At 38.6% G+C, this 144179-nt stretch overlaps 1 long non-coding RNA gene across 1 annotated transcript; it reads right to left on the bottom strand.

The window, feature by feature from the left end:
* Positions 1-82738: 82738 nt before the first annotated feature.
* Positions 82739-117071, bottom strand: LOC137167155 (uncharacterized). Its single transcript, XR_010924028.1, has 4 exons — positions 116956-117071; positions 116479-116539; positions 114773-115601; positions 82739-83325 (listed from the first exon to the last, which is right to left on the bottom strand). It is a non-coding gene; the product is annotated as an uncharacterized lncRNA (long non-coding RNA).
* Between the last annotated feature and the right edge of the window lie 27108 nt (positions 117072-144179).

Below are 144179 nucleotides of genomic sequence, written 5' to 3'. Positions count from 1 at the left end.
TGTTATGTTTTCTAAATTCAATGAGAAACCACATACCTGTACTGTTAGTATGTGTATGCAGTTTCTTAAATTTACAGCAGGAAACCAAGCATGAATAGCAAAGGCTGAAACTCTGTAATGTAGCAGAGGAAGGAAGCCTCAGTGATAATATTGCTTTTGTTATCCAGATAGAATTTCTTGTTCAGTGTTAGATGAGAATGACTGTGTCTTTACCAGTCTAGCATGACATATATTTATTTTAGATAAAGGAAAAAATAACTAAAAGGACAAAAGAAAATGAAGTCAGCATGAGACACCACAGTGGATTTTATGCTCTTCAAGAGGCTGTACCTGAAATTAAAACAAAATGGCAGTGCCTTTAGCATACTCTAGATTCCTAGACACCAAAGGAAGTGGAAACTCAGAAATCAAAGGGATAATGTAGTTACATGCCTCTCTTGCCTTATTTTTCATTTGAAGCCCCTCTATACTTACTTGACCTCGCTTAGAATGAAAATTAAAATGTTAAAATATCAGTCACACCAGAACTAGGAAAAATTTATTCCGAGGAAGCCACAGATTTCCAGGTTCAATTCTTATATATTCTCTCCCACCTGAACAAAATACAGAAAATATTGAGTCATACATTGAGGCCATTACTCAGTCAAACTCAGACTGAATTCAATGTGAGTTTTCCCAAAGGTTAATATATAATCCAGTCACAGACTAGGTTCCATCACCTTTACTCATGTTTATTCCTTGTAGATTCCATTCCATTGATTTCAGTGGGACTACTCATACATTAAGGTGCTTCTCAATGTAAAGGTAGCAGAACATGACCCAGTATGATTAAGTACTATACTCCCTTGCTTCTTTGATAGTAAACATCTGATTATTTTGCACTGAACACACTTATGTTGCAAGGCAGTTCAAGTAAAGTGACCATACATCCTGGTTTTACTGAGACAGTACCATCTTTCATATAATATCTTAGTGTACCAAGGAACTTCTTTTGGGACATTGAAATGAAAGATGGGGACATTTAAATCAAAACAAGAATGAGATTTTTGATAACTACAAAATGTATACTCAAGAAGATTTGCTATACCAAATTGGATTTGCTCTGTGTTTAGCAGGCACACAGTCCAGTGGAACAAGAATTCAGAGTGATAAACAGTGTTTGGAGAATGAAAAAAAAAATGAACTCCCAGAGTTATTTTTTTATCAAAGCTAATGTTAACTTCACTTGTTTAGTGTTTCATAATAAACTCATTGAGAAACCTAAATTACTGTGGGCAAAACCCTCCACTCTGAGAAAACATGCTCCAAGTCAAAAACTGACAGTTAGCAATACATATTTATTTAGAAACTGTGCTTTCACTGCATTATTTTTAGGGTAAAGAAATACACATAAAATGGACAAACGTATTGTGATTTTGAAAATATAGTCACATTAAGTATAAGAGAAAATAAAAGCAACATACTATGGCACAAATGTTCACTAGGAATCCATCCACTTATGTTACCTAGAAAGAACTAAAGAGGCAGAACCAGGCATTTAAAAACTTCAGGTTTGCAGCTCCAACCCCTGGAACATTTCTGGATAGCCTGGATATCAATAATCACATCTATTTCAGTGTGCTTGAACGTGTGATTCAGATGGTAGGTTCAAACAATCTATTCCGACAGGCACGGTCTTCCTCAACACACACATTTGTACATACACACACCTGAGCCGAATAAATATTAGCCTCACTAAGAATGAACCATTACAAGCAGAAGCTACAGAAGAGCCAAAAGAAACAAGTGCCAGGGTGAGCTGTTGGCAAATATGTTTCAAAGCACAAAAGGTAACTGCATGGCCTGAGGTTACACTACAAAAGTGTGTATATAAATTGGATCAAGGAAAAAAGAAGGCATCAGCAGCTCAGCAGTTTTAGCAGTCTCTGAATATGAGCTCTTGTTCACAGAACGGTTGAGTTTTATCAGTCATAGCTGTTTTGCTGGGCATGTGTATTTTTAAGACTGTCATTTTCTAAGGACTGGTTATTATTGGTTTGATTCATTTTTATCCACAGAATGAAAATGCATATTGGCCAGGAATGTTTCTATACTCTGATAGCTATTTTTTGTTGCAGTTTCAAATTCATAGAACAAGAGTAATATGATTGGTAATGAAGTAAAACAACAAAATGGGATAATAAGCCAAAATGAGAGCCAGTCAGAACAATTCCCAAATAACTGCACTCACTACATTCAGGTTGCTGCAACATCATTGTTTTCCAGGTTCTGGTTTTCCTAATTCCTAATGAAGAAAGAAATCATTTTGCAGTTTGTTCTTTATTAGTCAGACATCATTGAATGAGGAAAAATAATCAGCATTGATAAAAGAAATGACATCTACCATAGATGACGCTGACTGATGGAATTTAACAGGATGTAGAGATAGGAAATGTTCTAAAATTATTGTAACTTCATCTTTCTAAATATGGACAACAGGAAAAATGTGGGAAAAAATACTACAAAAGAGATGACATTTTATATGTGAAATGAGACATTTTTTTACTTTAGAATATATGCAGGTGAACTGCAGGAATTAGGTATATATGTGGCTATGAGCTACGCACATTTTCTCTAATTTACTCATTTGAATGCAGCATAGGTTGATAGCGACAGTTGATTTTATTGTGAATCTCACAATATTTGGTCTCCTTAAAGCTTCTGCTCCTGGTTTCAACTGATTACCTGACAACATCAACTTTCATTTAAAACAAAAAGGAAACAAATTTTCTAGTCCTTATGGTTGCGTGAAAAACTTTAAAATGTGACCAGAACATACTCTAAAGTCTCAAAAATCAGAAGGGAAATAAAATGAATGCCAATTTTAAAAAAAATGACTTTAAGCCACTCTCATTATATTTTTGTAAGGGACTGACTCATGGTTTTTGAAAGCCTGGAGTTGGCAATCCCCAACCAATTATCATCCAACAGCTGTCCTGTGGCCTGTGTGAAATGAGTTGATGGTCTCAGTCTGGTTCCTAGTGAACAGGAGCCCACAACACAAAAAGCCCCAACACAATTGACACTGAACAGCAACTTTGTTGGCAGTCACAAGAAAAAGGTCAAGGGCTGAATAGTCCAAGTTAGAGCTGAGGAACAATGATATGACAATATAAGGAACTCTAGATTTTTTGGTAAAGAGTTGTACTGGGATAAATAATATCAGGCTTCAATTCTTGGCTTTGCCCATAGGCTTCTTGTGTGACCTGGAGCAAGTCTCTTAATCTTTGTGTGCCTGAGTTGCCCATTGTCAAAATGGAGATAATAATACTTCCTTTCACTCAATATTTGTCTATTTACATTATAGAATCTTGGGAGTGGAGATATTCTCAGTGTTTGTATGGCAGCTAGCACAACAGACAGCGGGATGGATGGAGGGGCTGTGGGATCAAACCTAATCCCTGCTTGCTGAGGGTCCTTCTTCTCCCAGCACCAGAAAGCAAGATAGACCCAAAGCTCTCCAGCAGGAAGTGTAAAGAGTGTGGGCTAGTGTGGGGGAAGCAGGGGCTTCTGGGATGGAGGCTTCCTGGGCTAAGGCTTCTGGATGGGGTTGAGTGTAGAATCTCATGACCTAGGGGGTCAGGTTGCAATGTGGGTGGGGACACCTAAGAGGGGAAGATGAGGGTCAGGCTGGTGGGTGGGCAGTGCACAAAATGCAAAAAATGTCTGGGGATGCCCATGACAACAGGGCCAAAATGACAGATGAAGATTGTAGGCATTATTGTAAAACTGAATAATAATAATAACAAACTTGCTTTGTGTATTTCAGTCTCAAGGGTTTTCCACAGCATTAAATTCATTTTTAAATGATAAAATTGCAGATGATGAACTCATGTGACCTTCTTTGAGGAGTTAGATTGAAAGCTTCTAAGTAGAATGCAGATTCTAGGACCTTTAACAGCAATGCACTTTTTCAGTACTATATAAATAAAACAACAACAATAAAAATCCCTGAACTTGTGCTACCACTGAACTATATTTTTAAATAACCATCTTGTGAAATGTTCCATCATGGAAAATAAATGTATTTTAGAGAGTGCCACTTAAAATTTCTTTTTAATATAATTCTTTGAGAATTTTGTTTTTTAATTCTGAACAGTTCTCTCTCTTTTCTGTTGACTCTTTAGCTTACTAAATATTTTAATGAGATAGCAAGGGAAAAGGCCATTTGGGCAATGCAGGACATTATACTTGATAAGATATTGAGTGGAAATGTGAAGCTGGGGAGTAAATCAACTTTGTATTTCTACCAGTGAATATTAATACTTTTTGCATTTGGCCAGTTTTCCGAGCTACTCATGATTTGCAAAAATTCATGGCTTTGCTTGTTTCCTATCCAAATTAATCAGCTTACACATACCATGCCAACAGACAATTAAGAAGTTCTGTGCCAATGGTTCAGTACAAGCAGCTGTAAATCATCATATGCTTTAGATGTCTGATTTATTATCATCAGTTTATCCTACACTCTTCACCTCCATTGATAAAGAAAATGGTAAGAACTTTGATTTGTTGTCAAAATCCCAATTCTGACATCAGCAATAAATATCTAAGCCGAGAAGACTAGATTAATTTGTTTGCAATGAATTGTTTTTAGAAAGATTGTACATAGGGGGACCAGGTTTGGGCACTCTGAAATGCACATCAGTAAATAACAGAGTTCACATTTCAAGTAAACTTTTTTGACCAAAGCTAGGATTCTAGCTGTAACCTGGAAACCAAAAGAAAAGTCATTTGCACAGTGTCCTACCTAAACTAAAGAAAAACTAATAATCTCTTCCCCAAGCTGTAAAACTACATATAGAGAATTACAAGATACTGAAGAAGCATATCTTTAAGATATATAGCTCTGCCAAGTTATGTAAGGAGTAAGTCTGTTCTATCTAGAGACATCTGAACACACATGAATACTACAGAGAAAGGTCCTGAGTATGACCAAGAGGATCCACCTGATGATGTTGGTCTTTTCCACCCCAAAACACCTTTAGATACACTCTTTAAAAGAATAATTTAGTTAGTGCATTGCCAACATCTTTTTCCTATCTGTTTTTCTGAAGGCATATTATATGTCAGCTTGTCAGCCTGTAGGTCACAGCTCTAGAAGAGCGGTTCTCAATCTTTTCCATACATACTGTGACCCTGAGTTACAAAAGGAAAAATTGCAGGATCTTCTCCATGCCATTTAGATATAAGGAAAGGGGAGGATCCTATATTATGTGTCGGATACATAATCTATTGCTATTCGGACCTATGTTATTCAATAAGGCTCCCTGATTTCTGCACTGAAATTAAAATTCTGTAGTATTGTTAAATGATCACAAAATCATTGGGCAATATATTTTAATGAAATTAACAACGCACTGGAAAATCAAGATATGATAATTTGAAAACTTACCCTCATACAGCAAGTTTGTCAAACACACAAGCTAGTATTTCCACAACTTTGTTGTAATAGTCCAATACTACCCAGTAAGTATGGTCTGCAAAACCACTGTCACTTTATATTCTAGTTATATGGGCCAAAAAGCTCCTTCTGGCCCCATCACGACAAAACTTGTGCTCATTTTAAACAGTTAAAAGAAAAATCACAGCTGTAATTGTTAAAATGTTTATTCCATTATAGTCCCAATCTAAATCCATTGATGTTAGTGGGAGTTTTTCCATTGAGTTCAATATACTTTGAATCGGGCCTTAATACATCATTCATATCAACATCCATTTTATTACACATTTAACCAAGTTATGTCCCAATGACACAGGCAGCACAAACTGAAATACCAAAACTATTTCAAAACATCATGTGTTTTAAACACAGCAGCTTCTACAATGCAGATAAAGGCTTGAGCCTTTTCACAGGGAGACTACAAAATTACAAACTGCAGAGGGTAGCCTGCAAAGAGTTTGATATGAGCAAAGTCAAGAGAAAACATGAAAAAGCTACTATATCATAGGAAAAAAATATACAATTACTGAGTGGAACCACATGTAACAATGAAAAACACAACCCACAGGAAAAAAGCAAAAAATCTTAAAAACTAGGAAAGCATTTAAGAATCGTATAGAAACATACAAAAGAGCCAGTGCAAGCAAGAGATGAAGAAAATATTTATAGGGATAGTTATCACATATGGCAAAATGAAGAATCTTTAAAACAAACAGAAAAACCAAACCTCTTGGAAAATTTTTGAAGTATAAGGTGAAAAAGATGAAATTCAATTAAAAAATGAAACAAAACAACACTCATTTGCAGCAGGAAGCTGAAGCTAAAGACAGAATGTATTGAGCTCGAATCTACCACTCTTACTCATGTTGAGTATTTCACATCACAATTGTCATTGTTACTTTTTGTGATAGTCTTTGCGATGGCCAAGCATGAAGATTGATCTATACTGTACCATCCCCAACAAACATATGCTGCTTTTCCATCCCAGAACATAACTGATGCAAGGATAACTGAATGGTATAGAAAGATTGTGTGGCTTCTATCTATGTTCTGTGGATCAAGAGAGATTTTCATTTTTCCAGTGAAACTAATATTTCACCTTTTCACTAAATTCACATTTAAATTTGAAAAAAAAAAAGCATCAGAAAGTGATAAATGATAATGTGTCTCATGTCAATGAATTAAAAAGTTAGGCATGCCAGACATGAGACTCAGTTGTTTGACATATTGTATAACCAATATTTCCATTGTGTGAAATGGAATAATCCACAATATTCTGAGTCATGGAGAAGCAAATAACAGATATTTTTTGTTAGAGGTGAATAGATGATAAAGGGGTGTAGGCTGTCAGTATTACCACACCCTTTAAGGTATGGTACAGTATTATGGAACTCTCTCAACATATCCTATGGTAGAGATTTGGAAATAAAGACAGACAGAGAATGTTGTCAAAAACAGGAAGCTTTGTTAAAAATTAAGATTTTAATTCAGTCCCGCCCCCCTCCGTTTTTATTATTTTTAAATTTATTATTTATTATTATTATTACAGAGCAATGTTAATAAACAGCAAAACTTTCAAAGGTTTTATTTTTAAATCTTACTGTTGATCCTCAAAGAAAAAGGCAGAAAATAATGTCAACAAGCAGGATTTTGATAAGAACACTTTGTTTATAAGGAATGCTTCCCGACGCTCTCCTTCATACAATTCTTTAATTAGATCCAGGTTAGTAAACATACCTAATCTGCAACTCCCCATTCCTGAGGCTGATAATGGCTGTGTTGTATTGTGATTAAAATATCTAAACAAACAAACAAAATAAAAGACCTCAGGCTGAAAAGCCTTTGGCGATGACTTTAGAAACATGGAGGTTTTCCTGGCTTTTTAATTTTACTTAGTTTTCTTCAATTTATAAAATGTGCAGATTGGCAAATTCCCTCAGCACATGAGCAATAGAAACAATACATCCATTAATAACAGCTTTTACATACTGACACAAAGCCAATTTGCAGGATTCATCCAACAAAAACTGACACCTGGAAGAACAATTAATTCAAACTTGGCTCGCTTATCTCCTCAGGCAACATCTTCTGAGACAATACATGGGTCTGAAATGAGCCCTGAATGATAACAGGGTCAGGCTTCCTTGGACCAACTGAAGGAGTGAATTCTCAAGAAAATTCACTGAGAAAAGCTGTTCAGTCATCTGATTCCCATTTATAATTGGGGACTCGTATGAGACCTATGATACCACAGAAGTTGACGTAAGAGGTAGCCAGGGCTCAAATTACATAGAACTACTGCAGATATGGGGAAAAGATCTTAGATTGTCTCTTTACCTTGTTTTCACAGATACTCTAGGTAACATACAACTTCAAATTATTTGACAACAGCACTCTAAATATGTCTGACTTTTATCTGTATATTTTTCCATCCAAAAAACAGCTTTACTACGAAATATAGGGACATTCAGCTTTTTTTTTCTTCTTTTTAATACAGATGCTAGAGGATATAGGTTGGAAAGAGTAAGAAGCTGCTGCCAGTGTAGACCAGCCCTAAGATAGGAAATTGTATCTTACATATCATCTGAAACCAAACCAAGATTTTGAAAACACTTCATATAAATCAGGCTTCTTACTCTCTTCAACCATATTTAAAGGTGGGTTGAGTTTCAGCATTATGAGATTATAATAATAGACTTATATGCACATTGCTTGAGTGTATACAAAGAACAGATTTTCTGGACTTTTCATAGACAACTACAAAGAAGTTGCTGATGCAAAAAGAAGTTGTTACTCATTATACACAATTACTTTAAACCTGACATTTTATATGTTGCTCAACAAATTGGAGCCCGTAATGTAAACAGTGTAAGAAGTCAGGACAATGGAATGCATCTGACAGAAAAATCATAGAATCATAGAGATGTAGGTCTGAAAGGGACCTCGAGAAGTCACCACATCTGACCTCCTGCACAGAGGCAGGACCAAATAAACATAAATTACATTTAACAAAGTGTATAATTTCTATATGGAGAATATGAGTGGCAAGAATTGGACCATGCTGATAAATAATTACAAAAATAAGCACTTTATGTTATACCCCTTGTTCAAAGTATGAGAGCTACTTCATAGAGAATAAGATATTTAACTGTGCATTGACACTTCTGAATTATAGATTGACTATCACTGGCTATTAAAGCCAGATCTTACAAAGATACAGAGCAATTACAGTCTGCTGGGTTATTTATGACCCATAATGTTTTCTTATTTTACTTTATGTTCTTTTAAAGAACCAGGTCTGTTAATTCTTACAAAGAGAGTCACCTGAATATTTGCTGAAGGTTTTGTTTTTTTTCCCCCCAGGTATTTTTTAAATGTGAAAACCCCTGGACAATTATCTCAGAAATATTTTTGTCATCCCTTGCACCTGGTTACGGAGCAGAGCAGATGTTTAAGTCTTTATACATCATGCTGCATCCTTTGCTAAATCATCTAAAAGAGACACTGATGGCTCCTTCTTTAGATACACAAATCAAGGACTTGGCCATTGCTGCCTAGAGATGGATTGGCTTTTTATTGCCTGAGTATAATTGCAAATATTTGTTTCTTGTCTAGACTGCAGATGCAACAATACTCAAGGTCAGAAATGATTTCTAAATATTTGGAACTGTTTATTTAGATTTGCCCTTATCGCAATCTCTGGGTGCATTTAAGGAAATATTAATGTTTCTGAACAAAGAGAATTTTTCAGTCTCGTAAACTTGACTGTCAGACTTTTTCCGTAGGTTTCCAAATCTATTGACATTCTCAAAAAGCGGAGATAATATTTTCAAAAGTTAATGACATTTACCAATGTATTGCCTGCAAAGCTTCATCAATTGAGTAGATGTATTGCCAGGCATATATACCCTTGGGATGTTACACTATGTGTGTGTTTTGATAAGCAGAACATTAATATTATATGAAATATTGATCTTGTTATACTTATACTACCAGGTGCATTATCATTCATATATAAATTAAGACTAGTTTCTACTTAACTTTTAAAAATCTACCTTAGTGCCTGTATCAGTTATTGAACGTACAGCACCAGTATTCATGGAGGTCCAGGAAAGAGCACCATTTAAAGTATAGTATCTTAGTTTTAGAAAGCATTTAAAGTGACATATGACTCTGGTATATGGATGTAAATGAAAACGTGTTCCAGAAACATGCCAAATGCACTCAGAATGAAGCAGCAAAATGTATTAGATTGAGGGTGGAGCATCCTGGCTAGTAGGAAACAAAAAAACAATCAAGACACACAAAACATCTCTTTTTCTTGGGGGTGTTGTTAAAAAGATAAATTCTTTAATATACGTGAGGTGCTTGGATATTATGGGAATGGATACTACACAAGAAAGTAAGTAGAATCCATATGCTCAAAAGACTTCTTCAAAGACCATTTGCCACTCTCTCAGAATTTGTTTTCCTTTCTATTAGAATTTTTCAGGCAGTGATTTGATAGAAATTTCTTCATCTGAGGGTTTATCTTCTGTTAGCTTTAGGATTAATGCACATGATTATATTCTAATCTGAGCAGCAATCACCTTGGGATGGAACCATATCCAATATTCCAAAAGGGTGTTATTAAAACAAAGGCAATTACAAAAGGGGTGTTTGTTAATATATTTGAGATGCAAAGTGTAATTAGCCTTATTCCACAGAGAATGAGGAGATAAAGTACTATAACAAAGGGGGGAGTCGTGCTTACAGGAGTCCTGTTATTCTTGTAAAAGGTAAGACACTTGCATAAAAAAATGTCATTGGAAGGCCATTTGATATAGTACGTCTGGGTTTTAGGCTCAGATTGGAAGTGAATGATAGTTTGGAACTACATTGTTTGTGACACATTGGATGACATCTTTAATTTTTTATGCTGACTGCTTTTTTGTCATGTCACATCATATCACATCATCTTGAACGTGACATGTGACAGACAAGATAAAAAGATATATGGCAGGCACAGAATACCTTAACATGATAACACAAATGTATAGTCTAAATGTACCATAAATGACAGGCAGAAGTAAATTGAATAGACATAAAATACACTAATTGTGTGTCAAATGAAGGATTTCACTGACTCCTTCAATTACAATCAAATGGTTTGGAAAACCTATGTAGTATCATAATAGGTTTCTATCTCACAGTGGTTTTATATTTTTCTCTAATAGAAGTTATTTTGGTTTGGATAGTAAACAGAATTGTTTTGGTTTGAAATTTGTGGTTTCTATTGGGCCAGAACACTTTCTTGTGGTGTTTCCACTTTCTTCAAGCGAAAACCAGGAAATGCATATATATATATATATATCCTAGTTTTGTGTTTGTTTTGTTTTTTATGACCTAAGTAGTTAACCAAAATTTTCAGATCTCAAAAGATTTGGATTCAATTTGGTGTATATCCATTTGGCAAACGGTCCGTACATCAGAACTGATTTGCCTATATCCATTTATCTGATACACTGTGAGATGATATATGTGTGCAACATTTATGAAACTTTTGTATCATATGAAACAAGATGCTGTGCCTCCTGAGGATAAACTGCTCTACATTTCTCTTGATTAAAAACACGAACATCCATCTAGATAGGTAATTATGTGACTTTGTCTGAGGCATTCTTAATCACTTAGCTTATTTATCGGTGTCTTCATTTCAGTGTTAGTGGCTGGATTTTCAGCAGACGTAACCTGTTATAACTCCATTGAAGTCACAGAGCTGCACTAGCTTACACCAGATGAAGTAGTTTTGTAAGATAGAAATACATACTAATTGTCTATGTTCTGTAGATTACACCAATAAGTACATCAAGATGATCTGTGAACCAGGTCAGCTTATTTACAGAATGCTAACTGAAAAATCTATGTATTATTGGTTTTATTATATGTTAAATTAATGACAATGATAGTGCTGTGGCCTACTGTTTTGTTCTATTCTGTATGCTAGGTTCCTATTCTGTCCTCATCCCCTAAGTATCTGAGCACCTCTCAGAAGTTCATTAAGCAAATGTGACTAACATCTGTTGTATAACAGCCTCTTCTAAGGCTATAACTGTGTGAGAAATGTAGTGTTTTGTTCTGGTAGTTTTGTTTTTGTCTTTTTTTTTTTTAATGCACATGCTATGAGTTTATATTAGAGAAGACAGATTGAAGAAGTATTCCATGCATTTGAAACGGAAGGCGTGTGGTTTGTGATGGCCCTCAGTTTCTGTGGGAGTTTATTTCACAGACTGGTCCTCAAGAAAGCTCTGTCTCCTGAACAGATGAGCTTACCCTTATTGTTACCCCATACTAACAGCAGTCTTACCTCACAGCTCTTACTGCCGTGGATTAGAACCATGTTCCTCACTCAACAATTCTTCTCTAACCTACAACTCAATTAGTACTGCATAAACTATTCATAGTAATTTGTCAAAATTAAACCAATAAGCAGACCGCTATTTCTTCTTCTTCTTCCTGCCTCCACATCTCATCAACTGGGGTCAGATTGTTGTGCAAATATTTGCCCTCTTCATCTGAGGCAGCCTTAAGGTCCACCTACTTATCACCTTTGATGCAATCCATATATTGCTTCCTCAGGATCACCCTCTCCTGCCATGCTATCTTCACAAAGCACCCTTCATTCACAATCTGCATGCGTTCAAACTAGTAAAGTTATGCATCCTGGATTTTGTCAGTCACATCACAGACTTTGACTTTCATCCTAATACTCTCCTTTCAAAATCTGTCTCTTTCTGTAACTCCTTTTGTCATTAAGAAATCTGATCTGAATTACCTGTAGGTGTTAAACCTGCCATCTCTTTGTCATCCTCCATGCTTCTTCACCATATAGTATTGCAGGGTGCACTATTCTTCTGTATAGTTGGACTTTCTGTCAGTGGCATTTGCTTGTTTTACACACACACATTGACAAATAAAGAGGAACTGATCACAGAACTAAAAATTAATGATGATTTAGTTACAAGTGATCATGACTTGGTCACATTTGTAATGTGCCAACAGAATAAAGTCCAAATTAGTGATATACATACATGATGTTTTAAAGGTCCAGTTCATAAAGCTGAAAAACAAAGCCAAATCAGCTGGGAGGAAGAATTTAATCAGAAACAATGTGAATGATAATTTGCAATTGTTTAAGAACACTTTATTAGATGCCGTAAAATCAACAATCCCACAATGAGGAAGTAGGCTGTATTTAGTTAGAAAATGAACTCCGTTTAGAGGGAAGTGACGACTGCTATACAAAATAAAAAATAAGTAATACATATAAATGGGAGAAAGGAGAAGCTGCAAGTAATGAATATAAATCAGAAGCTAGGAACTGTAGAAAATTGATAAGGGAAACAAAGGGACACAAGGAGAAATCTATGGCCAGTAGCATTAAGGACAATAAGAAGCTTTTAAAGTGTATTAGGAATAAAAAGAATCCAAACAATGGCAGTCATCCATTAGATAAAAATGGTAGAATTATGAATAATATTTCAGAAATGGCAGAAGTATTCAATACATATTTCTACTCTGTATAGGGGGAAAACAGATGATGTGGTCATATCATGATAACACAATTTCCATTCTACTAGTATCTGAGGAAGATGTTAAAGTTAGACATTTTTGAATGAGCAGGTCCAGACAACTTGTATCCAACAGTTTTAAAAGAGCTGGCTGAGGAGCTTGCTGGACTGCTAATGCTGATTTTCATTAAGTCCCAGAACACTGGGAGGACGATTGGAAGAAAGCTATGTGCCATTTTTAAAAGGATAAGTGGGATGACCCAAGTAATTATAGGCCTGTCAGTGTGACCTCAATCCCAGGCCACATTATGGAGCAACTAATACGGGACTCAATTAATAAAGAATTAAAGGAGGGTAATATAATTAATGTCAATAAACATAGGCTTACAGAAATAGTCTCTCAAAGTAACTTGATATATTTTTTTGATGAAAGTAAAAGTTTGTTGTTAAAGGTTGGCTGATGCATGAGCCTTCTGTAAGGCATTTGACTTGATACATCATGATATTTTGATTAAAAAACCAGAAAGATATAAAATTAACATAGCACTCATTAATTGGATTAAAAACTGACTAACTTTTACGTCTCAAAATTATAGCGACAAGGTGGGTGAGGTAATATCTTTTCTTGGACCAATAAAAATTATTACCTCACCCACCTTTTCTCTCTCTGAATCTGGAACCAAAACAGCTAAAACAACAACTGCATTGGTTTCAAAATGCAATTATAAATGGTGTATTATCATCAAACAGCTATGTTTCTAGTAGGGTCACACAGGGATCAGTTTTTGGCCCTATGCTATTTAACATTTTTGTTAATGACCTGGAAGAAGACAAAATAATCAGTGATAAAGTTTGCAGTTGGCACAAAAATTGGGGGAGTGGTAAGTAATCATAGAGTCATAGAATCACAGTATTAGAAAGGACAGCAAGAGTCATCTAGTCTAACCCCCTGCCAAGATGCAGGATTTGTTGTGTCTAAACCATTCAAGACAAATGGCTATCCAGGCTCCTTTTGAAAACCTTCAGTGAAGGAGCTTCCACAACCTCTCTAGGCAGTCTGTTCCATTGTTCTACTGCTCTTATAGTTAGAAAGTTTTTCCTGATATTTAATCTAAATCTGCTGTGCTGTAGTTTGAACCCATTGCCTTTTGTGGACAAGTCACTGATACAAAGCTATTTAGATCTCAAAGAAACTGGGAGCAAGCATAAAATGCAGTTTAATATGGCTAACTGTAAATATATACATCTAGGAACAAAAAATGTAGGCCCCATGATGGGGATCTTCATTGTGGGAAGCAGTGATTCTGAAAAACATTTGAGGCTCATGATGGATAATCAGATGAACACGAGCTCACAGTGTGATCCTATGGCCAAAAGGGCTACTGCAATCCTTGGCTGCATAAAGAAAATAATTTTGAGTAGAGAGGTTAATGTACTTCTGTATATAGCACTGGTATGACTGCTGGTGGAATAATGGGTGTAGTTCTGGTGTCCACAATTCAAGAAGGATGTTTATAAATTGAAAAGGGTTCAGAGAAGAGCCTCGAGAATTATAAAAGGATTAGTTATAGAGACAAGGAGCTCAATCTATTTACCTTAACAAAGAAAAGGTTAAGGTGTGACTTGATTACAGTCTTTAATTATCTACCTGGGGGACAAATATTTAATAATGGGCTCTTCAAACTATCAGAAAAAGGTATAACATGATCCAATGGCTGGAAGTTGAAGTTAGACACATTCAGACTGGAAATAAGACATAATTTTTTAACAGTGAGAATATTTAACCACTGGATTAATTTACCAAGGACTGTGGTAGATTCTCCATCACTGACAATTTTTAAATCAAGTTTTGATGTTTTTTTAGAAGATACCCTGGAAATTATATGGTCTGTGTTATACAGAAGGTCAGTGTAGATTATCACAGTGGTCTCTTTTGTCCTTGGAATCTATGACTCTATGAACTTCTGAGATGTTATTCCAGACTCTTCCACCACTCTCCAATCTGGACTGTATTTGTACTTCTGTACTTGCACTTTGTCAATCCACCACCACTCTTTTCTTTCCCTTGGTTTTCTCCATCTGCATGGTTCACAAACCTCTTTCACTGCCACAATGAATGTGAGGTGGTTTTGAGGTGGTTCCACTCCTCTTCAGTTGCCGTCAAATCAGTTTCTGGTCACTTATCCTATAATGTTTGCACAAATTTCTCTGCCACATGTCACCTTACCTTCCTGTCCTTTAATCTTGTTTCCTTTGAGCTTTGTGCCCTCCTTGTCCAACACTCTACCACAATCTTTGCCAAAAGGAGTTTGTGTTGCAGCACTACTGTCTCACTGGTATCATTTCATAGTCCATAACTCAATTCCACAGAGATTTCCTCACCATCAGCATATCAACCCTCTTTTGGAACCATTTACTGCCTATCATCCATTGGCTGTCAATACACGTCTAGTAGTGCTTTAACCTCCTCATTCATAGTGCCATTCATACACTGTATTTTCCTGAACACATTTCAGACCTTTTTCTGTGTATGCATTTAGATCACACACCACCAAAATCAGAGTTTTCCTTCTCCTAGGTAGGCTGCCCTCCTTGGCTAAAGGGCCCTACCTGAACTATCTGGAAATGTAAAGGCACCAGATACCTGTCTTTCATACCCACATTTTTAGCAAAAACACCTCCAGTACATGAAGGCAAGGGATGGGCAGTTTGGCTGATAGATGCTATCAGAGATGCTGGCTTTTTATAAGCATTTGATAGGTGTTGGAAGCTCCTCCACATGCCCATACTGGCCATAACAGCCCTTTCTTCAGGTTGTTGTTAGCATTTATTCCATAAGAGTGGGATTTTCAAAAGGGCTCACTATTAGCCTAGGTCTGCTCCTATCAAAGTCCCATTAATTTCAGCTGAGCAGAATTAGGTCAATGTTGAGCACTTTTGAAAATTCTACCCTAAATGCCTAAATCATTTTGAAAATGAGACTTTGAATCTTTTGAAAATGTTATCCTGTGCCTTGTAGGCAGATACTGTCATCTCCTGCTTTGGCTCTAGATCCTGCCACACTTATCTGAGTAGTCCCACTGAAGTCTTAGATTTTAAAAATGTAAACCTTAACCATGCGGAAACAGGGTGAGCATTGGTTTTAGAACAGGATAGTAATTATACTCAGCATGCAACTATAGCACCTTTCATCCAAAGATTTAGTGGGATGTTACCAACATATGTTAAATTCTCAACAACCTTAAAGTACTTACTAAGCACTATAATAGTAAGCCTTCACAGTAGTTTAGTTCCCCCCAGTTTTTAAAAAGATATGGTCAAAATTAGAAACATTTTTTAAAAATCTTTATCCACCTCACTAATAACATGTAACCTTGTATTATTAAAATGGAACAACTTAAAAAAAAATCTACTTTATTTTAAACTTCTGATGCTGTTCATTTCCTTTTGTATTTCACTCAGCTTGAAAAATGAAAAGTGTTTTTAAAGTTCCAATTCTTTCAGAAAATATTTACATCCATAAAAATATTATCTATGATTAAAAAACAGTCAGGAAAACATTTTTTTTCATATTAGATTTTATGTTTCTTCACTCTCATTTAAAAAACCCCTACATTTTGTGTCTTTTATAAATATTTGACAATGTCTCTTTAAGGATATTTTTATAGCAGGAGTCACCAGACAGAACTATTACACATAGTCTTATAAGTTTTTGTTTTTGTTTTAAATTCTTAGAATGCCAGCAGCACACAGTCTTTGGATAAATGTTATATTGTTATTTTGCGCTGCACATTCTTTCTGAGGAAACTGTGCCATGAAGCATGGGAATCTGCTCTCCCCTTAAGCTTCCTATTTAGCATCAATTATTGAGGCAGAGCTGTTTGGGCTGAGATTTCTGAAAGAGAGGTCTATCTGCATGTCATTTGAACACCTCTGTTCAAGTTCGGGTATATGTAGTGTAAAATAAATTTGTTACACCGGGAAAACAAACAGATTCCATATCAATTATTTCTCCTCCCATAGGGAGTAAAGCTTGAAGGCCCTGACACCCGTTACCACTCTGCAGAGGGGTGACAATATTTAGAGAAAACTCTGTGTGAGTGAGAGAGTACAGGGTTTGCTGCTGTATTACATACTTTCTACAATGCTCATTAGTGTTAGATATTGAATACCTCTTTGAGAATCATTGAAAAGGCTTAGGTTAAAGTTGTTAATAAAAGCAAACAACAAATGAAATGTTTTAGATAAATCATACAGTGTATGATTCTGCTACCCTTCCAAATATGGAGTAGTTTCAAACTATTCTTACAATAAGGTAGAACTCAATATAAGGACAGCAGAATCAGGCCAACAGCAAAGAATGCACTAGTGCCATGCGCTAATAACTCCTCACAACAGCAACCAAAAATCCATCTTTACTAAGCCTCTGCTCTCTTGCTGCTCTTTACAAAGGCTCTTCTCCCTTTAGGTGGTGTGTGTCCAGTTCAGTGGTGTGCCTTGCACAGAATGGGTATTGATGATTTCTCCAAATGGAAGAATAGCCCTGAGGCCAGGCTCTATGACAGATCACTGCACAGATAGAGTCAGTGCCCTGATGTAACCATAATGGTTATTGAGTGCTAGAGCAGTGAGAAACACAGGAGTCCTTTGAAGCTGCTTCTGTGTCACTGGTCTGGTCAATGTAGGGAAACGGCTGACAAACTACTGACAATGTAATGAGTATTGACAGATACAGACATGGGAAAGAGGTGATCTCCAGGGTTTCCTCTGCACAGCATAGTAATAGAAAGAGGCTTCTAACCATGCTTGTCTTTATATAGAGTGAGTATGGAACAACAAAAAAGACTTTAGATGTCACAATTGTATTTGAAGCTCCAGATCTGGATCAGAAATTCTAAAATATGCCGTAGAATTCAACTGAAACACAGGTAGAGTCTAAGAGATATGCTCATTTTCTAGAAATGAATGTTAAAATCAAAGAAAAGCCAGGCTTGTGCATCTTTTGCTTACATGGGTTAAGTCTGAGCCACTGGCCTACTGTGTGAATATTTTTGGAAAGGTTATTTCTGTATTCATTTTTAAGTCCTCCAAACACACTGCATGCACAAGTGAATGCATTTCATTTTCCTTTGCAATTTTACACAGTCCTGTTATGAAATCCCAAGTGTGATAAACAGTTAATGAGAAAAGCTTACAGCTCCTTATAATGCTTGTGTTGGGGGGGAGGATGGAGAAGTGGAAGGGAGAAAGAATTAGAGATGTCTCATAACACAAGAACATTCACACTTAAGTAGGCAGGATGCAGGAATGTATCTCCTAAAGATGGAGCAGTCTCTGGTGAGTAACTGAGGTTCAATGCCTCTAAACTAGAGCTGGTAGAATGAAATAATGTATTTGTGAATAATTTATTCACAATTGATTTAAATCACTTGTCAAATATGTTATTCACTAAACAGGATTTGAACGTCTGCTCAACTGGACGAATAATTACTTGTGTGTGCAAATTCAGCAGATAAAAGATTCACAATTAATAACTCAAGCTGCTCAACACTGTTTTTATAATATACATTCAAGAAAACACAGACAAAAAGTATAAACAATAAGATAAATTTATTTCATTCCTTTCCTTGGATATTTTACTACAAAGAACACAAACTTGTTTCCCTCCCATCATTTTAAAGGCAAACTATTAAAATGAGGTATTTGAATTATGGAAAAGCTCAGCTGTCAGCTGAGCATAGACCAAGGGGGTGTGGCCTTTCTCAGAAACTGACAAGGAGGGACCATCATGCACCCCCTGGTAGGTGGAACCAGGAACGTCATGCCCACCATGCTGGAAGCAGAGGGGCAAGACAGGAACCGGAAATATAAAGGGCAGGTCCTCTAGCACGGTAGAGAGAGAGCTGCCAGAGAAGAAAGATGTCTCTTGTCTGCAGCTGGAGCAAGAAATCAGAGAGGGCTGCTGCTCCACTGAGGACTCACCTGACCCACCAGAGCTGCCCAACAACCCGACACCGAGGAGCTACGGGGACTACCACTGGTGGTTTACCCCATGGGAGGTGGATGATGAACCCTGGCTGCAGATACACCCCAAGGGGAGGGTAGGAAGTATCCCTGGGGTAGCTGACTACAGTCTGGCTGCATTGCTGCCTGCACCTGAGTCAGCTCGGTTTGGTTGGGACCCCATTGACCCAGTGGTGGAATACTCCACTTAGGACCCTTGGCTGGGACCTGGTGTCATAGAATGAACCCAGGTCCCCCTATCCCTTACCACTCCTGGGGTGGTAGGTTCTGCCTACTAGGCCAGGAGGCCTGTGGCTTGGTGTTCACCCCATTTCTGAGCCCTTAGATTGTTTGGTTGCCCACCCTGCGGAGGGCTTGGTCCCCTGACCATTCCCTGCTCAGCCCTGCCTGAGGGTTGGAGCCTTAGACAGTTTGTTGCCCTATCCTGCCCTTACTGAGGCCAGCGGCCAAAGACTGCTTATTTTCCCTACCCTGCCTGAGGGCCTGGACCAAAGACTCCTTATTTGCCTTGCACTGCCCAGTCCTGTCCTGCCATGCCTGCAGGCCAGGGGCCATACACTGCTTATTTGCCTTGCCCTGTCTGTTGGCTAGAGCCCCAGAGACAGCTAATTCCTTGCTTGGAGCTTGACTGCACAGGTGCATCAGCGAGGGGGCACTGGCTCTCTCAGCCACTGAAAAGAAGGGACGGCCACGCACTCCTACACCCTTATAGCTGCCAGAGCTGCCGATCATGAGGCAGACACCCGGAGCTCCAACCAGTATAGGAAATAGGGCCTGTGATCAAAGGAAGAGTGCAGAGAAGGAAAGGAAGACAGAAAAGTGTGGGGGAGCAAGGTGGTGACAGCCCTGCACCAACCTGCCTCCAAGAAAACAGCCAGGAGACTGGAAGAGACAACAAGCATAGGAAGTGAAGGTCTGACAGGCTTAAAGTGAGGGCCCAAACACTGACCTCATGGAGCACAAACTAAAGGGGAGCAGTCTAGTGAAGCTGAGGACCCTCAAGAGGCCACCCCAAGAGGCTGTGACATCAGAACAACATGGTCATGTGACAGGGTCAAGAATAGTTTTTGGCTTTTTGTGTGTACAGGTGTCATTCTGAGAATACATGTTTGTCAAATATTGTTGGAGTACATTGTTGCAGGCTTGTTATAACAAGAAATTGGCTAACAACATATTAAAAACTACACTCTTTCAAAATGTTCTCTCCCCCCAAAATGTTATTAAATGGAACATCAATCCAGATTGTGGAAGATATTTTTAGATCTTGTGGCATAACACAGGCCAATTCCCAAGGCAAACTCCTGGGTACTTTTCCGTGTCCATATCATTCTGTCTCCACCCTCATTTAAACTGCACATTGTCGCTCTCTTTCCTTATTCATTTCATTCCTAAGATCTCTTTCTTTGTGCCTTTTGCAAATGAGCATCCCTACTGAATCACTCTCTTACCTGGCAAATGCCACCAGACCACTCAACTCTCCCTTTCAGGCTCCTCCACCCTACCTCCAGACACTTTTGTCCAAGCTCTTTTTTTTAATCCATGCTCTTCTGCTGCCAGACCTAATCTTGCTGTTCTTCCTGATGCTGCCATTTCACAAGAGTTTTTTGAGACCTTGGCTCCATCAATTTATATTCCTTCAAAGAGGCTACACACAGAGGTGGTGGCATGAACATTTACTTGAACACAACAATCATCTGTGAGACTCATCAGAATTATTTATGACTTAACCATATCATTTTAGAGAAGTACTGATGGTGTCTTTGAAAACAGAGTGCATGATATATCATTGCAAATAGTTTAATGAAATGAGGACATTTCCAACTCGTGACTACAGAAAATTAATTAGATGCATTCTCACATTCCTATTACATGATAATATGGATACCAAGCTATCCACACATATTCAATCCAAATACAGGGGTGTATCAACAGAGAGAGTTTGCTAAAATGTTTTAGTCACTCTCCCCGAGATATCAAAATCTACCACCCACAGCATCATTCTCCTTTAAATTCTATTTAGGACTTCGTGGTAGGGAATAAAAGAAGCACTTTTAGTTTGCTCATTTCTAAGTGTTATTTTATTACAAGAATGAAAGGGTTGATAAAAAGGGGGAAATGCATGACTACAATCAGTGTGATAAACACACAGTAACTCATAATAAACTTCATTCCAAGAATAGGAAATAGGAATTGCAAACACAGTTTGGCAAACACAGAAGAGATTACTAAGAGCCCAGTACATTGAGTTGTGCAGTAGATTTATCCTCAGATTATACCATAGCCTCCCAGCTGTGTTCAAATGTCTCACTTGTAAGGATGTTTAGATCATTTCTTTTAGTATAGACACAACATTTTGTCAGCAAACCTTTTAAATAAATAATCCAAATAAAAACTAAAATAGGAGAGATAAAGGAACAGGCCCTCAACTCTTAAAAAAGTGAGAAAAGACCAACACCTAAAATCAGTTCTAAAAAAATGCATAGCTCCATTTTTTTTTTCATGGACATAAATTCTATAGTCAGCAACAGAAAGGAGACATAATATTAAAATCTAGCCCCAGACAGAAGAGAGCTCTGCATCTTTGTCAAATGCAGTTTCTCTGGAAAGGCTAAGAAATGCAGATTTCACATTTTTCAGGGGCAAATATAGAAAGTGGATTAAAATAAGATTTATATATATGTCATCTAGTAAATAGATAAATCTTGCCAGAATAAATGCATGTTGATAGAGAAAATTGTCTTTCATTACATATTTTCTTAATTTCTGCTTTCTTGGTATATGCTGGAAAGGAAAAAAAGCTTACACGCATGCCAGATGTTGTTTGATTCACTGTCCATATGTATCATATTTTCTCGGTAGTGAGAGCTACGTCAGACAAAAATATCTGAGTTTAGTATTTGTTTGTGGGGTCCTTGATTTGATTAATTAAATATTTCTTTCTGGAATTAAAAAGGATTTCCTTTGTTCCCAAATAATTTGTCTGCTAATTCATTTTGTAGAGTTACACTGTACATATATTTTCAAATGTAAACAGCCTCTTTGTTATATTTTGTATATTCTTTAATAAAAAGTTAGGATTTCATAAATACCTATGTCTATAAATGGCCTGCACAGCTTCTGGGACACAGGCACCATAGCTAGTGGAAGTAGATGTTATTCTGAGGTGAGAAGTCTCCTATTCTCAGAAGCCACAAAACAGCTATGTAACTGATACTACTATGTGCACTGGCCACATAGAAGTATCTGGCAATCGGGATATGGAAAATAATATCAGGAAGGAAGGGTTCCAGCTGAGCAGTATCATGATGTACATGTAGAGTATTTAAAGTTGCTGGCAGAGGTCACAGATGACATCAGAAAGTTGCATCTGTCTCGTGTCTGAGTGGCTGAGACACAACATGATCAAAAAAGCCATTCCAATCCACAGAAGCCATTTTTCACCAGGTTCCTCCGAAAGAAGGGCTGGATTTGGCTTGAGCATTCTGATCTGACAGGAAAAATATCTGAGGCAAATAGAATTGTGAATGAACAACAGAATAAAGACAGAAAATAACTATTAGACCATCATATACACGGTAGCATTGGTAGATATATGATAGATGGATAGATAGATAGATAGATGGATCAATCCCTAGACAATGCAGCTTTGTCTCTACAGCAACATACAATTTCTAATGCTTCATTCAGTCCAATTTTATTTTAAAAGTCCCAACAGATGGGGATCCAACCACTTCCCTTGCGAGTCTATGCTTTAAGGTAATACACTTTCATGTAAAAAAATGTTACCTCAGATTCACCCTAAATTTTCCCTTTCCTAACTGTGTCCTATTACTTCTAATTAAACCTCCATGCAGCATACTAAATTCTTTTTACATCATTCTTTTAGTTGCAGATGTATCATGCTCTGTCCTGCGTCACTGCGTAGTCTGTGTTACAGGTGAAGCTTGTAGCAACACCTATAGTTAAAATTGCCATATATTTTTATGATTCTATGAGTTTCCATTATAAGAATGTCCTTTCAGTTGCTTATAACTTTCCCAAACTTCAACCAGCCACTCAGGCTGAAGTCTTTCATGCCAGGTGTCTGCCTCATATTGAATATTTTGGGACTATTTCAGCAAAAACATACCAGACTTTTCTAAGAATACAGATAGGCAAAACAACATTTTCCCCTATCTTAAAAAATTCTTACATTGGGAACCACTAGTACTTCTATTATTTGGAGCAAAGATTTGAAATTTGAGCAGTGGTGTTCCTTTTGCCTTCCCTATAAAAATTTGCCCAAAAGTGGCCAAGTCAAAAGCTTCCAACATTTTTCAATTCACACATGCTCAGAAGACACTTGTTATACTTTGGCAGTTGAATTCTCCAAATATTCAATCTGTAATGAGCATGCTCCATCCCAGACCTGAACAGCATTTATTATGAAATTGCTGCTCTTGGCAGCTTGTGGCTACTGTGTTGTCAGACATTAGAACTGACAGCAGGAATGCTCTCTCTCATATGCTCTCCTTGCTTTCCCACCCCACCTTCCCACCCTCGCAAGCCCCTGCCGGTGCCAAGAGAAAATGGAATCATCCTGATTGCAAGCCAGAGGAGTGGGAAATTGACAAGCTGGTGGGGAGAGGAAGGGAATAGGGCAGAGACAGGCTGTGGGGCAGGATAGATGCAGCAAGGAGACAGACACAGGCTACATGGGTTCATGTTAGGGTTCCTAGAACCAAAAAGTCCAAGGCAGGGTGAACTAGGAAAGAAAGGTCTGTAACCACTAGAGGGAACACTCCTCTCCAGAAGCTGAAACAGATCCCATGACTTGTGAGTCTCAATATTCCCCTGCTTTCTAGTATATAGCTGTGAAACCCACAGGGGAAATATGTATCTCATTAGCCTCTAATATAGATGGTAATTGCCTAATACTGCTATCAGTTGTTCCATTAGCTTAAGTGGTAGAGGTGTGTTCTGTGCACCAAAAGACACCAACCCTGCAGATAAAAACATTTGAGGAGGCAATATGATTCCACATGATGGAATTTCTGTTTTTCAGTGATTTTTATCAAATGCAGAATATACATTTTAAAAAAACTATGGTAAAAGAGAGTCAAGGTGGCAAAATCAAGTACAAAAAAGTAAGGAAATGCCAGAATTAAAGTTGTCTGTGCAAGTTTAATTCCCCCCCCCCCCCACTCCCGTCGTTCACATGTGTTTATGACATACTTTTTAATTATATGATCACGTACTACTTTTCCTAACTCTGTTTCATTCAGTGCACAGAATAGACCTGCTCTGGGGATAACCTGCTTATGGTTGCATAGTGAATGAGACTGTTGCAAGAGTTGGAAGGTGTGTAGTGAATGAAGCAGGGGACTGCAGGAAAATAAAGGACAATGTATTGTTTAGGACAGTTGAATACTGCCCTGGGTAAGTGGATTTATCCCTGCCTCTGCCACAGAGTTCCTGTTTGCTGCTAAGTAAAGTAACTTCAACTAAACTTATCACAGGTCACTGTGCACACCTCAGGCTAGATTTGCATAAGTGCTGAGCACTGACATCTACAACTGAAGCTGAGCTGTGCTTTGAACATATTAAATGCTATAAAAATGCTAAGTGCTATGAAAAATCAGACCCTAGGCATTTCAACTTAGGCACCCAAAATTAGAGGGCACTTTTGAAAATTTTCACATTAATCACGCTGTGCCTCAGTTTCACACTTTTAAACAAGGAATAACAATGCCTCTCTAACTCACAGGGGTGTTGTGAAGATAAGTTCATTAATGTTTATAAAGTACTCACATTATGATGATGAGCATCTCAGAAAAGTCCATCAAGAAATTAGTAATTCTGTATTCAGTGCACAGTTTAATAATGTGCAATAAATAACTACATTGAATGATGAAGAAAAAATGAAATACTGAATAGCTACCAATTCAGGGAGTATTGTCCATCCTTTGCACTGAATAAGGCAGGGTTTCTGTGAAAAAAATAGTATGCAATCATATAACTGAAGATTCTGTAGCAACATATACACACAAGAGAGGGAGGATTACATTTGCAAGTACAAATGTAATATTTTGGTTTTTCATAAATTTTGAATATTTTACTTTGCAACCTTTATGTTCTTTTAATGTCACTTCTGTGTGTAAATATTACACATATAGCTTTTCTAATCTTTTCTCTCATAAATCAATCCCTCCAGTCTCTGATAGTTGTTATTGCTCTCCTCTGAACTGTCTCCAATTTGTCAATATCCTTCTGGTAGGATGCTGCTCAGAAATTTATTATTTGACGTATGCAATCTGGTCAAGCAAGCCATAGCGTTCTTCTCAACAATGTTTAAGGCACAAATACCTCCAGGAAGTTGAGCTATTTTGCAGTCCTCAACAATATGTGTCATGCTTTGTGGCTACCCATATTGACACAGTGAACCCTCTCTAAAACATCACCACAATTCCACTGCAGCACAAATTTCATGTCCAGTACAGAACTGGTAGAGAAGGCTCCATTGCCTTCATGGTAAATCAAACCCAGGTGGGCATTGAGTGGGGTCTGAGACAAGATAATTATTTGTCACTTCTCTGCAGATCATGAAGCTCACCATGTGTCCTCTACTGTATACCCCTCACTCAGTAAACTTATCCACAATAAGGGCAGATGACTACATGGTGGATTAAACAAGTCTTTAATGAACGGTAGATTTGGCATATCACACAGTTGCATCACAAGCTTTGCTAAGCTTTCTTCTCTGCAAACACTTCTCAGAAATAAATAAAGCATTCCACATGCAATAGAGACTTTTAGGAAAAAGTCCTGCTTCCTCTCTGATCTACTGGATGATGCTTTTGTGCAAGCACCCTATATGGATATATTAAGCACACATCACATTACAACCTGGTGACTAATTTCCAGTCCCACTGTCAACCAGATTTCTCCCTATTCTTTTCACAGTTTTTCCCCAGCAGCAGGGATGCATGCAGGAATTTATATTTGACCACGTTTGGAGGGCCACATTCTGTGCTCCTGCCATATCCCCAGGACCAAAGGAGTACACTTTCCCCACCGCAACCATGGGGCCAGAGGATTTCTATGTTGTGGCCAATTATTTGGGGGGGCTGTGCCGTGGCTTGTCCCTCTTTGTGCACACCCCTGCTTAGCAGTATTACCTTGTCTTTATTTGCAATGCTAAATCACATGTTACTTTCTGCCCATGTTTCTAACCCCTAAAATACAGTGAGCATGTGAGTTACTTCCTACAGATGTGGTTTTACAGTGTACTAAACATGTTATCAAGTGTAGCATCTTACAAGCCTGTAACAAACTACATTAGTAAAGTAATTATTTCATTCTGATTGACTCATTAGCAAAAGCTATCAGTTTGAAATATGCACAGTAGGCTTTGGATGTCTGTCTCGTTTCAGCCCAAACAAAATCCTGCTGCGTGAAATGGAAACAAAGCACAGCTTCAGGTTCTCTCTTGCTTAAAAAAAATTACTAATAATTTCAACAGATCTGCTGACTGCTGAACTCTTTGCAAGAAAATACACTGCTACCTGCTGATTTTAGGGAGGGCAGATACTGTAGTACTGAAATATTCCTACATATGGTTTTCTCTCACTTAGAATACGAAGGAAAAGTCAGCTGCCATTTATTTAGCAGCACAGCAGAAAAGAGCCAGTTTAGCCTATTATAACAAAGCCCATCACAGAATTTTGTGCAGGATTAAACATGATTTCTCTTCATGTATATATGAGGGGTTTTTTTTAAAAATGCAGTCTTGGACCCTCATCGTGCAAACACTTACCACATGCTTAACTTTAAGCATGTGAGTACTTTCACTGAAGTCAATGGGAGTACTCACAAGTTTAAAGGTAACCATGAGCATATGTGTCTGCATGATCTAGGTCTTACATAATTGTACAGCATACCTGTCTTATACTCAAAGCAAATGCTGCATAACACTATAATTTCCTCCTGGCAACATCATAAACCATGTGAACACAGCTTATGAAGTTTACAAATGTCAAAAGATAGTTGAAAGTGAACTTAGCCCTGCATTCACCATGTTTGTGCAGCCTACTGAAAGGAATCAATATAAAAATTATTTTGCAGATTTATTTTAATGTTCATCCTGTTTGGGGTACAGCTTTCACATATCACAATGCGAAAGAGGAGTTATTACATTTGGCAGAAGCAATGAACTAGTGAGCAAAACACTTTTACTAATATCAGATCCAAAATAATATTGTCTTTCACTATGGGCTTCAGAGCAATGAACTAATAAATATATGTGACTAAGTGACTTTGTTTATGCCACCCGCAACCACTGCAGGTGAAGCTAGAAAACCATTTCTTTTTAAACCCCTTGTTTTCATCTGCTCATAATTTTCTGAGACATTTGTATTTTGAGTGAAATGCAACAGATGTCAGCTCTGAACCAAACTTTTTATTAAGATGTAAATCAAATTCATTTAACTGTTTGAGAAGATAAAAAGGCCCTATACTTTTCTCATTTCAAGAACACTTCTGCAACATCCGTTCCTTTCCATCAACCCATTGCAGAAATGTCTACAAATTAAAGTTTGAAATTTCAAATTTTGTATATCAGTAGCTCTCATAGTGAAGTGTGTGTCACAGAAGAGTGTATCAAATCAAGTTATGAATATTTGTGAAGTGCAGAAACCAAATAGCCCTAGAGAAAGTATCTAACAAAATCATCTGATGGAACTAAAAGAACTCTTCAGTTCCAGAAGCTGAAGAACAATGCATCTTTCCCCCCACTTAATTTCCAGGATTGTTTTGTTTTAGAAAGAAAAAAAATGCAAAACATTTGCTGAAGCAATGCTAAGCTTACAGAATTTGGACCAGATTTTTCACTTTACTTTGCATAGTCATATACTTCTATTCCAAGTGGGTTTAAAATGTTACCAAATCAGATTGGTGACATTTTGCACCCATTTTGCTAAGGTGTAAATGACTGTCCAAGATGCAAGATGGGGGAGTCTGGCCCTTAAAGCAGCAAATAAATAAATAATCTGGAAACACAAGAGTTAAAAAGTTAACTCCATTGAAGAGGGTGTGAGGACAAGATTTGGCCCAAGGTTCTATAGAAAAATGTGTTATTTACTCCAGCTTTTTTAAATTTGCAACCAAAGCAGTACAAAAGTCCCAGAACGATAGCATCTTTCACACCGATATAAAGATCCAGGTAGAGATCAAACCTAAACTACAGTTCCCTATATAACAAGGTCTTATTTAGAAGCATCTTTCATTGTTTCATAGTACGTGAGGTATTGGGAAGGTATGTTTGCCTACATTTCTTTTGAAATGTAAATCTTGCTACTATTTTGTTTCAAAATTATAAATTTGTGTCTAAATCCTATTAGCTCCCATAGTTAGGTTAGCCTCATGTGCACTAGCTCTTTTTTTTTTTTTTTTTTTTTGCTTTATTTAACTTCACTAAGCTTCTCAACTTGCTCCAAGTATGATAAATACTTTTCCTTTTGTCATTACTTAGTTTACACAGCTGTCAACATTATTACAGATTGCCAATAAATATGAAAGTGATTGTAAATATAGTCTCCAGAGTGGGCATTTTGAAAAAACAATGCAGTAGGAATGATTAGTTTACTGGTCTGTGCAGTTTGTGATTATGTTCTCTAGTGTTCCCACTTTCTGTATTCTGTAGACTATGATTTGATTCTGCCCTGAAACAAAGTGAACTTATCTAGATTAAAAACTATCTCATTAAGCATAAGAATGGTTTAGGTGAGGTGTGGAGGAGACAGAGACATCTTCAAAAGCTTTAAAAAAACTCAAAAGGGAGTCAGTCAACTTTATTAGGTAAAACTATTCCACAATGAATAAAAGCACTTACAGCTGAAGGTGAAAGAAAAAGGCAGCTTTATTCAAGACATCAAATACCTGTTTAAAGGTCTCATTAGAGGCACTTTTCATAGATTAGTTGATTTAGCCTCAAAATTGTTCTCTAGAAAGTAGCACACAATTACAGAGAATTTACCCTACGAGATCAAAGTATTAGCACATCAGATTGATATCCTGCTTCTGGCAATGAGCACAAAGTCTTCTGAGAAAGACAAATCTCCTAAGAATGTAGTTAGACATATCTTAGCCTTCATATGGGCAATTCATCCCCTGGGTAGAGAGTTCATGAAAAGCTCTATGTCACTTAGAAAATACTTAAGATTCCATACTAAGGTTTACGTAGATCTGAAGTGGCACACCGACCTTAAGGAGGAAGCCATTGGTACAGGGGTGAATTTTATCAATAATGACTGATGTGGAGGTAGCTACGCAAATGAAAGGAGATGCTGTTGTCACTCCTTTGCCAAGCAGTAACAGATTTCATGGCTTTGCAGATCATTTGCTGGTGGAGGAAAAATAGGTATTTTCTTAGAGCAACTTGCTTTATTTAGACTACACACACCAGCACTTGAACAGTGATGGTCAAAAGAGCACACAGACAATCTCTTTTTCAGAAATCTCGGCCAAAAGACCCGTAACCAGAAAATTAGTCTGGCCTAAAGATTGATTCCACTTAGAGAGATGAATGCAGTGAGCAAATTCTTTAACTGCTTGACACAGCTCGGCACAAAAATAAACAACATCATAAAACACAGCACTTCTTCAGGGACAATATGTTGTGCATGCACTAAACAAAAATAATGTGCAAGACTATATGTAACAGCGTCATCTGGTGAATTCTGCCATAACTTTGTCGTTCTATTTTCTGTGTGCCACACCTTTAAATGAATTGTAAGTGAATTTTTGTGCTTGTTGCAGGTGGAACTGTGAGGCAGTTGACATTTTGTGTTTCAATTCAGATGCAGAACATGACAGAGCAGGTCACTGTATTCTTTATGAGTCTGATTCTCCATAGGCTTCCATGATTCCAGTAGAGGTCCACTGGCATAACATCAATGTAATGGAGTGGACAATAAGGCCCTATTGCATGTTGCTCAACATGGACTTTCTGCTGTCAGAAGCCTGTATCTTCAGTTCTACTAGCAAGATTCAGGAAATGAAACTGACCCTTAACTTTTAATTCCCATTTTAAGTTTGCTGTTCTTTCCTTTCAGTTATTTAAAGATTAATATTTTGCATTCAACCTTCATGTAATAATGTGCCTCTGCATAACACACAACAATTTCACAAAGAAACAGCTACAGGTTTTACACAATAGTGGGTGCAGATTATATGGTACAAAAGTTACCGTTATATATATATATTATAACATATATATATATTATATATACAGATTATATGGTACAAAAGTTACTGATTGTCAGAACTGCAAGTGAAGTCATATATTATTATTCCCAAGCAATACTGGGAACTGTAATCCAATATCATCTATGACTATTGGTGAAATTATCTAATTTTTTTAATAAAAATAATTGTAGAAACTAGGTTTAAACAGAGACTTGGAGTGGCTATCTCACTACCGAAGGTAAATTACTTTGCTCACCCATTCTCACCTCCTACTCAATGGTCATCATTAGGTCTTAAGTACCAGACTCCACCTCCCCCATTGCTCTCAATGCACCTGGATATCTATAAAATGCCTCTGTGTTACCTATTTTCTGTATTACAGCATCTGAAGAAGAGAGCTGAAGTCTCTCGGAAGCTTATGCCTGCAAATATTAAATTTGTTAGTCTTTAAAGTGCCACAGAACTCTCGTTGTTTTTGCTGTATACAGACTAACACGGCTACCCCTCTGGAACTGTAGAAATTATGCCTATTGTCTATTATCCACCCTATCAGAATTGAACTCACAACTTGCAAGCTGTTTACTTAATCAAATATGTGATATTTTATATCTGTATATCTATCACTGAGTACAGCCAACCACCTGTAAAAAAGTATTGGCTTGCATTATTGTCGTGCACCATCTTTGTCTTGTTGTAGCAGGTCTACTTAACCTTGTAAAACACAAACTAGTTAATTTACAGATCTTTATCTATGAAGGACGTGTCTGGTTTTTTTGATATATTTAGTGGTCAGGTTGAAAAGATAGTGCTGTAGACTTGGGCAGTAAAAGCAGAGTAAACTAAAAAGAAAACTTGTTTTCCACAAGGAAAATTTCCAAATGGCATTTATTTAGAATAATTCCTTTTCTAATTGATACATTCAGAAATGTTCTGCCAATCAGAAGACAAAAAGCTTTTATTGTATTAAATATACTGAATTGTATTTTATAAAGGATTAGGAATTATTTTGGGGATAGGAGTTTTCACAAAAAAGTTTAGCTTTTATAATCAGGAGATGGAAAAGCTGGAGGAGGGGCTCTAACAGGATACATTTCTACCTGTTGGTTGCTTGCCCAGGTCAGTAGTTACTGCAAGTTAAACACTACTCAACGCTATTTCCTAGCCTATGTGAAATGAATAGGTGATTTATTTTCCCCTGGACAAGGGTACAAATCTCATCAATTGTATTTTTTCCCCATAAGGATGTGAAAATACCAGTTGGCAGTTGTATGTCATCATGAGTGGTGACATCGTGTTGCCGAAGACATTCCATTATGTGGTGTGATGGAACTTGGCACAGGGAGGATCTTAGAGACAAGAGAGTAAATGTGATATAATAAAGTCAATGTACTAAGCATGGCAATAACAGCCATACATGTGTGAGAGAAAGAGTTTTACACATGCATACAAGAATATTTGTGTAAGTGGTAAACACCAGAGAGAAAGAGGAACTAATAGGGCCAGTCTGTTTCCTTTGATTCCAGCTTGGACAGAGGAAGTCAGCATCAGGGACTTGTTTTGCCATTGAAGAATAGAGGTAGCTAGAGGCAACAGAGTCTGCATCTTTTATTCTCTCCCCACCCTCTCCTTAGAGGCTATCAGAAATCAGCAGGAATAAGAGATCTTTCCCATAGGAGAAAGGCAAGAGTTGGGAATTTTCCATTGGATGATTTTATTATCCCATCAGGTACTAGGGCTACCCACACTTACTCATAGAAAGGCTTGTAAGCGGTCATGGGATAGGAGGGAAAGTCTTCTCCTGGATCAGTAACTGGTTAAAAGATAGGAAACAAAGGGTAGGAATAAACAGTCAGTTTTCAGAATGGAGAAAGGTAAATAGTGGTGTCACCCAGGGGTCTATACTAGGACCTAGGCACAACATATTCATAAATGATCTGGAAAAAGGGGTAAACAGTAAGGTGGCAACATTTGCAGATGATACAAAACTACTCAAGACAATTAAGTCCAAAGCAGACTGTGAAAAGTTGCAAAGGGATCTCACAATATGAGTGACTGGGGAAAAAAAATGGCAGATGAAATTCAATGTTGAAAAATGCAAAGTAATACACATTGAAAAACATAATCCCAACTATATATATATAATTATGGGATCTAAATTAGCTGTTTCCACTCAAGAAAGAAATCTTGGAGTCATTGTGGAGAGTTATTTGAAAACATCCACTCAATGTGCAGCGGCAGTCAAAAAAGCTAACAGAATGTTGGAAATCATTAGGAAATTGATAGATAATAAAACAGAAAATATCATAGTGTCTATTTACAAATCCATGGTATGCCCACATCTTGAATACTGAACGCAGATCTGGTTGCCCCATCTCAAAAAAGATATATTAAAATTGGAAAAGGTACGAAAAGGGCAACAAAAATGATTAGGGGTATGGAAAAGCTTCCATTAGAGGAGAGGTTAATAAGACTGGGACTTTTCATCTTGGAAAGGAGATGACTAAGGGGGAGATATGATGGAGGTCTACAAAATCATGGTTGGTGTGGAAACAGTAAATAAGGAATTGTTATTTACTCCTTCTCATAACACAGGAACTAGTGGGTCACCAAATGAAATTAATAGGCAGCAGGTCTCCTATCTGAAGGAAGTCTGAGACCCAAAGCAGGCCCATATCCAGCCAAACAATGGGCACAGAGGTGTGGGCATCCGTGTGTATGTGTGTAAGGAAACAAATCTTGCCCTCCAGGACCACTTCATCCTGTACAACTCACCCCCAATTATGCAGAGGTAGGAGATCAGAGGAAAATGGCAGGACTATTATTTTTCCTTTGGATTTTATCTGGTTAAGAGGAAGACAGACGCAGAAACAGGACTCCCAGCTTCCTCTCCACCAGGTGCCAGTGATGCTGTACTTATTGGTGGGAAGCCTTGGAGCCTATGAACACCTCACCTGGAACCAGTTTCTCCTGCTATTTCCATTCCAGATTCTCCCGCCTGATGCCTCTTTACCTGACCAGCCATGATGAAGCAGGAGTTTAGAAAGAGCTGAGTTCCTTCAAGACCTTGAGAGGAAAAAGGAGGTAGAGCTCTCCCTCTGTTTTTACTGGAGCAGGAGGTGGAGCTGTGTTCCCTTGCAGTTACCTATGCTCCAGCTTTACTTCAACTTATTTTTTTATTTGTAATGTGTTTGAATTTTACAGGGTGGTGTTTTATTATATCTTTAACGTTTCTAATGTACAGCACCCAAAGCATTCTGCCAAGAAAGTGCTATAAAAACATAATTATTACTACAATGCTACAATGGATAAAACAAAGAATATGAAAAGAAGGGGGAAAGAAATGGGGCAATGCCCACACACCAAACACTTGAAGCCCTTGATCTTTTTCCATTCCAAAAAAGGGCATTTTCCGATTTGGTTCTTCCGTCAACCCAGGCAGCACACTGGGTTAAAACCAATATTAACAGGACTTCAATGAAAACAAGATTTAAATCTGAGATTAGTGCCTATAGTCTGAATTGCATCTCCCCTGCCCTTACTTAAATATAATGACAAAGACATTTAAGAAAAACAACAGATGCCTGTTGGACATGTAAATAAGGATACAGGAAACTAATTAAGTAGCCTGATTTTTAAAATGTTGTGTACACAGCAGAATGACCAAACTATAGTATTTAATTAGGTGCTTAGGTGCTAAATAAGGATATAGACATCAATTTCTGAAAATCTTAGACAATTTAACCCACATTGGGCATGATTAATCCCTCCACACCGCAGCAATCGGTGCAGTAGACGAATCTCAATTAAAAATAATTCTATTAATATTATTTAAATGAAAATACACACACACATTATTATGAATCAAGGTATACATTCTGTAACTATTGGCAGAGTAGGACTCTGAGAATTGATTCATTGATTTTTATTGGTGGAATTTTTAAACACTTAACAAGCCCGCAATAGAAGAAAAAAGAACCAAGTGTATTTTTTCTCACATTTCTATACTATCAAACTTGATCCCAAACAGGTATACCATTCTCAGGATAAAAGGTATTTCATTTTCCATTTAGAGATTAATTGTTTTAAATAATGTGCCACAGTACTTGTGACGTCAATTAATGCTCTGTAGAGATTTTGATGAGATGATCAGAATCACTCACTTACAGAATGAATGAAAGATGGATTCATGCTGCATGCTGCAAACAATTCTCTGTTCAACGAAACCTTTACCTATCTTGATTTTTTGGGAGGGTCATGCTGAATAGAAGTTACATGTCAGAATCGGAAATATAAACCACAAACTTATTCAGGAAACAATATCGAGAACTGTATATCATTCATTAAAAAGTAATAAAAATGAGAATTTTAGAGCAGCTATAAGTGTTTTATGATAAACAAATACTGCACTTTTCTTTTTCCTTGTTATATGCTTTAATAAGGTTCCTAAGCCCAATAAAGCAGATTATATACTTTCTTTAATGTCATGCTTCCTGCTATAATATGCAGTTTTGGGGCTCTTAAGGAGAACATTAGCAAGGGGAAGCACTGCATTAGTAGTCAAGTTAATTAGTTTAGAAGTTTCCCCGTTGGCAAATAAATATCATTCAATACAGTCTTTGCTGTGTCAAACACCATAGGAACAAGTCATAGTCATAGAGTTTAAAGCCAGAATGGGTCACTAGATCAACCAATCTGACTTCCTGAATATCACATGCCCAAACACCACCCAGCACCCACAAACTAAATCCAACAACCAAAAAGAGACCCTCAGGACACTAGACTATTATTTGCCAAGTCAAAAAATAGACTGGACTGAAATGCGCCAGTGCTCAAGGCACCTGCAATGGCAGGGAAATGATTAAATGAGATATACTCAGCTAATCCTTGCAAGTCAACCACACCCGCTACACTACACGACCACTACACTACACTGCACAGCCAATCTGGCCTGGGGGAAAACGCCTTTCTGACCCCCCACATATGGATATCAGTCAGATCCTGAGCAAGTGAGGAAGAACAAGCCAGCCAAGTACATGAGACAGAGAGTGCTCAGTGACATCTCAGGGCCCTGGGCCACCCCACATAATGTCCCAACTCCAGCCACAGCCATTCCTCATGCTTCAGAGGAAGGAGATAAAAAACCCTTCCAGAATACATTTGCGGGGGCTGGGGAGAGAATCGCTCCTAACTACTGCTGATGGCAAGCTGAAACACTTGATAGAGCTTTAGGAACATGACATAAACCGGAAGTGATCCCCTAGGCTGTTGAGCCATGCCTCTAGCATCAAAGGCAACCCTATCATACTCATAAATTGCACTCATAAATTTGTCCATCTCTCCCTTAAAACCAATTATGTTGTTTGCACCCACAACTCCCTACTTAGAAACTGTTCCAGACCCTCACCCCGCTGAAGGTTAGAAACCTTTTTCTGATTTCCAACCTGAATTCATTCATGGTCAAGTTATACCCATTAGTTCTTGTGCTAAATAGCTCTTCACCCTCCTGGGTACTACCTTCCTAATATATTTATAGAGAGCAATCATGTCCCCTCTTGGCCTTCTTTTTGTGAGACTGACTATCCAAGCTCTTCCAGTGCCTCTCATAAGATTAGGCCTTCAATCCCCTAATCATCCTAGTAGCTCTTCTCAGCACCTGTTTCAGTTTAAATTAATCTTTCTTGAATATGGGGACCAGAATTGTACATCATATTCTAAATGAGGTCTTACCATTGCCATGTACGGTGGCATTAACACTTCTTTATCTCTACTGGAAACACCTCACCTAATAGCATCGCATATGCCTTTTTCACTGTTGTATCGTACGGGTGGCTCATTGTCATGCTGCGATTGACCCATGCTCCCAGGTCTTTCTCCTCCTCTGTCATTTCCAACTGATGAACACCCAGCTTTTACCAGAATTTCTTATTATTAGGCCTGGCACTTTGCAATATTGAATTTCATCCCATTTCTGTCACTCCAGTCTTCAAGGTCATCCAAATCTCTGTATATAATATTTCGATTCTCCTCTACATTGTTGATGCCTCCCAACTTTGTATTATCAGGAAATTCCATTAGCACGTTCTTACTTTTTGTGTCAAGATCATTAATGAAAATATTGATTAAGATTGGTCCCAAGACTAATCTTTGAGGAACTCCAATAGAACAACCGTAACCTCTCTCCAGTCCAATAAATCACCTTTCTGCACAACACATTGCCTTCCCCACTTTAGCCAATTTATTATATACCTTCCAATATTTCTACTGATCCCATCATCTCTAATTTAACTAATAATTTCCTATGTGTTACTGTGTCAAATGCTTTACTGTAGTCATAGAATCATAGAATATTAGAGTCTATGTATACTAGATCAACTGTACTTCCCTTACATGAAAAATCAGTTATTTTCTCAAAGAAGGAAATCAGATTAGTCTGGCACAATCTACCCTGGTAAACCCATATTGCATTGCATCCCCTCTACCTCTATTTAATTATTCTTTTCTTCACCATTTATTCTAAAACCTTGCATGCTAATGAGGTCAGACTAACGGGTCTGTAATTGGATAATTTTTTCCCCCTGTTTTAGATATAGGTATGATATTAGCTATTCTCCTGTAATATGGTACTACCCCTGAATAGATAGATTTATTAAAAATCCTTGTTACTGGACTAGCAATCTCACATGCCAGTTCTTTGGGGATAGGGATAGAAATTATCCTGTCCCCCAGATTTGAGTGTATTAAGCTCTTCACCTTTTTAGTGCACCTCAGATATGGTAATTTCCATTTCTAGACACTAATTTCCATCAGGCTGGCAGCACTAGCTACTCTGTTGTTCTCCTTAATAAGGTACAGAGACCTCAGGTTTAACACTTACCTTATTTTTATGTAAACATTAAATAATTCTACAACAGCAATCAGAACCTTGCAATGATTACAGCCTGTGTAACCCACATCTGCTCAGTGTGGCACTCTGTCCCCCTATAGGGGCCACAGATAGATGTTGATCAGCTGGACATAGGTCCTAGGTTGAATACTGCCGATGATGAATCATCTAAGGACTATACATTAAAAATTGTAGCCCTATCACATATCAGCTCTGGTCTTGTGCTTTGTTATATCTGCAGCTCCCTATAATCCAGAATACTGCCTGGAAAAATGGCAGGCAAATTTGAGCTCTGCAGCCACACCCACATCCTTGCACAACAACAGCTGCTCCACGCACACCACATTCTTTCTCTGGGTGGCGGGCCAAGTTATGGCTGCTTCCTGTAAGATTGCTGTGGAGAAGAGGGCCAGGGGCTCAAGAATCTGTGCTGGAGCAGTCATCAGTTAGTCCCATGAAAATTTCACATACCTTATACAATGCCAATTTATCATTTTTCATATTCAAAACTGAAACCGTCAAATATTGTTACAATATAAAACATAAAAGTAGAAATTCAAATGTAAAAACGTTTCAGGTAATGATGTGCTGCAAATTCAAATGAAAGAATTCCCTGTTTATCTCCTAAATTGATGCACACAATAAACACAAACCTATATCCTAGCAAACAATGATACATCAGGGCCATAGTCAGAAACCAGACTTCCGTCTGGTTCAGAGCAGCAAAAGTCACCAAAGGTAGCATAAGCGTTGACTTCAATGGTATCTCTATTCAACAAATATTTTTGCCCTCCCACATGCATAGATAGTCAATTGCCAGTGTGTTGCAGTTCCTTGGACTATAACAAATTATTCATAACTCCACAGGGGAAAAATACTTTTTGAAAGAAATGACAATGCTCAGCATGAGCCTGATGCAACCATTTATCCATTTTGGAACTTGAAAAAATACTCAGTCATAAAGCTTCATAGAAATGTTCACAAAATGACAAAAAATAAAACCTTTAAAAGCAGCTGTGTTAACTAAACACACAAGAATAACCAGCAAAATGCTCCACCAACAGATGTATGAGGTACCCCAGTATGCCTTGTTCACCCAGCAGTAACTCATGGCAGCAAATGATAAAACCAGCCGAAAAGAGAGCCAGCAAAGACCCCTAAACCATTCATTAAGTGTCACATGCACACATACACTCACAATTCCATGCCTGTGAAAATTGCTTCCCATCCAAATGCGGTGGCAAGTTCCCAAACAAACAAAAGACGAACACAAACAGACAAGTACAGATTGTTGTGGTGCCTGGCTTTCCTACTGGCATACAATCAAAATATATCCCATATGATGAAAATGTAAATATACTAATCAGGTAATAAACTGAGTGCCCCAATCTCAGTACCCCTACATTGTGGAGTCTGGGAGAATTTCACCATAAACCTGTCTTCTATAAGCACAATTTTGTTTGGAAAACCATCCAGTAAACTATTTTTATTCATTCCACTGTGTTAATATATTTCTAACAGATGTATATTCCTAACAAGCAGTATATATTCCAGTAGTTGGAAAGTATTTTAATGGTATGTTGTTGGATATCTAAATTTCTTATATATATGAAAATTATAGCAAACTATCCCTAAAATGACAGCATCTTTTCTTTGAATATAGAATATTCTGAGAATTTACAAGTAAAGTAAATTCATTAATTATTTTAGATATTAAAATTAATTTTAAAATTAATCTTTTAAGACATTTAGTGTCCTTTGCCAGACTTTTTGTGTCCTAAATAATCCAAATAAAAGAATAATGCAGACACTTCAGATTTTCCACAAAGCTTAAAATCAGTGATATGATGTGTGGAGGCTACATTTGAAGATTGATTTACTTTTTAAAATGACTTAATGGTATTATTTTCCTTTTCTTCAAAACTAAAATTACTTCTTTACTTCTTTACTAAAGGATGACAAACAATGTTTTTGAAAGAGAACTCCAAAGTACTGCCCTCTTTCAAAATGTCTGCCATCTCCCATTGTTCTCAATGGGACTATGTCTGCATCCTAAAGAACAACCGTCTTCTCTCTCATTGGGAACAATTGGATGAACATTTTGAAAGAGGTAAGCCCATGAATTTAGTCCCTTTGAGAACAATGAGATATGGCAGCCATTTTGAAAGGTGAGTTTCCTAAAGTAGCAGATTTACACAACAATCTCTGAAGACAGAAACTAAGTTATGAAAAGTAAAAGCAAAAATCACCATTAATCCTATATATTTATTTTCAAAAGATGCCTCTTTCACCAAATTCACTGAGAGGGAACAATAAGATGTGTAAGTATTGTCATCCCAAAAGTTCAAAAATCATGAGGCAGATAAAAAAGAATCATGAAATTGGCCTCCAACTCATTTAGTTTTTTAAAACAAATATGTTATTTGAGCTGCCTTCTGATTTTCAGCCTTCACCACCACACCCATAATGTATGTGACAAGTGGTGCAAATTTGTAGTGCAAAATACGATTTTGGTCATTTCACCACTACAATTCACATTAGTCCCACCCACCCAGGTACACAGTAATTCTGCATCCTTTTTTCCTCATATGTACCTCTTATCCCCAAGCACCTCCCTTATAGAAGTTTTTCACCTTCTCTCCAGGGCTAGGGGAAAGGTAGCTCCAAGAGGGTTCTCCTCTCCTCGTTTCCAGACTCACTGTTGCAACTTCACAATAGAGGAGAGAAGAGGTAAACAATTTTTCACAGGAGATGAGGGAGAAGTCACTGGGCTTTTTTCTGCTTCCTCTTTCCCTCTTGTGAAAATGATGTTGCCTCTTTCTCCCCCACTTCAAAACTTCTTATAAAGGAAGGGGGGGAGAGAACTCTATCTGGCTCCTGCTGCATTTGTGATTGGCTGTTCTTTCACAGTGGGGGGGAAGGCAGCCCATCAAAGGAGTTTTCCTGTTGGCCATCTGAAAGTAATGTGACGGTTGGATCTTCTCGTGTCATTGTGGGACCAGCTTCAGCAGTAGTCAAAATTGTTTTGTTATAAATTCAGAAGAGTTGGCAACAGTATTCTTGTGCATGCACATACAGAGGAATGTAGAGGGCACCAGAGAGAGGGAAAATATTGGGCATCGGTGTGGTGGAACATGGGGAGATGAAGAAGCTGGGGGAATTTGAAGAGCAGGAGGGAGGGGAAAACTGGGCATACACTCCAGATTCTTTATGCTGCTCTGGCAAAAGAAAGCAACTGTGAACCCAAATCATCTGGCCAGTATGCTTTGACTGCTTTGTGCTATTCCAGTGTGTCATGAAGCAGCCAAAGCATATTGGTAAGTCTGGCCATGAAAGTTAAATGGCTAAAAATAATGATTTAACGTTGATAATTCTTATGCTCAACTATTACAAGTACCATATGGTACCATTCTCTGAGTTTCTTGTTTAGTGTTCATGTATGATTTTTTAGATTAAAAATAGTTTGACATTCTGAAACAAAAAACTATGCTAAAATGGGAATGGAGCTGAAACATCAGTTATTATGGGTAAAATACATCACATGGGTGTTGTAATTATCCCAAAATGAAGCATTACAGACTCAGAAAACTTGAAAATTAAGATTAAATTTAAAATAAATCCAAACATATTCATGCACAGTTAGGACCTCCCAAATAGTTTTAAAATCTGTCCTATTGTGACACCGGGAGGAGGGGGGTTAGGGAGGGAGGGGCCGGGAAGGAGAGAGGAAGAGAGGAGAAAAAATGTAATGTGTCTTTAAAAATCTGTTTAATCGAATCTGGGAACACGAACACTAAAACTACTTAATCATACATTTATTACATGGTGGATGTCTAGTTAGTAGGTTGGCATCTTAGGGTAAAGCAGGTGATGGAAAGCTGGCATGTCCTAAATTGCAGTGTCTATTTCATGGATTATGGTAGGAGTAGTCAATTATTTTCTGCCAAATTCTAATTTTCTTCATCAAGGTATAGTCGAGGTCCACAGGAAATAATTAAAAAAAGACAAAAAACCTGAATAATGATAATAATAAGTAAATAATAAGATCTGAGGATCCGTTCAAAAGCATCTAGTGGTCTGGATGTGGCCCTCAGTCCACCTATTGACTACCCCTGGATTATAACTGTGGTAAGAGTAAAATGCATGCCTGTGGATAGAAGAGTAAAAGGTATGCACTGTTGGCTTAACTTTTTGTTTCCTTGCTTTTCTGATTTTGCATCAGATATATTATATTAGCTGTTTCACAATGAAGTTTTTTGTATTTTAATTTCTAAGTTGTAGTGTGCTTTTTTCTTTTTGTTTTTCAATGTCTAAGGGGGTTTTGGCAGAAAAAAATGTAGCTAGGCAAGGGAGCCAGGGTAAACTTTTATCTGATTGATATTTTATGCATGGGCTGATTGGTACCTACACTTTCATTTATGACAAATAATGATTAAAAGTTACCCTAAATCCTATTGTTTTACATAAACTATCTGTGGCACCAAATATACTCAAAAACATCTTTCTGCCATGTTTTGTGTAACTAGCCAATGTTTTTCAGAAGATATCAGTTGATAAAAAAAGTCTAAGAAAATTATGCACTTAGAGATGCAGATAGTGGCTTAGTGGGATTGTCAAAAGCATGTTGGCTTCAATTAGAAGTTAGATGCCCATCTTCATCTTCAGCTGCCTAAATACCTTTATAAATCTGTTCTGTAGTGCTTACTACCGTGAGTTAAATCCCACTTTCGGTGGGATTACTCATAACATCATGTGCATTTGCAGGACCAAACCATTCCCTTTGCATTCTATTCAACCATATCCCCTTCGAGGGAAGATGTTTAGAGTCTTAAATTATCAATATACTGTCTCCACAGCAAGGAGGATACAAGTTGTCTCAGAGAAAAATTATTTGCGTAACAACAGCACCTACAGGACCCTAACCCTTCAAGACTTGAGCCCCCTTTTAGGCACTGTACAAACATATAGTAAGAGACAATCCTAGCCATGAGGCGTTATCAGGTGAAACAGACAAGACAGACGAAGGATGGAGAAATACAACATTATCTCCATTTTATAGGTGAGGAACTGAGACACAGAGAGATTAAGTGACCTTTTCCAAGATTACACAGTAAATCTGTGGCAGAACTATGAAATGAAACTGGAGCCCCTTGAATTCCAATCAATGTCTTAACCACTAAAGCAATCTTCCTCTCTGCAGGAATATATTTTACTGCTGTATATGCAACAGAAATGAGTACCTAAGGCTACTGTTTTAATATATATTATAAAAAACATGAACCATAAATTATCTGAAACAGTATAAATGTTTTCACTATTGGTGTCTTTTATCACCCCCCACTCCATTACACAATGATTAGCCTTCATTAATTTTAATAAAATCAAATATAATTACACCAAATGCATAATATTGACTCAGACTGGAAGAAAAGGTATAGAAATAAAGTTTATGAAACTAATAAGTTATTCATAGATTCTCTTGTAAACAGAATAGTTGTTTTAATTAAAAACTATGAAATAAATTATATTGTACTGGAATTTTAGTACACAGAGGCTGGTGATAAGAATAGAAGTATAAATATTAATTTGTCCAGCATTACTTCACTTCATTGTTCTCAAAGTAAAATAAATAAATTAATTATTTTTTAAAAAAAAATCTCACTCCTGCTATGTGCTTTGTTCTCTTACAGAGAAAGCCCCTTTTCCACCTCTGAACAAAGTGTTTCCTCTATTCATCGCCCTTTCACTAACTCTATGATTGTCTGCTTTATCACACATTCATTTCTACAGCCAACAAATGCTCACTTATCTTTTTCTGTTGAAAAGAAAACTGAGCACTAAACCACCCCTAATTCTCTATGTGTGATAAAGGGAATCTCTCTGTTTAATTTATTGTTGAATTGCAAGGGTTTTTTTTATTGAAAAGAAGGAACTTCAGTCTTTGACTTTGCAGAGGAACCTAATTAGATTTATCTCAATGCATTTTTGTTGGTTTAGTTCATAAAGATTACGCTGTTAATGGAACACAATGTTAATGGAACATTCTGGAACACTTGCCTCAGACAGGTTTTCTTTCTTTTTTCTGTCATGATAGAAGATGTGACAGATATTGCAACTGTATGCAATACCTTTGGGGACTATATTATATGAGGTTTATGTTTCACTGTGGGCCAGGGATTGTTTACAGCTCCAGGGAAAGAGTTACTGCAATTTCTCTAGAAATTAAAACAGTGGGGAATGATTAAAGGGAATCACTCAGATTGTAAACATCTTCAGATGTATCACCCCCTGGGGAGATTTGCATATACTGGTTCAAACTGGATTTTCCAGAAATCAACAAAGAAAAGGCATTTGATATAAAAAGGGCTGTATTTAAATTGACTCAGGGCCACCTTTTCTGATCCAGCAAACAGACTGGACCTTCTGTCCAATGGGAGCCCCAGGCCTTTTTTTTTCCTTATGAATAAAGGTGTTTTCTTAGAAGGAGCTGTTTCATAACTTGGAAGTTCTGGCAATACACGCTTCATAGCCCTCAGAGAAACAGCAATGCACAGGCACTGGTCATTAGGCAGATTGGCTCACTGGAGATATAAGAGTGTAAGACAGGTAGCTGTCTTAAAAAACCCTTGGTCAGAAAGGTGTGGGGCAAGGGTCCCGGCCCAGAGACAGAGATCTGAGAACTCTCTGGTGACTACTGAAGGTGACCAAAGAGGGGGGGTTACAAGTGTCCTGAAACTGTGATAGAATATGCATAACAAAGCCTGCTTTTGGCTGCATTTCGGACATGTGGATTGTCACATCGTCTTGCCCTAGTCATCTTCTTGCCACAGTCTATAAAAATCTGAATGTTATTCCTGTAAATATCTGTCAGTGTTGGCTGTTCCATTTCCATTTCCATTTATCATGGTTTGTGAGAAACCAAATATTAGATTTTCATGTATGTCGTTAGTATGTGTTTATTATTGCATCCACCATGTGCTAGATTCTTTCCAGAGGTTCAATAAGAACTGGAGATTTTTTTTCTTTTTAGCCCATGTTGCATGTAAGACATGGAAGGTAATTGTTCCAATTTTGGGCACCACACTTTAAAAAAGACATGAACAAATTGAAGAGAGTCCAGAGGAGAGCAACAAAAATAATAAAAACTTTAGAAAACATAACAGGAATGTTTGAAAGTATTGTACCAGATAAGTAGACAGAAAAAAAGCCTGAGGGGTAACATGATAAAAGTCTTCAAATACGTAAAAGGTTGTTATAAAATGGCCAGTGATCAGTTGGTCTCTATACACACCAAGGGTGCAACAAGAAATAATCATCTTATTTTTCAGCAAGGGAAATTTAAGTTGGAGATTAGGGAACACTTTCTAACTATACGGAAAGGGGTCTGGAGTAGGTGACCTCTCGAGGTTCCTTCCAGCCCTACATTTCTATGATTCCATGATTTGACAGTGGCTTTGTCTGCTAGAATTTGGGTTTTAATCAAACTCCTTTGAACTTGCACTTTGGGACCTTCCAGATGTTAGGGCTCATGGGACTTGCCAGGTATTAGGGCCCATAGAACCTTAGCTGCTGAAACACCTATAGCACTTGCCTAGGACTGGTTCAGCTAGTACACTCCTGGAAATTGGTGCACAACTGCACTCCAGACACCCCATGAGGGGCCAACCAATTAGTGGTCTTGTTCATCCTCTGTCCATTGGAGAGACACCATGAGAGATGGGTGATTACAAATGACCTGTATAAGAAGTCCTTGCACTGAACTTGAAGAAAGGTGGAGAGTACTTTTTGTGGACATATTCAGGCAGGAAGCCCGGGGTTGAGAAGATGCTGCCCTAGCTCCGATCCACATGCAACTTCAAGATTCTGATCTCAGTAGTTTTGCAAGGCCATAGAAGAGAAATATCCCATTCTTACAAATGTTATTTTATTGTTGTATTACCATAGTACCCAGACACCATAGTCACAGGCGCCATAGTCACAGGCTGGCACCCCATTATTCTTAGCTCTGTACACACACCACACACCAAAAGACAGTCCCTGCCCTAAAGAGCTTACCATATAGTACCCAATATGACATCTGTGTTCTATCTTCACAGCCCTTTTTTTATTTTTCCAATTATTGTTTTCCAATAAATTTCCATCATAATATTTGGAGTCTGAATATCAACTTGTGGGCAATCCCAATATTTTCTCACATCACATGGGTGATCAGATGTGTGGCAGGGACAGCAAATGCTGAATAACCCTGTTTCCACATAAGGTCACTTGTTCCATAAGTTCTATAGCCTTTTAATCTACTTCAGTAATTGTTTGGAACAGTAACTCTTCCGTTCCTGATATTTCACTATTTAATTCTCTCTACTCCAACATTCATTTCCTTTTTAATTGCATCATTAAGTATTTTGGTCTCCTAATAGAAACAAAGTTCCTTCCTGATTTGCTGCTGATTTACTTTGGTGATTTCATTGGGAGTCATGGTTTTAAAATCAGTAACAATATTCAGATGATGCACAGATTGCTCTTCTCTGGTTTGTTCCTTGCTTGCTTCTCTCATATTAAATATGGATAAAACAAGGATTCTGTTTTCTTCCCTTGATTATTACTTCCCGTAAATGCTCTTAGCAATTTTAAATTAGTGGCTGGTTCATATTTTGCAAGCTACAAGCTTGGAAGTGCTTTCCTTTCAGCCTCCTATTAAGTCAGTGCTAAATCCCATCAGTTGCTTAACATTTTCTTAAACATGGGATTTTCTGATTAATTCCGCTGCTAAGAATTTGATTCATTTGATGATAAATTCTCATTTATGTGGTTGTTATATATTTCTTGACAGGTATGGCCAAAGCAGCCTATTCCACAGGGCTGGTTTTGATAGGCTGCTAATGCTGTCATGGCACAGAGAGGCACAGTTATGCTCAGGTTTGCTCTTCACTTCTGCAGACCTTGTAAGGAATGAGTGCATGAGATGTGCTTGATGCTGCCTAGAGGAAACTAAATACATCTTAACACCTGATCATCCCAGCCCAGACAGTCAAGCAAGACTTTTTTGAACTACTCAATGGCCTGAATCTAAACATGTCACTTGCTGAGACATTCCCCATTTTACTTCCCTCCCGTTCTAGTGGAACAGGGATCCTCAGCTGGTGTAACTTGTCTCCAGTTGTGATCTGACCAGTTACATCTGCTCAGTAGCTGTCCCTTGTAGTATTGGAGAGGATATTTAGGTTTCTTGCATCTCTTGCTTGCCTTTCTGATCCCACTTCTATGGGCTTTTGCAGGGCCTAATAGTAATTGAAGCAGGATTCTACCTACTCTCCACAGCTGAACTTTTTCCAGGGCTCCTTGGACAATACTATCTGGGGTTAGGATGCTGTCCTTTCTCCTTGAGTGAGAACTGCTTTAAAGCTAGTTTTCAACCCCTCCCCAGCAGCTGACCACTTAGATGCACAGACGTTTTTCTGTCTCCATACCTTTCCTTCCTCCATCCCCAATATCCTGTCTCAACCCTCCCTTACTACACTATAGATTGTGATGTTTGAATTCCTTCAGTGTTCTCAATTAATAAGTCTTCAGCAGTTCAGGAAGTCTGAATCATTCCCATCATTCAGACTTTCCTAGTTAATTACTACAGGTCTCATTAAAGTCACATTATCCCTTTGTCTGTGTGTTCTGAAAAGTCATTTCTGAAAAAAATGGCTTTGTATTTTCCTCCTAACTATTTCCATATCAAACATGCTAAGTTTACAAGCAGAAAAAATGTTTCTTACCCAACCCATAATACCAGCTCTGCAAATTTAACCTGAGATCTGAAAGACAAGTTGCATCCTACAGCACTGTACAAAAAAAAAAAAAAAAAAAAAAAAAAATTAACTAGATCCTGATCTCACAAAGTGACATCCAGAGGTGAACCTGGGAACCTACATGGCGTTTCACTACAATCATTAGGGCTCTGCACAGCTGTAGCAGGCTCACACTTTGTGGGATTGGGGTCTTATTTAAATGCCTAAAAAGGGACTTTGAATACTAACTTTAGTCATCTAATTTTTTAAATCTTGACATAATGGCCTAACTCTGGTCTCACTCCCTGGTTCTAAACTGATGTCATTCCATTAACTTCCGTGGAGTTACTCCTGAATTATACATACCTAACAGGAGTGTCAGTGTGATCTGTGACTAAAACACTGTACTGAGCCTCAGGAGACATTAGTCCTATTCCTGGTTCTACAACTAGCCTATTAGAAGGTCCTCAGTTTCACCTTCTGTAAAATGGAGTTAATAAAACTTATTTGTATTTGTAAAGTGCTTTGAAATCTACTGATGAAGAGTGCCATATAAAAGTTATGTAATATTATTATGAACTTGTACAAGAACTGCCAAGATATCAGCTGAACTAATGGCACCTCGCATTGGCCACTGTCGGAAGACAGGATACTGGGCTAGATGGACCATTGATATGACCCAGTTTTGGTCGTTCTTATGTTCTTACCTGTATTAGATAGATGAGGCACTCTATATCTCTGATAAGATCAGGAATTCAACTATAATATTTTACCTAATTACTTTGTTTAAACATCAATATTGTACTTCAGTATCTACTCCCTCATATTTTTGTAATGTTTAATTTACATTTTGTTGTTGTTCTTACAGATTTTCAATTTACTTTTATCCAGTCTTTTTTGGAGGGAGGAGGTTAGAGCACATTGCAATTTATGAAAAGGCCTACATACTAGTAAATTAAGAAACAATAAATTAATATTTTCCTCCATGGGGTATTAAAAGCATTAAATCAATTTTAAAATGCAGTAGTGGAAGAGAAAGCCTTTAAACAAAATATTTAAATTATTTTTTCTTAATAATTTATACTCAAATAAATCCTTAAAATGAAACAAACATTGATCATGTATGCATCTGAAGTACATCTAGATTTGCTCATATGTTTTCCAAACAGAGGTCAATAAGCCCTGTTCGATAACATGGAGGGATCATGGTAATTCATTAATAGAGTTTTAAACCCTGAGGTTATCAATAAGTCCATAAAACTGGCCTGCCCCAAAAAAGATGTGAATAGACAAGTTAAACAGGAAGAATGGTTCTTGATATGAACCAATGGCTTGCCTCCTCAATATGCAGAAAAATCAGAGAGAGCTATGTTAAAATTTTACTTCCATGCCATGTAACTCCAGTGAAGTTAATATATTTATATTAGTAGTATAGTATAGTATAGTATATTAGCCGTACAATATTTCAAGCTTGGGCAGCTCCTGGGGTGGTAACATGGAGGAAGAAGGCATGGTGTTCATAACTGTGGGCATTTTTCAGTGATTTAAGGATATAGGAGTGCCATTGAAATACAAATTGAGCTCATAGTGTAGTATAGGGTCCTACTTTTAAACCCACTGTTGTCAACAAAAAGATTCCCATTGCTTTCAATGGGCTTTATCATCAGGCCACAGATTCCCAGAGGATTTGCTGGTAATTCTTTTAGACCTACCAGTGGATGAGGAACAGTCTGAAGGAACAGTGACTTAATCTTGAATCTTCTAGGAGCTGCCAGATTGTTGATAGCAAGTTGCTGGATAAAGAAAACTCCCACCCCCTACAACAGCTTGGTTTTCATTAAGATCTCAGAAGTAGCTAATGACTTATTTTTCCATAAACACTGTGTATATAACAAAACAAACAAAAGCAGCATGTAGACATATGGTTACTGTCTATTGAGTATTCATACACAGTACACTCACCTGCAGCAAACCTCACACTCTTGAAAAATCTAGTTGAATATGGACTTACACAACAGATAAAGCAATGACATGCAATAGACGATTCACTAAGAGGTATGGACCTGACTTATAGAAAGAGGGGCTTTCCCTGAGGAAGAAACAAAACAGGAGTTTAGAACTCAAAGAAAGTGAAAGGCAGAGAGACTAATTATCAGTTACAGTTAAAACCTAAGGCGCTGGTGTGAGGTTATCCTAAATATTATATAATTCTGATTAAGTCTGACTGCACCAATTATATAAAAACCAATTATAATACTGTCTTGCTGCTGCTGTAGACTGCCTTCCCCATCTATTCCATATCCTCATTATAATTACCAAATCTGGGTGTAAAACAGGGTGTATGAACATTCATTTGAGTTCCAAATGACTGTTCAGCGGCCCATGTTTCTGTCTTTGGGAGGAAAGGTAATAAAACTGTATGTATGCATACTTATATATACATTAGGTGTAATAATAAAACTTTGCACTTGTGCCTTTCATCTGAGGACCATAAAATACTTTGCAAATATAAAGTAAGAATAATAATCCTCACAAGAGATATAAAATTATTGTATGCACTCTGTAGTGGAGTAAATAGAGATATAGTAAGATTTCATGATTTGTCCAAGTTCAAATAATAAATCAGTAGCAGAACCAGCACTAGAATCCTGCAATGCTTCTCCTTGGAAGAAATTCCAGCCACAGTGAAATTAATGACAAAATTTTCATTGATTTCAATAAGGCCAGTATTCCACCTACAGTTTTTTGATCTTACCACAGGATTGTGTTCCTTCCAAGATTTTTATCTATAGTTAGATCTAATTCTGAGAAAAAAATAAGGGGAAACGTCAATTTTAAAGTACAGTCATCATACTTAATCCTTCACAAGAAAATGACTGTTACAAAAACTAGGCTTGCTAATCAAGAAGGCTTTGCTGAAACCTGAATTCTAGAGCTGGTCAAAATTTCAGACATTTTGATTTTTCAACAAAAAATAATTTTTAAATTTTTAATGTTGACAAAAAAGGATATGAAAGGTATGACAAAGTAGATTACTTCCCTCAAGATATAAATTCACTTGGTCTGAGGATTAAAAACGGGCAACCTGAGTTTAACTCCTATGCCTGGTTAAAATGATCCCTGAATAAAAACAGCTAACTTTCCCATGACTGAAGTCATTTATATGCCAAACTAAAGGAAAACAATTAATTGACTAAAGAGTGGTGAGCTTGAGCTCTTACTCAGTATGATGTCCTCTATATAGATGCTGTGATATTCTAAATTGGAAATCTGAATGCTGATGTCAATCATGTGGTATGTTTTGTCTTGCCTGATTAAATCAATATAACTCTTAGAATCAAGTTTATGAATAGAGGTAGTCATGAATGTTTCAACAAAATAGTTTTTCATCAAGAAATGCTGATTCATTGACACCGAAACTTTTTGTGAATGCCTGATTGACACCAGGAACTTAAACCTGGGTTTTCCACATCTCAGGTGAGTGCCTTAAGACTAGGCTATTGGCTATTCCGGGGTGGGTCTCGCTCAATCTCTCCTATTGCAGCTATTCTGCTTTATGTAAATAATTAAATATTCATTGGGAAAGAGAAAGACTGACTCAAAAGTCAAGTAGTTAGGGCACCCACCTAGGATTTGGGAGGCCCATGTACAAGGGTCTGCTCTAACAAATATTTAGTTGAGAGAAACTCACCCCTGAATAGTCAACAGCCTGCTGCTAAAAACACTCACCTGGGATGTGGGAGAATGGCAGAGTGGGGTCTGCACCTAGGTCTCCCACATTCCAGGTGAGTGCTCTAAACATCAAGCTATTTGGTCTGATGTGGTGGAGGAGTGTCTGCTTCAATCTGTTGGGTTTTTCATGAAAAACTTTGAATGCTTTCATCCCAGTGTGGAATGGGAATTTTTTTTTTTGAAATATCAAAGGTATCATGGGACAGAAAAAAAACATTTCCTGTCTAGCTATATTTAGGAATTCAAAACTCACTTACCATGAATATTCTTCAGAATTTGCTTAAAACTCACTTTCTCCTCAAACATCCCTAACATTCATTATAATATTCATGGGAAACAAACAGGTGAAGTGAATGTATTTTAAAAACATGAATAAATATTTGAAGATGACAGACGTATTCTAAAACAAAAACTATAACGGTCCAATTTCTTTCTAGTGTTTTACATTCACTCAGTGAGATTACATGAGTGTGAATGAAGGCAAAAGTTGGCCCACTATGCACATACTACTTTATATAAAAAGGTACAGGCCTCTTAAAAATTAATTAATGTTCACTTCAGCATCACTTTCAGCATTGCTCCTGGGCTAGTATTTCTCTTAAGAGAGAATTAGGTTGTAAATCATAATTCAGATTCAAATAAAAGAAAAATCCACTGTGTGCGTGTTTGTTTTTAACGAAGTCTTTAGCAGAGCTGCACAAAATTCAGAAGTTTGATTTTGCACGGTTTCATGGGAACCTTTTCTTTGGTTTCACTTCATATGTGGTCACACCTCCTGAGTTTTGCATTATATCTAGCCATAGTTTATCAAACACATTGAAAGCAAAAATTATTCTTTGTGAATTCATGCCTTTGAAGTTACAAGAATGAATTTTACTCTGAAAGTATACAACACTTTATAAATGGTAAGGAGTTTGCAATGTAACAAGAGTTATTTTCTCTGTAAACGTTGATCAGTAGTAAAGAACTGGATAGCATTCACCAACATGTATTGTGACAGGTTTCCAGGCTTCTTTCTCTATTCTCTGTTAGATTGAGAGGGATTTTTAAAAACAGAGCACGTGAGGCTGACAGTGAGAAAGAAATTAAGGAAAAGATGAAAAATTAAAGAAATGAGGAAAAATGAAAAAGAGGGTTTAAAGAAAATAAAGAATAGAGATTCTTTCAAAGGTTTAAGAAAGAAAAGAGGAAAAAATAAAGAATATTTAAGAAAGAGGAAAAAATAGGTTAGTTTGAAATTAAGAAAATAAAAAGAAGTAAGTTAAACCTACACTGGTTATCTGAAGAAACAGACCCCTAACCCACCTTGTGAGCGAGAGAGAGAGAGAGAATGTGTGTGCACACAGGTATATAACTGAGGTTCAGAAAGGTTACATAACTACCTAGTTTGTGGCAGAGCTATGAGTTGAACTCATCTCTCCTGATTTCCAGTCCAGTTCTTTAGCTATAAAATCAACATTCCTGTTTTGTTTGTTTTTTCCTCCAAAGCAAAGCCACATTTTACAACCCTAGCTCATAAGACATTAAAGGGAGTTCTAATAACTTAAAGCAAATGCTATGTCATCCCATCACAATGTTGCATTATGACACTTTGTACTGATATGATAACATTGACACGATAAGATGTCAATATTGCAGCACAGAGGTTTTTATAAGAATGACATACATATACATGTATGTTTTGCTGGACAAACATTTAAAAGAAGGGAATTTATTTGTAAATGTTAATGTTATAACTAAGGCTGGTCAAAAATTTACCATTGAAACTTTTTTCCACAGAAAATTGGATTTTGATTAAACATTTTTTGGTGCAAGATGGCTGCTTTCTGTGGAATTTTTTTCATTGACCACCTCCTCCACAAAAATTAATTTTTTGTTCTTTTGATTTAGATATACCACCTGAACAACAACACTTTCTTTTTGCCCAGAGCTCATTTTAGTTATCTCTGAAATGTAGCCACAAGTGTGGTTCAATAAAGCAGCTGTTCACAGCATTCAAATACAACTGTTAAGACGCAGTGATTCTACCTAACACCAACATTTGGGAAGAAACTTTTCTAACAACCCTAGGGGAAATCAGTGCACAACTCAGAGAAAGCATTGTGGACCATAACCCTAGCATCACTAAACTGATGTACCAATGACTGTAGTTGCCAAGTCATCTGATGTGTACTAATAAAGGTATTCCATTAATTTTGGCAATACGTAATTGCCACAATTTACTCCAATACTAATAAGTACAGTAAAATGAGGGACATCATTGTCATTCTGTCCAGAATGGCTCACAATCCTAAGTGCCAGTCTCATGAAAAACTCGTTGTGTGTTCTATACTTAGATTTCACCAACCAAGTATCAAATGTGAACTTGTCAAGTCTTAACATAGAGTTACAGACAGTCCACTAGGGTACTCCAGTCTATCTTGCCACCTAGGCAAGCTTGACTGTGTAATAGATGGCCTCTTTCACCAAAAATCACAACATTCAGGTTCAACATAAAGGACCAGTCATTTACCTCAGATCTCAAACCAGAGACAAAGCTTGTTGCCAGTTCTATAATAAAATAACTAAAGATATATTAACTAAGAAAAATAAATGAGAGTTATTTACAAGGTTAAAGCAGATAAACATACACACACAAATGATCTGCAGTCTTAGGTTCCAAAAGGTAACAGAATCTGCTGCAAGTTTTCCATGTTCTCTAGAGCTAACCCAAGCCAACCGGTTTGAGTATCCCTGGCTTATGCTTAGAAACACTGCCCTCTCCAAATCCCAAGCAGCATAGTAACACAGATCCTTCTGATCATAGATTTGTATTCCCTTCCCCCACAGTTCAAACTGATGGAACAAGTGTGTCACCTGTCTTCTCTTCATGGGTATGCATGGTGGGGAGGGCAATCAACAAAGTCTTTGTTCTTTGATGTTCACAATGGCTCATTTGGTTTCAATGGGCCTTTTTATGTGTAAGACCAGCACTTTACATTAATTAATACTTCTTTCCTGTTTGGTGAGTTACACAATTAAAGAGGTTTACAATACAAACACTCAATATAACTTTGCACCATGGGCTTCAGATGTTATAAGTGAGACCAATTCATGTAGCATCCCACAACCATTTCAGCAAGTCTAAACACATTTTTATCAACTTGATATCGATTCTAACATAACCAACATACAGGTGACTCAGATTGGTTTTCCACCATGCATTTATTTGTTTATTTGTTTATTTATTTATTTATTCAGTGTTCATTGAGGCCTAGGGACCTCAGCATGAAATGGCACCTGGTCTGCCAGCATCACAATCATATCTCCGACAATGGACCTGGTACTTTTCACTGGGTGGAAGTGTAAATATTTCACTGCTGATGAAAGCCACTTACTCTTTCATTAGAGTAGAGGATCTGTCCTATATAACACACAGGAAAGTGAGCTTTTTCGAGATTACTCAAACTAATATCTGATCTGGCATTTCAGATTATATAAATCAAGGGTGTTCACTCTGAAGTTCATCCATTTCAGATTCCCTATTCTTCTCAATATTGCAGATGGAATAATCTATTTTCTTTAGTCAATAAAGCTACAGCTATGTGGAATCCCATTAGGCTCATATGATTCATAAGACAAAATGTGCACCAGCAGCACATATATGACACCCAACTTGAAGTTCTTTATATTAAAAGTAAACAGAGCCATCTCACAAATTTCTCAGTGACTTATTGAAGTCAGCCTGAATGAAGAGCAGCTGAAGCTCAAGCTGAACCTAGGCAAGGCTCAGTGATGCTAGCAGGAACAAGATAATATTTTGAAAGACAAAGATCTTCTATAACATCTGCTCTCAGCCTGGAGGTTCTTTTGGACTCTATAGTGCTACTGAATGCCCAAAATAGAAACGGTGGCAACATCTACTAAAAGCCAGAGTTTATCCCACCTTACCAGACACAGCTCTCACCACAATGATTCATGTATTCAAGACCTCTATGCTTAATTATTGCAATGTTTTTAGAACTGTTTGGAAAATGGAATTTCTGGCCCAGAAAAAATTCTGACATTTCAAAATTTTGGAACAAAAGATTTAAAACTTCTATTTTTTAATGGAGCCGTTATTCTAAAAGAAAAAATGTACCTTGAAACATCAAAATGCTTGACTTTGAAAAAGTTGAATAATTTCATTTGGACATTGAAATATTTTCATTTTCATAACATCAAAATATTTTGTTTTGATAATGTCAAAACATTAACATATTATATAATAATATTAAATTATAAAGACATAGAAAAAAGGAAACAAAATGAAATGAGAAAGCAATAAAATGTTTTACCATACCAAACTGAAACATTTTGACTTTATCAAAATGAAATAAAGTCTAAATGATTCGTTTTGGCACTGTCCCTTTGAAAATTTTGTTAAACTGACACATTCCCACAAAACATTTTGATTTTGACTAAACTGCATTTTCTGATAGAAAACTTTTGTCAAAATATTTTCAACCAGCTCTACTCTTTATATCTAGGAACTCTGAAGATGCTCCAGCTAACTCTATCTACTTAGCAGCACAAGTCACAATATGCACATCACACCAGTGCTCTATTCCCTTCCTTAGTTCCCCATTTAATACAAATAAAGCTAAAGTCTTTGTCCTGATATCCAAATCCCTCCATGGAACTGGACCTTGTTACATGGGAGCATGCATCTCCCTCCAAGACTATTGCAATGTCCTGCCCCCTTTAAATCTTTAAGCACTCCCTCACCCCCCAGTGCAATGCCTCACTTTTGGATTGGTTGCTGCAAGAACAATAAAGGTTTCCAAGGCAGCTAGCTGTGCTTAAATGACTCCTTTTTGTCTATATCCTTCTCTACGGGGTCCAAATAAAGCAACCATGACCTCCCAAGATGGCTGTGTTCTGTTGGAACAATAAAACTGTCATCAAGTAGGAGGAGACTCATGAGTGCAGGAGGCAGAACTTTCATAGGAGGTGGACCTAAACTATGGAACTCACTCCCACAGGAGAGGAGGATGAACATGAAACTAACCACTGTCAGAACTAAATGCAGAACTCAGTTCTCTGACTTAGCTTACTCTCAATATGTTCTTCCCACACAGAAACAAGCACTATAATTCAAAGTATTTCTCAGGCGGTCTGAGAAGAGAGATAATTATTAATGTTGGTTCTTGTTTGAAACACCTGGGAGGTGCTTAGATACTACAATGATGCGGTCCACAGATGTCCACAGACCAACCATAATTTAACTCAAACGGTGTGTCTGTGTGTTTGTTTTTTTAAATTGGTCTTTGAGTCTTAGACCAAACTATGAGCAAGTGATTTTTAAGCAACTGTAGACCAGCCATAGTAAAGTTAGAGATTAATCCAATCAAATACTCTGGATGCAAACATCTCTGAGATTTTGGGGCAATTTGAGTCCAGCTTCAAAGTTTACAGCTCAGTCCTAGTTCCAGGCAATAGATGTATCTGTTTATTACAAAACATTAAATATTACAGATTTGTGAAAATGATAGACAGCAATTTAATGTCATTTTTTTATGGCAGCACAAGCCACCGTGAAATGCTAGAAGTTCCAGTGACTGTTCTGTACCATATCAGACAGTGCACTGCAGCTGTAGGAAAGAACACGTACTCCTTTATTAACTAAGAAATATGTTCAGCTAGAAATCAAATAGAAATAATCTTCTGTGCCTGGAAAGATGAAGGTCTTATTAAAGAAGCAACTATCACAGTATTTTGGGCGGTCACACTAACAACCATGCTGTATGGTTCTGAGGACTGAGCTCTTTACAAGTTTCAAATTGAAAAGATAGATGACTTTCATATACACTGGGCTGAAGTTTTTCAGCATCAATCCTCATGGCTATGTTATAGCATTTAAGCTCTTTTTCAAAGATGTTAGTTGCTGCAGTTATCTTTAAGGAAATTCAGTCATGCTGGGATGGGCACATTGTTCAAATTCATCCTGAAGAACTCTTTTTAAATCAGCTGTGCATGAATCAGGTTGTATTACTAATAACCAGTAAAATCATAGTGGTCACTATCTTCATCAGGGTGTTTTGGGGGAACTTTTTCCAGAATTTAAACTTACATTTGAAGCAAAATTATGTTGTAAATGCTTCTAGTTGCAAACTAAACGTTCTGAAAGTAACCTGGGTACTATGCTCCAGTACTGAGTTTGCAGACGGAGATAGAAACAATAGGTTACATTTTCAAAAGCTCCTCAATGATTTATGAGCATACATCTCATTTTCAGAAGAGATTTTGGCACTTAGGAACCTAAATCCCATTAACTGTCAATAGATTTAAGCTCCTAAATTCCTAAATCCTGTTTGAAAATGAGATTTAGGTTACTAAATCAGTTAACACTGAGCACAGCAACATCGCAATGCAGTACCTTGAAAAATCTGGGCCTTAGATACTTAGTAGCCTAAGATCCATTTGACTTTCAGTGAAACTCAGGCTCATAAATGTTGTCATTTTTGAAAATTGGACTTAGGCTCGAAAGTCATTGATACCCTTTTGAAAACTGACTGAAATATCTGTTAGAAACAAATGAACAAACTCCATTCATCTCAGTGGCTGATTCAATCTAAAACCTATTGTTGTCAGTGCTAATGCCAACATTGTGAACAGAGCTGGCAGATTTTTTTTTTATTATTTTTGACCAGCCATAGAGATGATCTACTTTTTGGGGATTTTAATTAAATTTGAAATTTTGAGGAGTAATTTCAAAACAGTTTGCTGTTATCCCCTTGTTTTGTTTTTAAACAGATGTAATTATGAAGTATTATTTTAGCACAAACATCAAGCTAGTCTAAGTCTTCAGGTGAGATTATGGAAAACTTTGAACCAACATTATTCCTCTAAGTCCTGTGACCCTTACAACTATGTTCATATCACCGAGAGTGGGTGGGACAGTTTCCATTATAATGACATCCTCCGTTATTCATTTAGAGTATGTCAACACAGCAAAAGCTGTGTCTGGGTTCGTGGATTTTGGCCAGGTTGTATCGTATTACTGCTATTCGTTCAAATCTCTTTGTTTCCTCCCACTGTTATACAATGCCTACCTCTGTGTTTAGCTGTGGACTCTGTTCACTTACACTGACTCTTCCTCCAGCATAACATTGGAATTGATTTGCTACAGTGTGTCCTTCTTTGCTTCTTACATGCAACTGCCTGTGTTGAGAAAGATGCAACTGTCTTGAATCCAGCTAGTGTGGGTAACAACAGCAGTGAAAACAGTGCAGCATGGGCTTCAGCCCCAGTAGGAGGAGCCTGGCATAAAATCTGGGTATGTTGTTTGCTCACTAGCCCATACTGCATTATCTTCACTGCTATTTTTACCCACACTAGCTAGATTCAAGCTAGGTCAGGTATGCTAGCCTAGACACAAACTAAGAGAGGCCAGAATTACAGTTGACACCAAGGGTAGCACTGGCAAAAACCCAGTCTAGAAAGGAATAGCTATTTCTGAGAAAGCCATGCTTGAGAACTCAGACTGAAAAGGAATGGTTGTTTCAATGCCTCTTTCCCATCACAGTGATATTCTGTTTCTCTGCATCAAGGGACAACAATGCCACTGTACTTTGATCATTTGCTCTATAACTGTTCATCTTTGTGTTGTGAAAGCAGGAGACAAACTCCAGACAGAAAATATAAGGGAGAGTGACACACAAACAAGAGAAATTTAAATTTAAAAAGACAGCAGGTAAGTGAATTCCACAGTTATGAGAAAGAGAAAAAAAGATAAAAAGAAAAAAAGTCACTGTGTTTATGAGGTAGTTTCAGAAACAAAAATACACTTGAAAAGAAAAGAAAAACAAAAGAAAACAAAATTAAAAACTGCCTGTGGCTTTTGATGGAAAATAATTTAAAGTGATCCAGGAGTACATGGAATACATTTAAGGCAATGCAGCAGATGGAGAGTAGAGAAACATCTTCAGTTAATTTATTTTTGAAGTATACAATGATTTTTTATGATATAATTGAATTAAAGAGTCAGAGGAAAGAAAAAAGCTTTTTCCTGTTATGTTTATCGTTCTCACAAAAATAACCATTGGAAGTCGTGTGGGATTTTTAAAAACAAACTGGGTAAATTTTTAAGCTTCCTGTAATAAAGCAGAGAAACCACCCACCAGCACAGAAGAGATTAAAGAGAGCCTTTGGGTCCAGGTAGCCCCTCTCCGATACACCTGCAGCCAATGCCAGGCCTGGAGGGGGAAGAAAAGGAGAGAATATGGCTCAATTTTGGGGCTGACTAGTGAAGAGGCAGGAGCTAGCCACTTCCCCACCTGAGGGGAAGGATCACTAGCTTGCCAGCCACCAGGAAATAAGTACCATCTCCCTGGCTAAAAGATGTGGAAGAGACTTTGGAGCACTAGTAAAAAACTAGCATGTTGCCAAATGCTGCACTGCTTTACTATTTATTAGGCATCAGGAAGAGAGAAACCATCATAGTGGATCAGATGACTGGTCCATCTACAATGGTCACAGTTAGAGCTAGGCAAAAATTTTCAGATGAATAGTTTATTCACTGAAAAATGCAGTTTCAGTTGACTCAAAACTATCTGCAACTTTGACAAAAATAGTTTTGACCATTCACAAAACAGCCAGAAGAGGAGAGGAAGAGATGATGGTGCTGCTTTTTCCCTCCACCCCACCTGCTCATCTCCCCTTATAGCTTCTAGCCCAGTAGTTAGGGCATTCCCTTAGGATGTCAGGGACCCAGGTTTAAATATATACTCTGGATCAGATCCAAACAGACTTTCAATTCACCAAAAGCAAAAAAAAAAAAAAAAAAAAAAGAGATCTGATTTGACCCAAACCATTTCTCCCCAGTTTTTCAGAATTGCTATTGATCCAAAAAATCAGTTCTTCACCCAGCTCTTGTCACAATAGTTTCTCCTGCTCTGTAATATATCAGTTCCAGCCATGTTTCCCTTTAGAATAGAGCAGGGGTGGTCAAACTTACTGGTCCTCTGAGCTGCATACAATCGCCAGAAGTTTGAGAGCCAGGGTGTGTCTGCTGGGCCTCGGGACTTCAGCCTTTTGGCAGGGTGGTGGGGCTCAGGGCTTCTGCCCTCAGGGACATGCCTGCCAAAGCCCCAAGCCCCTACAGACACCTCCTACAGGGCAGAAGCTCTGAGACACCCCTCCCTGCAGGGCTGAAGCCCCAGCAGGCACACCCCATGGGGCAGAAGCCCTGAGCTCCAGCAGGTGCCTCATGAGGGACAGAAGCCACTAGCCCCACCACCCCACAGAAAGGCTGAAGCCCCAAGCCCTGGCAGATGCCTCCCTGCTAGGCAGAAGCCTCTAGCCCTACCACCCCACTGCAGGGTAGAAGCCCCGAACTCCCTACCTCAGTCTGGTAGGTGGAATATGGGGCGGGGGGCGTAAGGGGCTCAGCGAGCCTCACTTTAACTGTAAATGAGCCACATGCAGCTCCTGAGCTACAGTTTGGCCACCCCTGTAATAGAGCAAAACTGGTAGAATTTTTCAAAATGGAAAAATACAATTAAGTGCCGTACTTCAGACTCATATCCTGTCTCCCACTGTGGTCAATATTAGGTGCTTCAGAGGGACATGCAATATCCCCACAGAGAAAAACAATGGGATAACCTGCCCACTAGTGAAGTTTTTCCCTAACCCTTGTCATTTAGAGGATAGATTATGCACCGAAGCATGTGTGTTTATATACCCTTTTGGGGTTTTTTCTATCATATATAACTATGTTCTCCATAACCATATAAATGTCTCATTATATTTTGAATCTTGCTAAGCTCTGGACCCAATGAAATCTTTTATCAAGGAGTTCAAAATAATAGCGTAAAAATGTACTTACTTTTATTGGTATAAATCCATTGTCTTTCAGCTTAATTGGATGACCCATTGTTCTTCTACTGTGAGAAAGGGTAATTAGAAGCACCTGACTGACTTTCTTCATTACTTTACAAACTTCTGTCATGTCATCTCTTAATTGTTTTTTCTCTAAACTAGGACCAGATTTCCCTGTTGTGGCTGATATCTGCTCTGTGTAGAAGAGATGGGCAGCTCTCCAGGAGCTGCAACTTCCTGGTTTGCTGCCTGGCTAGGCCTTGGCAGTGCAAAGGGGCTGTAACAGGGGAAAAATGTAGCCCTAGTCTTTTTTTCAATCTCTCTTCAAACAGATGTTTCTGCAGGCCTAGAGCAATTTTTGTCACTATCTCTGAATCCTTCCTATTTCTGCTATATCTTTCTCAAGGTGAGGTGGAGGGGGACCATTATTAATCGTGTTAATTACAGTAGTGCCTAGGAACCCACCAAAATTGGGGCTTCATTGTACTAAGGCTCCATTCCAACACAGAGTAGCAGCCAGTCCTTTCCCCAAAGAGCTTACAGTCTACCTAGACAAGTCAGACCAATGACAAGTTGAACTAATGGTAGGGGAAAGGCATATAACACACAAGTGGAACAAACAATGTGATGGTGGCAAACTTTCCTGTTAGTGTCACAATTTTGGGGGGAGATAGATTTGGATGGGGGGGAGGGGTAAGCAAAATACAAAGACAAGGGAAAGAAGAAGGGTGACAGGGTCAGGATGGGGGAGAATGGAGGAACACATGAGGACAGGTCTGGAATGAGGCTGAGGTGAACAGACTGGGAGGGAAGAGAGTGGGAGAGAGTTAAAACAAACAGCCAATCATCTCAGAGGGCAGAGCCAAAACTGTGGAAAATATTATCAGTGTCTATCAATGCCTGCTTAAACTGTTTGTGCAGCTGCTCTGTCAGTTTCAGTCTCTCCTTGACTCCTCCCTGAAGTTTCTTTTCCAAAGGCCACTTATGGCTTAGGAGAGAGAAGGCACCATATGTGTGCTAATGGCCCAGGAAGAGGTGTCTCCCTACACACTTCTGATTCAGAAGAACTCTGGGGAGAGGGTGTGACCCCAACTGAATCAGCACTGAACACAAAATAGTCTAGGTAGCATTGGCTGGAGTATGAGAAATCAGTTTTGTGAGGGAAAATAATTGAGGTTTTGAGGTTTGGTTTCATTCCACATTGGAATGAAATGGAGATCTTTCAATTCTTTTCATGAAAAAGAGACTCACACTAATCCCAGAACAGCCAATAGCCCAGTGGTTAGAGTACTCCCCTGGGATTTGGGAGGTCCAAGTTCAAGACACTTTTTTTATTGTGTCTCTAGAGGTTCTCAATATCTTCTCAGCACCTCTGTTTTTTTTGTTTTGTTTTTTGGATCATCTGAAAATGATCACAAGGGCTAACCATAGCTACAAAGGATAGAGATATACACATTCAGATATAGTCCTTAGCAATACTAGACATTCAACTTTGAAACCCTTCCATCTGGGCAGCAGCTTCACAGCAGACACAAGGTAAAAACAAGCACAGGAGGCCAAAGTAAAGGTGACAGTAAAAAATGCTTGTGGGAGAAACATAGAGATGCCAGACATGGCACTTCAGAGCAGATTATAAGCCAATCCACCCTATAGTCACAGTTCTCCTTGGGTCAAAAACACCAAGCAGAGAATACAAGGCTACTGACATTGCTAGCACATGATGAGACAATGAAGAGGAGTCCCCAGTAAGGTCACCAGGAGCTCCTATATCATAGGCCCCAAACTGAAATCTCTAATATCTCATAATAGGAACAGACAAGGAAGAGTAACTTAGATACTACCTCAGAAAAAATGTACAGGCAAGGTAATCTCTGTGACTGCCTGATATATTCTTCCTAGAGAGTTGGGATAGTCTACACTTCAAGCTGAAGGTGTAAATTCCAGCTTGTGGAGACATACCAGCACTAGTTCTGATTGAGCTAGTGTTCTAAAACTAGCAAGTAATTGCAGCAGCAACAGCAGTGTGAGGGGCTAGCCACCCAACTAGTATGCAGCCAGGCCCACCGACAGGGAGAAGCAAGGGGGGCAGTTGTCATGGGGTCCAGCTATTTAAAAGGGCCAGGGTGGAAGGAAGGATAGATACATATCCTCCTCTCCCTCACACCCCATCTTCTCCTGAGGCCCCTGCCACTTGTGCTCTCTGCCCTTCCCCTGAGCTGAGCTTATTTATTATTATGCTCCAGGCAGGTTCCTGGGTGGCTGAGGAGGTGGTATCTGCTACTCAGCTTCCCGGGTTCATCAGTAATCTCCCTGGGGAGTCCAAGGGAACTGGGAAACTAAGTCTCATATACTGCCTCCTCAGCTACCCGGGAACCTTCATGGCACATAATAAATAAGTAAAAGCTTCCTCAGCCATCCCTTTCGGGGGGGGGGCATTGACTATTCTGCACTGGGGCCCAGAATTGCTATCAGTGGGCCTTTACGTAGCACTTTAACAGGCACACACTTTAACAGCCCCTTCCACCCTTCACACTACCAAAGCTATACTCTAATTTTAGCACACTAGCTGGAATTGAGCAAGTGCACTAAAAATAGGTCCAGGTGATCATTTGTATGTAGAATATCTGCCTCTTCTCCTTCCAACTTGCCCTAGCAAAGTCTCTTCAGCTATTAGATATGCCTATGTTGTTGTTGGACTCTCACCAGACCTGATGGTGCTATGACACACAGTCTTCCATTTCTTTCTTCCAGCATGGAATCATCTTTTTTTTTTTTTTTTTTTTTTAACTCTTAGGAAAAATGTTTGTATTGTTGTAAATTTAGGTATGTAAAGGTCCTTTGAGAGAAGCCATGTCTAGCAACAGGACAGTGTGTTCTATGTCTTAAAACCTCTAACTACAGTCAATCATTAGGGCAGAGTAGCTTCCTATATACCAGGCACTAGTATGTGGGCTGAGATTTCTGAAAGAGGGAATTGCCTACATGCTGTTTGTGACAGCCTCTGTTCCAGGAATAGTGTATAAGTATAAATATACCCAGACTCCCTGTCAGTGTCTCTGATGACAGCTGTGGTTTCTGTACATATCCAGTGACAGTCCCTTACAAAAGAGCAAACCAAATAGGAGATGAACTCTTATATCCTCCAGAAATTTGGGATTAGATTAGTTAATAGTGCATATGTAGAATACACTGATTTAGTGCATGTAATGATGGTTCCCTCTAGTGGCTGGTCTCAGGGAGAATAAGTGCATGCTACTCACTAATGGGTAATGAAGTTACTTGCTTTGTTGAAGTGGTAAGTGTTCCTTCTGTTGAAATACAGGCCCCAGATTCAATCCCTGTTGATGAATGTAGTATCTGTACGTGGCCAAGGTTTGTTACAGCAGTTCCCAGAATATGTAGCATTTGAAGTATCGCCACAGCTAGTCTTTGGACACATTGTACGCCTAGCAACTTACCTGGCATCTAAAAGAGTGCATATCCCACAACACTTGCAGCTACTCTGTCAGGGTGAGAAAAAGCAGTTACACTGAAAAAAACAATGGTGTTACAGTTAAGGCACTGGTCTGGGACTCAGGAGACGTTGATTCACTTCCTAGCTTTGACAGATGCTTTCTGTGTGACACTGGGCAAGTGACTTACGCTGGGATATTCAAAGGAGTCTTTGGGAAATAGGCACCAAATTCCATAGATTTCAATGGGAGCTAGGTGCTCAAACCCCTTAAATGCCATTGAAAATCCCACTTTGAATCTCTATTTCTATCTATGAGGGGTTTAATACTTGCCTCTCTCATAGGGCTGTTGTAAGGTGTTCAGATATTATGGCTATTGGGATCATTATTAGATTATACTAATGACACCTATATTGGTCCTGAGTTGTTATCTGCTCCTGTATATTTCCAAAACTGCTACAGTAGAACTGGAACTCTTCTAGCTCTTTTCTAGTGCTGATGATCATTTCCTGTCCTAATGGTATATAGACTTTTCTGGACTGAGGGACACAGTGGCCTCTCCTGATGACTCTAAAAACACACAAAAGGGGATCAGGCACCCAGAAGGCACCTGAAGATGCAAATAGGTACAGAGATGGGAGGTCCTGACAACCCCAAAAGTCTTCTAGTGGTGAGAAGGGTAGATTCTTAATTCTGAGAAATGGTGATGGGTGCAATATTATTATGTTTAATACATCCTGGGTGGTTGTGAGATCTAGGCTCTTTGAACAGCATCAGCTCATGTCTGCAAAACTCAAGGATGTAGATAATAGTTATGGGTTCTATGGGCCCTGAATTAGCTGTGATTGTAGGTGAGTGAATCCTTGCCTGAACTGTTCATATCACTTGAATAATGATCCTGTAATACAGCTTTAATCAACTTGCAGTCAGACTAATATACTTGGGTTGTACGTGATTTTTATCAATGATTTGTAATGTGTTCCTCCATGGTGGAAAAAAAAGTGTGTATTTTGCCAGATTTGTAAGTAGCTTCATAAATTCATCCATCAATTACAATACATGAATTATACATTCCAGGCTAGATCATCCTAGAGAAAAAAATTCTGTATGCATTTTTGGCATCTTAAAAAACAAAACAAAAAAAGAGAGTGTGTGTGAATGAAAGCATATCTTAGTTCTCTGCCAATTAGTTTTTTTATATCCTCCCTGAGAGGGTCTGGTTGAGAAGCCACTGAAGACTTCATTGTTTTCTAAGCTGCCATTCTATTGCAGTGAGCGATGCCTTGGAATCTTCAAGGACACAAGGTTAGTGAAGCTAAGCAGTCCTTTTTTTTCCAGGAGATATTGTGAGACATCATATATGCAGGAGCATCTAACATAACCTATTCAGCATATCTTCTGATGACAGGGAACTTGTCACTACATGCTTCACTTTCCTTTCTCTGTTACAGACTGGCAGCTTCTGCACACTTTTCATTGTGCAGGTGCTTTCTTTTGGCAGACTTGTTCAGATAATAGAGCAATCCAATCAAAACATCACTGAAAACCCCTGACAGAACATTTGCTGCTTTAGAAACATTTGCACTCACCATATGGCAAGGGCAGCTTAGGCTATGAAACTGTGACAATTTTTGTTTTTACCAAGTGAAGGCATCTGATATTTATGATGACCAAAATTCATTAAGTGTTGACAAACCTATCCAAATGTTTAAAGCAATTTGTAGGATGATTCCAGAGCTCTGTAAAGGAGAGGTGATTGTGCTTTCAATGCCACACATACAATGACAGATAGCTGCATTTCAGCAGGCGTTCTGCATGATGCAGCCAACAAGCCTTCATTTAAAAAGACCACAGTATTCTGTAGTAGTGGGACAACATATTCCAGTTTGAGAAAATACTAACAATATTATTGTGGCCATATATGCTAAGCATTTATTTAGAAGAAACATAAAATGGAAATGTCTTTTGATAGACATGACCATCATCTCATTACATCATAATTATTTCTTTCTAAACTTGATAAAAAGATGCTTCTTCAATATCTCACACTTCTTGACTTATCACAAACTAAAAAAGACCAGTATCGTTTGATTCTTTTTTAATATGAAATATACTAATTTCCATATGTTCCCTGCAAACTAAAAGGTAAACTGCAGTGCTTTTAAAATAATTAAGTACCATTATAATAAGATCTTACCATAACTTGTTAATAGAACACTGATATATATTAAACCTTTTTTGAAGTTAAAATTATTTCCTCTCAATTTATCTGTGGATCTGAATTCATTTTCATTTTAGGTGGGATACAGTAACGTGCATTGACTACCATTTTCCCTTCAATTAAGCGGTCCAATGGGTTCCAGGTTACTCAATGAAATACAGTTACTGTGGATGCTTTAGAGCCCCCAAAATGGAATATACACATGGGAACTGCATGGTCTCATGCACTAGAACAGCTGGACCCAAGGAAAGAGCTTCAGTTACTAGAATCTGATTCTGTTCTCATTTGTACCAGTTTTAAATCAGTGTAACTCTACAGAGTTTACAAAGGTTATATCCTTAACTCCATTTTACTGATGGGGAAGCTGAGGCACAAAGAAATGAAGTGTCTTCCCCAAGGTCACACAGTAGATCAGTGGCAGAGACAAAACCCAGATTTCCTGATTCCCTGGACCATGCTGCCTCCACTGACCTGGGACCACCAAACCTGAAGACTTTTAGCCAGTGGTCCAAGCAATGCACATCTAATCTTTTATGCACTAGTCAGTCATCCTTCTCTGTAGTACATTAAGCTTTGCTTGATTCCTCACTCTGGCTTGTTAATTAAATGTCTCCTGACGGTGGATGCTTTTTTACATAATTAATTTGGTGCCTAGAGAATAATTATAGGAAGCAAGCAGCAATATAGTTTCCACGAGTTAAAAGAAATAGCTCGAAATGAAGTGGGCCTCATTTATCTTAACAAGTTAAGCAGTAAATACAACAGGCTATGTTGTGTATCCTAACCTCCCTCCTCCCCCTGAGGGGGATGGTCAAAAGGAACTTAAGATCAACTAATTGAGAACCTTCCCCAAGGCAATTTGAAATCACCAGCATCATTCCATTTCGTTCAATAGGCTTCGTATCTGGCCTTGAGTTTCTAATTAGTGCTCCCTACAGCAGGAAGCAGTTTATGCCTAAGAAGGCGGTAAAAAGCCCAATCTCCAAAGCATGTGCAATCCATAGGGAAAGGCAGCTTCGACCTAGAAATCCTGGGGCAGCTAGGAGTTGCATGAGTTGTGTGGACTGTCCGATCTCTAGATAAAGGACTCCTACAAAATAATTTTTTTAAACTTACAAGAATGTTTTAAATTGTTTGATGTGCAGATTGCAAACATGAAATGTTCATCACTAGATATATAAGCATACATGGAGCAGCTGCCTGTCCGTACTTCTCTGTGAGCATTGTTCATCTCTGACAGCATAGCACCTGCTGTGTAGCCATTGGTTACCTGCGTCCTCCCGTGAGGAGTGGACTGTATAGAGTGGAAGCAAATTTTGCTGGTATTTAAGGCTTACCTATGATTTCTTCCCCAAGGTCAAAACCAGATATTAAAATTAGGGATCAGGCAAGATTCCTCCCTCCCTTCTCATCACAGACACTAATCTTGGGGAAAGTTCTGTGGAGCCACAAGTAGAATTTTACCCATCTCCTTATTTTTTAATTGTACAGTCATTCTACAGTGAATGGTGGTGCAAAGCAGTACATCAGCTTCCAAAAGCATCAGTACAGTGTTTTGTGTCATCATATTATGAAAGTGTATATAACGATGGGGGCTCACAGCACATATGCAAGGAATAGACATGGAATAGGTTTATCTAGAGGGTAGGGTTTCTGGAATAGTGGGTGGAAGGGAAATACTATCAGGATAAAGAGAGTAATAAGTAATATTTGTATTAGGAGTATTACTGCTCCTTACACTCACTCCCTTTCTCTTCCTCTGTCTATGGAAAGCAATGCTGTTTTCTGAACTGCATGATTTACACATAAAATGGAGAATGTTTAGCGGCTAGACAGTTAGATCTAGCAGAAATAAATAAAGCGATAGACCATCATACTAAAGAGCAGCATTATGCTTATATATCTAGCAATGAACATTTCATGTTTGCAATCTGCACATCAAACAATTTAAAACATTCTTGTAAGTTTAAAAATGTATTTTGTAGGATTCCTTTATCTAGAGATCGGACAGTCCACACAACTCATGCAACTTTTTTTCTAAACTAAGTGAACTGTCTCAAAGTCAGTGGAGCTATGCTGATTTACACCAGTTGGGCTATGGCAAAATCTGTGTGTGTATTACACTATCCAACCGTCTATCATTTGTTTTCATTGGGTTTTCAAATGTGTGTATAACGAAGGGGATAAACACAACAGAATTACTCATTAAAAGACTGTTCATAAAGAAATACCCTTAAAGACTTCCAATCTTGAACCCTTAAGCCTGGGTGGATCAAACAGCACAATCAGGGACTAATTAAATACAATGTTATTAGAATGCTGTGGTTATCAAAAATAAACATTTGGAAGGAAGGATATTTTAAATTCTGGAGGAATACTGAAATACTATTGTTTGAAAGTAAGGGAATGCAGCTCAAGGATGCTGACACCAACTTCAAGTTTGCATCTCGTTTTGTACAGGATATATGAATTACACCACTAAGGTATTTTATTGTTTAGTTATATAATCTGCAAGCTCTTTAAGTAACACCCCACTGCTTAAAGAATTTTAGGGCTGAAAATTCAAGCACTTAAAAGAAAGAAAATGCCAATGCAACCTTAATTCAGTCCTCCAAGTGTGTCTGCATTATGATACAATCTTTAATTACTTTATCATGTACTCTCTTTTTCCAGAGGACCCCTGCCTCTTTCAGTGCACAGTATCGTATTATAAATGGGCAACCTTAATTCAGGCATTTCCTTACTTTTGAGTGCTTGACTTTGCAACCTTTATGTTCTTTTAAAATACATTTAAGTAATTTCTTTAATATAAAAATTAAGAAAACAAAATGTCATGGTATGGAACCATATTGACATCTCCTCTCCTCCCCACACAAATGGAACAGCAACAGGGTTTGAACTTTTAGATTCATAGCACAGTCACCTACTGTTTAAGCTAACGGAGTAACTGGTATCAGAAGAGGACTGTTATTCTCCACGTGGACCTGACACTAGAGATGAACGGAGACACATTTTGCAAGTGATTTTCACAGCTACTTGCTAGACCACAAAGAAATGTCAAATATTTAGGAAAAATGGGTTGAATTCCAAATTCTGTAGGGGAATGTGCCATAGATGTTACAGATCCTACCACCTGTTACCCCTTGCCCAGTTTCTCCCTGTCCCCTTCTACTATTATCTCCCTACCCCAGCTGCTGCCCATCCCCCACCCTGCTGCTTTCCCATCTCGGACTCACCCTTATCACCTTGACGTCATCACTGTCCCCACTGCTCTTATCCTCCTCTGAAAAAAACTCCTGTCTCACCCTGCTCTCTATTCCTCACCTCTCTGCATTCTAGCCAAGTTTTTTCTTCCTCCTCCCCACTGCCTGGGCACCAGCGGGGGGAAGGGGGAATATTGAGAGCATAGAAGAGAAAGTGACTCTGCTCTTAGTGACTGTATCCAGCTCTAGAGAGGACCCCCAGCAACCTGGAGGAGCAATTGAAGGAAAAGTCCTGCAGCCCTGGGCTGGAACACGCTCAGTCATTCTGTGGGCTGACGCATTCATAAGCCAGTTGGTACATGGGAGCAGTAGGGGCTGGAGCATGCTCAGTGCATATGGAATCTTTAGAAATGGTAGCTGCCAAACTCTAACAAGTCTCTATTGAGCATATGTCTCACTGTCGATCATTCTTTTATTACAGTGTTTTGAAGAGTATATGTTACAAGATATTCACAATAGTTTGGACTATAAGAACAGTGTGGCTAACATGGGTTCCAGAGCATGAAATTAAGAGTGCTTTCATGCCTGATATTATGACCAAGACTAAAACCTTTTGGAGGATTGCAATTGTATTTTCCCACTAAAAGGGGAAGTCATTGTATTCTGGGAGCAGTTCTGATTGTTCAGTAATAGTACAAGGAGTTGTGCTATCCTGGAAGTCAGTGTGTCCAAAAGGTAGTTCACAGACAGGTGAAAGATAGTTTTCTCTGCTAGCTTAAGTTTAAGAGGCTCATTTCCCTCCACCCACCCACCCCCCAAACTCACCCCAGTTCTACTTAGAGGAAGAGGAAAATCTTGGCTTTTGGGTGTTTTTCCCTATAAGGTCAATTTTCCTATTAATAAGAACTATAGGACTGGACCTAGCATAGGAACAGAATCTTAGTTGGTGTAAACTAGCATAACTCCATTGAAGTCAATGAAGGATCTGGCTCATTTTCAGTTATAATGATTGTATTATTTCCTATACACATCTCTTAATGTTAAGTATGTTTAATTTTTTTTGGTTCCAGAGGGGTAGCCGTGTTAGTCTGTATACAGCAAAAACAACAAGAGTTCTGTAGCACTTTAAAGACTAACAAATTTAATTTCAGCAGAATAATTTTGTGGCTTTCTAAAATTACGTTCAAAGATTAAATGTCTGATTATTTAAGGTTGGATGTTTGCTGTAGGAACTGATTTTAATTCTAAAGAAGAGAGTTTTTAAAATCATAGACTCATAGAAATGTAAGACTAGAAAGGACCTCAAGACATCATCTAAGTCCAGCCCCCTATCTAGCAAACATGAGACTCTTTTCAGTTACCCAGTGAATTTTTAGTTCTCTCATTTTGAAAGATGTGTCTGTGTGCTCTTAAGTTTTTCCTACTGCCTCAGATTTCTGCCTGGATCACTCTCACTAGGTTAGGCTTGATGCCCCACTCGGCACTCTGTCCTGTAATTATAGAGATCTGTTAAGAATTAGCTATGTTTAGATAAAATACTTTTGCTTTACTATCAGACAGCATCTCTTGCATCAAACATAACCCAATTAACATAGATCTACACCTTAGAGTCATTAATAACAAACTCCACTATATTCTTTTCGGCTAGAATTTTCAAAGAGGTCTATAGGCAAGCAGTGCCCAAATGACATTTAAATCAAATGGGGGCTGGGTGCCTAACTCCCTTATGTTCCTTTGCAAACCACAATCCTTAATATTTATGGGCCTGATTCACCACTTCATCGCTCCATCTTTAGGCCAGTGTAATTCTATTGAAATCAATGGATTTATACCAGCATAAAACTGGGTAACTGTAGTGAATCAGGCCCTATATATCTGCAGTTTCTAAGAATGATGGTATTATCTTCTACAGCTGATTCCATGTGTGGGCACACACTTGTGAGGAAGGGCTAGGAAATCACAACTGCTCTCATTCTCATGGTACGTTACTGAAAACAAATGCATCTGCAGGGGTATCAAAGAAAGGGCAGGGAGTACTTATTAGGCCCTCATAATCTCACTGAAAGTTGCCATGACCTCTTTTAATGCTGTAATTCTATGAACCACTGCAACTGAAAAAAAAAAAAAAAAAAAAGACTCCATTTTAATGATCATCAGAGGTATCGTCAAGGGACATGCAGACAGTTGTGTAAATGCTAGAACTAGGCAGCACTATTCTCAGAGATAAAGCAAGCAAGCAATACATTTCTCATGAACATCATCCCTCAAGAATCTTTCAGCAGGATTGCCATTTTTCACATCTTGTGGTAGAGAAACACAGACTTGGGCTAACACAGGCTTGAGGGAGTTGGTGGCATTTTAAAAGAACTACATGTTTTGGACATCCGCATTTTGCAAAGGTAGAAGAAGCTTTAAGCTGCTGCTTTGAAATGTCTTCACGAGTCTCCCTGCCCATGCCCCTGTGTCAGTTTTAAATGCCATAGCTGTGAGAGACAAAACTGACATTTTCAAAATATACGCTCAGTTTCACACTAGAGAACGTCAAAAGAATATATGATTTAAAAACTCCTGAACAGCAGAAATATGATGAAAATGAAATTAATGAATATATTCATATTGCACAGAATGATATTATTATCTTCTAATAGAATGATGATGATAATATTATCTTACTTTTATACTGTCAGAATCTTTATTAACTATCCAGAGACTGGAATCAATTTACCCAGCGGTAAAATGCAGTCAACTCTGGAGTGGGATATAGCAAGCCCAAAGCAAATCCACAACATGACAAGAAAACAAAAAGAATGTATATATAACAATTTAGGACTACAAGTGAAAAATAATACCTCATCCAATCTTTTTATCGATTTATACAACCCACATTGCCATAGAATCTAAGTACTAGCTGAAGAAGGAATTAGGTAAGTGGCGTGTAATGACCACATCTGGAATTTGGCAAGGATGACAATACAGGAAACTGACTGCACCGCACCTTTAAGTAGGGGGCTGTTGTCTGACTTGCTGAGGGAAAGAGAATAGTGCTTTATGGGGTGGGGGAGAGACTCAGAAGCTGTTGCAAATGGGGCAGTGAGTCAGCATAGTGAGGCTGACTCATCCCCTGGGACTTGAAGGAATTGAAAAGAGGCAAGCCTGGGCATGAGAAGCCCCTTTCCCTGGAGCAGGAGAAGCAGCACCCACCCAGCGTCTCCTTGAGGTGGCAAAATACCAGGACCAGTGGTCAGGACCTGCTGTGGACAACGCTCTAGCTGCTCTTTTTTAAGAGGGCTAGGAAGGAATTTATCCCTCACCATCAGATTGGCCTACATGGAGGGGGGAGGGAGGGGTTCATCTTCTCCACAATGGATTCAAGGAGGGCTTTGGTATAGTGAGGAGTGAAGGGAATTAGGCTCTGTGTCGCAACTATTATGTACGTGTTGGGTGGATGTCCGGTGAAGTTACTCTCCATAGGGAAGGGATACAGTGACCAGGTAAATGGCTTGGTAAAGGACTTAAAAAGAAGATGTTTGCTAAAGAACCTGAATGTGGGGAGCAGGGGCGGGGCTTCTATGACTGCTATGGCAGGGAGCCAACCCCTTTTCTTATAGTTGACTTTAACCCTAGTTTGAGGGGTGGGGGATGGTGAGGTCCCAGAAATGGGTTGGCTGGGGACCTGGATGTTGAATGAGTGAGGGTGGCGGAAGTTCCTGGGTAGATCTTGAATGAACAACATGAACCCAGAGCGGCCGGTAAGGCTCTTACTCTAAGGTCATGGGGCTCCGGGAGCAGAGGATCGAGGGACGGGGGTGACCGAACAAGAATGAGAACAAGGCTTCAACTGAAGAAATATTGCTCATTTATTTATTCATTAGTAAAGAACAAAGTGCGTAGACATAACTAATAAAAACACAAAACCAGAAAAAGATACAAAGGCTTAATATTGCATGCAATCATTTCTTATAGTACACAATTCTATTACTTACTACCTCGTGCTTACAGACAGATGGCTGTTTGTAAACTCCTAGTTATCTTAAAGCAAGTATACTTTCATACGTTACCAAAGCTCTTCTTTCCCTAAGCCCCTTGGGCCGAGTCGACTCTAAGAAGTGTTAGCCCTTCTTGGATACTGCTGGTTCATAGAAGGGCTCAGACCAGCTACCGAGGATCCCAGCGGGCTGCAGTCCAAAGTGCAACTGACTTTTGGGGTTTAAGTACCCTCAAGCTGATCAGTTTACTTGCTAAACCGGATCAGTTTACTTGTTCAGCTTGCCACATGTCAGAATAACATGTCATGTTGGCACTTCCTGTTTTTCGCCCAGCCGGTTGCGGTCAGCTCATCCATTCCTAGTTCCGCCCTCTATATGTGCTGTCCTAGTTCCTGGACGGCCCTTATTAGGTCCTTTCGGCCCTTTTCCCAAGCTATTTCCCAAGCTATATACTTCGCTATTCTATCTTAAAGCACAAACCCTGTTTTTTTATATTCTACAAACATCAGGTTACCTGCACAGTACACTTTTATCTATCAGGTAGTCTCAGACATCTTATAATAAAGTTGCAGCCTGATTAAAACCATATCAAGTGTCTCCCGTCCTTCTTTTGCTATAGCCGGACAATACTGATTTACTAGTATAAAGGACCAAAGTCTGCTTTTATTTTCATCCATGCTGCCCTACTGAAGTCATACCTTAAATTAAGTATTTTAACTTAAGACTTTTTATTAAAAATGATAAAACTTTGCAAGTGCAACAATGCATTCCGGGTTATGTGCTATTATTTCATATTATATATCCAGAATCCATATGTGAGTGGGTGAGCGGATTGATTCGTAAGGAAATTATCTTTAGCCTTATGCTTCCCAATTGGACAATTTTACAGTTGAAGAAGGCATCTTGAACTACTGGATATTCATATGAAGATAACGAAAGCTATTCAGAGGAAAGTAGGCGCACTAAACTTTAAAAAAAAGGTGGGAGAAGTGTCAATATTTGAAATGTAGATGTTAGTGCCATCATGTTTATTTTTAATTATAGCTGAAAATATGGCTGTCAACTGTTTAAGGGGGATCTGTACATTTAATCAGTTTTATTAGTGCCAGAGCAATGTTGTCTCAGCTGCCTTGGCAGAGATTATCTGTGCCGCCATGGGATCTTTAAGGTGCGTATTGAATTCTGTGCATAATTTTTGTGCACCTTTGTCTCTCAGCTGAGCTCTCCCATCCATTTAAAGTTAGAAGAGAAAGTTTTGCTTTGATACTTTGTTATGTCCATCATCTTTAAAGTGTGTATATGTGGCTGAGGGAACAAAGGAAAGCATAATGCAGCCTTGCAAAATTCTACTTGCCCAATCATGTAGGGCAAATAATTTCTTTGGTTGGATTAGTGAAATATTAGTTATCATTATCACAGTAAAGGACAGGTAAGCACATTTTGAGAGTAAGGATGGCCTTATGGTGAAGGTACTGGACAGGAACTCAGAAAAAGATCTGGGTTCAATTCTCAGTTCTATCCCATTTTGTATGTCCTTGAGCAAGTCACATTTCCTTTTTGTGCCTTGGTTCCCCATCTATGATATGGGGATAATAGTTTCTCTCTCTCATACTTTGTCTGCCTTGTCTATTTAGACAGCAAGCTCTTCAGGTCAGGCATTGCCTTTTATTATACATATGAACATCACCTAGCAAAATAGGGCTCTGATATTGGTTGGGGTTTCTAGACACAACCAAAATACAAACACATTTTTTGCATGTGCTGATAAATTTTCATATTTGCAAGCATCTCTTAAATATATTTGCAATAAATGCATTAAGGGTGCTTTTGTGTTTATTATTTTTCAGAACAAATTGTAAATCTGTACTCCCACAGTCTTAACAAAACAGCCCAGAAATCTCTGTTACCAAGGAAGGAGAATTATCTTTAAGTCTTTTTCTAGTCTTGTTTAGTCAGTCTTAATTTTAAATTCATATTGTAGTTTCCCCATCCATACTAAGTAAAATACCCAGGAGTTAAGTGAAGCAAACAAGACGACCTAAAATAATACTTCATACTTTATTGTTGTGTCTTGAAAGAACTGTTTAGTATGCCTCAGAAGCCTGGAAGACTAATTGGACCTACAAACCTTCATATCATCTCTCCTATTACACTTTGCACTTCGCTTAATTTAAATAGCACACAGGCATTTAAAAACCTCATATTTTCTCTTCCTTATATTTTGAGCCCTGTTCATGCTTTTAGTAATTACAAGAGGTTCAAAATTGTGAAACTGGCACTACAAATATGGATGGCTTGAAAGATTCATATATTTTAAGGTAAAGCAGACACAATTCATTAACAAGAGGACCACATATAGTAAAAATAAAATCTATCTAGATTAGGGTGACCAGATCTCCCAATTTTATAGGGACAGTCCCAATATTTGGGGCTTTGTCTTATATTGGCACCTATTATTCCTCACCCCTGACCTGATTTTTCACACTTGCTATCTGGTCACCCTAATCTAGATCCCATGTGGTCAAACTCCATGTCAGTCCATGCCAGCTCCCGAAAAATCAATGTTCTCTCTGACTTGTTTCAGTACAGATTCTCTACACATCAAGTCACAGCTGCTTACTGTATGCCCAAATAAGTAACATTATGTTCTCTTTGCATCCAAGGATTTCTTGGAGCCTGTGTGCACTAATTTCTTGCACTTATAAATTAGTGATGGGCAGACCTCAAAAGGCTCAGAGTTTCTGTTGGTTTTGGATAAGCTTCCAAAACTTTGGATGATTATCTGAAGCTAATGCAAACCTCTTTGGATCTAGAAATTAGACTAGGAAGGTTGCAAAAATAGACTCTCTCAAGATTTTCTGTATGCCTGATCCCAGGGAGATCAGAAACGCATGAGTTCTTATTTTAGCTGAACTGCCTCATGTGTCTCTCTGGTACAGTAGACCTTGTTGGCTTCTGTGTTTCATATTGAAACTAATAAGTAAATAGAAATCTGCTTTAAAGCAAACAGAAGTAGAACACATGAAACCTAAATTAAATGAAAACAATAACAGCCACATCAAATTGAAAAGGTACTCTGTGGGCCTACAATTTGAGACTCTATTTACTGAGATAATACATATGGGCACTGTTGGAATCCTCTTATATAATTAGTTACCATTGTTAGATGCCATAGGGCAGGTGCTAAGGCTATGCAGCATTACCAACTCACCATTTTATTCAAAATATCATAATATTTGTAGCTTTTCTGAAAGTTCTAGTTCCTGGATTCATGTGATTAGGTGAGTATCTCAACTGTCCAAAAAAATAAAAGAGCCCTTGAAAACATGAACCCAAAGGGTTCCCAGCACCAGAAAAAAATAGCTATTTTAAAAATCTCTGTTATTTTGGAATCTGACACATGATTTTTGAAAGCATGGGTGTGACAATGTTGTAAACACCTAAGATAAACAGACCATCCAGATGGTCCCACTGAAGCCAAATGTCCCACTTCTCAGAAATAATACAGCTGCATTTTTATGCTCCATAAGCCCATCTATTTCTGTCTTTCCCTGTATCCTTTGCAATGATATATGTCACTGAGAATGCACAGAGTGGATGGCTATTGGACTCTCCAAACTACAGGGATTGTGGTTGTCACAGGCCTGTTTGAAGGGTGTATAAGGAGTATGTGTGGGGGAAATATGAAATCCCTGTGCATCCCCCTATCCCACACACCAGGGGGGGCAAAGATCACTCCCAATCTGACCTTGAATTACTTCTCTCTTGTCCTGGAGTTACTAAACAATGAATAAAGCAGATAGTTTTGAATGTGTTCCTTGAATCTCTTTCCTCATTTAGGATTGGAACCACAGACTTTGTTCTTTTTTTTTTTTAAACGAGCTCTTTTCAGGAGTTCTTCTGCCTATCACAAACAAATGAGTCCAAATTAGCTCATCTCTGAATCTACAGATGTTCTTAGTTTGAAGACATTCCAAATTAAGTAACTCTTTTTTACATTTCAGGGATGTAAATGTAAAGAAGTGAGCAGAAAAGCAGCTTGAAATGGCCAGTTTTTGCTTTCTGAATATTTGTTTTAACAGCAAAACATTTTCATCCATGCTCATAAATATGATCCAAAATGTATTTTTCCTCCATCCATTTATGGTGAAAATAGCAAAATGCCTTTGCATGTCCCATACTGGGCAAAACATAATTTTTTTTTTCAGCAGGTGGAAAAATGACATTTTCCGCAGAGAAATGTTGCCCTTTTTTAATAATTTTTTTTCATGGAAAAAACAGATGTCAATTAGATTTTTTTTTTTCAATGTGTGACATATAGTTGTTTTTTGGATCCTGGTGAAAATTTTCTTTCAGTGGGTGGAGGTCAGCAGTACTTCCAAAAAGCACAAACGTGAAGTCATCTTCCCTCGTGTTACTCCAAGATGAAAAGAGGAAGTTGGAGCTTTCCCGTTTGCAGAATGCATTAACCAAATGGCATCTCTTCCAATATTCAAAGCCCCAAAAGGGAAATTGCTCTCCTATTTGTTCTTTTGGCTGGCAATCTCCTCATGGAACAGTGAGAGTTCCCTACTCAACTATGTAGCTGCACCTGCTTATTCAATGTACCATTTTTATGGCCTCTATTCTTGAAGAAATGTTGTAGGTACCTACTTTTTCTCTGTAATCCATGATACTCAGGTCTGTTCCTTAAGGTTGCTCTTTTACTTGATAATCTCCCCTATTTTTATTGAGTTTATGCTTGGCACTGTGGGAGAGGGATGAAGGGAAGAGGGAAAGGTGGTTTTAAGACACTTTCATGACTCTCCTGACTCTTCATCATCCACGGACTGAATCAACCTTCAGCACAAGTGAGAGCAGCCATAGAACGGCATAATTTGCACAGGCTAGTACAGTCCTGTAGGGATCATTCAGCCACCCAGGGATCAGCAGAGCATATCGCACTCCAGCTCCATCCCCCTCGTGCCCCCTTACACTGGTTGGAGTTAGCAAGTGGTATAAAGCCAGCTATGTGCCCTCCAAGAAATCCCTTGATGCCAGAAAATCCTCAACTGCCCTTTTAGAGCTGTTTGATAGGCTCTTTGCCCCACGCTGGTGATACAAATGACAGAGAGGTAAGAAGATCTAGCCCTCACTTGTCTCAGTTTTGAAATAGGAGATCAAAATAACGTTTTCAAATATGTTTTATGTTGGGTGTAGAACCTACTCACATTATTGTATATTTAAAAGTAGGCCTTCACTTTTTTTTTGAACTGCAGCTATTGTGTGGCCATCGGCTTCTGGGTTGCCTCAAGCTAACTTCAGTTATCAGATTCCAAAACCTTATTTCACAGATTCACTCTGTCAGATTCTCTCTCACATGTTACAGAGCAGTCCTACAAACTCTAGCTTTGGTTAGAAGAGTTTTAAAAGTTTTCCGTTATGTTGTGGTGTTGGTTTAGTCAGGTAAACTCTAATTACCAGCTACCAGTTCTTAAGTGCTGAAAGGTTCCCTGAGGTAACTATCATATAAGATATTAAATATCATCATTTTAACACTTCATTAACTGTATAATTCAATGAGGGAATGCCTTTACAACTGCTTCTGGTTTCAGAAAGTGCTTGCCGGCCTTGATGAAATCTTGTTGACTTCAATACTTTAACTTAGGCAGTTTAGTAAGAACTGTTCAATGTAATGAAAAAATGTAGCATTTACCTCTTATGGCTAGAAGCTCAAAATTTGAATTTGGAAGAAAGGCCCGTCAATGGCTATTAGCCAAGATGGTCAGGGACACAACTTTAGGTTCTTGATCTCCCTGAGCCTCTGATTCCCAGAAGCTGGGATTGTATGACAGTGAATGGATGATCATTGGTAATTGTGCTGTTCTCATCCAGTATGGCAAATCCTATATTCCTGCGCCTTCTGACTCAGATATCACCTGTCTCCACTGGGATGATGAAGACATGTTTCTTCTATGTCAGGTAATATACATATAAGAGCCATTCATTGGGAAATGTTGCAGGATGGAACTTTATTGGCTGTATTTTCAAACAGACAGAATTTCAAATGATCACCTTGTGCATGTGATGTAAAATAAAATAAAATAAAATAAAATAAAATAAAATAAAATAAAATAAAAAGTGATTGTTAAGGGTTGGTTTGTGTGCTTTTTTTTAAATATAGGTACTTCATTGAGTACGTGAGTTGTGCTGCTACAGTAGAGATAAGCAACAGTATATGAAGGTGTGGGTTAATTAGTAGAAGTGGGAAAATACTTGTGGCTAGTAGGAAGGATTATTTTAATAGATGTAATGTGGCCAGAACTATTGATACCATGTGAATTTATTTGCCTCATCTATCAGTGCAGGAAATAAATGGTATTTGTGTACTGAAATTATTTCAGACTATTCTAGCATTATATTTATAGTGTGTAAAAGAGCTATTTTAACATCACCTAAGAGTTTCCATTCTTAAAGGCCCTTTTATAGCTGCTTATAACTTTCCCAAACCTTCACTTTTCAGGATGAAACATATCCATATCTGTTTCTGACCTCTGTTTGAAGAGAATTTCTTTTTAAAGTTTCAGCAGAAACAGTAGTAAATGAAAAAATAAACATTTTTAATGTATACCTATTTATGTGCAACCCTCCTCCCACCCAACACATTTTTTTAAACAAGTGCTTCTGTTTGCAAGATTGGGGCCTCTCTCACACTTCAAGATTCTTACCCTTTCAAACCAGATCCATCAGCATGAACCCTTCCATCCATGCAGAGCCCCAGGAATCCACAGAAGTTGATTCCATTGCAGGATCAGTGCTTGTCCTGCTCACCTACAGAGATAGAGTCTTGTGCAAATAACACGTGATGATGGAAGTAAAGATTACATTGTAATGTGTGTGCACAAGGGGTCAGATTTAAAGTTACACATGCAAATGTAACTTTGATAATGCTAGATTTTAAGGACTTCACTTTACAACCCTAATGCTCTTTTGTAGAGCTTTAAAAATTAAGTATATGTGTATTGATGACATCAGTTAACTGAACAATTTTTATGTGATAGCAAAGTGGTTTGAACATAACAACATAATCTAGATTGTTTCATGTATTTGTCATTTGTTTATCACCATTCTAAGAACAGTTAGAATATGTGGTAATTATGCAGTCAAGAAGTGCATATATTTGAACCAAACATGCGGCCACCTGGAGAAGGACGTCGCACATGACACTACACTGAACCATACAGTCACTCAGAACTTCATTATAGCAGTGGGGATCCAACTCAAAGCTTTCTGTTGAAAAATCATACCCCCCTACCACTTCCGCCAAAGCAGACTCTGCATTAACTGTGAATAATATAGGGTCTGTGACACGTGAGTAATTCCTGTTTCATCCAATAGAGGACAGTGGTACACACAATAAACAGTTATTTATAAACTAACATTGTAAAAGGAAAATTCTATCTGGTAAGAATTACCGTGATGGCATTTGTTGAACTACAAAGCTTAGACCTTCTTAGCCAGTTCACTCCTGTTAAAGGGAAAATATTACTAGGTTTAAATTATATTTATTAGAATTATTAAAATAAAATCATTGCAAATTTTGAAACCAGCTTTTCATAACTGGGTTTTGCATACTGGCATTTTCAGTTCTCAGAAGGCAGCCAAGAGGCTAGGTGAACAAAGGAGTTTCTCAGTCCCAGTTGCTAGCTATCTCCATTTTTTCATCCTGTTTCCATGGATATGTTGGTTAGATTCATGTAGATAAGGTAACTGAATAACACTTTTAAAACAATGGTTATTAACAACCTATAGTTTCCCCCATTCTGATACCTGTTTCTGGGCAGCTAGCTAGCCAAATGTGAAAACCTTTCACTTTAAGGAGCTTGTTGCCTCTGTGGTAAAGGTGAAGTTCATATCTTGCATACTCTAATACACCATAACTTAAGGCAGGGGAGCTGCACCTATTCCATTTGGAAGTAGAGTCCAATTTATATTTGGCCAATTAAAAATAATAAAGGGAAAAAGGGTGATCTTCTAGTTAAGACAGCAGACTGGATCTCAGGAGATCACATATCAATTCCCAACTGTGCAACAGCCTTTCTGTGCAATCTTGGACTAGTCTCAATCTATGCCTCAGTTCTCCATCTGTAAAATGGAGATAATGTTCCTTTTCTCTTGTTTATTAGATTGCATGTTCTTCAGGGCAGCATCTGCATGTTTACTGCAGGTTTTATGGAATTCAGAACATTGGGGCCTTAATCACAGCTGGATCCTCTACTAACTACCATAATGCAACACAAGTATTCTAATTAGAAATGTCTTTCCACTTAAACTTTTACATTTAACTATATTTTGATAAGTATGACAAAGTATGAAAACCAAGAGAGATAGTAAAGAATTTCCTATGAAGAGAGAGAAAAAAGACAGACTGTTTAGGTTACAGAGAGGTAATAAGGTGGGACATGTTAAAAGTGTAGAAAATAATGAATGTTTTACAGAAGGCAGATATTCCCCATTCTCAGAATAAGAACAAAGGGACAGCCAATGAAAAAATGAAAGGCAGCAAATTTAAAACAGATCAAAGAAAATTCTTTTATGTAATCCATCTGTAAAATTCCCTGTCATGAGTTCAAGAGCTTGAGGATTCAAAAAAGGATGAGACAGAAAATGACTGTGGAAAATGAATACATGTACACTCAGTCTATGACTAGATTGGTTTTATTCTGTCAAGCAGAAGGATAAGGCCCCATTCTCAGTGCCTTCCTTGGTTGAGTAGTTCAATTTTTGATGACTCAGTTCCAAATACCTTAAACAGGAAGAAGAGCACCAACAGAAATAATTAATGGGCTGGAAGGACTGCTAAAAGATTAAAGTGAGCTGTTTATGCATTACAATTAGAGCTGGCAGTGACACTAGGCCGGGTCTATACTACAAAGTTAGGTAAATGTTTTAAGTCGCCTTGCAATGAATTATCTGTGCAAATATAAATGCTCAAATTTGTCTCCTGCCGATGTAAGCACTCTATTATGATGACATAGCAATACCACCTCCCTGAACGGTGTTGAGTAATAGTTGATGTACTGTGGTCAATGCAGTGTGAGTGTAGACACTGCATGACCTATGTCGACCCTAACAGTCCTCCAGCAGCTGTCTCACAATGCCCGACAGTGACCGCTCTGGTCAAAATTCTGAACTCCACAGCCCACGGGTCATGGAGATTGGAAGCCACCACCCCTTTTAAAGCCCCAGCATATTTTTGACCTGCCGCTTTTACAATGAGCTGCATGCCATACTTGGCAGAGTCCCTATAAGCTCCACTCAGAGCACCATGGAGCCCTGAGCACTAGGAGCCTGAGATAGAGACTCCTGTGGCAAATAATGAGGAGTAAGGACTCAGAGTTCAGGGGTTCAGCTATGCTGTGAGCCAGGATCTTTTTGCAACTGCACTACAGTGTAGCCAATCCCACCTGTTGAGCACAGATGAGGCCGATTCAGGGGAAGGAACCTCAGGTAAGTCTGTGAATGCATTCTCTCTTAAAAAGTTTAAATGTGAAGCTGGCACATGACCTAACTCTAAGTTAGCAAGACATGTCTAATTTTTATTGTTTTACTCATACGAGAAAAGGCAAAACAAACAGAGGTAAAACTGTTATCTGCTTTTCATTCCCTCGTAGGGTTATGTGGGGATCATGGCATACAGAGCAGTTTGTTTACATACATAATGATGTTGTTAGTATCCTCCTGAGGGCTCTTGATTAAACTTTCATGGAAGACTCTTCAGTCCTCTCCAGAACATTTCTAGGGATTGCCACCTTATTTCTTCCTCGATGGTAGGACCAAGGCTTAAATTCAGCCAGAGCTGAATTTCGTTTCCATTGTGACTGTCAATCCAGTGAGACATCTGTCTGGTTTAGCTGAGCTGCTGTCCTTGCAGATTTGAAAGATGCCCCCTTAACACCCCTGGAATCTTCACTCTGATGAAGAGAAGAAAGAAGAGGACTAGAGAAGACATGCTCTCTGAGATCCTGCAAGACAGTGCTGCATTGGACCATGAACCAAGGGCCAGAAGGGTGAGTATAGCAGGCAGCCTGGAGAAGGAAAAAGTGGACAGAAGAAAGACCCAGGAGTCTGACCAGGGAAAAGAGAGGGAGATGCACCAGGCAGCATGGACTTCTCAGGTAGCCAACACAAATGCTGCAATATCTTGCAGACCTACATGTCCAACAGTCACAAGCTGCAGTCAGTGCTGACATTTTACAGTGCAGCTCCTACACTCCCCAATATTTCACATGGCATCATTGGCTGCATCACTATCTTTACAACGCCACAGTGGGGGACAGTAAAAAAACCCAGTTTTCCATACATTGATTTGTGGGAGCCACAGTTGTTGTGCATTTGGCTTAAATGTACTAAAGGGGACACAATTGTTTTCTACCATTCTACATTTCAAAGTTCTGTTCCATTAATTTATTTTATAAATTTGCACTGTATTGATTTTTAACTGCACATTAATTTTTGCATTGCTTTTGTTAAGTAATACATTTTTATATTTTGGTAATAAATTCATCTTCATCACTTCATAACATTCAGCAGACTGCCTAGAGTTACTCAAAGCATACATTTCTTCTAATAGAACAGGACCACTGAACTCATAGTTCAGTTAAAAACAGATAATAGTGATAAGTGTACAGCAAGCACTGCATAATTCATAGGTACATTAAAAGACAGTGTGACATTCATAAATGTACACCAAGGGCTACACTATTCTTAAAAAACCCAAAAATTTCAGGGCCAGGTAGAGCATCATCTGGTTATTATGGCTGGCCATTTAAGGACACTTTCAAGGCCTCCCTCAGCTGCACAGCTCCACATTGAGTTCTTTTAATGCCCCTTATGACTGACTATTCAAATTCAGCAGACAGCTGCTCCACCTCTCTCCCCTACCCTGGTGGCAACTCTTCCCCCTTCTGCTCACAGATATTATTTGGGAAACAACAGGCAGCTATAACAACTGGATATTTTTCTCACCGAGACCTTATCTAGTGAGTAAGCACCTCCAGCATGACTTAATTGAAGTAACTGAAGTAACTGAATCTTTCTTTGGAGCAGTCAAGTGATCAGTGTACATCTTCACAAGATGTGGGCTTGCCAGTGGAAATCCATTGATTCATACAAAATGTCCCTGCTTACAGCTTTCTGCACAATCCTGTGTTCTTAAAGATATAAGCATCATGATATAAGATAAAAGATAAAGATATAAGCATCATGTATCTTCCCCAATCAGCCCACACTGATACCAGTAGTGTTCCCGGTGATCAACCAATGCATGGTGGATGTACTTCTGTTGATGTACTCTGTGCCATGTTGGGCTGTGGCCAAAATAGGAATATATGTGCATTCTGTTGTTTCATGGCAATTCCGGACCGCACAGCTGCAAATTCACCCATCATATCTAGCACATTGCCTGGAGTCACGGTCCTACTTAGTGGAATACGATTAACGATCCTACACACTTGCATGACAACACGTCCACTGTGGATTTTCCAACTCCAAAATGATTTCCTTCTAAGTGGTAGCAATCTGGCATCGCAAGCTTCCAGAGTGAAGTCGCTACTCACTTCTAAACTGCCAATATAGCTCTCATTCTGCTGTCCCTGTGCTGGAGAGCTGATGCAGATGCGGCACACAGATCCAAGAATGTGACCTTTCACATCTGAAAGTTCTGCAATCACTCCTCGTCTCCCCAAACCTGCATTGAAATGTGATCCCATCAGTCAGTGCTCATTTTGTGGGCCCAGAAGTGGTTCTTCACTGTCTACAGATGCTCCATGAATGTCACTAACAACCTTGAATTGTTTTTTACTATGTTCCTTAGCATCTGTCCTCAAAGAAGTCTTCATATCCCGCAATGTTACAGTACGTCCTGAAGCTCTGCAAATAGCAGAGGATCTTGCATCCTATATTAGCAACATATAATATATTTATTATATTAGCACAAAGCCATGTGGGCTCCATGCTTCTGCCAGAGATGGCGGACAGCAACAACTGCTGTGTGGGTTTGTTTGATTTTTTAAAAAGGCACAAAAATTATGGGATAGAAATGGCATTATGGCATGAATAAAGTTGCATGATGGGCACTTGACTCCTTGTTCCAAGCCCTCACCATGTGACTCATGTGTCCCACAATGCATTATGATGGAGGGTAACATGTGGCAATGGGATACCTACCCATAGTGCAAGGCATTTTGCATCAACCTAAGTGCTCCTGATAAGTATGTGCAATGCTGATGCAGGCAACCACGTACGTGTGCACACAAGCAATATACTAACTGTAATGGATTTACCCAACGTAACTTGTGTTGATCAAAGTTAGTAGTGTAAACATGGCTCTAAAGATAAGGTAGCCTGACTCTTATCATAAAACCCTATTTTTTACTTGCTTATAATTTTGCCAAACTTTAACCATTCAGACTGAAATTTTCCATGCCATATGATTGACTCAGGCAAGAACAATTTCTGAAAAACATAATACAACTGTTTTCAAGAACAAGGCTAGGGGAAAATATGTTGTTTTGTCTATGTCAAAATATTCTTATAACCATTTCACTGAGAAACTCTAGCATCTCCATGCTTTGGAGAAGGGACTTGAAATCTGATAGGGTTTTTGACCTGGTGTCAGGATATGCCTTTTGTCCTCCCATGAAAATCCACCCTAATTATAATACCATGAAAACCACCATTTGAACATGTTCAGCATATATTTATTAGAGATTGGCAGCAAAATCCTTTGAACATTCTGTTTTCAGTGAGCATGCTCCACTCGCACTGAGCTCACTGAACATGCTCCGGTGCTGAGTTCTCTGCAACCCTGCTGAACTCCAGGCAGTGAGGAAAAGAGGAGGTGGCCTGAATGGAAAGGAGAAGGATAAGCATCATGAGGAGGAGGGCAAGAGCAGAGGGAAACTGGAACAGTGCCTCCCGTAATGGGGTCTAAATCTGTTTGCGGCCTTTTTATGCTGCTGTAATAAAAGTTAAATAATATGAATAAGAATAAGAGAACAGACTGGAAGAGAACATGAAAGAATGGGAGCAAAAGGGAGTAACACTAGAGCACACCCCTCTACAGAAACATTTTCATGTCCATGTTCTAGTGCAGTTGATTGGAAATCATCTGCAGTTTGGTGGTGAAGAGAAACTTCATAATTCCCAGAGCACAGTTGTTCCAGCCATGCTAATATTGTGAGTGCAGCGTATGAGCCAGCTGGTAGTAAGAGCCATAGCAATACCAAAAATACCAGTACCAATGCCAAAACTGCATTCTTCCCCAGCACCCTCTGAAGACTCTTCTAAACAAATGGATAGGTTGTGGGTTGTGTACCAAGCAAAGCAGCCATTTAAGAAGGTCCATACAAAGCACAGGGAACCACTCATCACCAGGCTAGATTGAGGATGTTGAAAGGCCACTGGCCTTCTGAAGATATAAAATGAGTGGCTATAAGGGTTGGGGGATGGGTGGCTATAAGACTTGGGGGCAGGACAGGCCCTAGTAATGCAAGAAGAGAAAAGGTGATTTGGTGAGTAGGAGCCTCAGAAGATAATGGTTGGAGATTTGAGTTCATCAAGCTTTCAAGCTTACATGGAACTCTTCTTCCTTTCTGAGAAACATACTCAGTGTGTCACATCTAAATACAAAGTGGAACAGATGAGGAGTAAACATGTTGCAAAAGACCAGTCAAGGTGAAGCGGGCAGTTAACATCTTTGCAGTTATAGGACAAAGAAGTGTTAGTGGGTTACAGATTGTTGTAACGACCCATAAATCCAGTGTCTTTATTAAGTCCATGATTTTTGGTGTCTAATAGAGTTATGAATTTAAGCTCCCATCTTTTGAAGGTGTTTTGTTGGTTTCCTTTAAGGATGAAGATTGATATATCATATATAGAATGATCATTTCATGAAAAGAGATCACTCACAGGTGATAGGGTGTCTTTGTCTTTTATAATTTTTCTGTGTGAATTCATTTGGATGTGTAGTTACTTGTCTGGTTTCATCCACATAATTGTTATTGGGGCATTTAATGCACTCGATGAGGTACACTACATGTTGTGATAGACATTTCTATGACCCTTGGATCCTGAAAGTGAATTGTGGGGAATACTGATCATCATAGCAGTGAAGATATGTATGTAGATTTTGCTTCTGTTCTGTTCTGTCAGGGTCTGGTGCCACTTTGAGTTGATGTGTCTTGGTCCGTGGGGAGCTTGTTTCTGATGGTGAGCTTATCAAGATTGAGGGGTTGTTTGAAGGCCAGAAGAGGGGGTTCAGGAAACATTTATTTCAGGATGTAGTGAGATAAGCTTGCCAATAAAGTGAGTCATATAGTGTAGTGATACCACTACAAATAGTAAATATAGTAAAAATACACAAATAATCTAAAAGTAAAACATCAATGAATTTGAAAGCAAAATTTAACTCACACAGGTTTCTCTTGGTTAATCAGTCATAGTTACTGATTAATATCCATTATTACTGTAGCACATGAAAATACTTGTGTAAAGTTAAGTGCTTTGAGAGAGGGGTGTTTCAGTACAAGTGAGAAGAAGTTTAACGTAGAAACAAAGAATCCACAACTATAAAATGTATAAATTGCCTATTCCAGAGAAATATGCAACTATCAAGATTCAAAGTGGTTTTTTTTTCTGAAAAGAAAAGCAGAAAGTTACTGTCTTTGATGGTTTATGAAGTGGGTTGATCTTTCCTAGGATATTTTTGTTGCCTGGTAAGAGTGAGTTACTCTGTGAGAAGGAAGAGCACTAAATGAAATGGGTGAGATTAATTCTGTTGTAACAGGCTCATAATTAGTTTCTGTTTACTTAATACGATCCTGGAGCTGGAGAATAAGTTAATTAGAACCATTTCTAAATAATGACAGGTCCCAAGCATTGCCTTGAATATAAATATGTTGCTACTGAAAGCAAGGATGCTGCCTTATAGTTATTATACTCATTAGTTGAGCTCAAGTCAGAATTTTGGGTGCTAACTGTTTAACCATTCTCTCCAAAGAGAGAAATGAAATATGAATATAAATCAGCTTTGCTCAGCTAGTCAAACAAATGGCTCTTTTAATTTATATGACTCTTCCAAAATGCAAGGAGATCTTGGGACAAAACCAGCACAGGATTGTAGTAATTAAAACCACTTCTAAAGAGTCTTTGAGCCAAATTTTTGAAAGGTATATTGTAGTAGTAATGTGTATATTTTTGTGGGAAGAGAAAGGGGTCAAGTCAAGTTTCAATGGATGACCTTCCTCATATATATATTTTAATATTTTCAAATGTGACCATAGTTCTCACAATAATGATGCTTTCAATTTGCATAGCAATGTTCGCCTGAGTATTTTAAAGCGCTTGACAAACATGAATAATTAGGTCTCCCAATACCACTATGAAGGAGGTGATTTATCATCCCTATTTTACGATGAGTGATCTAGAGAACACCACACCTTTGCCATAGCCACATAGGCTGAGATTTCAAAGTTGGATAAGGAAGTTAGATGCCCAAATCCCACTCAATGTCATAAAGAACATGACTGCATTGGGACACCTAATTACCTTAGGAGCACTTACAGAATTAAGTACTACTCAGCATGTGTAAGCATGGCAGAATTATGTCCATTGTGATTCAGTACTACAGACTCCAGGAATCCTGCCTATCAGCCCATGTCTCTAACCATTAGGTAACTTGCTAATGACAATTTAATTCTCTAATAAATGAAACTGGTAGTATAATAGCATTCAACTGAGTTATTTACATGTGTGTTTGTTTTCAGAAGACTTAGAGTCCAATCTTGCAAGATGCTAAAGGTCCCTCAATTCCCACTGAAATCAGCTCCCAGCATCACACAGGTTTGAGCTCTTGATCATTTACAAGAATGGTTTATGAATTCTTTCACTGCCAGGTCAGTATTTCAAATCTATGTAGATTCTTGCTTTTTTCTGTGGATAAATGTATGGATTCAGTTATCGGTGCTGTCAGTCCAGCACCTTGCACAAGTATTAAATCAACTTAAGTAGGTTCTGGCTTTCTATGAACTAGAGATGTAAAAATTAGTTTAAGAAAAAATCCATTTAAATGATCTAAAAATAGAACATTTAAATGGTTAAATGCATAGGGAGGGAGAAACTGCGGCTTCCCCGTCACACATGCAGAGCTGTAGCTGGGCAGCTCTTGCTCGCGGGGAGCCAAGCCCAGTTGCCTCTCTCTCCACCGCAGTTTAAACGGTAATCAGCCATTTAAAATGTTTAAATGGCTGATTACCATTTAAACGTTTCGGTTTTTACCTCCCTACTATGAACATAGACATTACAAATTGTTACTTGAACTTTGTAATAAAAGTTCAAAGTAAACAAAAATATACATGCATGTATTACAACTAGAACAAATAAATTATCCCTTTCTGAAAACCAGGCTTCAGTTTCCAAGTGTTTTGGGAAAAAACAATATAATTTGCTGCACAAGCAATTGCTGCACAAGCAGGTTAACTTGATAAAATTTTTTCCTTCCCTTTATATTGCAAATTGATTTTTGTTAACCCTTCACTGACTGGTTGGCTAGAGAGGATTTACTGTATATGCCTCTCCTATACAATACTTGGGCAAGATTAAGGATAGTGAGGAATTCTAAGAAATGTTGCTGTATTTATTGTATAAAGTAACTGAACCTAAGGCAAGTTAATAGGATCAATTTGCTGGATGAGCACAAGATCAAATTTGATGACATAACCCCCATGAATAAATAAGTAAGGACAATAGCATATAAAACAAATATAGTTACATTTGCTACAGAACTCTCTAACTCATACACATCAGTTACTTTTCCTAAATCAGTTTATTCCCTATGGAGGGGAAAGGAAAGAATGTATATTGTTTACAGGAAAAAACTTCCAGATAAAACAACTGGGAGCCTTAATCATTGTTGTCCTACACCCAGCATAAAGAGGGTATGAGGCAGATTTAAGCCCCACTGATGAATAGCAACAGTTCAGGGTCTCTTCCACCACATGCAGAGCCACTAGAGCTGGCTCTGTGCACCCCCATAAGCACTAAACGGAAATGGGCATGTTGGTGAAGTCCAAAGTCTAGCCAGGGGAAGGAGGAGTTGTGGCTGTGATATTCCTGTGCTCCAGTCAGTGGCATGCTGAGGGTCTCTGGCACCCTGGGGCCGAGCCTACATTGGTGCCCCCACCAGGACTCATGCGCCACTCCCACACAGGTCGTGGCACCACCTCCCGAGCGGCCCTGGAGATGGGGGGTCTGTACCTGTGGGTGGGGTGCAAATAACAGGCTCGGCTCCACTCCTCCTGCCCCCCACAGTTACCCACTGCACGGGTAAGGGCCGGCCCGGCACTTATCCACCATTCCAGCCCTGCAGCCTGGTGCCGGCTTGGATGGGGCAGCCTCACCTTCCTTCCCCCGAGTGGGGGGAGACAAGCCAGCTCTTCACGATGTGCAGGGAATGAGGTGCTGACCAGTGCCCCTCAGAGCCTCCTGCGTCACCCGCCTCCTATGCGTGGTGAGGGGACGGCCTCCCCCCCTCGGTACGCCATTGGCTCTAGTGATTACCAAACTTTTAGGTATCAGTTTCTGTTCCTTTCCCCTCTCGCTGCTCTAGTCTGACTTTTTAAAAGATGGACAAAGACACCAAGTAGAGAGAAATTAGCAAATTAAATAGGTCCCACCTATCACAAAGAAGGCAACAAATATAATGGCCACTCCTGAAGAATAGCAAATAATTTCCAAGTAATAGCTTATTCAATTCATTTTGCCTTTGTCTGTGTTCATAAACAAATCATGACTTTTACAGTTATTCAAAACTATTCAGTAGTGGATGGCATTAAAGAGACTTCTGGAGTGGGCTTCGGCAACAACCAGGAACATGCTTCCTTCAAATGGGCCAGCAAAATCAATGTGAATATGCTGCCATGGGTTTTCAGGCCAGTCCCATGGGTGTAGGGGTGTCAACTAAGGTGTGTTCCTCACACTCTGACATGAAGTTCAAGCTCTTGCCTTCTCTTCAATGGCACTGTCCAGGCCATGCCACCAAAAGTAGCTTTGTGAAACTTCTTTCATGCGAATTATTCCAAAGTAACCTGAATTTAACTGTTCTAACATCTGAGCTCTCAGTAGTGGTGGAATAATCATGCGCATCCCCCACATGGATTGATAACTCCATCCTGCTGGACATGTAGGGACGAAGGTCAAATAAGACCTGAGAGTCCCATAGAGACATTCCATGCATCACTCGGTCCAGTGCAGGACACAAAATACACAACTTTATGTAAGTCAATAGTATTGTTTCTGTTTTGATTGTATGACTGATGTAGCTAACCAGCACACCTTGAATTTCAAATTGGGTATTCGGTTGTAAGATTTGCAATTGTCAATATACATGTTTTTAGTTACATCAGACAACCAATCAGAGAAGAGAAACAATACCTCGTTACTTGCATTACTAATCAGCACATAATGAAGGAAAACCATATTGTTTAAAATTCACTTTTGGTGAATCTTTGAGTAGTAAAGTTTAAAATTCAATTTTTAAGTATTTGCACGAGTGGAGCTCAAGAGCTTAAAAAGTGAACAAAAAAAGATAAAATCAAATCAAAACACTCCTTCACATTAAATCAGATATTCCTGGGTATTCTTTCCACTGTTCACTCTGTCACACACATAAGCCATGACGCATAACCAAATCTGGAAGTTAGTTTATCTTCATCTAGCATGATTGGGTATCTTAATTATATTATGAAAATGGGTCTGACCAGCCAAGTGACAAAACTGTATCTTGGTTTGCCAGGAAAGGGTGGAGGTGAAGGAGAATATAAAACAAGAATGATGTAACCAGAGACAGATTTTCAGGCCTGCTCCTTCTCCCCATTAGTCAATGACAAAAGTCTCATTGACTTTTGCATGGCCAGGAATGGGTTTGTATATGTGAGTGAGTGTGTGTGCAGTACCTTAAACAGAAAACATGCTTAATGAAGATACACAGAGCTAAGAAACTGTGTGAAGGTTAAGGGCCCTGTTTTGCCTTTAAATACATACATTAATTCCTCTGGAGTCATGTGCATGTCAGGCACACATGCATCTAAAGAGAAACCTGTGCTAAATTTTTTAAGCAGTTTTGTTGGTAACTAAGGGACAAACCTGTGAAGTGATGAACACCCGCATCTGTAACTAAAATCAATTCAGTTTTGCTGTTACTGATACAAAAATATTCATTAATATTACCATCTGGAATGGATATTTCTTACTGAAAAAATGATGCAGAAGAGTCCTATCTTCCATTTTTATAAATGACTTAACTACTGCTTGCAAGTGCACTAATAATCAGCTCAATGACACAATTATCTGTTAGAGTGAACCTAATTTATATGATTAACATCTTATTTACAACATGATTTTGTCAATATTTGAAGCTGGTTTTATGATTTGTTTTTAAGTGGTAAGAAAAGCTGCTCAACATTATTCAGCTGTGATCCAAGGCTGGGAACATTCGTACTTTCCAGCCTCATAAGTTTCCACTTGTGTTTGCTGATGAAGGTAAACATCTAAACATCTGGCTGAACACCCATTTTTTGCTAAAAGAACCATGCTATGAAAAAATTATTAATGTTGAATTTAACACTATTTAGACTTGAGAAAACATTGCCAAATATACTGTAAAGAGCAATATTTCCTTCTCCTGTCAGACTAAGTTATTGGGGCCTATATTCTACAATTACTCAGTCTGAGATAGCAGTATTATTAAAGTGAATTCAGTATTATCGGTAAGAAAGGTGACACTGTACTTAGGAGTATTTGTGACAGCTTAGTTATCAATGGGGAATAAAAAATAACTCTGGAATAGCCTATAGAAAGAAATGATCATTCAAACAGATATGTAACGGGTATGTACATGAGACAATTTGCACACACTTATCTGTGCATCTCTGGAGCCAGATTTGATAGTTGAGATTTGAACCTGGAATAGCTCATGCACAGTACTGATGGAACTGATGAAAAATATACACGTTGAAAGAGCATCACACAACTGTCAAGTGCTGACTAGCGTGATAAGATCACTGATGCTACCAGCATCACTGTTCAGGCTTCAGACATAAACTATCAAGTTGAAGAAGACAGATGACTGCTTGCATTTGACATGAAGTGCAATTGATGAAGCTCAGTGGATCCTTTATACTACTCATATGACATTCCAAAAGGGTTCATCTGTCTACCAAGAGAACACTGACTGTGGAAATTAAAATATTAGGTGGACGATACTATCATGTCTTCTACATGATGCAAATTCAAATCACCATCAATAGGCAGAAGTGTAAGATGTTTAACCTTTTCACTGCTTGCACTCACTACAGAATTATTTTTATACTAAGGGTGTCCATGAGGGTATATGAGGAGTACTAAGGATGACATCTGTCTCACTACCCAGTACTATGAGCAGCCATGAAGCAATTCATCATGGAGAATTGTTTTTAAAATATACTATTTTTAACCTGATTTGAAGAGAGATCAGATCTAGCAACTCCTAATACTATAGCCTATAGAGTCAGCACAAAGCGGGAGGGGAAGAAACCTGCACCTTTTTCAGTTCTGCAGTGAATAAGATTCCCTCACTCTCAAAAACAAATATCCCTTTGTCCTCAGCTTCAAAGCCCTACAGTGCCTGGTTCTTGCCTGTCTCTCTTCCATCTCCTGCCACCTTCTCCCTTTCACACTGTCAAAAAGGCATGGCTATTTACACCCTTTGGGCCTGATCTAAAGTCCATTGAAGTCAATGGAAAGACTCCTGTGAGCTTTGGATCAGGCCTTTTATGTTCTTCTCCCACCCTCATCTGCAAGTTTCCTGTCACACTGCTCTGCATCCTCTTCCTGACCCAATTCACCATGACCTGATCCTCCTCTCTTTTTTTCCCCCCAAATTATTCCAAAATGCACTTTTAAAAGAGGCCAGTAAAACCTGGCTTGCTTGCTCCAGCCCTTCCTAATTTACTGTAAATATATGAGTAAGAGAGAATAATCCATACAAAAATTGTGACACTCTCTCTCCATCTCATACAAGCTTTTCCTTCTCCTATGTTTATCCGTTTAGATGACAAACTCTTTGGGGCACAAACTTTGTCTTCTGTCTGTAAATCATCTCAAACTGTCTCTACCAAGGTACTTAAAATAACTCCCATCATCTTAATACCTGGAGTTCCTCAGAAATATTAATGAATTTATCTTCACCTCATGAAGTAGGAAAGCCATGCTGGCATTGTACATATAATAAATAATAAACTAAATAACCATTTGGGATCAGTTGGAATGACTGGTTTCTATAAAGGAAAGATCATCAAATAGACCAATTAAAAGTAATTGAACTACTCACATGAGCAAGGAGATCAGAATTTGGCCTAAAATCAGGTGAAATGAAATGAAATGAAGACATGGAACACTTTCTGGTTGTTTAGCTGCAGTTGAACTACTTTAAAATGCATTTTGCTACAGTGACGAGATACTCACAGTAATGTATCTGCTTCAGGGATTAAACCCTTGCAAACATGAATGTATTAAAATATAATGTCCCCACCCACTACCACCATGTGCTTTGTAAACATTGCTAAAACTGATAGAAAGATAGAAATGTGTTCTTTTTTTGTTGTCTTAAATACTATTCAGAAGTAATAGATCTTACCCCATTTTTAAATGTAAAACACTTTTCCCATGCACTTATATAATATGCATCACTGATACATATAATGAAGACTTTCAAATAACTGAGATATGAGGTGAGAAGTGATGTTTTGTATTAAAGCAAGAAGTAAAACTTAATTATGGAAATGCTTTTAATTAGGGCCAGAATGTTTCAGATGTGAATGCCTAGACTTAGACACAGAATCCCATTTTTAGGCTCCAGTCCTCTGAACAATTATTAATGTGTTTTAATTTACACCTAAACAGTCCCAATGAAGTCAATAGGACTATTCACAAGTATAAAATTAAGCATGTGTGTGTTTACAGGCTTATAGACTTAGACACCTTATATACATGGCCTGATTTTTAGAAGAACTAAGAACTGGTAGCTATCATGGAAATCAATATTGTGAATTTTAACCTAGTGTTTTTTTAATATAAACAATAATATTTCTCTTTATTCCAATTTGTTACCTAAAGGAATTTCTCTTTATTCCAATGCATTATCTACACTCTTTTTTCTTTTAATTCATTCATGAAAAGTTTGACCATTATATGTGTAAACTATCACTGCCGTATTGAATTTCCTTTTGAATTAAATGGCTAATTTGTTACAATTTTTAGAAAGAACAACTATTTTATGAACCTCAGCAAGACGATGCATCATAAAAAAGGGATAGTTAAACACTGCAGTATATTATTTAACTTTAAGTTACTCTCTTATGCCTATTACTTTAGGATTTTTCATTTACTGTCCTGTGCTGGTTGTTTTTCCTCCTTCTGCCCTTCATATTGACCGAATGTTAACTAACTTGCAGTTGATACAATATTATAATTAGAGCCGCAGCTGTTTCTCACAAAATTTGGTGTGTACTGAGGAAAGTTCTGCATGCCTGACTGAAAGTACTGATTTGCTTCTCAAGCTTGAATCAATACTTTATAAATTATCATTGATGTGTATTTAAAAAAAAACATTTATTATCATTCGTATTACAGTAACATCTAGAGGATCAAAACCAAATTCTGAGCCCTATTGTACTTGTATTGTACAAATCCATGAGAGACAATCCCTGCCCTGAGGAGCCTACAGACAAAGTGTGAAAGATAACAGGCACAGAGACATAAAGTGACTAGCCAAAAGTCACAAAGCAGATTAGTGGCAGAACCAGGAGTACAAAGCAGGTCTGTTAACCTTCAGATATGTGTCCTATATCCACTAAACCATGCTACCTTCTTTATTAAGTATTAGAAATACTTTATTAAATATTATAGTCTTGTCATAACTATATACAAAGTAATTTGTCTAGATCTTGGAGTGTTTACACAGGCAAAATTCTCCAGTGACTTCAATGGAAATCACATCGTATCAGAGGGAAGAACTGGGCCCATTTAAAAAAAAAAAAAAAAGGAAAGCCACAGAGTTTATGTAATCTGAAATTATTCATTGTGTCAATTATAATTACTTTTTTACTTTATAATACTATTCCTCCTTTGGTTCAAGTCACTCATGTTCAAGAAAGATTGATATACACTGGAACAAGTGCAGAGAAGAGCTACTAGGATGATCAGGGGAATGGCGGCCCTCTCTTATCTGAGGAGACTAGAAGAGCTTGGCTTGTTTAATCTAGCAAAAAGAAGATTGAGCTGGAATAAGACTGCTCTCTATAAATACATTAGGGAGTAAATATCAGGAAGGGCGAAGAGCTATTAAGCTAAAAGACAATGTTGGTACAAGGCCAAACAGATATAAACTGGTCACGAACAAATTCAGGCTGGAAGTTAGGTTTCTAACCATCAGAGGAGTGAGGTTCTGGAACAGCCTCCCATTAGGAGCTGTGGGGGCAAATGACTTAATTAGGTTTAAGAGACAGCTGGACAAATTTATGAGTGTGATTGTATGATGGGATTGCTTGTAATGGTGGGGAGCTCACTTCTACTTTCTGTCTTATGTTCCAAAAACTCACGTTCCAGGGTTTCAGCTTGCCACTGGCAGAGTTTAGGAAGGGATTCCTCTCAGCCCCCCAGTGTATTTTGGAAAGGTTTTTTTAATCTCCTTCCTCTTAAGCATCAGGGATGGACACAGCTGGAGATGGGACATTGGATGGGGTAGGCCAAGGCTCTGAGTTAGCACCAAGCATTTCTATCTCAGGAGCTTGGCTGGCTGGTTCTTGCTCACATGCCCGGGTCTAACTGATTGCATATGTGGGCTTAGGAAGGAATTTTTCCCCCAAGTCAGGTTGGCAGTAACCTTGGGAGTTATTCACTTTCCTATGCAGTGTATAGATGTGGGTCATTTGTCAAAATTATCTGTCAAATAATCAGAACTCAGGATAAAGATGTGTCTTGGATTACAATGCTCAATACCTGTAGCTGTTGATATTTACAATGAATGTTTAAAAAAATCAAGATAATATCTTCATTATCCACATAAACATAATGAAGACAAATTAGATGGGAGTTATTTTAGGAAAGCATAGATTTTAGAAACAAAGGAAAATCAATTAAATCACCATTATCCAGGCACTTACTACCAAAATGTTAAATAACGTTAGAAATGTAATTCAGTATTTCATGTTGAAAATGACCTCTACTTTTGGATGTGAAATTAACTGCTGAAAACCATTGTTTCCCATAGAATCTGTGGTCTGTGCCAATACAAGTACTGTATTATAAGATTGGAGCTCTACATTTCTCATCTATCAGACACCACTAGGCATTAATGGAATGTGTTCCTATTAAGCAGATTTTATGCTAATTCTGTCCTGATTAAGAAGCAGCAGTTCAGTTTCACCATTAGGCCAAATTGATTCCCTGTTAGACTTCCCAATACAGAAGCCATCCCGATTCCCAGGTAGAGTCCTGATGCTGTGAGAGACAGCCACAGGACTTTTTGCAAAGTGTTACGTTCCATCTTCCACCGGCTTCAGGACGGAGCGATCTCAACACCTTGCAGGTGGTCTCTGAGCCTAGCAATACCGGAGCCTTCATGTGTCTGAGTAAGTGGAGTTACTGTATTACTTTATTAATCAGTACGACATGCAAATTGTTTCAAGGCTAAGGAAATCTAAATACATTATTTGAGAGAGAAGGAAAGGCCTGAATTTTTAAACCTGGGTGCTGAATGTTGAGCTCTGAAATCCATAGCTAGGCTCCTAAATAAAAGTGGCTTAATTTTCAAAAGCTCTGAGAACCTGCTGCTACCACTGATTTCACTGAGATGTGTAGGTTCTCAACATTTTTCAGAATCAGACCAGTCATATGGATGTGCCTAAGTATAGCTTTAGGAGCTTAACATTAGGTACCCAGGTTTGGATTTTTTGGCCTAAATCTTTGCCTCCAACCGTGAGGTCAAGAACAGGTCATTTCCCAGACCTAAAATTATGGGACAGACCTAAAATTACGGGCACTAATGATTTTACTCATACTAACACTAAGATCAAAAGCCCTATTCCATTCAACCTAAGATATGTTGTAACCTATCTAGCAGAATTCATTTAATTTTTAATAGTTAATTAAAGTTCTTGTCCCAATGCCAAATGATAAGCATGTGGTGATTCCAGTTTGAATTGTGCTTACACTGTGCATTGTGGATGTATAGAGAATAGCCAGAATCTTTTGCAAATTGCAGTTTGCAATGTTTATCATGAATAAAGCTGTGAGAAGAAGTTGACATAACTTTGCTGTTGTCAGGAGAAATCTAAAAAACAAATGTACATCTCATGGGAGAATCCTTTAAGAGCAAGCAAAGAGGTGCCAGACTAAATCGGAGCAGACACTAGAATTTTTTAATGTAAATGATCTCCATTATTTTAGAGCTCACTACAAGAACATACACACATTCCAGGAATTCAACTGTAGTGACAGCAATTTTTATATCTCACAGAGCTGGGTAATATTATTACTTAAGACATTCTCCAATAGGTGAAAAAAGGGTTTTAGGTTAATAAATATGCCACTGAGTCATTTCACTTAAAAAAACCCAACATAATGTATATGCTTGGCATAGTTGAGTCTCCACTGCAAAGGCAACTTGCTTTAATATTGTTGCTTACTACAAGGAAAAAAATCTAATTTCTGATTGCTAGAAAACAGATGTGCAAGAGCTATTTTTTAATCAATAAGAGTTGTAAAAAATAGATAGGCACTTTTCCCTAAGAACACCTGTAAATTGCAAGTTGAACTCCTTTTTTTGCTTTTTTCCTAGAATAGGGTCCTCTCAACTATGAAGTGCATAGCTAAGTTTATCTAGTCTTAATACAAGTAGAAACTATGATGCAGTTGTAGTAGTACTGTATATAACAAACTCCATTCAGATCAGGGGTATTACATTGGGAGCAGTTACTAGTGAAGCACAAAAGTCAGATAATACAATAAAACAATAGCCTGAATGAAAATATTTCTAGTGATATCTTTTTTCGATGTTCTGAGTTTTCCAATCTAAGTTGAAGAACAGTTAATGAATTTAACCAGACAGCATGTACATACAATGCTGGCATTCAGTGTGCTCCTTTATTTCTTAAAATAACCCAGAATGATAATGAAACAAGAGTAGGCAGCTGTGGAGTTGTATTTTATCCAAAAAGCACCCTAAATATGTTTCACTGTTAAGACTCAGAATCAAAACTACAAAGATATTTTTGTTACTTTCAGCTGATAGTCATTAGACTATGGACCAAATTCAAATCTGGTATATGTGAGCATATCAGAAAATAATGCATCTCACTCAGGATTACCCTAAGGCTAACTGCTACAAATCGCAAAGAAAGTCTAGCTTATTGAGTGTCATATTTCCATTAAATCACATTCATACTCAAAAAGGTAGTTCATATTGTAATTGAAGATGTCATCCTTCATTCATCTCATATAGGATTATTTCAGTTGAGCATTACTTATTCTTTTGTGCTTTGAGTCTATTTATCTCTGTCTACGGGCTAATAGAAGATAAAATACGAGGCAGTGTGGTTTTTCAGGTGTCTCTAATAAAATAGTAATGACTAAGAGTCTTAAAAACAAGAATTCTCCTTTAGCCAACTACTACTAACAAAAAAAAGTGATAGGATTTTATAGTTCATCTCTAATACACCTTCAAAGGGAAAAATGAGAATTGGCAATTCTAATTAATTACTTCCAAAATTCAGATCTCCGATCTTCAGAAAGGGGCTACAAAATAACACATTAATAAGATAGCAAATTTTCTAGCATGTCATAAGTAGAATTATTAAAGTGATCCCAAGATCATTGATGCTGAATGCCAGGAGACCTTAAATCGCCATGGTTTTCTCTTTGATAAAATGAAGGACTCACAATAAGTATTTAACACCTCGTTCACAGTGTGATTAGGAAAATGTTAACACCTTTTAAACAGGATAAATGCTAATAAACTGGGATTCAAGTGAGGCTACTTGGTAACATAGAGCAATTTTCTAACTACAGTACTATGCATAATATAATGATTAAAGTGTGTTTTAAGATTTCAGTAGAACAGTAGTGTCAAGCACCAGCTCCATAGGCCAAAGCAACCCTGCTTGTTGAATTCGTAATGTCCTGAAGACAAAATCAGATTCTGCTGAATATAACATTCTATGCTTTAAAAATAAGTCAATTTCTAGACTCTCTGATTGCAAAAAAACCCCTCTCAAATATGAAGCAACGTAGCACCCAGAAAGACTGAAATAACTTCTCAATATATGTGAACTATCCTCATTTTTCTCAATGGCATATTAACTCTTAAATCCAATGACATTTTAAAGATCAATTTTTAAATAACTTTTGTGTTGGATTGCATGTCTACATAGAGCACAAAGAGACAAACTGAAAGATATGGCCCTGCTACTACTCTCAGCCTAAAGATTAAAAGCCTACATAGGGAATAACACGTTGAGTTCCTGCACAAAAGATTCACTCCTCCTGCAAGACATTCCCACTTAAGTCTTCTGCACTATAATAATGTACTGGAGTTGAATTATTTATCTTAGTGTGCCTTAGAATTACACTGGAAATGCTCAGAAAGCTTGGTGAAGCATGTGGTACAGTAACATAGAGAGTAAATTGCTGAGCATTGAATGAACATCATAGAAATAGTAGATCTGAAAGGGATTTCAAGAACTCAGCTAATCCAGCCCCCAATGCTGAGTGCTTTCCTGACAGATGTTTGTCTAACCTGATGTTTCCCTGAGTCCTTCCAGGAGTCCAGGGAAGCCCTGAGTCCTTCCCTGACAGATCTCTGTCTAACCTGTTCTCAAAAACTTCCAATGACAGGGATTCCACAACCTCCACAGCATATTCCAGAGTTTAACTACCCTTCTTTTTAGAAAGCTTTTTCTAAAATCTAACCTAAATATCCCTTGCTGCAGATTAGGCCAATTGTTTCTTGCCCTACCTTCAGAGGGTTTGGAGAACAAGATATCACTGTCCTCTTTATAACAGCCCTGAACATATTTAAAGACTATTACTAGATCCCCCCCAGTCTTCTTTTCTCAAAACTAAACATGCCCAGTTTTTTTTAACCTTTCTTCAGAAGTCAAGTTTTCTAAACCTTTTTTTCATTTCTGTTGCTCTCCACTGAACTCTCTCCAATTTGTCCACATCTTAATTAAAGTATGGCACCCAAAACTGAATACAGTACTCCATCTGAGGCCTTAGCAGTGCAGAATATAGTGGGACAATCACCTCCCATGTCTTACATCTGACATTCCTGTTAATGCATTCCAGAATGATATTATCCTTTTTTGCAACTGCATCATATTATTGAATCTTATTCAATTTCTGATTCATTATAACTCTCCACTCCTTTTCTGCTGCCTAGCCAGTTATTCCTCAGTTGTGCATTTGATTTTTTCTTCCTACATGTAGAATTTTGCACCTGTCTGCACTGAATTTCATCTTGTTGATATCAGACCAATTCTCCAATTTATCAAGGTCATTTTAAATTCTAATCTTATGCTCCAAAGAGCTTGCAACTCTTCCCACATTGGTGTCATTTGCAAATTTTATAAGCATACTCTCCACTCCATTATCCAAGTCTTTAAAGAAAATATTGAATAGTACTAGGTCTAGGACAGACTCCTGCAAGACCCCACTAATTATAGACAGCGAACCATTGACAACTACTCTTTGAGTACTCTCTTTCAACCAGTTATGCCCCCACCTTTTAATAATTGAATCTAAGCCATATTTCCCTAATTTTTTAATGAGAATGTATCAAAAAATTTACTAAAATCACAGAATGTCAAAACTGCTGCTAAACAAGTTACAACACTCTCTACTAATATGTCCACCATGAGATTTACCCCACCATATCTCAATGACACCAATTAGGCCATAATTTAGCTCGTGTACTAAGGGTACTCAGTGGCAGTGAGTCTCAGAGACCACATCAACTGAAAAATTAGTGGTGGAGACATCAGGCTCAGGTGGAGCAATGGTTCTGAGACCCACCCCCCTCCCAACTCCACCCGGGATCCAGAGCCCAGGTTCCAACCCGAGTCCAAATATCTATACTGCTGTTTTTAGCCCCATACCACAAGCTCGAGTTAGTTAATCCAGGCTCTGATACTTGATGCTGTATAGGCATACTCTAAGATTTCCAGTTCTTCCTGTTTAATCCCCATGCTCCTTGCATTTATGTAAAGACATCTCAGGCTAGATCTACACTACGAGCTCAGGATGTGATTCTCCTGCTCATGTACACATAATCATGCCAGCTCACTGAGAGCTAGCTCAAGGATAAAAAGCAGTGTAGCTGTGGTAGCATTGGTAGTGGCAGCGGAGGCATGGCTGAGCCATGCCAAGTATGTACCCTCTGGTTTTGGCCTAAGATGTTGAACAGAGTCCCCTACAGTTTCCTTTTTGTTGCTCCTATTGCCCTGTTGTATATTTCCATTGCCCACCCAGCCACCCACCCAATCTCGCCCTCAGCGAAGATCACCTTTTTTAAAACCTACCTGTGGACTTTTGTCACCCTGCCCCCTTTGAACCTATTTTAAAACCCTCCTCACTAGGCTGCTGAGTCGGTGTCCAAAGATGTTCTATCTGTGAGATCTCCGTTTTGTAAGTTTGAAAAGAAAAGATCCAGAGGGGTAGCAGTGTTAGTCTGTATACAGCAAAAACAACGAGAGTCCTGTAGCACCTTAAAAACTAAAATTTCTGCAGACATAAGCTTTTGTGGGCTGCAACCCACTTCATCAGATGAATCAGATGCAGATGTTTTTGAAAAGAAAGGATGGCTTATTGGTTAAGGCACTAGAGGAAAATTCAGGAAATCTGGGTTCTGTTCATGGCTTTGCCACAGACTTCCTTAATCTCTCTGTGCCTCAGTTCCCCATCTGTAGAATGGGGAAAATAAGGCAGACATAAAACGGGACTTAGAAGTAGAGCTGAATAACATTTTTGGATGAATAGTTTATTAACTGAAAAATGAAAGTTTGATTGACCCCAAAATACTCACAAATTTGACATGAAATTGCCAAATAGGTATGGCCAAAATTGGAGGGGGAGGGCTCGATTCACAAAAATATTGGAGTAGGAGGTTATTTTGATGCCCCAGCTTATAACTTTTAGTCTACTAGTTAGGGCACTTTCCTGGGATGTGATAGACTGAGGTTCAACACCCCCTCCCCCCCCCCCCGCATGATGTGGAGAAGAGATTTGAGTCTCCCACATCACAGAAGAGTGTCCTAACAACTGGACTATGTCTCTCTCAGTCTCTCCTCTTGAAGGTTTTCCACTTTGTATGAATAATTAAATATTAATTGAAGCAAGGTCTTGAATTTGAATATCCAACAGTTGAGGTTACTGCTCTAACCACCAGGCTATATAGGCACTTTTCATTCTTTCTCTGGCCCAGTGCCTGTGCAAGTGTTCGATACAAAGTGGTTCAGCTTCAAAAGGAGAGGCTGAGTGAACTCTGCCCCAGAATACACCATAGCCCCATATTAGGACAAATCTCTTGTGAGGTAGGAGACCCAAGTTCAAATCCTTGCCCCACAACAAGCAGAGGAGGAATTTACCGGGGTCTTCCTAAGTAAGTACCCTAACCACAGGGCTAAAAGTTTCAATGGTGGTGGCACAGATGCACACACCAATTTTGTGAATCTTGCTCTTTAAAAATGCCCCCAAATAAAGTGTTTTGGGTCAAACAATGTTTCAGTCAACTCCAAATGGATTTTGTGATTCCCTGAAAAATTTCAGCATTTTTCGATTTGGTTCAACCAGCATCAATTTTTTTTCCAGTTTTTTGTAACTACCAGTGAACCACAAAAACAATTATTCACCCAGCTCTGTTTAGAAACCTAAGTAATTTAAACACTTTTGAAAATTTAAACTCATGTGTAAGACTTCCTTTGTCCCACCACTGGTCTCTGTCTTGGCCGCAAGCTCTTTAGGAGTAGGAACTGCCTATGATCATGTCTGCACAGCACCCAGCACCACTGGACTCTGATCTTAGATGATATCTGGGTGCCACCATAATATAAATCTTAATCAATAATAAAACACATGTTGTTCCTAGTATCAAAGAATCAGAAGATAGTTGGAGATGAAAGAAACATATTATGTCATCTAGCCAATGCCAGTGTAGTATTACTCTCGATGGTATATATTGCAGTGTATTCTCCAGTCTAAATAGCATCAAATTTAACATTAATAACTTTTTATAGCATGGTTCCTTCAGCGAAAGTTCAGCCAGATGCTCAGATATTTACAGTCATTAACAAACTTCATAAGTGGAGACTTATAAAGCTGGAGAATTCTAAAAGAAAATCACAGTATGTTGCCAACCTTGGGTCACAACTGAATAATGTTGAAGCAGTTTTTCTTACCACGTAAAAACAAATCATCATCGGCTCCAAATATTGACAAAAATCACATTGTGAATAACATAATAATCATATAAATTGCAACCTCTCTAAAAGCTAATTGTGTCATTTGCATAAAGCTGAATATTAGAGCATTTGCAAGCAATGCTCATTATTTTTTATAAAGTAATAAAGGTCATAGGGTCAGACTGGCAGCCTTGAGCTGCCACATCAGAATCCAAATACAGCGTTTTTATCTCTCACTCCACAAACCACCAAGATCTGGGAACTCTGTGGAAGGAATACACTCATCAACCAAGTGGAATGGAGCCTTTAAGTAACCTATATACCGAAGCAGCATTGATTAGTCCTAGAGCAAGTGAAAACCAGCCCTCCTTGGAAAAACACTTAGATCAGGATGGGAGGAGAAAAGGAGAAGGCTCTAAAAAGGACCTTGGAAGGAACTTTGGCACTTACAATTTGGTCATTTATATAAAAATGAATGTATGCCACAGTGATAAAATGGAACGCAGTCCAAAGAGGAAAAACTAGCAGTACTCTTCAGATGTTGCAGATCTAAATTGCGCCAAAATTTTCAGAAAGCTCTACAAGGGATCTTTAAAAAATGCACTTTTGACCACAGTGCAGATTTTCAGTCAAAACTCATGTATCTTGGAGAAACTTTGGTCAAAAACCTACCTAGAAATAAGATAAAAAGACCACTGGTGAAATTTTCAAACGTGCCAAATTAATTAAGGAGCCTAAATTTCATTTTCAAAAGTGATCTGGGAGCCTGATTCTCACTGAAAGTAAATGGGATTGAGGCTCTTAATTGCTAACTCACTTTTTTGAAAATATGACTTAGGCTCCTAAGTAATTTAGGTGCTTTTGAAAATATATCCCCCCATGTAATCCCACATAACAATCCATGGCTGCACACAGTCATCACCTTACAACATACACAGAGCAGGATATAGAATTTATGCTCTTTCATTTCAGGATACTACGTAGTGAGAAAGAGAAGTTTCTAACAGATTCATAGGAAGAGGGGCTATACTGACACTTGAGTGGAGTGTGTGATATCCTGACCCTCTAAATGTTAGAGCATTCCCCTGTCCCCAGTGCAAAGCCTCACTTTCATGTGAGTTTCAGTTTTGCTGCCAGAAGAACAATAAAGACTTGACACCAAACCGCTGTGTTTCTATCAGCTCCCTCCATGTCTGTCTGTCTCCTCCTCTGCTGCGGACTGCTGTAACATTTTGCTTCAGATACAGTGTGAGCCAGAGAGGAGAGGAGAAGTAAGCAAATAAAGATAGAACAAAGGAGATGGGTTCTGCAATTACTGCAATGAGCTGGAACTGAGGGGGAAGCAAGCAGCCATCTTGGCTGACTACATGCAAGCAGGCAGGCAGAGAAACAGCCTGTAGCCTGCGCTGATGGTCTATAGTCAGCAGAAGGAGCCCAGGTGCAGCAAAAGAAGAATTCTCTATTCTGCAGTACAGACACACAACCAATAGAAGGAAATCAGGTGCAGATAGTGCACGGTAAAAACAGTTTCCCTGTACAGAGATGACATCTTGGAGGGCGTGAAGTCCAAAAGGCCACCGCAGAGGTGAGGCAGCCATTGGCAGCAGACCCCACTGGAGAGCAAGTTGCTGTGCCACACCTGGCCATGAGGAAGTGCCAGTGGTGAGCTGACCCCTTCCCGAGGTACAAGCAAAGCAAAAATGGAAGTGGACTAAAGAGTGTGATTGTGCATTTAAGGAAGAAAGAAACTGGTGACATCAGCCAAAGTTCTTATGTACTGTGATGCCTCACTACCATTTTAATTAGCTTTTGACGCTTCATCATCTGGCGTGGGTGTGGTTCTTACCCACATTTTTCCTGGTGGCATGGAGAAACAAATTGCCTTCACTTCATAAACATTCACCACTCCAAGAACTCTGTGGAAACAGAGCAAGAAAATTCTCAGCATTATCTTCAAAATTCAGAAGTTCCATACCTATCTCTGTGGTAGACATTTTACCTTACTAACAGATCATCATCCATTACTTTCCATTTTTGGACCGAAGCATGGAATTCTGTCATTAGCTGCTACTCATATCCAATGATGGGCATTGATACCTTTGGCTCATTCCTGAACTCTTCAATTCCATAAAGGGACTCAGCATGGCAATGCTGATGGGCTGTCACACCTACCATATCCAAGCTCTCATCAACCCAAAGAAACTTCAGATAAAGTGTTTTATCTCAGTTTGTTGGATAGATTATCTATCATTAGCACATCATGAGCAAAGAAACTGCTAACAATGATATGCTTTCTCTTGTGAAAGGAATGGTACTACGAGGGAAAGTGTTGGATCATAAAAATCCCCAGTTTACAAAATTCTTGTCACGTCAACTTGAGTTATCTGGAAATCATGGTTGCGTTTTATGGGGAATGGGAGTGATCATTTTGAAATCACTTCATTTTGAGGTTTTGGAAGCTATTCACAAAGATCATTTTGGCACTGTACAGAAGAAGGCCATAGTCCGTAGTCATGTCTGGTGCTCAGGGATCAACGAAGACATTGAGAGGAAGGCAAAGTGCTGTATTACATGTCAGTAAATTCAGCATGCTCCTGGCCCAGCTCATCTATACTGTTGGTCGTGGCATCAGACTCCTTGGACATGTTTTCACGTGGACTTTGCCAGACCTTAGAAGTTAATATGCTTTTGGTCATAGTTGATACCCATTTGAAATGGACATGGGTTTTCAGAATGAATAATACTATAGCTACCAATGACCATTGGACATTTTTATACCTTGTTTAAGCAATTTGGTTTGCTGTTACAGGTGGTGACTGACAATGGACATCGAAACTCTGAAATTCTTCAGAACAGAATTAAATGAAATTCAGCACATACCATTTGGCTCCATACTATTTTGGTATAAATGGACTAGCCTGAGTATAAAACTTGTTTAGTTAGTGATTTGCCATTCCAAGAAAAATAATCCCTTCAAATTTAAGAGCCTGCAGTAGTCCATCTGCAACTTTTAGTTAGATTATATAGTGTTTTATGTTAGCCATGTAAATGGTAATGTATATATATTTGGAATTTTTTTGCAGTAGGTAAAGCAATATGAACACTTCCTCTTTCCCAGGATAAAGCCTCACTTTCATATTAGTTTCAGTTTTGTTACTTGAAGAACAATAAAGTCTCAATAGCAGATAGCGGTGTTTTTATCAGCTTCCTCTGTGCCTATCTCCTTCTCTGTTGGGTCCAAATATTACAGAGTGAAATGTATAGGAAAATGGTGCATGCTCAGGACTATATAATAGCCTCCCAAGGCACCTAGGCTCTTTGCAAACAGTAATTAAATTAGGAAAGGGGTTATTTCTGCACTCATTTATGGGAGGCACAACACAGACAACCAAAGTTAGTGCTAATGAGAATACTTGGGACTAGCCAATGGCAGCATGTCATAAACAAAATATTGTTCTGTTGTCTGGCCACCACAGCAGTGCTGCCTCCATTGGAAGTCCTTAGGTAATACCCTTACAATTTGTCACCAGTTGCGAGAGCACCACCACTTTTCAAATGTGATATAAAAGCTTAATGGGAAGATTTTTGAAAAGCACCTAGAGATTTAGGGGAACAAGTTCCATTTACTTTCAGCGGGATGTAGGGTCCTAAGTAATTTACATGCAGTATCTTTGGGAACCATATTGTATTAAATTTATGTATCACTATGGGATAGGGATTGCATGCAACTCCAGTGGGGAGTGTTATCACAACTCCTCCAGGGACCAAAAGCATTGTGTGGGTGGGGGAGGGAACAAGGGGGTGATTAAAGTGAATCACGAAGGTTGTAAATACCTCCAGAGAAATACTACTGGTTAAAAGTGGGTTTTCTACAGACCAACAGACAAAGGGCTTTCGATATAAAAAGGCTAGGTTTAAACTGATTCAGGCCCATCTTTCTGATTCAGCAAATGGAGAGGACTTGACATCCAAAGTGGACGGAGAGGCACAGCACTTTGGGAAGGGTTGGAAAGACTTTGGCCTACTAGGACCCCATAAGACTGATGGGTGACCTCTGGTAAGCTTTTAGCATGCATGTAGGAACATGTATTGTTTTTTTCTGTAATGCTTTCACCTTAGGAATAAATTTGCTTGTTTATAGAGAACTGTGTGCCAACTTGTAATGGTTTTGTTTTATTTTTTTAATGCTTCATTTCAGCTTCCCTACTGATCAATGTTTAAGGTCAAAATCAAGTCATTTTATTTTGGAACTGTAATTAATATTACAGGGCCAGTTAGATGAAAAAGAGAGCATAGGATAACTATTTTAAAATAGCAAACCATTACTACCACTAACAAGCTGACTATAGCTTTAAAATAAAGCTGAAAAAAAGGCAAGTGAAATTAGGAAAAGTAGAGATTTATTAAAAAAAAACAAAAAAACAAAACAAACACATACAATGTTTTATTAAGATTCATACGTTAAAGCCAAAATGTCTGAGGATCAAAGTCAGTGATGGTTTAAGCAGCTGCATCCCCCAACAAAGTATAGGGAGCTGTGCACAGGATTTGGCCCTGATGTTTTTTTCTGATGTATTTCTTTAATTGGAGACTGGTTTCTCTGTGATCTCATCCATTTTGCCTTATTATGCTTATTGCTTTCTAAAAGGTCATACATTGCACTATGAAATTATGGATAAGAAAAACAGAAGTTATCTGATGCAAATGAGAGCTGATGAGCTTCATAAATGGTAAAAGATTCATCTTCACACACGGCCTGAAATAAATTCCGTATTATCCAGGTCAAGCTTTGGACAAATCAGGTCCAAATCATGAGACCAGCTTTGAAATCATGAAATTTTAAAAATGATATAATTCATGTTCTTTTTAGTTGCCTTCTAGGTTTTGAGCCCCTGTTGTTTATATTTTAATCTAGCAGGTACATACTTAAATTGGGCAAATCTTGAAATTTAAAAAAAAAAAAAAAAACTTTCAATTTCTTCAAATCTTTTAAAACTGTAAGGGGAATTTTTTTTTTTAAACTGTAGTTTTTCTCTCCATAATTTTTTTTTTAATATATTTCACACAAAAAACTAAGTTAAGACAATATTAAGATTACAAAGTGAAGGATTAAAAAATAATGAATGCAGTTAATGTTAATACAACCTTAATTGAGCCTCTTAGAGCCTATGCATTATGCTGCATCCTAATTCAGTAGTTCTCAGACTATGGGGTGGGCCTCCCAAGGGAGGTGCGGGAATGTGTCAAGGGAGGTGAGAGCTGTGTGCTTTTTAAGAGCTCTGGATGTCAGCCCCAGGTGGCTGGGGATCTTACCGAAGGGCTGTGCACACCTGGGGGGGGGCAGGTATAAAGGGGACAGTTGGAGCCCGACCACCTGGGCCCAGACTCATCTCTACACCTCACAATCCCTCACCTAGTGGCGACGGGGCTCTGGCTCTTAGCTCGGGGTGGCAGCAGCAGCACAGAAGTATGGGTGGCAATGGGGTGCTAAGTCTGCTGTGAAAAGTGATATTGACAAATATCACTTTTTCACATTGCATCCTTACTTCTGCACTGCTACTGGTGTGGTGCTCCCTTCAGAGTTGGATGCCCAGCCAGCAGCTGCTGCTCTCTGCTTTCTCTTCAGAGCTGGGTGGTGGTATATGTACTTGTGGTGGAGATGCGTAAATGACTACAGACACAAAGAAGTGGGGCCTGATCAAGTAACTTTGAGAACCACGGCTCCAATAAAATGATCAGCTGTAATTTCTTCAGCGTACTTGCTGCATGCAGGCCTAGATTCCAACACCTTTATTAAGTAGCGCCTTACATACAAGATCTCTCCACTCCATACATGGCGTAAGGTACCATTCAACATAAAAGTCCCGGACTCACTGGTCCTCAGTGATCAATTATGTTGTAAAAATGGGCATATCTATTCTTGGAATCAAATATTTTGCTACTTTAAGACTTTAGTTTTTGAATGGATATGTTTCTTCCATTCTGGCAGACAAGGACTTTATTTGTTTATTTTCCATCTGCACTGAGGCAGACTGCAATGAATAAGATAAACAAATGTAGTTGTACAGTCTAGTGTAAGAAGTAAAAATGGAATATGGACCCTCAGCAACTGAAACTCAGGCACTTTTTAGTTTGCAAAAGAAAATGTAACTCAGGAACTACAAAGCCTAGAGAAGAATAGCTACATAGAACAATGGATGTGTCTAAATACCGTTACCAAGAGCAAAATGTGATTTGCGTGTGTGCTTTTATCTCTGGAAATCTAATAATGCAGATATGATTAACAGTCATCAAATACTGGGCAGCTGTTCTTGGAGCTGAGTGGCAGCAAGATTTTTCTTCTTTGAAGGTGCAAAAGACATATTGTCAGGTACCCCTGCATCATAATACTTCGGATCTTACGTTTTCACAAGGGCTCAGCACGCACAATCAGGGCTACATTTTCCAGAGAGTTCAGCTGCCATTTGGATACCAAACGAAATGGCCAGATTTTCCAAGTAGCTCAATAGGCTGGTACAAAACTCTTATGGCCAGATTTTTCCCAAACGTGTCACAATGAGAGTTGCTGGGTGCTGAACACTTCTGAAAATCTGTCCCTTATTTTGGTGACAAAGAGTGAATTGACCTCTCATGAAAATCTGACTCTAACTATGGATGCTGATCACTTGAAAAAGTGGATCTTAGCTCTTTGGAATATCTGGCCCTATATATATTCTTTTCTGGGACTTACTGCATGAACTGCCAAGTGTTTTCCAGCTTTTGCAACAGTTGTAGAAACCCTGTGGATATTATTACATGTTAATACTAGTTGTTCCTGGGGAAATACTTCTCAGGCTAGTTTTGAAAGAGTTAAAGCACTGCTTGCTAGAAGCCCAAAACTTATCTTGTTTGATTCTACTCTGCTTACAGCCATTGCTGCAGATGTTTTATGACTCTGGCCTGCATACTATGCTCACTTAGATAAAGCTGAGGGAAAAGCTGAATTTCAATCAAAGGTTATTAAAGCCAAAAAAAATTAAAAATAAATTGTGTTGAAGAGGAATCTCTTGGCTGAGCCCAGGCAACTGAAAAATGGTGAACATGTTTACAGCAACAAAAATAAATAAAAATAAAATAAAAATTTTTAAAAAATCACATGTACATCTTTGTAGCGCGTTCCCTCACCCTTCCTATACTATTTGCTTGCATAAGCCCAAACCTTGAAATTGACTGGAGCACCGTTGAAGTCCATTGAACTCTGAGTGAGCACAGCAGGGTGCCTGTGTAGAGTGACTTGCAGGACTGAGGCCTTGGAAACTGTGGAAAAGGAACCATGCCTTCTTATGTATGTGTATCGCACCTATCACAAAGGGCCCCAATTCTGACCGAGGTCTCTGGATGCCACAGTGGTATAAATACTCAACAACAACAACAACAACAATTGGAGTTGCTCAAATACAGCAAAATTCCATTGAATTATGAAAGGCTATTCAGGTCAGCCATGTTCATGCCACCTATCTGCTTTTCATAATCACTTGCAATGAAGTTTTTCATCTATACACGTAGCTCACAAATTTTAATATTTGCTATCCACCTATTTCAAAAGTTTCAATCAGCCAGAAAGCAGAACCACTACTGTATGACTAAGGTGACCATTCACACACCATTAAAAACGAATAACAAATGGTAAAAGTTAGCCAACAACCACATAGGCTACTATTTGTTTGCATAAATTGTCTTTGGAACAATTACAAACCACACATTTTTTTTTTTAAACTCATGAACAGAAGGGCTACATTTATCAAATGATTAATCTGCAATGAGTAATCCAACCAGCTTTCCTTATTACCCTTTACTTGTAGAGAACAGTAGGAGACATATTGATGTTATATCCAAAATTATATATTTTTTCATATTCGATGAACTAGTCAATTTACCAAACTGATGGCATTTTATTAAAACACACCACTGCTGGACAATATTGTTTAGCGTCCCACTAGCCTATACCTGAGTACCAATTAAGCTTGACATGTGAAAGGAGACCCTTTTTCCTGGAGTACAACAAATCATATTGTGAATACAAATCACCAAGAATATAGAAACCATAAGCCTCTTTCTCTCAGATATAGGCATAACAATGATCACAAACTGTCACTTGCAAACAGTATAAGTGGTGCTGATATACTTAAAAGAAAAGGAAAATGATATGTCTAGATGATTGACAGTGCCAGAATTTTCTGTCTGGATCAACTTGCCAAGAAAACCAAATAGAATCTTAATCCTTTTTCTAACTCAGAAACTTCATGATCCTCTTGAACGGCAGAAGAAGAATGAGATGTAAAAAGTTTCTCTTTCTGTTGAGAGCAGATGGAAGATATCTCTACCCATTACAGCTAATCCATCTCAAAGAGAAGAATATGAGGTTTCTAGACAAGCATGTGTATGCTTGGATTGTGTGTATGTTTATGGAGGGGAGCAATATGTCTCACACAGAAGGCCAAAAAAGATATACTAGAAATAATATATGAGATTCCTAATGGAAAGACCACGTCTTTTCACTTCACAGGAACACAATCAGCAAAGATTCTGCAAATACTCACGCATACGTTTAACTTTTGGCATGAATAGTGCAGAGCCTTTAACGTCATCTATAAATTAAAGCATGTGAATAAGTGTCTGCAGGCTCTGGGCTATAGTTTGGAAATGCTACTGTAACTATAAATACAGGATCTCAAACATGTTCATCCACTAAAGGGAAACAAAGCACTGGCCATTCAAGCACCCACCTACAGGTGGCACAGAAACACCCCTGATTGCTCCAGGCAAGAGCCACAAGAAAACCTTCCACTGCATAGCAAAGTGGAACAGGGTTGTAGCAAAAGGAGGCAAGCCAAGAGCCCAACAAATTATGCCAGAAAATTCCAAATTAAAATACCATAAATTAGTTGTACTTGTTCAAAGTGAGTGTAAAAACTTTCCATTGTGTACGTGCCTGGAGAATTTTGACTGAGTATCATTTTGTATCCACCTTTTACAGGTGTAAGTGACTACACAAGATATAAAGCAGTAAAGAATCATGCCCATTACATTTGCCATTAAGAATGTATGTTGTCTGCAAGTAATATCTGCTCCCTCTAACTCCCTGAGGAGTCAGCCTCCTGCCTGCTGCACCATTCACAAGCAGTGTAGCAAGAAAGGTGTTTCTTCCCACTGCTCTCTAAGGCATCGGTTACTCCAGACTGTCCTATCAGGTAACTTGCGAAATCGTGAGAGAGATTTGGTGCTTCAATCAGCAGCGATATTTGTGCTATTGTGCACAAAATTCATTTTGTGATTCATGTAAAGTCCATGTTGATATTCAAAAAATATACAGACATAAGAAGATCTCAATTTCATTCAGAAATATGGAGTAGGGAAATTCTCTCATATCACTATATGGAATCAAAGTCCATCTTTAAACAGGAGAAGTTTAAAGAAAACAGCTGCAACTACAACCAAGCAGTCTCCCCACACTTAATCTCCTGTTTTTCTCCATTGTTTATTAGGATCACAGTCTGTCTGAAACTGTACAACATAGATATCTAAGGCCAGATTTGTATAGGTAGTTAGACATTTAAAGATGCATCTAGTCATCCAGTGGGATTTTCAGAAATGACAGAGCATCTAAAAAATCAATCAGATAGGTATCTCATCATTTTTTGAAAATCCATCTGGGTGACTATGTGCATTGTTAGGTGCCTATGCCTTCAAATGTCTGAATAATATGCTTCAAATAAATGCATCATTAACCTCATTCACATTGAGAAATCATAGCATCTAGGTGCATATCTGAGAACACCAGCCAGATAGCAGAACTGCTGAAAGAAGTAGTGAAAAGAAAAGAACTTACCTGCCCAGGCAACTTAAACATCTTTTTTTCTCTTCCAAATTTGAATACACATGAGGGATTCGAGTACATGCACATCATCTACTGAGGGTTTTTTTTTGTTTGTTTGTTTTTTTTGCATCTCCATCACTGAAGACAAAGCTCTTCGTCTCATCGGCTTGTACTGCAGAGAGTTTCATGCATATTTTTGCAAAGTTTCATCACTAGTCTCAAACTGGATTAGTTGATAGTTTGTTTATTCAGCCAGGCAGCAAGTCACACTTCCAGTTAGTTACTGAGGACATTGGAAGAAGAATCCCACTTTTGACATGCTTGTGAGATCATACTTTTGGCAAAGTGGAAGCAGGTAGCTCTTGAGAATAGAGCCAGGCATTCAGTGTGCTGTTCGCCCTGCATTACCTTAGTGACAGATTGTCAGCTCTTGTTGTAGGTGATTACTGGTATAAGGTTGACTACATAGCAGTTCCTTTGTGTTCTTTTCCCAAGGCTGTAGTAGACTTTGAGGCCTTAATTTATATATCTGTCTTTTTAACAGCAGTCTCTTTGAAGCCTCCAGTGCTGTACATCAACTGATAATGTTCATTGTTTTTTTCCTGCTCACAGCACCCTCCAATCCCCATTATAGTGAGCATGGAACTTATTTATCAGCCTTTTTCTTATGTTAAGATGCTGAGTAGCACCACCAGCAGAGGATCTGGAAACAGTATTTTGGAATCTCTTAGGTCCCAGCACCAGGATAACCAACATAAGCAGAGTTTGCTGAAGCAATTCCAGTAGCCATTTCCTAGTTACTATATATTGCCCTCTCATGCTCTGTGTGATAGGCCCAGATCTGAAATTAAGGTGAACAATGGAGAACAGTAAATGAGTGCATTTATGCAACCAAAGCAGTTTCTAAACAAAACTTCACCAAAGAATCTGTCCCCAAATTTGTATCACCCATATTGTGGATTGCACAAGCTAAACCCAAGATTTGTACAGAAATAAAGAAGCTCAGCTAAAGCACTACCCAATCATCTAGCAGTAAAATAGAAAGCTCTTACTCCTCTGTAAGCCAGCTTTATGGAGATCCCTGGCTTTCCTCTGAGTGTCTGATTAGGCCCAGCTAGACTTCATGATGCCATGCTCATACAGCTGTGTGAGATCTAAGGAGAGAGTTAACACCCTACCTGCTGGCTCCCTAGGCCTCTGCTCTTTATCAACATTTGTTTGATTGATTGGAGGAGGGGGGTGTTGTTTACATGATAAAATAAAGTAAGTTAATGTAGTGTACAGTATAAAAAGAGAATATGAATTCCATATGTGATATGTTTGATTGAGCCCTGGGTAGGACTCCTTGTAAACACATATGGTGGATGTACCTTATGACAAAGACTACCGATGCTGATAGGGTCCTTGGCATATAAAGTTGTATACTCCAGCAGCATGATCATTCTTTGGTCACACAGGGCTAGATTCATTAATAGACACATAAGGGTTATGTTGGCTTTAGCTGTTTAGCCCACATCTCTGAGCTAGCAAGGAGCTTTTCTTGGAAATGGGTTTCATCTACTGTCTGTCTGAGAACAGAGGAGAGCCTCTCTCCTTATCACGCTTTAGGGTTGCCAGCATTGTATTTAAAAAATAAGGGACTGTTTTCCTAGCACCCCCGCCCAACCCTGCCTCCCAATATTATTATCATTATATTATTATTAACAAGCAGTACTCACCTACATTCACCAGGGGCATTTCTTGCTTCTTTTTTGCAGCACTCAGCAACTCCTAATCTTACTGTACAGAGATAAAAAAATTAGGAATCTCTCTTATAATAAGGAACTCTTGGCAACCCAGCCATGTCACACTATGTACTCGGGCCCAGATCCACAAAGGTACTTAGGTACCTAAAGCCCAAACGCAGATGCCAAAGTCTCAGGTGTAAGTGTCTAAAGTCCAAGTTTTGGCTCCACTGCAATCCACAAAACTCTCATCGATCCTGGAGGGACTGAGTGAGTTTAGGTGCTTAAGTTTTCAGAGTAAAAATTCCCTAGGCACCTATGTTTCAGCTTCTGAGCATGTGCACTGCTGCCTCCATTTAGGTATCCAAACACCTAAGCCCCAGTATGATTCACACTGGAGAAAGACAGGAGTTCAGCCATCTAAGTTGCATATAGGGTCTGAACCAGTAGGTGTGCTCAGAGGCTACCTACCATATCAGGTCCCATTCAAAATCCAGCTGGCCAGAGAAGGTGGCCACTTTATAACGTTTTGCCCAATTGATAGCACACTCAACTGGGATGTGGGAGAGACAAGTTCAATTCTCCCCTCTCTACCAGAGGAAGAGCAAAAATTTTAATATGAGGTCTATTACTTCTCAGGTGGGTTACTTTAACCACTGAGCTCCGGGATATTCCTTCCTAAGTGGGTTCCCTACTAAAGACTCATTCTCACACTCTCTTTCTCTGGTCCAATGACTGTTCTACTGTGGAAAAATACTTAACTAATCACCAGGCCAGAGAGAGAGAGAGAAAGTGAGAGTGATAATGACTGTGCAGTCCAGTGGTTAGGTCACTGAGGTGAGAGACCCAGGGTCCATTCCCCCTGCTGCAATCATGCTTTCATTATTTATCCACAGTGTAACAGCTCCAACAGGAGAGACTGAGGGACCCCACACAGCCCCCACATCAGAATATCCCATAGAGCTCAGTGTCTACAGCAGCTCTCCTGAGAAGTGGAAGAGCCCTCTTCAAATTCTGGCAGAGAGGGGGGAATTGATTCTGGGTCTTCCACATCCCAAGTGAATGCTCTAAACAGTGGGATAAAAGTAATAAGGCAGGCACCTCCTCTCCTGTCCAAATGGAGAGAAAGAAGCACTTAACTCATTCCTACAAGAAACCCCTTAAGCGCCTAAGTAGGTGGTTCCTATTTGTGGATCACTGAGCAGAAATAGGCACCTCGCTGTAGCTCAGACTTAGAAACCGATCTCTGAGAGACGGGCAGGTCTTAGCACACACCCCTGTCATTGGCATCTCCATCTGCCTAGGTTAGACAGCTCCCCACCAAGCATACTAGTTTTTGTGAATTACATTCTAACGTGCCTATTTCTCCCCATTCAGTGTATAGGAGCCTAGATGCCTACCTCAGCTTTGTGAACTGTGCTGTTGTTCTTATGATTTCTTAGGCACCTAAAAGTTAGGCATTGTGACTCTCGACATTGCAATGACTGAGTCTCTTCATGGATCCCACCCTAAGTGTAGCGATAGGTGCTGACGCAGCAGTGGGGCAGCAAATTAAGCTCTGATTCTTCAATTGAACTAATGCTCTGCACAGGTATGTGAGTGGAGACTGTAGCTTCTAACAACTGCTGAGGTCAGTCATCCCTTTGTAATTCAGGGATTAGGAGAGGTGATGGGGTGCAGAATTAGGGACTGAAGAGAAGGACAACTTGGCGAGTAAGACTCCTCAAATAGGAGAGGGTAAGGAACATAGGGAGATTTTAAAACAGGAGGAAGAGAAAAGAAGAGGAGAATTTAAACTGAATGAAAATGGACACTGAAAATGAGAGTGGGGAAAAGGTACACCAAGATTCAAAAAGAAATAGAAGGGAAGGAAAAGGAAAAGGAAAGAAAAGGCAGAACAAAAGGCAAAATGACAGAATAAGGTTTATTATTTTTGGTGGTGGTGTTTTTAAATCCAATACATTTTCAAGCCAAAATATTATGAAGTAGTAAGTGAAAACCAAAAATAATATTTGATTTTGTAGGAAAATGATTTGAAAAATTGACAAGATTCAGCCATAGCATCGATCAGTTTGATACTTCTCTGTGGGAACAATATGAGAACAATGATTATGGCTCCAAACCCACTAATTAAGATGCACCTGCTTGCCGCACTGAAGCCTATACTAATACCTGCACTAAGACTCTGAGCATGCTTAGTGTTTCCAGAGGCCTGAATGGACTAGAGAGAGAGAGAGAGAGAGACAAACAAACAAACATTTCTTTGTTTCTTTGGCCAAGGCCTCAAACCATACATTACAATGATATTTTAAGCAAGTTTAACTCTTCACACAATACTCCTCCTCAAATATCAGATGGCCAGGTTGCATTTGCTTTGATGATTTCGCTACATTCACCTCAAGCAAAATTGATCAGCTCCAGGCGCACTCTGTCCACAATTACTCTCTAGAGCGCTCTTCTTTGTCTAATTTATTTTCTTCTCCTTTATGATTCCTCACCATGCTTTGGCTGGACAATATCACATGCACATACTTTCACTCCCAAACATGCCTGTCCTCCTGTCTGGAGAGGTGACATCTCACTCCCCCATTTTGCTGGTGCTGGCAGGGCTTTAGATGGAAGAGGGCTGATTAACCTTGGATAGTTAATTGCTTGGGATCTGAGCACTGCAAAAGGAGATCTGGCTATTGCCAGCTCAGAGAGGCTGTGGCTTCCCCTGACTCCCTTTCACTACTGCCAGGATGAGTTGCCTTTAGGGGTCTTTGGTTGTTTCTTAGGTTGTGGCCACTTGGACAAATCTAATTTTTGCGTCTGTTCTGGTTGGCCCCTGCCATTCACAGTTAGGATTTAAAGCTATAATGAAACAGCACTGCTAAAAGCGTTTAATATTATGGTGACTAAATTGTGTGGATGGATGTCAGCTCTGATTTTGCTTATTTAATAGTTGCTTTCCACACTACCACCCATTCAACATGACTTCAGCATTTACCATTCTATTGCTTTCCATGATTGTTCAATACCTTGGTTCCAGTCTAATCGCTCCACTATTTTTTTCAACATGATTGGTCAAATGTTATCCCTCCTCTTCCCTCCTAACCAGGTGCACAAGGCCACAAAAGCAGCAGATCTGCCACAGTGCTGTGGTCTAGGGAGATAATAGCAAAGCTATGCATTTAACAGTGTAATGAAGAAGTCTATTCCATGGTGCTTCCTTGCACATATGTGTGGGAGCATGGTGTGGGCAAGAGATCATTGGATACGCAGACCTAAGTTTTCAAAATATAAAAGAAGGAGCACAGGGACACTGTCTACTACAGCATTAGTGTTGGGGAAGGCAGAGGATAAAATTTGACACCATATACAGATCACACTTTTCATTTTGTTATGCTTTAAATGAAGATGTGCTTCAGTGTTCATTGGTGAGTCCTTCCTTTTCATCATACTTTGATAAGTCATGCATGTTGCAGCTATGTTGATGGGATTCACATCTTCAGTGCTCAGATCTACTAGATGTCATTCTGATATTTTCCATCTTTGCCATTGAGATCATTGTTTAAAACCCATCTCTTTCTATATGCTTTTTGTTTTTTCCACGTTAAAGCTCCACTCTGGCAAAAGAATTATACAAGTTACAAGTTATACATTTTTTCACACAATAAGTAATTGTATTAAATGCAAGAGGGCCAGGGCTTAAATTCAGCTGGAGCTCTCCAGAGCGGAGCTTTGGTAAATATTTTCAGCTCCCCTAGAGTTTTTATAGCATGGGGGGGGGGGGGGGGGGGGGGCGCGGGGCCCTCCAGGAATACTCTGAGAGAATTTAAACCCTGAATAGGACTATGCAACATTCGGAAGTGCATATGTCGTTGTGGGATTGGGTCTAAGCATAGACAAGATTGAAGCTTCATTATTAAGAATGATTTTTCTAGGTTCCATTTTGGATTATATTTTGTAGAAATCAATGATCTCCAGTAACTTTACCTAGGAAGCTGGGTATTATTTTTGACAGACCTTTCTTTCTTTCTTTCTTTCTTTCTTTCTTTCTTTCTTTCAGAAACCTATGTAGCTGTCACTTATTTCATATCTCATAATCTCATGCATAATTTCCCATTTCAGATGTTATTTAGTAGGATACCTACTGTCTCATATCCATACACACGATTTGCTAAATTAATCTGAAAGTCTTTCAGTTTGCATTTTACTTTTGTTTTGAATTTTCCTTTAAAGTGACCAGCTATTGTACTTGTGAAGGGCTTTATATAAATTTGTAATTATTAACAATAAAATAAATAATAATGAATAGCAATAATGATACATTAAGCTGTATTTCTTTGATTTAACACAGGTTACTCATGACTTTTACTTCTTATTCCCCTTTGTATATAACATTATTTTCTCCATTTTTCAACAGTATATCATTTTGTTCCACATTAATATTGATGATATGTAATTAGCTTTTCTCATGTAGAAAGATATGAAAAACTAACAGCATGGCTAGGCCTCTTTTCTGGGAATTATCAAGTGTTTAAAGTATATTATCCTGAATTATTTTTTCATTACACACTGTAGTCCCAGTGCTTAAGAAAAATGATTTCCAAATGTAAGACCAGTAACGTTGGATCAAACCCATGGTCCATCTAGCCCAGTATCCTGTTTACAACAGTGGCCAGTACCAGAGTTCAGGGGGAGTATACAGAACAGGGCAATTTTGGAAATATCCACCCATATCTTACCCTCTCAGCATCTAACAGTCAGAGGTTTAGGGTTGCCCCATGTATGAGTTTGCATCCCTGACCAACTTTTTTAATAGCCATTGATGACCTATTCTCCATGAACTAATCTAGTTTTTTTTTTTTTTTTTTTTTTTAACCCAGTTATACTTTTGGCCATCACAACATCCTGTGGCAATTTGTTCCACAGGTTATGTGTGGATTGGGTAAAAAAGTACTTTCTCTTGTTTGTATTAAATCTGCTGCTTATTAATTTATTCAGGTGACCACTTGTTTTTGTATTGTGGAAAAGGGTAACTGACACTTCTCTATTATTTTTTTCTACACCCATTCATGATTTTATAGACTGCTACCATATCCCCACTCCAGTCATATATATTCTAAAATGAACACCCCTAATAGTTTTAATCTCTCCTGTCATGGAAGCCATTCTATACCCTGGATCATCTTTTTTTGACCTTCGCTGAGCCTTTTCCAGTTCCACAATATGCTTTTTCAGCTGGAGCTACCAGAATTGGAACAGAACAGTATTCAAGTGTGGGTACACCACAAATGTATATAGTGGAGTTATGATATTTTCTGTCTTATTTTCTATCTCTTTCCTAATAATTCCTGATATTCTATTAGCCTTTTGACAACTAATGCACACAGAGCTGAAGTTTTCAGAGAACTATTCACAATGACTCCAAGATCTCTTTCTTGAGCGGTAACAGGTAATTTAGAACCCATCATTATATTTGTATAGTTGGAATTATTTTTTCCAATGGGCATTACTTTGCACTTATCAACATTGAATTTCATCTGCCATTGTGTTGTCCTGTAACCCAGTTTTGTGAGATTCCCCAGTAACTCTTTGCACTCAGCTTTCGACTTAACCATCTTGAATAATTTTGTGTTGTCTACAGACTTCGCCACTTCACAGTTCACTCCCTTTTCCAGATTATCAATGAATATGTTGAACAGCACAGGTCCCAATACAGATCCATGGAGGACCTCACTGTTTACCTCTCTCCATTGTGAAAACTGACCATTTATTTCTACCCTTTGTCCCCTATCTTTTAACCAGTTACTTACTGATCCATGAGAGGACCTTCCTTCTTATTTCATAACTACTTATTTCCTTAAAAGTCTTAGGTGAGGGACCCTGCTAAAGGTTTTCTGAAAGTCCAAGTAAACTGTAGCAACTGTTTCACCCTTCTCCGAATGCTTGTTGATACTCTCAAAGAAATCTAATAGATTGGTGATGTGTCTTTATCATCTACATCTAGTTATAGCATTGTTTAAAAGTTTTGCTCTTCCATGTGTGTATATCTTCTTCTACATTCTCACTTCTCCTCACTGTTTTTACATCATGAGGCCATATCCTGGGGCCCTTGTGCATAAAATCTCTGTGGAATTTCTGCAGGAAGTCGTTGCTAATTTTTGAGGAGGAAGGACCATACTCTGAAATGGCTGACCATGACCAAAGCAGATTACTTGCTGACTGTCATATATAACAATTAGGACACTGGGAGATTACATCAATAGAGTAATTGCCTTTGTAATGTTCCACCAGGGGACAGTATCATTGCCATATTCATGGAGATGTCTTGTCTGATAACTAGCAGTTCTCTAGGGCAGGGGTTGACCCACATACTGCATTTGTACTGTGCCTCATACAATGGTGCCCTGCTCCATGGTTGGGTTCTTTACATCCTACTGTCAAATAAACGTTAAACAAACCAGTGAAACTGTGGGCCATATGATGCTGAAGAGCACCATGAATGGTAAATGGAGGAGGAGAGAACAAAGATCCCTCAGAGGGCCCTTTAATTCCACCAATACACTTCATTACCCTAGTGTGGTCCAACCTTCCATTCCAATTGCACACTCCAACCTTTCACTCCAATTGTGCCTTTAAGTGTACCTGTCTCCCCCTCTCCTCAAAGCACTGCAGCTCCAAACCACACTCCCACAGATTGTGCACAGGCCCTTTCTTTACCAACCTCCCTGCCCAGCTCCTTACAAGCCAATCCTCTGTGTGAAGTCAGTGAATTTGAAGGTTTGCAGTTAATTAATTAAAATGTTACTTGAGGATCTGGCTGTAGACGATGGATTTTAAAAACTGCACACTTACCCAAAATTCAGTTTAAATAAAAGGCTCCATTCACTTGATTTTTGCCAACGTTGCACCCTACTGGAGGTACCCAGCAGGGGAAAGTTCACCATTAGGGGGTAACAATAACATAAGTCATAGCACTTCCTGGTTTCTGGGCTCATGCTGAAGGCAGAAGCTTCTGAGATGTTTCTGTCTCAGCACCACTAGCTTGCTAGCTGATGCCAAATACAAGCTTTTCTGAGGTCTCTGGCTCAGCACCTGTAGCTTAGAGGTGATACATCAAAGGATAGTGTTACCCTGGGGTCTTCAAACCCGTAACTTTATTCTCTGTGAGGCGGTATCAGTACATAAACCAAGGGAGATGCAGCACCTTCAGCTGCTATATGGCTGGCACAGCCAAGTCAAAATCAAGTACTTTTACTTAGAGCCTTTCCTTTATTAGTCTCCAGCACTCTCACCAGTATACCTTTACTTAAAGTATCTACTTTATTAGTCTCAAGCACATACAAACACAATAGGTTATAGAGCACCCCAAACTATTAGTTACCGCACGAGTCTGAGGTGGTCTTTGGGTGACTCAGCTGCAGATTGCTGGTGGCCAATCTTCTCTCTGTGCCTGAAGATCTTTCCAATGTGTCCATGAAGAAATCCACTTGACCCAGATCCACAATTCCCTTCTTGCGTAACTCCCATCGACTTCGTAACTCCTCTTCTACGTGGTGTCTTCACTGCACTGCGCCATTTGAGGGGGTGATTTTAATGCGTCAACTTCCGGATCGATTGAGCGGGTCTTCACTGACCATTCAGTTGATCTGGACAGATCGATCTGACAGTGGCGAATTTGCCGCCATCAATGAAGATGTACCCAGAGTCAGGTTCACTTCATGTGATTACTGCATACCCGCTCATGGCTGCTTTAGTTATGCTAAGTCCTGCAAAGGCCTACTAAATGGCTAAATGCAACAAGCAGAATCATTGATAGTCCATACCAATAACTGGTGATAGTTTGGACACCTGCACGGTTGCTAAAAATGCTGTTCTACAAAAGGACTCTGTGAAGTCACTGGCTAAGTGCGTTCAGTAAGTTGTTTTGATGTCAAGGCACAGGACTCTCCCAGGTTACTGGTTGATGCAGGCCTCCAGTATGCTGGTCTAACATCAAGGTATAGGTCTCTGTGAGGTTGATGGTTCAGCACTTCTTGCTTGCTGGTGTGATGTCAGGGCACAGTTCTTGGTGAGCCCACAGGCTCAGCACCTCTAACTTGATGCGATGATCTTAAGGCACAGTCCTTTGTGAGGTAAACAGTTAATCTATTTTATCATAATTTAAAGATGTCTAGGTACAGGCTTCTGTGAGGTGTCTTGTTGAGTTCCTCTAGTTTGCTACTGTAAGCCCTAAACAGTAGGGAGCTCTCTATTGATGCCTCTTGGTAAACAGGGAAAAGAGTTGCCTAGAGTTACTTAGGACTCCAGATGGACAGAAGCTTCATACAGGAAGGAGCTCTCTGTCACCATCTAGTGGTGAGAAAGCGTAAATGACTGAATAAGCCAGTCCTTATTTGGATTTCTGTGACAGTTTGGGACATTTTGGTGAAAATGCCGTTAAGTTTTGAGTTTGAGGGTAATCAAATGCTATTATCCCTGTCAGGAAACAAATGGACAAGAGAACTGCACCAAACATGCCTTCAGTAAATGACCAACATTTAGCCTCAGATTTCCCCAGCTGGATTGTGGAGCTGGGGCACAAGCCAGAGAGAGAGGTTTTTAACCTTCTGGTAAGAGTTCATCCCAGGTGTTAAGGACTTTGCTTAGGATCCTATATGCCACTGATCCCTCTCTAAAGACTTGGTTCCATGGCAGATTTGCAGCAGGTACCAGTGTGGGGGCTTCAGGGAGAGGTGGTGCAGAAATGACTGTACAACCCTAGGCAGCACTGAAGCTGCAGAGGACAGTAGCATAACTGAGGAACTGCACTGAAGAATCTTCTGTAGAGGAATAAGCTGTAGTCATATTTAACATATTGTGAAGCAGGCAGCACAAATAATACTGAAGGGGTTTATTCACGGCACCTGGAAGACTGATAAACAGCTTCAAATTCGTGTTGTTACAGGAGACACTTATATATGTTTTTTTATCACTTAAACAATCTATTTACATTTCTTCTATCTATTCACTTACAAATACAGACATTGTTCCACCCGAAAGAACAGGAGTGATAATGACAGATACAAAACATACATGCAGGGACACTCAAATTACATCAAAGGATCTCTGACTACACTTGGGGGGGGGGGAATGAGTGGAGAGGGAGAATCCTTACAGATAGGAGGGTACATGACAGGGGGGTATAAGGAATGTGCTGTTCTCATTGTGAGGCAGAATCACTGAGTGGACATCTAGCCTTCCGAGTTATCAGGTATTTACATATGTCATTGTCCTTGGGGCTCTGGTATGTCTGACTGTTAGATACTGTGGGTTTTCAGTCTAGCTGAAAATTGCCTCAGGCCTAACAATATTTATACAGCTATGTTTGTATATTTATTACTGGCTTATCCAAGTTTATTCTATGTCCTCTTCCCCACAACCTCCAAATAAAGTTTTCTTGAAAGGGGGAAGTCTTCTGGCAGGGGACTCAAGACCTGGTGGTATCTGCTAATTTTTAAAGAACCTCTAGAAATGTGAACCCAGCCCGTTTTGCAGCCAGATGGGTTATGCTGTGATTATGCCAAGGCACAGGCACTTTTTGACATTGATGACTGAAAATCCTTAACTTGCTGTGCTGAAATGAAAGCACAGTTTTATTTGAAATTACTGCCTCAGATGTGTCCACATCCCAACTGGCGTTTTTGTGGGTAATCAGGATGCTCACAGAACCAGAACTACTTTCTTTCTTGAAGAAATCTTTCTTCTAGGTTAAGGTCCAGGCCCAATGGCTTGCACTGTTCTTCCCAGAGTTGATCCAGTTCTGTGGATAGATAAAGGGATTTCATTCTCCAATTCTGCTTCTTTTGAAATACTAAATTTACTCAAGAGGAAAAAAGTATAACAATATAAAATAACCCAGCCAGCCATAAAATTAATATTTAGCATTATGTAAATGCATCTAAATGTAGATGCCTTGCTAGATTTAATGTACAATAATCCTTACAAACTTCCTTGTATTCTACATAATATAATCATTGCATCTCTTGTCTTAGGGAAACAGCTATCAGTTCACTAAATTTAAATGTGACAGAAAGGGAAGCCTCCAGCCCCAATATTTGGAAACATCACTTAAGGCACAGGAGATGAATATTAATTAAATGATGCAATGACTCTTGTAATATGATGGCATGGGTCTTCTGTTGAGTAGCACTCTGAGCAGGTATAGAAACCCTGCAGGAAAGTGCTGTTGGATTCCTGCTGATTTATTTCAGTATGGGGCTAAGTCCACCCTGGATATAAGAAGGGTGGAAGTGGATCTTCGGCAGAAGCCTCACGGCTTGTCTACACAAGGACTCAGTATGCGGCAAGCTACTGTGTGAATGTTCAGTGCACTAGCCTACTGCACAGTAATTTCTGATGTGAATCCTACTACCATGCACTAAAAGTTCCATAGGCTATGTACACACTGACGGCAGCAAATTCGCCGCCATCAGATTGACTTTTCCAGATCAATTGAGCAGCAGTGAAGACACACTCAATCGATCCAGAATTCAATCTATTAAAACCACCTCCAAAAAAAGCATAGTGCTGTGTCAACAGGAACGCATTTCCCATCAGCACAGCGCAGTGGAGACGGTGCACTAAAGAGAAGTTACACCTGCCCATAGTCTGTTTTGATGTACTCCCATTTCAAACAGCATTACACCAAACCACACTATTGTAGAAGAGTAGAGTTAAAAGCTGGATAAGTGGTCAGGCTTAAGCTACAGGGAACAGGGTCAAGGCACGGGCAAACCTTGTTTCTGTTAATTGGAATGAATTCTAATTAGAGTCTGTTATCTCTCTTCTTTTCCTCCCTTCCTGGCCATCTGTGCTGGGAATGAGGCTAATAAAATAACTATTGCCATTTCTGTGCAAGGCGTTTGGGTGGGAAGAAAGCCTTATCTTTCTTCTCCCCCAGCATACCTTTACTTCAAAGAATGTAAGTGTAAAATTTATAGGTTTTAAGGTTATGTGCCTGATCTCTATATGGTAATCCTGTAAACAACAAACAGGGGCGGTTATAATTATATTCATTATATAGTTGTTAATATTCATTTTATAGGTGTCAATGTATCCAAATAAGGGTCTATGGGGAGTTGCTGGAAATGTATACGTTTACATACTGTTATGGATAAAAGAATTGTAAAGTAACCCCTCATTGCTCACTCGCGGCATCGAGGTGCAACGAGCAAGCAATAAAGGGTTCTGTCTCCCCAATCCGCCTCAGAGACAACTTGTTTGGTTACTTATAACAGCTATGAATTTACGGTGGGCAGCAGCAGGGTCCATACAGCAACATAGTTTGTGACAGGCTAGCGCGCTGTACATTCACATCCTCGTTTGCCACACACTGAATCACTGGGTGGACAGCCCTAAGAGGAGCTCAGATAAGGGAGAAGACTAGGACTGGAATTTGTTTTATTAATTTCTTTGTAAATAAAGCCACATCATGATGTAGCAAGAGGGTGTAGCCTCCCCCCGACACTGACAGGGAGGATCAGCCACCCCTATTGGGCAGGGCCAGGACAGCCATGTCAGCCCTGCCGGAATCAGAGGGGTAGGACAGAAAGTATAAAAGGTGGGTCCGGAAGCTCAGTTGGGTGGGAGCTGGTGGAGGAGACAGAAACCTCCCAGCTGCTGCTGGAGTGGGAGCCTCAAGAGGACTTCTGCAGTACTGAGGGCTCGCCAAGACTGCCAGAGCTACCAGGTGACAAGGATGTGGAGGAGCTGCTGGGACAGCCGTGAGCTGTATACCCCAGAGGATGGAGGACACCCACGAAGAAAAGGTACACAGTGAGGGGATCATAGGAAGTAGCCCAGGGACAACAGTCACTAGTTGGGTTGTGTGGCCAGAAATTTGGTCAGTATGTTTTGGGGGGGATCCTTGTTGACTCAGTGGCAGAACCCTCGGCCACTGGTAGGGCCCTGGGCTGGGACCCAGTGGAGTAGGTTGGGCCTAGATCCCCGCCCTTGCTGCCAACCCCATTCAGGGATGACAGACTCCCCCTCCTCAGTCCAAGAAGCCTGAGTTTGTCTGCCATCTGCCTGAGCCAGAGCCTCCTTACAGCTCTGCCCCACTTGAAGGCCAGAGCTCCCTTCCCCAGACTATTTGGTGCTCTGCCCTGCCCAGAGGGCTTGAGCTCCAAAGACTTCTAACTTCCCATTAAGGACTGTCTGTACAGATATGTGGCAATGAGGGTACGTGGGCTCCCTCTGAGACTGATGGGGAGAGGCAGTCACAACTCCCTTACACCCAGGAAGGGTGTGAGTTTGGATGCCATGTAGCCTTGTTAATATGTCCAAGAGCAAGCTGGGAAAACTATTGATTCACCCTACCCATCCCAACACGACCAAGCTGGGATAAATAATTCATGTCACTTTAAAAGGACAGAACAGAGACAGGTGTTGGGGAGAGCAGCTTAAGCTTTGGTTTGCGTGTTAATGGATTTTCTTTGATTCCCTTTGGAACAGATACACCATTTGTTTTTAATTTGCTTTCCATTCTTTATTCCAAAGCAAACTCTCAAATGATCAACTGAAGTTCACTTTGTCATTTGCCAAAAGATTAATTTGTATTAAACAAAAATTCTCATTGAACAAATATCGGATTTCAGAGTGAAAAAATATCTGAAGTAGTAGCTCTGCATAACACAGATGACAAATAACATGTCCCATAAAAAATGTTAATAACAAAATATCTTCCCAGTACCCAAATTGAAATTTCATGCAAATCAGATGAGAACTAGGAAAAGCTGATTACATTCTGATCCATTTCATACGAATGTATGTTTAAATACCATGTAAATTTTTACTCACATTTTTTCTGAGAGAAGTTCTTTCCATTCCTTTCTTTTTCATTCGTGAACTGAAAAAAACATTAAAATCTGTACTTTCTCTTCAACATTGCAGCAACATCTGGCTTATTTTTATTATTTCCTCCTCTTTGTCTTGTAATGTTGTTCACCTTAACTAAATTGTCAACAAATGCAGAGTACAAAACAATTTAAACTTACATTCACAGGGTCTGAGTCTTCAAAACCCTGCTTAGACAAGTAGTTCTTACTTATGTAACTAAGAGTCTATAGGATCTTTTTCTAGAGAGAGAACAACTCTGCAAACAGCCTGAAGGAGAGAGAAAAGCTATAATTTTGGTTCTGAAGGGGTCACTGAAAGGACTAGCTGGTGTTGTCTATCCATATTGAATATTTGCTGCAATCATAGACCTACTGCAGCGACACAGTAAGACCCAAGTTCTAAAAGTTTGGCAATGAAGAAATATCAAATAAACAGAGAAATGTACAAAAGGCAGGAGACAGAAAGATAAACATTTTAGGCTAAAATAATTAGCGTGAGTTCTTTGTGAGGACATAAAGATCTCAGCAAATATACGGATAAAACAGAACTCTGCAAGGGGCTGATGGACTCATACAAAGAAACTCTTTGGCTGTTATGAAGAACAGCACACAGAGACAAAGGAATAGCAACACACCAGGAGCTCAGAAAAGGTCAAACTTTGGAGGCTGTTCAGTTAAATAATATGACAAGAATAATCTGTGTAACTTTCTGTGCTTTTTTCCTTGCAAAATATTTTACAAAATATGAACTTTAAAATGATAAAAAAAAATTGTTAAGCACATGACATTTATTAGTCTATTTTGCAGGACGGAAACAAGCAGCAGAAGTAGCCTTGATGTTCTGTATTTTTAATAGGGCAAATTAATATCTCCAAACTGATTTTTAAAAAGCTGTAAATTATCTAGATAATTATTGAGCAGCTAGAGTTTCATCAATAATACAAAGATGGAAAATCTCTTTTTTTTTTTTAATTTTACTAAGCAGCAATCCCACTTCCAATTAATAACTTTTTCTGCAGATTCTCTCTGTTAACAACATGCACTTTATAATCTGCATGAAGGTAATCTTTATTACTCATTCTTAGAGAGTAGAAAAAATAAAATTGACACCTGAACAAATTAGTTCAAGCAATAAACAATATGTGAAGACAATAAAATACATGCAATATTTTGTAATGCAGATAGGAACATCAACCAGCCAGATTACCTGAACACATGTCTGATCCACTATGGCAATTCCTCTGTCCCTGTGATAGACAGTCATGGCACATATTTATGGCTAATTTTCAAATTTCCTGAGCTCCTACTACTCACGAAAGTCAATGGGAATTGAATGCATTGTGACTGAGGACAGAATATGCCTTTCTTGGCTAGATTGTGACTAGGAAGGTGTGGTATATAAATTGCACCTTAACAGTAGCCTCAGAAGGCATGGAGCCTCAGGCATTCATAAATGTAATAATTCCTCCCCTACTTTTCCCGTTGGAGATGCTCAGCAAATGACACACACCCTTTCACAACTAGTTTATTTGTTCAGATTGGTGAGTGTGTGTGAGGGAGAGCCAAAAGTTCCACCTACTCCGTGATCTTCTTTACCCATCAGCTCTGGGGGAGTAAAAGGACACATGGCACAAACTTTTACATGCCCAAACCTTTAGAGTGGTGTAAGGAGAATTCTTATTCCCTCTTACTCTCCCTGTGGGTATGTGGTGTGACAATCTTAACCTTTTGCCTTTAAACAATCTATGCATCTATTTTTTTATATGACCTGTAACATCTTCTGGATTTTACTAGTTTACTTTACTTAATTATGTTATTAATTTCTATAGTATTAATATTCAGACATTCACAGGGATTTTTAAACAAACAACTGCACCAGACACCCTTCTAGGAATGGTAGTTCATATCCACTGGAAACACACAGAACTGAGATGTGGGGAGACAGTTCCAGTGAACATTCAACAGGAATTAAAAAGAGACAAAAAGGTGTTCAGATTGTACAATGATGCTATCTAAGCACCAAGAGAAATTAGAGTGATACTTAGAAGAAATGTATCAGAAATGTCCTCTGCTTCAACACTTATGAGAAGAGGCTATCTGGCATATTGAGATAATATTGATAGCTATTCCCCTTTTAGAGAACTAGTGGCCTGATTTTCAGATGTCCTTAGCACCCACAATTCCATCTATAGTCAAATGTCCTCACATAAATTCTTGAAATATTTGCACAGATGACCTATGTCCATATCACCAACCCACCCAACGACTGGCAGCATCTGATTAAGGAAAAAAATCAGGACTAAAATAAAAGGAATGGTGCATATCCCTATTTATGTGCTTTGGCAAAGGGAAGCTTGCACAAAGACTTTATTATCCCTGACTCAAGCCTCAATTTTAATGATCACTAAAATGCTACCAAAAATTCAGGTACTGAAATACTGCATAATCTGGAGACTGTTCAGTCAACAGCCCTCACTTAGCACAATAATCCTGGAGAGGAAGGATCTGTCAAACTCATTAAAATATATGAGATAAATTTGGTCAATCCTAATTCAGACAGATTCAAAGTATTATGGAACAAGGATGGCACTCTAACGAAATTCAGAATAAGTCTCTATTAGCAAATATCTCAGTGTGCTTTGTATTCCTCCAGCCGACCCTGAAACTGTTTCCCATTTTCACATCAGTTAAGGTGATAATTCATCCTGTCACAAAGGTGATACATACCCAATTCTTTGCATTGATCATAGCCTGAGTTGAAGTACCATAATTGAAGAAATAGTTATAAAAATAGAGGGATTTTTGTTTTGTCTCTTGATAAATTAATTTTTTTTATACATCCTTAAGGTTTTCAGAAATTCAAATCCAGAGGTAAAGTGAGTTCTTCAGAGGCTCCTTCATAGACGTAAACTTTAGCTCAAGTGCTGCCATGGAGCTGTTATTCTTACTCTTCACTGCACACTTTAAAACACCCAGTAAACTTACTAATGAAGAAAGAATCTGAAAAAAAATGCCAAAATTTTAGCCATTGAAAGTCTGGGAAAGTCAATCTGCTCAAAAGTGCAAGAGGTAATAGAGAAGATGAACAGAAAGATAATGTACAATGGACGAAAGATGGATTGGGAAAAGTATAACGTGAAATGGACCTTTTTACCTGTTGGCCAAAATTTCAAAACCAGTTTAGTTTTGGTGCTTCTGGAGGCTTGTAATTAAATCTGGTTGAGCTATGTGTTATGAATAGTAAGTGTTAGAAATTTATCCATTGCATGGCTATGGAATTATTCAAAAACAGATTCTAATTTTATTAGGATGTATTCATTTATTCTTAAATATTTATCAAATACTATGGTCCTGATATAGCAAAGCACTGAAGCTCATTCTTAAATTCTTTGCTGAATAGTGAGGGATTTTTAAGGACAGGCTTAATTGTTTTGGTGTACTGAGGCCATAATTTCCAGACTCTGAAAAAAAAACCCCTAATGCTATAACGATATTTTTTTTTAAGTAAATGGGATGACTTGGGTAACTATAGGCTGTGTTTAGCCTGATATTATTCCCAGGCAAAGTCATACAAAGACTGATATAGAATGCAATCAGTAAAGAATTAAAGGATGGTAGCAAAATTAGTCTATCAATGGTTTTATGGAAAAGAAGCCCTATTAAAAAATTGACATATTTTGATGAGATTACAACTTTGGTTGATAAAGGTAATATATTGACCTAATATGCTTAGACTTTTAAAAAGCATTTGACTGAGTCCTTCATTACATTCTGATAAAAAAATAATATAATTAAAATTAATGTAGTCCATATTTAATGGATTAAAACTGGTTAACTGATAGATCTCAAAAAGTAATTGTAATTGGGGATTCAACATCCAATCTACAGTGGTCTTTAGGGGCACTGTTCTCAGCCCAATGCTATTAATACCTTTATCAGAGCTTAAAACGAAAATTTAAATAGCTGCCGTTAAACTTTACAGATGACACAAATTGACACAATTGTTGCCATTAAACTTTTTAGATGACACAAATTGGCAGAGTAGTAGATAAGAATGGGTACAATTATACTGACCTATGTAAACAGCTTGGTAAGGTGGTCTCATTTTAACAACAAGTGTTGTAATACATCCAAATATAAGTTCATACATCTAGAAACAAGGAATGTAGGTCATGCTTACAAGATAGGAGGTTGTATCCTGAAATGCAGTTACCATGTAAAGGACTTAAGGTCACTGATAGATAACCAACTGAACATGAGATTCCACTGTGATGCCGTAGTTAAGAAGGTGAACACAATCCTTGGATGCATAAGCAGTGGAATGTCAAATGGGAGTATAGTGATGGTATAAGCTCTGTGTGTGGCATTAGTGAGACCATTACTGGAATCTCCATGTCCAGTTCTGTGGGTCCACATTATATCAACTCCCAGATGAATGAAACATTTAAAAGAGAAGAATCATGAATAGTGATTAATGAATAACCCACATCTGGTATGAATCTATGGATGAATAATCATTCATGCTATTCATCAGACTGGAACAATTTTCTGAGTAACCAGTAGTTGTACAAGTACTAGCAGATAATGAGTAACATGTTCTTATACTATGTTGTCACTGTGGTTTCTGAAGTGCTTTACAAATTCACTAAAATGAAGATTTCCTAGGGATGTAGTGGATTCTTCATCACTTGCATTCGCTAAATCAAGTTTGGATGTCTTTCCAAATGATATACTCTAGCTCAGCTGGAAGTTATGGATCTGATATAGGGATCAGATGGTGAAGTTGCATGCCATGCATATGCCCATGCACATGCAGGAGGTCTGACTAGATGGCCATAATGATCCTTTCTGGCCTTAAAATCTATGGAAGATCTTTGCATCTCCCGTCTTTTCCTCTCTGCTATAAGTATATTTTCATATATATTTTTAAATTGTATGATCTGAGAGGCTCCCTGAATGTCAGGGAATCAAACTCTACTCTTATTTGAAAAACCTTCTTGCCTCAATATTTCTACTATTTGATCAGCTCTAGCATTAACCCAATTTATTTCTTCATTCTTGCTATTTGCTTTGTTGGAAAAAGATTCCAAGTGTGGTTTGTTACCCTGCACCGATAAGAGACCCACACAGGATTTCAGGCTGGACAGTCTCCAAAAGAGTTTATTCTGCAGAAGGTCAATTCCCAAGCCCACAAGTGGACAGTGGAAAAAGACCCCGAATTCAGAGTTACAGACAGTGTTATACCTTATTACTACCTAAACACAAATGACAAAAGCATACATATCCCCCTTACAAGGGCACAAACCTATTTTCTCTATAACTATTGGTCTATATTACTTGGCATACATTATTCATAAGATACTTTTACAGATGTTTTACAGCTAACTATAGCTTATCTATCAAGGTTGCATAGCTTGCTGAATCCAGCCGAGGCTTATCTCCTTCTGCATTCCTAAGAACTTTCCATGATCTGTGCACAGAGTGGAACGGCCTTGCCTTATAAACAAAGAAGCTGCAAAAATGGAGTAACTATAGTCAAGCAACTAAAAATCATCTTACAGCTTCCATGTGTAATCCAAGATGAATGTATTGAACATTAAAACCTTGTATGCTTCCAATCCGGGCAGTGTGTGGCTCTAGCCTGCTATCCTTTGATCTCTAATCCCTTTAGTTCCTTGACAAGGGACTAACTCAGGGACAACAAGGGTTTAAAAAGCCAGCTCCTAAGTGATGAGAGAAGATAGTGAACAGGGGAGTTTTGTGAGGGAGTTTAGAGGGCGAGTGTGAGAGCTAGATACAAATAACAAACATACTCTAAACTTAGGCGGATAATACCCGCCCTCAAAAAAACAAAACAAAACAAAACAAAAAACTAAGAATAAACAAACAAAAAACCTGAAAGAGTAAAAATAATGCAGGCAGACATCAAGCAGCAGAGTTGGGGCTATCCAGTTTATTGCACTGAATGCAACATATGATTACCTGACTTGTGGCATGTGTGTTCATTGGGTGCAAGCAACTCATGGTCCTCAGAGACCAAGTACAGGCTCTTGAGACCAGAATGACTGAGCTCGAGGAGCTAAGGGGGACAGAGAGATATATGAACGAGACTTTCAGGGACAGAGTAGAGCAGTCCCACCACCAGTATGACAGCCTCTTTGCTGTTGATGATGATGATGAACATCTCAGAGATGGAGAATATCTAGCTGGAGTGGAGGGAAACGATCCCATAGTTGGAACCCTCCTTTTAGATGATGCCATGGTATCCTATCACACTGATTAAAATCCCAGATCTCCATGGTAACATTCTTTGAAATACTTCCTGTTTGACACACAGGGCCAGTTAGATAGGCAGAACTGCAGGGTCTCACTGCATAGCTGAGATAAAGGTGTAGGGAGGAGGGGGTTTAGATTTATTGGGAACTGGGGAACTATTTTGGACAGAAGATGCCTATACAGGAAGGATGGGCTCCACCTAAACCAAAACAGAACCATTTTGCTGGCATGTAAAACTAAAAAGATGGGATAGGATTTTTTAAACTAAGGACTAAGGGAAAGCCGACAGGGTATGGACAGAAACACACTGAGAGGAGGATTTATTAAAGGGCATACTCTCTATATCCTAGTAAAGAGGAGAGGATAGAAGTTGACAAAGTACAGGCAGGAACAGAAGAGAAACAGACATATGAAAAAGATTCCAAAGCAATTATATCAAGTGAAGGTGGAAAATTAATATTGACAAATTATATAAGTGCTTGTATACAAATGCTAGAAGCCTAAATATTAAGATGGGTGAACTTGAATTCCTGGTATTAAATGAGGATATTGATATAATAGGCATCACAGAAACTTGGTGGAACAATGATAATCAGTGAGACATAGTAATAAGGATTCAAAATATGTAGCAATGGTGAAGTAGGTTGTGCTGGTAAGGGAGTGGCATTATAGAGAGGAAGAAATAAAGAAAGAAAGACAGAAAAAAGTGAATCTTAAGAGTGAAATGTATGCACATTGTATGGAAATTATTTAAAAACTCAATAATAGAGGTTTGAACTAAATCATAGAATCATAGGGCTGGAAGGGAGCTCGAGAGGTCATTTAGTTCAGTCCCCTGTACTCATAGCAGGGCTAAGTAATATCTAGACCATCCCTGACAGGTGTTTGTCTAACCTGCTCTTAAAAATCTCCAGTGATGGAGATTCTACATCCTCCTTGGGCAAGTTATTCCAGTGATTAACCACCCTGACAGTTAGGAAGTTTTTCCTAATGTCCAACCTAAACTTCCCTTGCTGCAGTCTAAACCTATTGCTTCTTGTCCTGTCCTCAGAGGTTAAGAAGAATATTTTTCCCTCCTCCTTGTAACAACCTGTTATGTACTTAAAAGCTGTTATCATGTCCCCTCTCAGTCTTCTCTTCTCCAGGCTAAACAAACCCAGTTCTTTCAGTCTTGCCTCAAAGGTCATGTTTTCTAGACCTTTAATCATTTTCGTTGCTCTTCTCTGGACTTTCTCCAATCTGTCCACATCTTTCCTGAAATGTGGTGCCCAGAACTGGACACAGTACTCCAGCTGAGGCCTAATCAGTGCAGAGTAGAGAGGAAGAATTACTATGCATGTCCTACTTACAACACTCCTGCTAATACATCCCAGAATCATGTTTGCTTTTTTTGCAACATTACATTGTTGACTCATATTTAGCTTGTGGTCCTCTATGACCCCCAGATCCCTTTCTGCGGTACTCCTTCCTAGGCAGACATTTCCTATTTTGTATGCGTGCAACTGATTGTTCCTTCCTAAGTGGAGTACTTTGCATTTGTCCGTATTGAATTTCATCCTATTTATCTCAGACCAATTCTCCAGTTTGTCCAGATCATTCTGAATTATAAACCTATCCTCCAAAGCATTTGCAACCCTTCACAGCTTGGTAGCATCCACAAACTTAGTAAGTGTATTCTCTATGCCATTATCTAAATCATTGATGCAAATATTGAACAGAACCAGACTCAGAATTGATCTCTGCGGAACCCCACTCATTTGCCTTTCCAGCATGACTGTGACCCATTAATAACTACTCTCTGGGAATGGTTTTCCAACCAGTTTTGCACCCACCTTAGAGTAGCTCCATTTAGGTTGTATTTCCCTAGTTTATCTAAGAGAAGATCATGTGGGACAGTATCAAAAGCCTTACTAAAGTCAAGATATACCACATCTACCATCTCCATCCTATCCACAAGCTTGTTATTCTGTCAAAGAAAGCTATCAGGTTGGTTTGACATGATATGTTCTTGACAAATCCATGATGACCATTACTTTTTACCTTGTTATCTTCTAGATGTTTGCAAATTGATTGCTTAATTATTTGCTCCATTATTTTTTGGAGTATAGAAGTTAAGCTGACTGGTCTGTAATTCCCCCGGTTGTTCTTATTTCCCTTTTTGTAGATGGGCACTATATTTGCCCTTTTCCAGTCTTCTCGAATCTCTCCTGTCTTCCAAGACTTTTCAAAGATAATCGCTAATGGGATAGTTTGCTCTTGTGCCTTAATCATGTCTCTTTGAAAAACTGCCAAAGACTGCCCTCTCCTTTTTCCCTGCCTGTCCCTCCTGAGCAAGCTGTACCTTTCTATACCAATATTCCAGTCATGCGTATTATCCCACCAAGTCTCTGTGATGCCAACTATGTCATAGTTGTGTTTATTTACCAGCATCTCATATTCTTCCTGCTTATTCCCCATACTTTTCACATTCGTATACAAACATCTAAGATACTGATTTGATTTCCAACCCCCCCCCCCCCCAGTTTTGTCTTGTCTCTCTCCTACCCCTGCTATAATAGCCCATGCTTTCCCCAAATTCCAGCCCTTTTCCAGGTCGTGTTGATTTACCTGTGGGCTTTGGTCACCTATCCCCTTCGAACCTAGTTTAAAGCTCTCCTCACTATGTTAGCCAGTCTGTATCCAAATTTGCTCTTTGCCTTCCTCGATAGGTGAACCTCATCTCTGCTTAGCAGTCCTTCTTCCTGGAACAGCATCCCATGGTCAAAGAAGCCGTAGCCCTCCTGGCAACACCATCCTCACAGCCAGGCATTTACCTCTAGGATGTATCTGTCTCTGCATGGGCCCCTACCCTTGACCAGAAGGATCGAAGAGAACACCACCTGCTCTCCTAACTCCTTCACCCTCGTTCCCAGAGCCCTGTAGTCACTTTTTGATCTGCTGAGGGTCATACCTCACAGCATCATTTGTGCCCACATGGATGAGCAGCATGGGGTAGTAGTCAGAAGGCCATAATGTCTCAGATACGGGCCCCTGGCAGTCAGCATACCTCCCGGGATGCCATGTCAGGGCAACAGATGGGTGCCTCTGTCCCCCTCAGAAAAGAGTCACCAACCACCACTACCCTACGTTTCTTCGATCCTCCCAGCCCTGGTGGTACATGTCTTCTCCTCCACTGCCTTTGGGGGTGATTCCTCATCGCTCGTTGCCAGGGCAGCATAACGGTTCTCCATGGTGGGTGGGTTGGGAGTAGGGGTGGAGCACTGCCTGCTGCTGGAAGTAACCTGTAGCCGGTGTCCTCCTTGTGGCACAGCCATATCCTCCTCCCCAAGTAGTGTGACAGCAGTCCTCTGTAGCTGCATAGCTTCCTCAGCGTTGGATGTCTCCATATGAATAGTCTCAAGGAATTCGTTGTCCTGACCATTACAATTTTAATATGACTCCCTCTTACAAACTCCCCTGTTTGCAGTCCCTGGTCACATTTATATATATATAAATGTATATCCCAAATAAAAAAACCACAAGTATAGGACCAAAAAAATGCCACCATGGCTAAGCAACAGAGTAAAAGAGGCAGTTAGTGGCAAAAAGACACGCTTTAAACATTAGAAGTCAAATCCTACTGAGGAAAAGAGAAAGTAGCATAAACTCTGACAAGTCAACTGTAAGAATATAACTAGGCAGGGCAAAAATGAATTAGGAGAGCAACTAGCGAAAGACCCAAAAACTAACAGCAATTGTTTTTAAGTACATCTGAAACAGGAAGCCTGCCAAAAAATCAGTGCAACCACTGGATGATAAGGTACTAAAGGAGCACTCAAGGAAGACAAGACAATTGTGAAGAAACTAAATGAATTCTTTGTATTAGTCTTCACTGCAGAGGATGTGAGGGAGATTCTCACACATGAGCCCTTCCTCATAGGTAACAAATCTGAGGAACTGTCCCAGATTGAGGTATCAATAGAGTAATTTTTGGAAAAAAATGATAAACAGTAAGTCAGCAGGACCAAAAGATATGACTAAAGGGGGACATGACAGAGGTCTATAAAATCATGACTGGTGTGGAGAAAGTGAATAAGGAATGTTATTTACATACCATTTACATAACACAAGAACAGGGGTTACCCGCTGAAATTACTAGGCAACAAGTTTAAAATAAACATAAGGAAATACTTCTTCACACAATGCACCATCAAGCTGTGGATCTTGTTGTCAGAGGTGTTTGTGAAGGCCAAAATTATAACTGGATTAAAAAAAGAATTAGATAAGTTTATGGAGGATAGGTCCATAAATGGTTTTGGGTGTCCATAAACCTCTGACTGCCAGAAGCTGGGACTAGATGACAGGGGATGGATTACTCAATAATTGCCCTATTCTGTTCATTTCCAATGAAACATTTGGCACTGGCCACTGTTGGAAGACTAGATATGGGGCTGAACGGCCCGTTGATTGGACCCAGTATGGCTATACTTATCTGTGAATCTATTATTTGGTAATTTATTATTATTTTTACTGTATCTATATACACATGCCTAGATGGATGAGGTGGTTGCATTATAACACCAGAAAATTCTACGTACTTATTATTAATAGTTACTAATATTATTAATATAATTGTATTAGTATCAATAGTTCTATAATATTTACTAATAACTTAAAACACAAAATTACATGCTTTTATGTCATATATAATGTCTGTATACTTTTCCTGCTGATCCATTTGTGAGCTAGGTCAGTTTATATTTTGGTTGAGAAACAGGTGGGGTTTCTCTTTTTAACCTTTTGTTGTTTTAGTTCACTTTTCTCCTCAGTACTCTCTTTTTATATCTTTTTTCCCCCTGTATTTTCTTTTCTCTACTTCTTGCTGTGATGGGGGTGCGGAATACTAAAATAACTACATGCAGAAATGAATGTAATGATCTCTACTCATAGATGCCGATGTTGGTAAGTAGGTCACATTCAGTACCAGCCACAGAAAGGTACAGGACTGACTACATACAAAATGTTCTTCTTTCACACAAAACATCTTAAAGACACCAAGAACTGGATTTTCTGGTTTCATTATCATCGTCAATTATCTTACTGTGAATACTGTTCATACAAATATTAAACTTTTCTAGCAATTGTATTACAATTGAAAGACTGGAACACTTTGATTGTGTGCTTTCTTCTAGCAGACTGTTGATAATATAGACCAGTGAAAAGATTCCCTAGATGTTCCACAGGAAACAATGGCTCAGACAGTTAAGAACTATTAATGACAATTCCTTATCTTGTGATAATGGCAACATTAATCCACGCGACCATTATATCTCATATGTATCACTGTATCTCATAGTAAATGCCACACTTACTATGGAAGCAGCATTTTCCATCTCACTCCAGTTTCTTGAATTACAATTGGTTACCATATGTGAAGGAACACATTCAATTTTGAAAAACCTGTTATCCTGTAATTCAAGCCAAATGTATTTCTCCTTAATTGTTTAGAACCATGGTAACTAAGTAAGTCTCAGATTTTTGAAGTCACAGTCTACACTTAACATTAAAAATTAAAATAAAATTTCCTTATTCTTAAATCAGCCGAAATTTCCCTAGGACATTTATAATTAATCCAGTACCAATTATTAACCCTAATATGCTAGTGCAGGATAAAAGTGAAATGATAATAAAAATAGTATTCAATACAGTAAATCAAACCTAATGGAGCAACATTAGCACTTTTATATTATAGGTCCTAATTAGGAAGTCTGTTAATGAAATTGGGGCATTTACTTAATTGCTGTGAACAATTATTTTCAAATTAAGCCAAGCAATTAAATACATGATTAAGCTCATAGTACAGGCTTTTACTAGTGATATGTTAAGTATCTTGCCTGTTGTATTATGCATGACAGTCTAAACTGTAAAAATCTGTTGATTAACCAGTATAAATGAAGAACAATACTACTTGATTGAGAATCTGAATGAGTATGTAAAAAGAAAACAAAAAAGAGACCCTCTCTGGATGGCCAAAGACCAATCAGACATGATATAGAAAATTATGTCAGTGGTATTTTCTGTTGGTTTCATTAATGTAAGGGGCAGACAATGGGATTAATGCAAATTCATTACATTTATTCAAATTACACATAACTGATTTGCAGATATAAAATGCATACCCCAGTTATAGCTGTTTTGCTGCTGAAGTCCATAACAACAAACATTTGCATTTTAATACAAAGAATTCCTAAAATACTTCAACTTAATTTCATAAGGATGTGAGTAGTCCCTTTGACTGTTCTTTTATAGTCTTAACTGATTCATACATTATAAAGATAGAAGGGACCACTGTGGTTATCTAATCTGATCTCCTTTGTAACACAGGCCACAGGACTGCCATGAATTAATTCCTTTTTGAGCTAGCATATTGTTAGAAATAACCAAACAGGTTGTCCCTTGGGCGGATTGGGGAGACGGAACCCTTTATTGCCTGCTCGTTCCACCTCGACGCCGTGAGGGAGCAACAAGGGGGTTACTTTACAATCCTTTTATCGATAACAGTATGTAAACGTATACATTTCCAGCAACTCCCCATAGACCCTTATTTGGTTACATAGACACCTATAAAATGAATATTAACAACTACATGATGAATACAATTATACCCGCTCATGTTTGTTGTTTACAGAATTACCATACAGAGGGCAGGCACATCACCTCAAAACCTATTCATTTTACCCTAACATTCTTTGAAGTAAAGGCATGCCAGTGTGGGGAAGGAAGATAATGCTTTTTTCCCACCCTGGCCTTGTGCCAGAGTAGTGAAAGTTATCTTGTTAGCCTCGTTCCCCGTGCAGATGGACAGGAAGGGAGGGAAAAAGAGAGATATCAGACTCTAACTAGAATTCATACCAATTAGCAGAAACAAGGTTTGCCCATGCCATGCCCCCTTCCCCGTAACTTAGTCCTGACCATTTGTCCAGCTTTTAACTCTTTACTTTCCTACACATATCTTTTAGAAAAACATTCAATCTTGATTTATAGATTGCCAGGGATAGAGAATCCACCAGTTCCTTAGGTAAATTGTTCCAATGGTTAATTATACTCACTGTTAACAATTTGTGCCCTATTTCCAAGATGAATTTTTCTAGCTTCAACTTCCAGCCATCAGATCCTGTTATACTTGCTTAATAACTAGTTATTGTATTGTTTATTTTTTGAAAAACTCTCCAATTGAGGCCTTTATGGCTATTAGTATTCCAAATCTCCATGTTTTATTGGATCAATCATTTAATCTTTGTGGAGTCTTTTGTTTTCATTAATGTCTAGAATTTGCTTGAAGTGCTTCCTTTAGAAAAATAAACCTACCACGGTGAGACACTTTACTTTTTCATAATTAAACAAGACAGATTATAGTCATTAAATTCCAGCATCATTTCACACATCAGGAGGGTCACACAATAGGTTTAGTATAGTTGATTAGGAAGCATGTTCATTTTTCAGGTCCGAATTATGATGTAAAATTAAGTAACTATGAATAAGTTCTATGGGGAAATTCAAAGTGTTGATTATTGCAGGGAGATAGGAGATTTGAAGATATAGTTTAAGTTTCCAAGTTGCTCATAGCCAAGGTAAAGTGTTGTATCAAAGTTGGTTTCTCTACAGACAACTTATTTTGGATAATATAATGTATTTAGCGCCAAAGATTTCACATTGACCAAGTGTTATTTTTAATGCCAAAATATAATTAAACCAGAAAATTACCTTACCTAAATCTTTTCCAAGATTTCTGTTGTGGATATAACATATCAAAAGTTTGTATGCAAAATTTGTTAGTACTGTATAATGAATTAAAGTGCACCACAGGGTCGGATGTTCAAGGCAGACTTTCATGTAGAAAAACATTTGAGAAATGAGCAACATGATCCCTAAATGTATGTGATCAATAAATGATGCAAACTGAAAACCCATTTAATAATTTAGCTTAAATACACACAAACACAATACTGTAAAACCTGTCCATTTATACCATTTTAAATATAGATGTAAAGGGTGGGATTTTCAAAAGTTGTCTATGAAACTGTGTTGCAGTATTTAAACTGTATTATAACTTAGTTGTGGAAATTCTAGGCCTGTCCACTTGGATGACTAGAATTTGAAATATTATAGAAAACACCCATTAAGACACCTTTTCCCCTTCACTAGTGCAGGATTGATTAATTAGGAGGCAAATAGCTAGATGAAAAATGAAAATTAAATAGGCACTAGTAAAACACATTTACTCAAAGTAAATGAAAATATAGAGCTACAGATTATATAGCTATACATATATACACAAACTGTGTATTTTACATCACAGTGGCATAAGCAATACCTCGAATTAGCATAAAACAGGTCTAAATAAGTTTATAGTACACTAGTAAACTAGTTGGAATTTTCTATAATAATTTGAATATTTTAAAAGCCTCTTTGGACTTAATTTATCATCCTGATTTAAACTTGGGTCACGTATAGACTAGAAGCACTTTACTGGCATAGGCATGCCAATATACGATACGAGTAGATTACTGCTAG

The sequence above is a fragment of the Emydura macquarii genome, unplaced genomic scaffold (assembly GCF_026122565.2).
Source record: "Emydura macquarii macquarii isolate MOO-44397 ecotype Brisbane River unplaced genomic scaffold, CSIRO-AGI_Emac_v2 contig_320, whole genome shotgun sequence".
Classification (NCBI taxonomy): Eukaryota; Metazoa; Chordata; order Testudines; family Chelidae; genus Emydura; species Emydura macquarii.
The sequence above is the reverse complement of the archived record's forward strand: the minus strand, read 5'-3'. Positions and strand labels throughout refer to the sequence as shown.